The following is a 144,179-nucleotide window of genomic DNA, read 5'->3' on the forward strand; positions in this document are numbered from 1 at the left end:
TTTTTATTTTGGGTTTAATTAGGTCACGTGATATTTTTGGTCAATAATATTGCATACAAATTAAAAAAAAAAATAATCCTAAATTGAAAAATAATTGTTGTGTTAAAACTGCACAGGCCCAATTACCGTGTTTTGAAAATATTGTTCAAAAATATTGATATTTATAAAAGTTATGAAACTTTTATTAAAAATTTATGAAATCTCAAAACCTAAAATTTTGTATTTTATTAGACGCACATTGGCCTAACTAACATTCAAGATAAAACATTTCGCGAAAATTTTTAGTAAAACAAAAGTTTGAGATAATTTTTATTTTGGATTTAATTAGGTCACGTGATATTTTTGGCCAATGATATTGCATACAAATTTTTTGAAAAAAAATAAAAAATTTTATATCGAAAAATAATTGTTGTGTTAGAACCGCACAGGTTTAATTACCGTGTTTACAAAATATTTTTCGAAAATATTAATATTCATAAAAGTTATGACACTTTTATTAAAAATTTATGAAATCTTAAAACCTAAAATTTTGTATTTTATTAGACGCGCATTGGCATATTTAACATTCAAGATAAAACATTTCGCGAAAATTTTCAGTAAAACAAAAGTTTGAGATAATTTTTATTTTGGGTTTAATTAGGTCACGTGATATTTTTGGCCAATGATATTGCATACGAATTTTTTGAAAAAAAAATAAAAAATTTTAAATCGAAAAATAATTGTTGTGTTAGAATCGCACAGGTCCAATTACCGTTTTTACAAAATATTTTTCGAAAATATTAATATTCATAAAAGTTATGACACTTTTATTAAAAATTTATGAAATCTCAAAACCTAAAATTTTGTATTTTATTAGACGCGCGTTGGCCTAACTAACATTCAAGATAAAACATTTTGCAAAAATTTTCAATAAAACAAAAGTTTGAGGTAATTTTTATTTTGGGTTTAATTAGGTCACGTGATATTTTTGGTCAATAATATTGCATACAAATTAAAAAAAAAAATAATCCTAAATCGAAAAATAATTGTTGTGTTAAAACTGCACAGGTCCAATTACCGTGTTTTGAAAAAATTTTTCAAAAATATTGATATTTATAAAAGTTATGAAACTTTTATTAAAAATTTATGAAATCTCAAAACCAAAAATTTTGTATTTTCTTAGACGCGCATTGGCATAATTAACATTCAAGATAAAACATTTCGCGAAAATTTTCAGTAAAACAAAAGTTTGAGATAATTTTTATTTTGGGTTTAATTAGGTCACGTGATATTTTTGGCCAATGATATTGCATACGAATTTTTTGAAAAAAAAATAAAAAATTTTAAATCGAAAAATAATTGTTGTGTTAGAATCGCACAGGTCCAATTACCGTTTTTACAAAATATTTTTCGAAAATATTAATATTCATAAAAGTTATGAAACTTTTATTAAAAATTTATGAAATCTCAAAACCTAAAATTTTGTATTTTATTAGACGCGCATTGGCATAATTAACATTCAAGAGAAAACATTTCGCGAAAATTTTCAGTAAAACAAAAGTTTGAGATAATTTTTATTTTGGGTTTAATTAGGTCACGTGATATTTTTGGCCAATGATATTGCATACGAATTTTTTGAAAAAAAAATAAAAAATTTTAAATCGAAAAATAATTGTTGTGTTAGAATCGCACAGGTCCAATTACCGTTTTTACAAAATATTTTTCGAAAATATTAATATTCATAAAAGTTATGACACTTTTATTAAAAATTTATGAAATCTCAAAACCTAAAATTTTGTATTTTATTAGACGAGCATTGACCTAACTAACATTCAAGATAAAACATTTCGCGAAAATTTTCAGTAAAACAAAAGTTTGAGATAATTTTTATTTTGGGTTTAATTAGGTCACGTGATATTTTTGGCCAATGATATTGCATACAAATTTTTTAAAAAAATAAAAAAATTTATATCAAAAAATAATTGTTGTGTTAGAACCGCACAGGTCTAATTACCGTGTTTACAAAATATTTTTCGAAAATATTAATATTCATAAAAGTTATGACACTTTTATTAAAAATTTATGAAATCTCAAAACCTAAAATTTTGTATTTTATTAGACGCGCATTGGCCTAACTAACATTCAAGATAAAACAATTTGCGAAAATTTTCAGTAAAACTAAAGTTTGAGATAATTTTTATTTTGGGTTTAATTAGGTCACGTGATATTTTTGGCCAATGAATACAAATTTTTTGAAAAAAATTAAAAATTTTAAATCGAAAAATAATTGTTGTGTTAGAACCGCACAGGTCCAATTACCGTGTTTACAAAATATGTTTCGAAAATATTAATATTCATAAAAGTTATGACACTTTTATTAAAAATTTATGAAATCTCAAAACCTAAAATTTTGTATTTTATTAGACGAGCATTGACCTAACTAACATTCAAGATAAAACATTTTGCGAAAATTTTTAGTAAAACAAAAGTTTGAGGTAATTTTTATTTTAGTTTTCATTAGGTCACGTGATATTTTTGGCCAATAATATTGCATACAAATTTTTTGAAAAAAAATAAAAAATTTTAAATCGAAAAATAATTGTTGTGTTAGAACCGCACAGGTCCAATTACCGTGTTTAAATAATATTTTTCGAAAATATTAATATTCATAAAAGTTATGAAACTTTTATTAAAAATTTATGAAATCTCAAAACCTAAAATTTTGTATTTTATTAGACGCGCGTTGGCCTAACTAACATTCAAGATAAAACATTTTGCGAAAATTTTCAATAAAAAAAAGTTTGAGGTAATTTTTATTTTGGGTTTAATTAGGTCACGTGATATTTTTGGTCAATAATATTGCATACAAATTAAAAAAAAAAATAATCCTAAATTGAAAAATAATTGTTGTGTTAAAACTGCACAGGTCCAATTACCGTGTTTTGAAAATATATGTTTCAAAAATATTTATATTTATAAAAGTTATGAAACTTTTATTAAAAATTTATGAAATCTCAAAACCTAAAATTTTGTATTTTATTAGACCCACATTGGCCTAACTAACATTCAAGATAAAACATTTCGCGAAAATTTTTAGTAAAACAAAAGTTTGAGGTAATTTTTATTTTGGGTTTAATTAGGTCACGTGATATTTTTGGTCAATAATATTGCATACAAATTAAAAAAAAAAATAATCCTAAATTGAAAAATAATTGTTGTGTTAAAACTGCACAGGCCCAATTACCGTGTTTTGAAAATATTGTTCAAAAATATTGATATTTATAAAAGTTATGAAACTTTTATTAAAAATTTATGAAATCTCAAAACCTAAAATTTTGTATTTTATTAGACGCACATTGGCCTAACTAACATTCAAGATAAAACATTTCGCGAAAATTTTTAGTAAAACAAAAGTTTGAGATAATTTTTATTTTGGATTTAATTAGGTCACGTGATATTTTTGGCCAATGATATTGCATACAAATTTTTTGAAAAAAAATAAAAAATTTTATATCGAAAAATAATTGTTGTGTTAGAACCGCACAGGTTTAATTACCGTGTTTACAAAATATTTTTCGAAAATATTAATATTCATAAAAGTTATGACACTTTTATTAAAAATTTATGAAATCTTAAAACCTAAAATTTTGTATTTTATTAGACGCGCATTGGCATATTTAACATTCAAGATAAAACATTTCGCGAAAATTTTCAGTAAAACAAAAGTTTGAGATAATTTTTATTTTGGGTTTAATTAGGTCACGTGATATTTTTGGCCAATGATATTGCATACGAATTTTTTGAAAAAAAAATAAAAAATTTTAAATCGAAAAATAATTGTTGTGTTAGAATCGCACAGGTCCAATTACCGTTTTTACAAAATATTTTTCGAAAATATTAATATTCATAAAAGTTATGACACTTTTATTAAAAATTTATGAAATCTCAAAACCTAAAATTTTGTATTTTATTAGACGCGCGTTGGCCTAACTAACATTCAAGATAAAACATTTTGCGAAAATTTTCAATAAAACAAAAGTTTGAGGTAATTTTTATTTTGGGTTTAATTAGGTCACGTGATATTTTTGGTCAATAATATTGCATACAAATTAAAAAAAAAAATAATCCTAAATCGAAAAATAATTGTTGTGTTAAAACTGCACAGGTCCAATTACCGTGTTTTGAAAAAATTTTTCAAAAATATTGATATTTATAAAAGTTATGAAACTTTTATTAAAAATTTATGAAATCTCAAAACCAAAAATTTTGTATTTTATTAGACGCGCATTGGCATAATTAACATTCAAGATAAAACATTTCGCGAAAATTTTCAGTAAAACAAAAGTTTGAGATAATTTTTATTTTGGGTTTAATTAGGTCACGTGATATTTTTGGCCAATGATATTGCATACGAATTTTTTGAAAAAAAAATAAAAAATTTTAAATCGAAAAATAATTGTTGTGTTAGAATCGCACAGGTCCAATTACCGTTTTTACAAAATATTTTTCGAAAATATTAATATTCATAAAAGTTATGAAACTTTTATTAAAAATTTATGAAATCTCAAAACCTAAAATTTTGTATTTTATTAGACGCGCATTGACCTAACTAACATTCAAGATAAAACATTTCGCAAAAATTTTCAGTAAAACAAAAGTTTGAGATAATTTTTATTTTGGGTTTAATTAGGTCACGTGATATTTTTGGCCAATGATATTGCATACAAATTTTTTAAAAAAATAAAAAAATTTATATCAAAAAATAATTGTTGTGTTAGAACCGCACAGGTCTAATTACCGTGTTTACAAAATATTTTTCGAAAATATTAATATTCATAAAAGTTATGACACTTTTATTAAAAATTTATGAAATCTCAAAACCTAAAATTTTGTATTTTATTAGACGCGCATTGGCCTAACTAACATTCAAGATAAAACAATTTGCGAAAATTTTCAGTAAAACAAAAGTTTGAGATAATTTTTATTTTGGGTTTAATTAGGTCACGTGATATTTTTGGCCAATGAATACAAATTTTTTGAAAAAAATTAAAAATTTTAAATCGAAAAATAATTGTTGTGTTAGAACCGCACAGGTCCAATTACCGTGTTTACAAAATATGTTTCGAAAATATTAATATTCATAAAAGTTATGACACTTTTATTAAAAATTTATGAAATCTCAAAACCTAAAATTTTGTATTTTATTAGACGAGCATTGACCCAACTAACATTCAAGATAAAACATTTTGCGAAAATTTTTAGTAAAACAAAAGTTTGAGGTAATTTTTATTTTAGTTTTCATTAGGTCACGTGATATTTTTGGCCAATAATATTGCATACAAATTTTTTGAAAAAAAATAAAAAATTTTAAATCGAAAAATAATTGTTGTGTTAGAACCGCACAGGTCCAATTACCGTGTTTAAATAATATTTTTCGAAAATATTAATATTCATAAAAGTTATGAAACTTTTATTAAAAATTTATGAAATCTCAAAACCTAAAATTTTGTATTTTATTAGACGCGCGTTGGCCTAACTAACATTCAAGATAAAACATTTTGCGAAAATTTTCAATAAAAAAAAGTTTGAGGTAATTTTTATTTTGGGTTTAATTAGGTCACGTGATATTTTTGGTCAATAATATTGCATACAAATTAAAAAAAAAAATAATCCTAAATCGAAAAATAATTGTTGTGTTAAAACTGCACAGGTCCAATTACCGTGTTTTGAAAATATATGTTTCAAAAATATTTATATTTATAAAAGTTATGAAACTTTTATTAAAAATTTATGAAATCTCAAAACCTAAAATTTTGTATTTTATTAGACCCACATTGGCCTAACTAACATTCAAGATAAAACATTTCGCGAAAATTTTTAGTAAAACAAAAGTTTGAGGTAATTTTTATTTTGGGTTTAATTAGGTCACGTGATATTTTTGGTCAATAATATTGCATACAAATTAAAAAAAAAAATAATCCTAAATTGAAAAATAATTGTTGTGTTAAAACTGCACAGGCCCAATTACCGTGTTTTGAAAATATTGTTCAAAAATATTGATATTTATAAAAGTTATGAAACTTTTATTAAAAATTTATGAAATCTCAAAACCTAAAATTTTGTATTTTATTAGACGCACATTGGCCTAACTAACATTCAAGATAAAACATTTCGCGAAAATTTTTAGTAAAACAAAAGTTTGAGATAATTTTTATTTTGGATTTAATTAGGTCACGTGATATTTTTGGCCAATGATATTGCATACAAATTTTTTGAAAAAAAATAAAAAATTTTATATCGAAAAATAATTGTTGTGTTAGAACCGCACAGGTTTAATTACCGTGTTTACAAAATATTTTTCGAAAATATTAATATTCATAAAAGTTATGACACTTTTATTAAAAATTTATGAAATCTTAAAACCTAAAATTTTGTATTTTATTAGACGCGCATTGGCATATTTAACATTCAAGATAAAACATTTCGCGAAAATTTTCAGTAAAACAAAAGTTTGAGATAATTTTTATTTTGGGTTTAATTAGGTCACGTGATATTTTTGGCCAATGATATTGCATACGAATTTTTTGAAAAAAAAATAAAAAATTTTAAATCGAAAAATAATTGTTGTGTTAGAATCGCACAGGTCCAATTACCGTTTTTACAAAATATTTTTCGAAAATATTAATATTCATAAAAGTTATGAAACTTTTATTAAAAATTTATGAAATCTCAAAACCTAAAATTTTGTATTTTATTAGACGCGCATTGGCATAATTAACATTCAAGAGAAAACATTTCGCGAAAATTTTCAGTAAAACAAAAGTTTGAGATAATTTTTATTTTGGGTTTAATTAGGTCACGTGATATTTTTGGCCAATGATATTGCATACGAATTTTTTGAAAAAAAAATAAAAAATTTTAAATCGAAAAATAATTGTTGTGTTAGAATCGCACAGGTCCAATTACCGTTTTTACAAAATATTTTTCGAAAATATTAATATTCATAAAAGTTATGACACTTTTATTAAAAATTTATGAAATCTCAAAACCTAAAATTTTGTATTTTATTAGACGAGCATTGACCTAACTAACATTCAAGATAAAACATTTCGCGAAAATTTTCAGTAAAACAAAAGTTTGAGATAATTTTTATTTTGGGTTTAATTAGGTCACGTGATATTTTTGGCCAATGATATTGCATACAAATTTTTTAAAAAAATAAAAAAATTTATATCAAAAAATAATTGTTGTGTTAGAACCGCACAGGTCTAATTACCGTGTTTACAAAATATTTTTCGAAAATATTAATATTCATAAAAGTTATGACACTTTTATTAAAAATTTATGAAATCTCAAAACCTAAAATTTTGTATTTTATTAGACGCGCATTGGCCTAACTAACATTCAAGATAAAACAATTTGCGAAAATTTTCAGTAAAACAAAAGTTTGAGATAATTTTTATTTTGGGTTTAATTAGGTCACGTGATATTTTTGGCCAATGAATACAAATTTTTTGAAAAAAATTAAAAATTTTAAATCGAAAAATAATTGTTGTGTTAGAACCGCACAGGTCCAATTACCGTGTTTACAAAATATGTTTCGAAAATATTAATATTCATAAAAGTTATGACACTTTTATTAAAAATTTATGAAATCTCAAAACCTAAAATTTTGTATTTTATTAGACGAGCATTGACCTAACTAACATTCAAGATAAAACATTTTGCGAAAATTTTTAGTAAAACAAAAGTTTGAGGTAATTTTTATTTTAGTTTTCATTAGGTCACGTGATATTTTTGGCCAATAATATTGCATACAAATTTTTTGAAAAAAAATAAAAAATTTTAAATCGAAAAATAATTGTTGTGTTAGAACCGCACAGGTCCAATTACCGTGTTTAAATAATATTTTTCGAAAATATTAATATTCATAAAAGTTATGAAACTTTTATTAAAAATTTATGAAATCTCAAAACCTAAAATTTTGTATTTTATTAGACGCGCGTTGGCCTAACTAACATTCAAGATAAAACATTTTGCGAAAATTTTCAATAAAAAAAAGTTTGAGGTAATTTTTATTTTGGGTTTAATTAGGTCACGTGATATTTTTGGTCAATAATATTGCATACAAATTAAAAAAAAAAATAATCCTAAATCGAAAAATAATTGTTGTGTTAAAACTGCACAGGTCCAATTACCGTGTTTTGAAAATATATGTTTCAAAAATATTTATATTTATAAAAGTTATGAAACTTTTATTAAAAATTTATGAAATCTCAAAACCTAAAATTTTGTATTTTATTAGACCCACATTGGCCTAACTAACATTCAAGATAAAACATTTCGCGAAAATTTTTAGTAAAACAAAAGTTTGAGGTAATTTTTATTTTGGGTTTAATTAGGTCACGTGATATTTTTGGTCAATAATATTGCATACAAATTAAAAAAAAAAATAATCCTAAATTGAAAAATAATTGTTGTGTTAAAACTGCACAGGCCCAATTACCGTGTTTTGAAAATATTGTTCAAAAATATTGATATTTATAAAAGTTATGAAACTTTTATTAAAAATTTATGAAATCTCAAAACCTAAAATTTTGTATTTTATTAGACGCACATTGGCCTAACTAACATTCAAGATAAAACATTTCGCGAAAATTTTTAGTAAAACAAAAGTTTGAGATAATTTTTATTTTGGATTTAATTAGGTCACGTGATATTTTTGGCCAATGATATTGCATACAAATTTTTTGAAAAAAAATAAAAAATTTTATATCGAAAAATAATTGTTGTGTTAGAACCGCACAGGTTTAATTACCGTGTTTACAAAATATTTTTCGAAAATATTAATATTCATAAAAGTTATGACACTTTTATTAAAAATTTATGAAATCTTAAAACCTAAAATTTTGTATTTTATTAGACGCGCATTGGCATATTTAACATTCAAGATAAAACATTTCGCGAAAATTTTCAGTAAAACAAAAGTTTGAGATAATTTTTATTTTGGGTTTAATTAGGTCACGTGATATTTTTGGCCAATGATATTGCATACGAATTTTTTGAAAAAAAAATAAAAAATTTTAAATCGAAAAATAATTGTTGTGTTAGAATCGCACAGGTCCAATTACCGTTTTTACAAAATATTTTTCGAAAATATTAATATTCATAAAAGTTATGACACTTTTATTAAAAATTTATGAAATCTCAAAACCTAAAATTTTGTATTTTATTAGACGCGCGTTGGCCTAACTAACATTCAAGATAAAACATTTTGCAAAAATTTTCAATAAAACAAAAGTTTGAGGTAATTTTTATTTTGGGTTTAATTAGGTCACGTGATATTTTTGGTCAATAATATTGCATACAAATTAAAAAAAAAAATAATCCTAAATCGAAAAATAATTGTTGTGTTAAAACTGCACAGGTCCAATTACCGTGTTTTGAAAATATTTTTCAAAAATATTGATATTTATAAAAGTTATGAAACTTTTATTAAAAATTTATGAAATCTCAAAACCTAAAATTTTGTATTTTATTAGACGCACATTGGGGCCTAACTAACATTCAAGATAAAACATTTCGCGAAAATTTTTAGTAAAACAAAAGTTTGAGGTAATTGTTATTTTGGGTTTAATTAGGTCACGTGATGTTTTTGGCCAATGATATTGCATACAAATTAAAAAAAAAAAAAAAAAAATTTAAATCGAAAAATAATTGTTGTGTTAGAACCGCACAGGTTCAATTACTGTGTTTACAAAATATTTTTCGAAAATATTAATATTCATAAAAGTTATGACACTTTTATTAAAAATTTATGAAATCTTAAAACCTAAAATTTTGTATTTTATTAGACGCGCATTGGCATAATTAACATTCAAGATAAAACATTTCGCGAAAATTTTCAGTAAAACAAAAGTTTGAGATAATTTTTATTTTGGGTTTAATTAGGTCACGTGATATTTTTGGCCAATGATATTGCATACGAATTTTTTGAAAAAAAAATAAAAAATTTTAAATCGAAAAATAATTGTTGTGTTAGAATCGCACAGGTCCAATTACCGTTTTTACAAAATATTTTTCGAAAATATTAATATTCATAAAAGTTATGAAACTTTTATTAAAAATTTATGAAATCTCAAAATCTGAAATTTTATATTTAATTAGGCGCGCATTGGCCTAACTAACATTCAAGATAAAACATTTTGCAAAAATTTTGAGTAGAACAAAAGTTTGAGATAATTTTTATTTTGGGTTTAATTAGGTCACGTGATATTTTTGGCCAATGATATTGCATACAAATTTTTTAAAAAAAAAGTAAAAAATTTTAAATCGAAAAATAATTGTTGTGTTAGAACCGCACAGGTCCGATTACCGTGTTTACAAAATATTTTTCAAAAATATTAATATTCCTAAAAGTTATGAAACTTTTATGAATAAATCTTAAAACCTAAAATTTCTTAAAACCTAAAATTTTAAAGAAATCTTAAAACCTAAAATTTTGTATTTTATTATTCGAACTTTAATTTTTAATGAACAAACCAGCATTTAAATATAAAAAACAAACAAGGATTATTTTGTAATTTATTTTCGAATTATAAATATTTTAAGATAAAACCGACCAAAATTTAAAAACCTAATAACAATCTTTAAATTTTAATAAACAAACACCTATTAATTAGTAATTAGTGACAAAAATTAAATTCGTTTTTTAGCTACTAATATCGTGATATACAATTGACAAAAAAAAAAAAAAAAAAAATTAATAACAACCTTGAATTTTAATAAACAAACACCTATTATTAAGTAATTAGTGATAAAAATTAAAATTTTAATTTATTTTTGAGTTAGTAATATCATAATATACAATTGACCAAGATTTAAAAAATTAATAACAACCTTTAAATTTTAATAAACAAACACCTATTAATTAGTAATTAGTGATAATTAAATGTCGTAAATAGGAGATTTGCGATTCGTTTAGATAATAACAAACATACTAAAAATTTAGAATTTTTAGTTTTAAAGAACAAAAGTGATCGTCTTTCAAAATTCTGACTAGAAAGAATAAAAACAACTAGATTTATTTGATAAATAAAATATGGTTCGAAATCATTAGATCATTTTTAAAATTAATCTCTATTAATAAATAAAGTTATGCATAAACATTACATAATTATAAAATTTAACTGAATTAATAAATTAAATATTACGTATTCAAATTTTAGACTAAACATGTATTAAATTATTTTAGAACAACAATATTTGAAATGTTTTAAAATATTAATCTTTAATTTTTTAATTAATTAACAAGAAATTAAATATACTTAACAAACAAAAACTAATTCTTTAACCAAGTTTTAATGTGTTGATATCACAATATACATTAGACAAAGTTTTAAATCCCTAAAATTGATTTTTGATATTTAATAAATAAACAAGCATTTAGATATAATAAACAAGCAAAATTTGTATTTTAATTACTAATATTATGAAATACATTATATTAAAATTTAAATGCCTAATATCAAATTTTAATTTTTAATAAACAAACAAGAATTTAAATATAATAAACAAACAAAAATTAAATTTTTAATCCATTTTCGAGTTATTAATATTATGATATATAACTGACCAAAATTAGAAAACCTAATAACGATCTCTAAATTCTAATAAACAAACACCTATTAATTACTAATTAATAATATTTAAATTATCAAAATAGGAGGATTGAAACACAATATGATAATAAACAACATACTAAAATTTTAAAAATTTATGTACACAAAATCAAAAGTTATTCGATTTCAAAATTCGGATTAGTAAGAATAAAAATAAATATACGGGCAATAACAATATGTTTCGAAATCTAAGATTTCGAACCATATTAATAATAACTAGATTTATTTGATAAATAAAATATGGTTCGAAATCATTTGATTATTTTTAAAATTAATCTCTATTAGTAAATAAAGTTATGCATAAACATTACTATATTAAGATTATTAACTAAATAAATAAATCAAATAATACGTATTTAATTGTTGTTAGACTAAAAACGTATTAAATTATTAAACTAAGAAAATTTTAGAACAAAATTATTTTAAAAGTTTTAAAATATCAATCTTTAACTTTTCAATCAACAAACAAGTAATTAAATATACTTAACAAACAAAAATTAATTTTTTTTACCCAGTTTTAAGTTGTTGATATCTAAATATACATTAGACCAAGTTTTAAATGCCTAGAATTGATTTTTGATTTTTAATAAATAAACAAGCATTTAAATAAAATAAACAACCAAAAATTATTTTTTAAATAAGTATTTTATTACAAATATTATAAAATACATTATATTAAATTTTAAATACCTAATATTAAACTTTTATTTTTAATAAACAAACAAGAATTTAAATATAATAAACAAACAAAAAATAAATTTTTAATCCATTTTCGAGTTATTAATATTATGATATATAACTGACCAAAATTTGAAAACTTAATAACGATCTCTAAATTTTAATAAACAAACACCTATTAATTACTAATTAATAGTATTTAATTTATCAAATTAGGAGGATTGAAACACGATATGATAATAAACAACATACTAAAATTTTATAAATTTATATACACAAAAACAAAAGTTATTCGATTTCAAAATTCGGATTAGTAAGAATAAAAATAAAAACTAGATTTATTTGATAAATAAAATATGGTTCGAAATTATTTGATTATGTTTAGCATAAATTTTTATAAATAAAAAAAATATGCATACACCTTAACTAAGAATATTACATATCTTTGATTTTTAATAAACAAACAAGCATTTAAATATATTATACAAATAAAATTTATTTTTCAACCCAGTTTTATGTTGTTAATATCAGGATATACATTATACTAAATTTTAAATTCCAAAAATTAATTTTTGATTTTTAATAAATAAACAAGCATTTAAATAAAATAAACAACCAAAAATTATTTTTTAAACATGTATTTTAATTACAAATATTATAAAATACATTATATTAAATTTTAAATGCCTAATATCAAACTTTTATTTTTAATAAACAAACAAGAATTTAAATATAATAAACAAACAAAAATTAAATTTTTAATCCATTTTCGAGTAATTAATATTATGATATATAACTGACCAAAATTTGAAAACTTAATAACGATCTCTAAATTTTAATAAATAAACACCTATTATTTACTAATTAATAATACTTAAATTATCAAAATAAGAGGATTGAAACACAATATGATAATAAACAACATACTAAAATTTTAAAAATTTATATACACAAAATCAAAAGTTATTCGATTTCAAAATTCGGATTAGTAAGAATAAAAATAATAATAAATATACGGACAATAACAATATGTTTCGAAATCTAAGATTTCGAACCATAATAAATACACTGACAATAACAATATGTTTCGAAATCTAAGATTTCGAACCATAATTATGCCCAAATACCTTACTAAATTTAACCAATAAAGTAACATTATGTCAAAATAGAAATATTAAATTGATTTTAATACTGGTACCAAGATTATTTATTACTTTGGTAATTGACAAAATAGAAACCAGTTTAAAAGCTGATACTACTATACAAGTACATGTAATAATAAGCACAAAAAGTGTTTTTTTCCAGTGGAAAATAATTAGGTAAAAATATATTGAGAAAAATTAATGGACCCAGGTTTGACAATTAATATAAAAGGAGTTATCTGTGTAAAAGAGGACCACTTCCACATGAGGATTAAGATGGTAATTTTAACTATTTGGAATTTATTAAGGACAATAAATCAATTAAAGGATTTAAATTTTGTTTATTTTTATTAAATACATTTAAAATTTTTTGAATGGAAGCTAAAGTCACTGAGTCGTACACGCTCTATATTTTTTCGGTTATCCTCGATATTCCATATTTATGACCTTCTGCAATAAAAACATAAACTTTGAAGTTAATTTAGTAAAAAAGTTTATTATTATTATATATTGAATAAGTAAATACTTTTAAATTTCTGTATGAATGATTTTAAAACATTCTAAAGTTTTTGCGATATTTGGTGACGTCACAAATGTAGCGATTCGCTCTCAAAAACCCATGAGCTAGGGCTTAAGCTCGATTAGGGTTAGAACAACCAAGGTTAGCGATTCCAACAAAATTTTCCAACAAAAAAATCAAATACACAAAAAAATAAAAATGTTCTATCTTGAATGTGAGTTAGGCCAATGCGCGTCTAATAAAATATAAAATTTTAGGTTGTTGGACTAGTGCAGTTCTAACAAAACAATTATTTTTCGATTTAAAATTTTTTATTTTTCAAAAAAATTTCTACGCAATATCATTGGCCAAAAATATCACGTGACCTAATTAAACCGGAATAAAAATTTTGCTCATAATTTTGTTTTACTGAAAATTTTTGAAAAATGTTTTATGTGGTCCAGCCTTCAACTTGAATAAAAAAAGAGCAATAGGTAAATGGTTGAATCTAAAACTAATTATTATTTATTTTATAAAAACAGAATATTTTATTAAACAATAATAACAGAATATTTTATTGTGTGAATTTTTAAAATTAACTAATAATAAAATTTATTAAATAATTTTAAAAATAATGTTTATTTTTTAATATATGTACATACCATGTTTCATTTACTAAAAAAAACATAACTATGTCACTACACAAGTGAATTAAATTAATTACATAATAGTAAAAAATAGAAAATGCTCTATTTAATGTTCATAATTGTTTATTTTATTAAACTTAGTCAAACATAAACTAATTTGTAAAAAAAGGATTTTTTTTTGATATTTTACACTTTGTTAGATAAATTTTCTTTTTCCAAATCTACTTCGATTCTTCTGTGTTATTATCTCGTTTTAAGCTAAAACAAAAATATTTTTCTTAATAAAGTAAAATTTTAAAATATGTTAAAATGCGTTAAAAAATAAACTGTTGTAGTGCATTCGTCAAAAATAATTCACAAAACTGCTATTGCATAAAATAAACCTGCATAAACATTTAAACCAATAGCCTAGATATAAACTTATAAAAAAATTAAAACCCAAGTTTAATTATTTAATACTTACAAGATTACTTTAAAATTAAAAAGGGAATTTTAGGTACACACTTATAAAAAGAAACAAGTTTTTGGTTTTTCATTTTTTATTGGATTGGTGGTACCAAAAATGGATTTTTTGTTGAGAATTAACTAAATCTAAAATTAAATAATCACCAATCTTTTAAATATAAATAATTCATTTATTCTGTGAATAAAATAATAATCAAAAAATATCCACTAATCATAAATTATTAAAACTTCATAGATTTCAAATTACGTAATAAATTTGTAAACACATTTTAATATTAAAATTTAAATAACCAAACACTAGATATATCAAACAAGCAAAAAATATATCAATATTACTAACTAAGACAATCAAAAATTCACAATCATAAAAATATGACTTAACTATAGAACTGCAATACAGACAGTCAATAAACACAACTTAAGTATAGCAAGATAACATATTTTTATGTACTTATAAAACATGTTTGAAATTTAAACACATGTTTAAAAGTTATGTGAAATTTTCCAACGCTAAATAATATTTTTAAAACAACATCATATTTAATAAAACATATTTAAACTTATTCCCCAGATCACAAAATAGACAAAGTTTATTATTTTTTTAAATATTTTTAATATTACACAACAAAACAGTGGTTTTAATTTTTATTTAAACAGAAATTTAAAAAAAAAAAAAATAATTAATGATTAACAAAATACAAACCAAACTATCTCGTATTTCTTAGGTTTGTATAAAAACCAAATGATAATAGAGTACCAAAATTCGTATTCACATAAAATAATGCATTTTTTTACTATATTATATCACAAAATATTTTTCCATTTATTTTATTTATTTAATCAAATCTTTCCTAAGTCTTCACAGAACATAAAGCACTATTTAAAAAAGAAAAAATTAATATTTCAATAGTTATGCTAAACAAATACATAATAATATTAGTTACAAAGATGTAATGGTATCATTATTTGCATATTGTCTATACTTTAAATATGTATTACCAAAAAAAGAGTCATATTTAAAACCAAAAGTGAACAAAAGTGATTTTATTATATATATTTCTTAATTATTTTCAAAAATATAATCTTGTTTTTATTACGAAAAAAATAATAAGGTTTTACGTTAAGAGTTCTTTAAGTCAATTGCGCCAAAATATAATTTGGTACATTATATTTACTTAAGCAACACTCTAGAAACTGTTTAGTATTTTGGATAAAAAATTTGTAACAAATATTTATATAAAATATTTTTATCGGTACTTAAATACAAAAGCCTATTAACAAAAGAGTTGGATAACTAGAAAAAATACATGAACTACAGCACATAATAATTGTTCAAAGGAACTATAATTTGAATTTTATAAAAAAAATACATGATTGTCTTTTCCAAAAAAATAACAAGCTAGTCGGAAAATTTAAAAAGTTTTTTTTACTGTGGTATGGCATTTAATGGTGGTGCTGTCAGATTCATGGTCTTGCAAATCCATTCTGCAAACTCACTTTGTGTCATGGTAGAATTAACTATGAAAGCCAGATCCATCAGAGCATATAAATCCACTCTTTCTTTGGGGTTTTTCTGTAGGCAACTCCCAACAAAATCCACAAAATCATCAGTGAATATGCCAGCTGGCAGTTTAGGCGGAGGCTAAAATTATAAATTAATGTTTTTAACTTAAAATGACGTACTTTATTATTGTATTAAGAAGGAGTTGAATTTGCCCTTTTAAAATGGGAACCACAAATTCCAAAATTTACATCGTGTTTTATAGTGTATTATATGGTTTATTCAGGGTTTTTATAATTTATGTCACTAACTTAATTTAAAAAAACCAAGGAAAATCACCTCATTAACGATGTAATCCAAGAGTTCAAAAATAGCCATAGGTCTCGGCCCTGGGTCACTAGTACCCTTATCATCACTTCCATCTGTATTAAACAATTGAGCAACTTGTTTGGCACTTAAAGGTGGAATTGGGTAGCGTCCTATTGCCATTTCTATCAAGGACAACCCTAAAGACCAAATATCAGACAACACCGTGTATTTTGACCCTTGTAAGCGCTCGGGTGCCATATATGAACGTGTGCCCACAAAAGAATTAGCCATAGAGTCAATAAGCTGTCCACTGACACCGAAATCGCAAAGTTTGATTTCTCCGCGAGAGTTAACTAAGATGTTGGATGGCTTAACATCTCTGTGAATAATCTTATGTTTCTCTCGTAGATACTGTAAGCCAAGAATTACGGCCTTGCTAACAATTCCGAGGACATTTTCTGGTATTTTTCTGGCCTTCTTTAAAACTAAATCAAGGGACCCAGCATCCATGCTTTCCATACAAATGCTTATATCCCCGTCGTTGTAAAAAGCACCGTAAAAACCAACAATATAAGGACTGCTGCAGTCATGCAAGACTTTTAGTTCTCTCATTATTTGGTTCTGTATAGCAGGCTTAACTTCTAGGTGTATTAATTTTCTTGCCATCACAAATCCTGAAGCCTTGTGTTTTACTAAATGCACAACACCACCATTACCAGCACCAAGCTCGGCCTTTTTTGTAAAATCGACATTATGGGCGTTTTCCATCAGGCCCACTTTTTGTTTCTGCTGAATGAAGTCGTTTAATCGCTTTTTCTGAGCGGTATCGATTTCCAGATCATCCATCTTGTTGGAGAGATCTTCTGCTCCTTCAATTGGAGTTCCTAGTCCAAGATCAATGTTCAACATCTTAGGTCTGTGTTTTGGCATCTTGTTGTTTCTAATTAGAGTTCACAATTAAAAAAAATTACCAGATCTAAAAAAAAAATTAAAATAAAATTGTGGGAATGCATTTAAATGCATAGTATTTTAAAACAAATTTAGTTATAAATTATGTTATTATAGGTTTATATTATGCAATTAAAAATTTTTATTTTGAAAATTTTCCTGCTTTAACCTTATGTCATTTTTGTAACTGTTTGATGCAATTCAGCATTTAAATGTTATCCACTACAAACTGTTTTGAATTTTTACATTTTTTGGGTAAAAGTAAACAATCAACAACTGTTCGGTTATAATGTAAGTTAAACGTAAGGCAGTTATTAGTGTTATGAGTCAGTGTGGTCATTTTAAACAACATTTTTTTCATGTTTTAGTCAACATTATTACATAATATTTTTTGATTGCAATCAAAACTTTACACAAATAATTTTTTTACTTAATTAGCATAAGGGTCAGGGACTGCGAGTATAGTAAAGGGTTTTTAAATAAACTCACTTTCCCTGGCAAACCATTTCTCATAAAAAAAGCATACAACATTGAACCGTCAGCGTGGTGTAGTGGTAAGAACACTTGCTACACCACACATGAGGTCGTGGGTTTAATCCCCACTGATCTCATGCTGTAGCGCCCTTGAGTAAGGCGCTATAAATGGTAAAAACTCCTGCTGAGCCAGCACTTAATCAGCAGCATAATTACCGGGCAATTATAGTCTCTATAATATCCCAAACTGCCACAGGCAACTCGAGACTGGGTCGGAGTAACTTATGTTACTCTATGTTTAAGTCGCGCATTCGACTTTCCCACATCGAGGATAAAAATATATATACAAAAAAAAAAAAAAAAACATAAAACAAATATGGGTTGCAACTAAATAATAACAGAATTTTAAATTATCAGACAACCTAAACAAAATTTTTAACTTAATTTCTATAAGAACGGTTTGGATGAATTTTATAGTTATAAGGGTATGGTTTATAATTATCAAACTTACACTGAACCTCTCTGATTCTATACAACAGATATGTCTTAATTGTTGTAGGTCAGTAGGTAGGTTCCTCTTTAAATGCTATTTACACTATGGTTAACTTATATACAGTATAGCCTTTTTTAAAGCTTCATTTTTATTTAAAACTAAGCAAACAGTAAGCCAATTAACAGATTTATCTGTTAATTGTATGTTTTATACCAATTACATTTTGGAAATAACAACAGACAGACAGAACAGGTTTCGAAAAAAACCGAACTAAATTTTATTAGTCTTCCGGTGTATGGCAATTAATTGAAACATACTTTTATAAACCATTCTATCGTAATGCAGACTAAATTAAAATTCGCACCAACACTGTATTTCGTTTTTTTTAAACTATTTTATAAAGTTTTTTTGACAAATAGTACACGAGCAAAGATTTAACCTAATTTGGGACAAGTTAAATAAAGATTATGACAACAGTATGGTTACTTTACCACGTCTATTGTATTTTATCCTAAGAATTCCAAAATAAAAAGATAAAAGCAGAAAAAAAAAACAGTTTTCTAATTTTTAAATCAAATTAGACTTGTATTACAAATATAAATAAAAGATTAACGTAGCTTGGGTCTATAATACCTAAAACGTAATTGTGGTTCAAAACCACTTACGCAAAAAAATCCCATCGTGATTTTGCAAGCAACCTCGCTGCAAGTTTTTTTGTTACATTTTTGTGCAGAAATTTAACCTGTTTAACAGTACAGCGAAATAAAACATTAGACGCAAAAACACTTGAAATCCATTGTTAACTTTGATCAACAAAGGGCTAAATTTTTCAGGCTCGCCTATTTTTAGTAAAAAAAGAGGAAAAAAACGAATAAAGCTAAAAGGTAACTGCAGAAAATTTCATTTAGGCATGAGCAAATAATTAGGGCATAAACAAGTCAAAAACATGGCAAAACTGCTTGTTTTGTTATTTCTCGTATGTTTGATTGTTAAACAGGGGATATCAACGTCTAAAAAAGTCGAACTAAGTTGCAGCTCAGGGTTTTTTGTTACCGTTGACGGACTATTCGTATCGACAAAAGGACAGGCTGGACATTCTGGTTTTCCAGGGTTACCGGGAAGAAAAGGCGAGAAAGGAGATCCGGGAACTATCAGTTATCATAACCAAAATCTTAAAGGGGATATGGGCGATGAAGGGCGAAATGGTTTTCCTGGGTTGAACGGTGCAAAAGGCGAAAAGGGAGAACCAGTGACGGTCAATGTGCCTAATGCTGACAGTATTCAAGTTATTAAAGGCGACAAAGGTAGTAAAGGTGACCCGGGGTTGTTTGGATTGATGGGAATACCAGGTGAAAAGGGAAATATAGGATTTCCAGGGCTAAAGGGTGACACAGGAATGTCTGAAAGCGTCGCAAATAACGTACTTGCAACAAAACTCAAAACCCTTCAAAGAGAACTGCGTCGACTGAAAAATAAAGTGGAACGTCTTGAGCAACAATAAAACTGCAATCATTAAACTTTAATTATAATTAACCACAAAGTTTGTTGTGTGAAAAAATCCTCATGAATTAATAATAATAGTGTTATAATAAATATGTAGTCGTTTGTTTTAATAAAAACAATGTAAATAAGAAAATTGACTCATTCGTTAAGTTGATACTACACAAAGATTAAACCATCTTTTATTCATTTAATGTTTTAGCCGCTAAGGGTAAAACTACTTTTTTATAACAGTATAAGATAATAATTTTAACACAATACAGTTACATAATAAAGCGCTAAGATATATTGCAATTGGCAGTGATTTGGCACTAAATTTTGCTAATGTTATTAATTTATAACAAACCTTAAAAACAGATCATTTAATTTCTTTATATAAAGTGACAGTATGAGTATGTGGGTGAAATGGATATAAAAATGGTCGAACTTTAGTGTTTTCATCTATATATTGCATAAACAATGTTTTTTAAAGTATCACAGGAACGTAAATATTGGCACTTAAACGCCGTGGTAGGCACAGCGCAAGTGTAATTAGCTCCTGATTCTTGAGCGAGCAAATGAATATCCGACAATAAGGAATGGCAAAAACCTTTACCGGGCCATGATGGATGGGTAGCTGCTGAGCCGAGGTACATACCCAATTTTGAACCCACTTTTTTGTATACTTCTTGCATCATGTACTCTCTAAACGTATTTATTATTCTAACCGCCTGCTCCTGGTGTCTATCATAGGTCGGAGGACCTTGAATTTTGTAAGAAAAGGCAAAGCTTAAAAGCTTTCCATTCGACTTGTCAAAGACTCCGAGACTCGTATTTTCCTCAATGATTTTACGTTTCTGTGATAAAAACCCTCGTCGTATTGCATTACTGTTATCTTGATAATTTCCAACCGACATCAATCGTAAAATTGGCAACCCTGGAAAATAAACTAAGTCGGCCAACTTTACAATTTGACCCCAATCTTTTTCGTAAGATAGTACTCTTGTAATTAAACCCATACTTGTTGCCAAAACTTTTTTTTAATTCACCAAAGCTTCTTTGTGATATTATTTACTTACTTTAAAATAATACTTTTAATACATTACAACAAAAACCTAGACTAAAGCAACATGTTGTTTCCTATATATATCGGAAGGAAATTAGGACAAAATATCAAATGACATATTTTAAAGAAATTTTGTCTTATTTAAATACTCATCAAAAATAAACAAAAAAATGTATATAAGCCTTCACTAGTTAAAACATATACATCTTTATTTTAGAAAAAGCAAGAATATAATACAAAGAAACTGCGCTGTTGAACTGTGTTGTGGACAACACTTATGCACAGGCTATGCTTTGTACAAAGTTTTACGCAAAGTCTAAACTTAACTTTCATTTTGTCTAAGTACGCAGTTTTCAATGTACGCACCCTTATTTTCACAGCCATCTAATTTCCTTATTCTACATTAAATACAACATAAAAAACGGTTTAAACATTAACAGCTACATTGTACTAGTTAACAGTAAGATAAACAATTTAAGCGCCGTACAAGTAAAATTAAAATGCTGATTTTTGCTAGTCCGTTGAAGATCTCGTTGAAAGCAATTATAAAGCCCTTTTAAACAAACAACTGTATAGGCTATAGGTTTACAATATAAACAAATGTCACTATGTGTTATTACGCCTTTGGGTGATATTTATTTTCTTTGTCGGCTTACAATTTTTGCAAACAAAAAACAAATCCCTGATGTGGTTTCATGCATTCTTCATTTGAATTAAAACAAACACGATAGTAATCAATTGGCGTTTTTGATAAACATTCGATCAATTGTTGTTGTTGTAATTTTTTTATGATGTCTTCCATTTGTTTAAAATTAACTTCGTCTGTATTAACTCGCATCGCAATAACTAAAAAGCCTTTTGGTTTAACATATGATACAAGGTCAATTACAACATCAGGAGCTATATGTGATTTTCCGAACGCTCCAGATGCAGTGATAGCATCGTAGAAACAGGGTTTTGTATCAATTGGATCTGAACGAGTTACAATTTTGTACATTAGTTTTGAGTAGATGTTCTTTTTTTCGGCAAGGTCCAACATACTTTTGCTTCCGTCGACACCGTCGACAACCCCTTTAAAATTGGCTTTAAACAGATGTTCACCAATTAACCCTGTTCCACAACCAATGTCCAGTACCTTAAGATCACTTGTATCAGAGTTATATTTCTCCAATGAAGTTTGAACCAACATGTTGGGTGCCATATACTCAATATATTTTAGGCTTATATCGTAAGTTGCAGACAAATCATCGTATTCGGCCAAGTTTCCCTCAACGGATTTTTTGGTGTTAACCTCGAATAGCCGCTTGTTGGAAAATAAATGAGACCAAGCTTCTCTAGCAGAATTTAGCTCTTTTTTGGCATCCATTTTGTAAGATAAGTTAACTTTAATAAATTTTACAACCCTTTGGTAAATTACTATCGTTTTGTAAAAATAAACTGTTAGTTAAAATTGGGCGTGCGCTTTATTGCAATCTACTTTCTTTACCGTTTAAATAATATTTTACTGTAGTCTTGGTTAATGCTTAGCAGTCTCGGTTGCTATAAGTCGTTTTAATTTAAAAAGGGATTGCCGAATTCGTGTTAAAATAATAATTGTATGCACACACAATTTCCTGGAAATTGCAAATACATAATTATTCAGTTTCTTATTTACATTCTGTAACAAGATAACCCATAAACGTTGTTATTGAACGTAATGAGTGCTTTAACATATACAAAAAATTTTTAATAACGTTTAATTTAGTATTTCTAGACCAAAGCATTTTTCATATGTTCCAAAATTATTTTCTTTTTAAGTTTAACATAACCACATGAACTTTGATCAGAAGCTAGTTTTAAGCCTGATGTTAAAGTCTATTAAGTTGTGGTTACCTCGCTATGCATTAATAAACAACAAGATTTGCTATCATGGTAAAATTAAATTGGCGTTGTATATGTAACATTACATAAAAGTAAAGATTGGTCAAGTATGAATTATAAAAAAAAACGCAAATAAAACGATAAATACTAGCGCTACAAAATACTTCGAAGTACATAAAGAATTTACTCATATTCTGAAGTTTTGTTGGCAACTGTGTAAAATGTTTAGCCATTTTTACAAAAAAAATTTTACGTGGGTTGTTACTACACTACTTTTTACTTGTGTTTGTGTAGCCTAAACGTATGATCGTTATTAGTTGTTGTATATTGTGTGGGTTAATCAATAACATTCTTTGCGGTTGTAAATTTTGTTTTTGTTTTATTGTTTAAAAAAATCAGTTCGGTAAAAAAAATATTTTTTAAATATAAAAAGCAAATATAAAAGATTGTGTTGTGATTAGGAAGAATGTGTAGGACTTAATTTCATTTTGGTTTTGATTTAAATGAAGACATAGTAAGGTATTTGCCATATTGTTATTACTCTTAAGTCTTATCTATTGAGTCCCACTTCATCAACTTTATGAGAATATCGTACGTGATTGGCTGTCGTAACACAAAAAAAACAATATATGCTTTTACGTAACAATGGCGATTTTTATCGCATAAATCCAACAATATGTTCAGGTATTTTTTCCCCTTTTTATACACGGCAACAGGGGGAATGCAGGAGCATTTCAAAGATTTTGCAAATCTCCCTGTTGCTCATAACCTGGCTCTCCTAGAATCTCAAAGAGAGATTAAAGATTGAGTTTTAAGAATACTAACAGCCAATCACGTACGCTGTTTACACCTAGTGCCTAGTCTTTACACCTTATCATTATCACGTGACTTGTTGCTTTAACTGTTTAATTGTATTGTATTAGTGAGTAATCGTGATACAATTTGTGGACGGTTCACGTAAATCTTACGCAATAAAATACTACAAATATTAATACGGCTTTTGATACAAAAGACGATGAGGCAAAATCGTTACACTATGTAAGGGATTTGCTTTTTGCAAAATTATAAGCAAAATTAGGTGTTACAAATTTTGCTACTGGAACTAAACAAAATTTAAAAGCAAAATTTATTTGTGATAAGTAAGCTATTGCCAGGAATCACAGTTTGTTTACATGAGAATTTATAATAATATTTTTATAATTAACAAGTAAGTGATAAACTCGTTAAAATTTTGAGAACATAGGCATTCAAAACATGAGAATAATTATTAATTAATTAGTTCATTAAAAAAAAAAACAATCAGCGCTGCAATGTCGCCGCAAGAATTGCTCAAGACTGAAACGCGGGAACGTGGTTTGTGACGTCACAGGGCGCTTGTAAAGTTATTTTTTCGCTTTGCAGTCCTGCTGTGCGCACGTGTTTTGGAACCTTGTTCTTAGATGTCTCGTTTTTGGTAAGTTTGTTTTGGTTTTACTGTCTTTTCTTGATTAAAAAACAATAATATTGTTACTTATCACATGAACTGGTATATATTAAGGTTTAATTGTTTCTAATAATATATTATGACGTGAGAAGGATAAACATCTATTTCGGTGGGCGGAATAACATTTTATTCCAATTTAAGACCATTTCTGATAATTTACAACAATATCATGTCACCAATTATATTTCAAGTGTTTTAATGAGTTTTTAAGATATCTTTTTTACCATAGCGCAATGCCAACACCCCTTTTACTAGATTTTTCGACATTCCTTAACACATTTACCAATTTAAATGATTAAAATAGTAAAATATTACGCTAATACGATGATAAGTTTAAGATAGACTGTTAATTAACGCTGAGCATAGATTAATACGCTGGTTAATATTAAAATTTGCTGAAACGGATTTCTAGAATATTATAAGAATATTATAAAATGGCGCGTAAAAATGTTATCTGCGAATTTTTTGCGCGAATTTGGAAATCTTTTTATTTAAAACTTTAGTTATTAATTTACAAACCAAATAAATTAAAAAAGGACGGTTTTTAGAGCTTAATAAATTATTGTTAAATTTAATTTTGTAGTTAAATTAGGGTAATTATTGTTAAAACTTGCTAAAGTAAGAAAATAATGACGTTCTAAAAAGCGTGTAAAACTAAAGAGTTTTAAATTGTGTTGCAATTGCTGTCTGGTATTAACCCTTCTAATATTTTAATCACTTATAGTTGCCATGGTTTAAAACACGCAGATTTGTGACGTTATAGTAACTCTCTAAAAATGTTGGGGACTTTTAGTTACTAACATTGATAAATATACTTTAAAGTCTCATTTGTGGTGGTTTAATTACTTTTTTTTATATATTTATTTTTAATGTGGAAAGGTCAACTTCACGGCTTAAACATAAAGTAACAACTGTTACCCCGACCCAGTCTCGAGTTGCTTTTGACGGTTTGGGATGTTATAGATTATAATTGCCCGATAATTAAGCTGCTGATTAGGTGCTGGCTTAGCAGGAGTTCATACCGTTTCCAGCCCCTTACTTCATACGTTTAGGCTACACAAACACAAGTAAAAAGTAGTGTAGTAACAACCCACGTGAGTCAATCCCAATATGATTGTTTAAATAAAAGTTATTTGTAAGAACATAACTTAGTTGACCGTATAGGCAAACGGAGTGTATTAAAACTATATAACACGCATTGAATCTGCGTTTAGATACATTATTACTGCATTCAAATTTTCATTTAACTCAAGAACTGTGAAGTTTTGGTAATGGCTCAAAAGTCACTTTACTTTCATCAGAGTTGGGATTCGAAGTATTTGACGAAGAGGTTTCCTTTTCGTATTTAATAACCGAAGGCAAGGCTAACGAATTGCCGTTATTTTCTGCTTTGTTTTGATTCTTATTCCTTATTGCATTTAACCCAAAATATGGCTCCTGCTAAAAAGAATTTGAGAAATTGTTAACTTCATCACAAAGTGTTCCTTTAAAAAAACACTCCAGAAGTGGTTTACTTATTCTTGTTAAATATAAATATATATTTTAATACTATTTTTTATTAATATTTAGAAATTATAAATCACCAAGTCGTCTTCGTAACAGCCACCGCATAATTTAGAATTACCCAAAGCAGTGTTCAACTTGTAACAGTAACAAGCACTGGCAACAAACAATCCAAAACAAATTGCAGAAACAATTTCAAAAAGAAAGAGAGCCACTGGCCTTTGTAGTTCAATCGGCTCACCCATCTAAAGTGAATTAAGATTGCTTCGTAATTTCGAAAAAAAATAATGGGCTCGTGAAATTCTATTTTTGTATACCTCGTAATTGTCGTAGTAAAAATTAAAGTAATCAGAAACTTGTTTGATGCCAATGGTGATAACAGCAAGGCATTGCAACGATACAAGAATGCTAAATCCCATATGTGAATTTATCTGAAAAAAAATCAAAATATTAAAAAAAATTACCAATAAACTTCGTTGCAAAAAATAGAAATAGTTTCATACCAAACATGCAGTGGATATTTTGCCGCCTGCTACAATGCCCAACCCACCAGCGATAATAATCTACAGAAACACAATGTCAGATTAATGTAAATATTGATAAACTCTGTATTCAGGTGTGTAATTAATTTCAAGGATATTATAATATGACGTACTTTAAATTTTTAGGGCGAATTTGAATAAAATTAAAAATATAAAAAAAAAAAAATAAAAAAATAAAAGCTATTTTAAAATAAAAGCAATTTTGATTTCAACAAGATTTTTTAAATGTTAAATTGTTCACGAATAAACATTTATAACACCTAATCGAATTACCTATAAATACTTACTACATTTGATGTTAGAAATGCGAACAGCGAAGTATTATCTTCAAACGGAGATTTTACAATAAAAGCAAAATGAACGATAAAACAAATGGATCCGAAGCATGTTTCTGCTATCTATAAATAATTTCGTTCACAATCAAAATAACATAAAAGCATTTTGAACCAAATTTTTAAAACGATAGAAACAAAATTAGTTGCCTATTCATATTTTTAATTTATTTTATTTATAGCTGGGTTAAACACCTTAATTTTTGTCTATTTAAGTATTTAATTTTATTAATAAAACTTACAGCTATTCTTTTTATAATTCTTAACAGCCTTAATACACTTGCTGATACTGTTGCCATAGGTATTCTTTCCTAAAAATCCCAAATAATGCGTCCTTACAAGACTAGATATATAAGTTCTGTCTTAAAATGGACTACTTGTTAACACGTAACCCTATAGTCAGCCCAGTGGTCAGTCTAAAATGAAAAACAAAATTCTTTGAATATTTTGTAAACATCCCTTTTTCACAATTTTTTAGATTACATTTTAAAGAGACGCGCCCTTAGCAAACGTTTTCTTTGCCTCAATGACTTTGGGATAATCACAGAGATAACGGTAGGGGTAATCAAAAACAGTTCAGATTAGGTATGCGATTTTGTCCGACAATGTTGCCTTCGCTAAAATGTTTTCTTAGACCATGTCAATGACGTCAGAAATACGATAATTTGTTTATTTATTTTTTCGAAAGTATGAGATTTGTTCGAGATAGGGAAAATCGACTTTGAAAAAACTGTGTTTTGGTTTTATATCGCAAGCGATTATAAAATAGCTTTACTTTCGTGCCGCTGACTTAACGCGCATTTTAAATAACATAAAAATAAAGTAAAACAAACTTAAGCATTTAATTTCGTACATTTAACTAAAAATATTCCATGCAATAAATGTCACTCAATCTATTTTAAAGGACATTAGTTATTTTAACCGCTGTTGAATTAATTGTAACATAACTTTACCTTTACAGAATTATTTTTTAATTCTTATATATTTTGGTTTAAAGCAGTTAAGTTCTTTTTTAATAAATTCTAAGTTTAAAAATTGGTTTTAACGCTTCTACTCACTGCTTTACAAAGTCACGTCATAAAAAACTTTTACAAGGAATTTAATACAAAATTTGTTTTAGCACTAATATGATGTTATTGGCAAATAAGTTGGTTAAAGTACAATTATCTTGCGATATATTTTCTGGGAACGTCAGCTGAAATTTATAGCGTGTTGAAAATAATAGTAATTGCTGTGCAACCTCTAACCTAATTTGAAACCATTTTATGACTATGTACTAATAACGTAATAGTGTTATCGTCGTTATAGGTAACCCTACACACATTAATCGCACTTTAATACCAACTAAATAAGTCGAATTACTTTAATACACTGTTGAATCGTGCCAGAATTTAAACATAATTATATATGCTTAAACGTAAACATACCATAACATGCATTTGCAATACTTGCAGCCTCACCGAAAGAGTTATAAATAAATTCACTTTTTTATTACTAATCAAAACTTAATATGCACGATGTAGACTCACTCTTAACCAAAACGTTTTACATTACTTAACGTTTTACAGCGACATATAATGCTTTAGATATCAAATCGTGATTCCATATCACTTAGTTTTCTAATTTTTATATAATTCGTAATCGATTAATAAGAGTTAATTGGGTTTAGTATAGTTAACAATATTCAAGGCATACATTGTATTTAATATTTAAGTTAAAAAATAACACAAATAACTTATTTCCCAATACTAATGTAAAAAAGGGTAATACTAGCAACTAATTTAAACTTTTTATAAGTTCGTGTAAAACTTATTATTTAATTAATTTTTTAAACTTTTTATAATTTTTATTAAGATTTTTTTGTTCTTAGGCCATGTGTATTTTCAATGCTAATCAGTATTTAAATAACGTAGTATACTAACATTAGGTAGTAAAACTATTGAATTTTCCAAGAAATCGGTCGAGCGTGTTCTTTTTTAAAAAAATGACGTCACACGAATCTGTTTCGTTCGTTAAATCGAATGTCACGCGGTTTTCTCTGCCGAATAACGCAACAATAACGATATGCAGAAGAGTATACTACAGAATGCGGAAAAAATACAGAATGCGGAAAGTTCAGGGGTCGTATGTAAACGGTAACAAAATTAGCGGAATGCGAACAAGGCGGAATTTCTATACCTTGTCCTCATTATTTCTTGCGCTGTAGTCGATTCCGCATCACCCGTCGACCTTTAAAATCAACTCCGCATTGTTCATTAGCCCTTTAAGTATATACCCGCATTCATCCCGCGGTAAAGTACAAAAATGCCGACCGTCCCACAATCCAAAAATTCTTGTCCACCCTGCATCCTGTATTTTAGTATTGTCCGATTAAAATGATGTGATTATATAGCCCATATAACCCCAAAAACCAAAATTCCTTCAGTATTACGAATGCTTTTTTCGTTATTTTACGCTACTACAGCTACGAGTAGTTTGTTAAAAAAGTGAAGACATTTTACTGGCAATGCCGATAGGATTGCTTAAATTTGCAAGTTTGCTTTTCTTAGATTTGCTTGCGAAAAAACTTTCGCAATATGAACAAAAATTTACTGGACAAGTGTGTCAATCAAAATGTACTGCAATTCTTAGCAGCCCTGCAATTTTTAAGATATACTGCATTTCTTAGTAGCCCTGAAGCTACCAAACAGGTAAGGTCGACCTTTACTTTGTTTAAAATGACCAGTGTGTTGTTGTTATGGATAAATACAGCAACTGCCTATTTTCTTAAAGTTTAAATTTACTCAGTAACGTACCGTGATAGGCAACAGTTGACCATACCTGTTTTGCATTATGTCAAAACCTAAACAATAAAAATTCGAGTAGCTAAATGTTTTTACTGGTTTGCGAACTCGTTAACAATTATACTCAATGCATTTTACTGCAAACCACTGTTTTCTTCTATTATAATTTTTCTTCTATTGTCGATATTTTTTTACCCTAATTTCCTTAAATCTCGCCTTTGCTAACCCTAACTATATAAATACGTAAACCACTGTTATCTTTTATTATAATTTTTCTCCTATTTTTTTACCCTTATTTCCTTAAACCTCGCCTTTGCTAACCTTATAAATACGTAATGTATTACCCTGCTTACCTTATTTAAGGTAGGTGTAAAAAAACAAGGTGCTGTCTGATATAATTTAGAGCAGGCCTAATTAATAATAAGTAATATGATCTCGTAAATCGTTTTAGGTCCTTGTTAAGAAAGATTTCTAGTTTACAAGAAGAAACGTCAAATACAAAAAAAAATTGGAAAAAACTGACAGAATACAGTTTTTGAGTCTGTTACAATGCTATGATGAAGTAATAACTTGAAGTCAAGTTTATTGATTTAAAGAGCCAGTGTTAAGACACAGAATTCACTGAAAAAAAATTGCCTTAATTTTAAATTTTATTAATGTTTTATTACTCGCATCTGAAAATTGTATTGGGCTAAATTTAATAAAGCGATTTTTTATAATTTTTTTTTAATAAACAAAATTATGATTTTTATTTTTGGATTTGAAAATTCTGGGAAATTGTATGACTTCATACTTTTCTTCACCAGCATATGCGGTGTTTTAAGAGATAAGAAGAAAAAAATAACTAGCCTTTTTTGATCACCTTTCCTTTAAATTTCGTTCAACAAACAACACTTAACATCAATAAGTTAATATCTGGTAATGTGCATTAAAATTTGTAGCCAAATCAAGGTCGTATGTCGCATAAACTGTTAATAGTCAATGAATTTTTTGTGAACTTTACCGGCGCTAATCATGTTTACTGCAAAACACCGTCGCGTTAGGTTTTAAGAAATTAACACTGATGTTTACCATGATTTTACGATTAAGTGATAAAATTGGATGTAACGTGTCACAAGGTTTCGCAATTTTAAATAATTCTTGTTCATAGAAATTTATAAATGCATACTGTATAACTTCTAAATGTTCACATATTTCGGGTTTGTTAGATGATTTTAAATTCCTTTTTGGTTAAAAAATCACCTTTTTAATTTATTTTAATTAATGTAATGATATTTTAGTTAGATTTAAATAATAAAACAGTCTTTGAATAAAAACCAAAAAAATTTTTATTGATATTTGATCCTGAATAAATAAAAAAAACGCAGAGTGTTTTGGTACATAAAAATAAAATTTTTTTCTTAGAAATTTTAGCTATTTTTTGTTTATAGACAATACTTATAACACCTTTAATTTATTCACAATACAAGCTGAGAGATAAAGGTTACTAAGGGTTATATTTTGTTTGTGCAAAATAAATGTACACAGCAGCAAGGTTAAAGGTACAAGGTCACAAAACTCAAATATGTCATTAAATGCAAAAACGTCACTGGATAACGAGAATTCGGTTAGCGCTGCAAATATATTTGCCTTGAAAGGTTTTGGCAAACAATTTGTGATTACTTTTACGTCATACGCATATATCGTATTAAATTTACAACGGAATTTTCATGATATAAAACAGCGTATACTTAGTTGCTTGTGTTGTTTTTAAATTTTTTCAGGTATATAATTAGTAGGTGTGTTTTTATAGTATTTAAATAAATTTAATTTAAAAGTTTATAAAAGTACGATCATTTATTAAATTTAACAGATAATTTATTTGTAAGTCGCACCCTTTTTGTGCAAGTATGCAAATTTTTTGCAACAACGCAGCGATATTTTTAAACATATCCCTTACCCAAATTTTAATGCTATGCACATGGATGTTGGTACTGTATGTGTTGTACAACAACAAAAAAAGTAAATTGCCTCCCGGACCTTTCGGGATACCAATTTTCGGAAGCATGCCTTTTATGGACTTTAAAGCGGAATTAACCTTTGCGAAATGGTCGAAAATATATGGACCAATCTTCACCGTTCAAACAGGAAATGTTAGAAACGTTGTACTGAATAGCTACGAAGCTGTTGAGCAGGTAAGAGGGCCTTTTATCGTAAGTAAAAATATTAAAATTTTACATCGTGTATAGGGTATAGGTATGTTACATACTTTTTTTTACATTTTTTATAACAGGCATTCGTTAAGCAAGCGGTACAGTTTAATGCTCGACATAAGACTTATTTAACGGACTTTGCTTCAGAAGGCGGACACGGCATCTTGTTTTTAAATGAACAGAAGGGATGGGCTTCCCAGCGTAGGTTTGGACTAAAGACAATTTCGGGGTAATTATTTTTTAATTTGAAAATTTTAAATTTAACAATTCATTTAAGGCTGTAACTTTTGTAATGTATATATCAAACGTAACTATATACACACAAAGCCTATCAAAAATCACGTATTGAATTTTGAAGTTTTAAAAACAGTTAAAAATTACGTTCTTCTTATATAATATTCGGAATGCAAATAATTTGGTTGACAATTTATTAAAATTTGCTGCTTAGTGGTGGATTGCCTGGTGTAAGAATGGAGAACATATTAATAGGAGAAGCTGAAAATTTATGCAAGACCTTACGGACAAAAATGAAAAACGGCCCTTTTGTTATTGAGGTTACTTGAATAAGATATGCCGTAATTAAATACATACTATAAATAAAACTGTTTAACTATTGTTCGCTAGTGCAGTTTTGTTAACATTTTGCTATATTAGGCTTTACGTTACTTTTCGAAAATTTTTGAAATGTCATATCAGACACTTTAACATTTCGTTAACCATGCCATTTAGACTTGGCAACTTTTCCCCAACGATAAGAAAATATATAAATATTATAATAAAAGGTTATAGCAAAAACTGAACTACAGTAAACCCTATTAAGTAAATGTTTATTTATCTCATAAATACACTGCGCAGGACATTCTTATCCTGAGCACAGCAAACGTCATTAACTCGTTTACTTTCGGAATGAGAATCGAAGATAAAGGAAGCGAAAAACTGCTGGCTTTCTTAAGACACATTATTGATGGGTAAAAATCAAACCAAAAATTTTATAAAAAGTTGTATACTTTAATGTAACAATTTTTTTTCCATTTTTTTAGTTTTCGAAGTGACTGGATGATATATTCGTTATTAACTGTTTTGCCCTGGACGCGATATTTGCCTCCGATATTAAATCATTTGCCATCTATGAAAAAGGGAATAGCTGATGGAAATGGTAAACAAACTTCGTATTTTAGGTTATATTTTTATTTTATTATTTCAAACTAAAAATGTGCTTTTCAGTTTTACTAGACGAAATCATTGAGGAGCATACTTTAAGTCTTGATCCGAAATCACCGAGGGATTTTATTGATTTGTTCTTAATAGAAAACAAACGCAAAACTCCAAATTTTTCGGTAAAAGCAACTTTTATTTGGTGGAGAGTTTATAAATGTCGTTTAAATTTGGTAAAAAATACACATGTTGTGTGGTACTACTAGTTTGGTTATAGAATATTTAAAAGATGTTGTGCATGTTTACTAACAGATTAAGCAGCTGCGTTGTTTTCTGCGCGATCTTTTTGCAGCCAGTACCGAAACAACAACCAGTACGATTCGCTGGACGTTGTTAAGACTTATAAAACATCAAGATATTCAAAAGAAAATTCACGATGAAATTGACAGTGTCTTAGGTATGCAAAACCAACAACAAAATTTCAATGTTATTGAATGCAAATAAAAAATTATAAAATGTAAATAAAATCATTTTTTTCAAAGAAGCCAAAATTTATAACTTTTTAAAGGTATGGATGGCAAAGTAAGAGCTGAATCAAATCTTCCATACACCAGAGCAGTTATGCAGGAGACATATAGAATCAAACCAGTGACTCCATTGGGTGTACCAAGAAGTACAACAAATGATGTTGAACTTATGGGATACCACATTCCAAAAAACACTCAGGTAAAAATAGCTTTTTTACTTTTAATTGAATACAAATTTCCCAAATAGTTGAGTAAAGGTAAATATTTAATGTATAAAGTATATATGTATTATAAATGTTAAGGTTATACAATTACAGACATTCTGTTCATTGAAAATCTTAAAAAAACATAATATAAAATTTAATACAAAATTTTTAATTCGATTTTAATGTTACTTTTAAACAAAAGTACATTTTTCTTACCTATTTGGGTTAGGATTATTAAATGAGACCAAATGTAATTTTCTTAAACTCTATTACTATACTCAGTAAGTTTAGTAAACAACTTTATTTACATTACTATAAACACCCTGTTGTGATGATATAATAACATGCTTGCCAAACCTATTGTTATGGATTGAGTGGGTATATGCCACAGGTTAAACCATGCTTTAGTTTCGGTAACAGTGTAACAAATAAATTGACACGATTCAACCTAGGTTTTTAAAAGTTTTAAAAGCAAATACCTTGTTAGGTCGGCTGTAAATATTACATGATTCATCAAAATTCTGCTTAAAGTTGTCTTTTCTGTGGTGAACTTTTAGATACAATACAACATAATGCACACATTAATAAATGTTTTTAATAAATTTAAACAAAGTATCTTTTATAATTAAATACTTTATTATAACTCTACTTCTTCAGATTTTTTTTTAAAATATGTAAACAAACCCGCGTGTTATCACAGGGCTGCCAAAAAATTAAAAAAAAATTCTATTTCATAGGTTATAGCCAATCTATGGTGGATTCAAAATGACCCAGACCTTTGGCCAAATCCTGAAATCTTTGACCCGACTCGACATTTAGATAAAACTGGAAACTTTATTAAGTCTAAGAAAATTATTCCGTTTCAAATTGGAATGCGTAGCTGCCTTGGCGAAAATTTGGCACGAATGGAAGTGTTTGTATTCGTAGTGTCTATTCTGCAAAAATTTCAACTTTGTGCCAATCCAAAAATGCCAAATATTGCTTTAAACTGTAATCCAGGTATCGTGGCATCGCCTTTACATTATCCTTTAATTGTAAAAGAACGTTTATGCAAACTTTAACTTTTCATAGTGTAGGGGTTATTTAATTCAAACTATTGTTTATGTAGTTATTTATTGATTATTGGTTAGGTTAATTGTTTATTGTTGATTTGGGGTCACCACAGATTCTACCATAGCCTTCATTACTGAAATCCTATGATGAATCTGACTATTTGAATTTAGTTATTTAATATTTTAAGTTTGTTGGTTAAATCTGGCATTATAATAAATAGTAAACTTTTGTCTGAGTTATAAAAATATGACGTAAGTAATTTGATTGTTTCACATATTATATTTAACGTACAACGAAAGATATAACACGGGCATAACTTAATAACTACGTAAAAACTGCGTCGAAATACTAATTAATAAAACTACATTCGTGCTATAGTTACAATGTTTCAACTAACATAATAACGACAACTGTGGTTGTTTGTCTACCAAAAAGGTAGACGAACGCGTCTGACGTAAGGTCTGTTTGCAAGAGTCTTTTTTTATAACAGTAAAAACAATGGGCTTTTATACCCAAAAATAAGATAATTATGTTTACGAAGAAGGGCAATAAAATAGGTACGAGTTTATAAGTATAATCAATGTTTAGGTTTGTTCCTTTTGTTGGTCGTTGACATCGTGTTGCAGGCATCATGTAAACTGGTTAGAGGCGTTTTACTGCGGCAAATGACGACGTGGTCGTTGATTAATAAAATCGCGCAGTTTATTGTTTTGTGAGACCGTCTTTAATTGCTTTAAGGTTGCTTGACCGGTCCGAACGCATAAACCTTACATGAATAAAGCAGCTGCTGTATTGCAATGTCTTGACCTTGATAAACCCGAATAAACTCGTACCAAGGATTGATCATGAAATGATTAATCCACAATAGCTACTTGCGTAATCGACCAGTTGTATCTTTTTTAATATGCCTATCGTTAAACTTTATTAAGTCCCATTTATATTAAAGGTATTGGTCCTATAGCTAGTAAAATAATGTTGCGCGTTACAAACTGTCTAACTTGGCAAAAATGACAATTAAAATATTAAAAAGTATCATGCATTAAATGCTTTCAAAAAACACTAAACAAGGAAGATTTTGTTCGACCATAAAGGCACTGTTTTCACAATCAATTGTACAAACTGTTAATAAATAGTATAAAAAGATGGCAATAAAAATGTGGCTTGTGATAATTACTTTACTAATGTTAATAAAAAAAATTAAACAAAATATACTACAAAACATTGCATAACTTAAAAAAATATCGATGGTTTGTTAAAACAAATAACAAAAATATATTCGTTAACAAGTTTTATAACTTATTACACCCTGAAGGCAAAGTGTCGTTTAGTTTAAATGGTAACTTACTTAAATTATTATTAACTCGTAGCTGGTGGCCAACTCTCCAGTCCGCAGCATACTCTGGTGTAGTTAACCCGATAAGATGCCTTTCACCAACGCTGTACTCAGTCACAAAAAGTCCACTTTGCAAGTGTTGCAACTTATTATTTTCGTAAATAAATAGTTGGTTAATTGGACTATCTAATATTTCATTGCCTTTTGTTGGTGTTGAAGACAGGCACAGGCCTCTACCCGAACATTCTCTTAGAAAATAGTAATATCCGTTTGTTCTCGATGGTTGCGCAATCATATAAAGATGTCCTTTGCGCCAAATTGCCCAGTTTTTAATTCTACGGCCTCGTACAGCACATAATTTGCTATTTGCTCTTATAGTGCGGACAGACAGCTTAGTGTCGTATACGTTGTTTATAGTTTCTTCTTGGCAAATTAATTCTTCTACTGAATCGATTGAGGTTTGCAGTTTAAGTTTATTAAGCATGTTTGTTTGGTCTAGGCAGTCGCAGCACATTAACGCACAGGTTAATCTTTTAAGCGCGGCAAATTCGTCGTCAGAGAATAACAATTGAGGTAAATTGAAAATGTCGTTGGTGCTTAAAAAAGAAATTGAGTCTGTTTTTACTGGGACCGAAAACGAAACATTGCTTCCAAAGGTAAAACACAATATTACTCGAAGAAAAAATCTTGCATTTTTGAAGTTTGTGGGTAATAAACAAGCTGAACTTACTGTGCAACCGGTAGAAATACAATTAATAATCTGACATCGAAAAGGTAAGGCATGTTGTAATACCATTGTAGAAACTCTTAAGTTAAATTATTCTTATAAGCACTTTACAACTAAAATGCGATAGTGATATTAATTACATCGGACACCTATTTATATAAAAAAAAATTGAAAAAAATTATCAAAACAGTAGAAGAAGTGCGGTTAGTTTTTATATCACGTTTATTTAAAACATAAAGAAAGATAATCAGTAAATGGCGATATGCCGGCATATTGCGAAGCAATCCGCAAAAAAATAATAAGTAACACTGTTGGGCTTTGACGCAATAGAGTTATATTTTTAAAAACGCGACCAAAAATAAGTTTTCGTTAACTTTAAATAAAGTTTGGACCGCATTGTAGTTGTGTTAACCTGACTTTCAACCTTCGTAACTACATGTGATTAATTTGTTGTTAACCATTAGAAATACACAAACAAAAAACACATTAAATAATGAGTTGAAATTTTTATCAGGAATTAAATCGTACTGCACAACCAAAAAAAATCGTTATTTTTTAATGTTCATATCTATATTAAGAGTGTAAATAAACATACAACTTTGACAGATAAACATGCAATTATGCACAACTTTTCCATACAATAGTTTATATTGAAAACCATTTTCAAAGGAAAATCAATTTAACCAAAACTAAAAGCGCAAAATTACTAGATATAGTTCATACTGGTTTGTGTAATATATCTAAAGGTTTAACTGAAGACATGATGTAACCTAAGGCCTAAAAATGTTGCGGTTAGTGAGTGATATTGCTCGACTACGTAAATATTGGAGACATCTGCATAAATTTTGAGGAGGCGGCAAGGTAGATTAACTTGTTAACCCTAAAACTCGTAATATATTGTTAAAATATTGCATAGATAACGCTGTGATATATTTATATTTAACTCGACTTGCGTAGTCTGTTAACATTTTCTCCTATAAATTACTGTCCTTCTAGTTTAATAATCCTTTAAATATTTTGTCTAAGAACTAAATTTAGAAATTTATTTTAAAATTAGCAAAATATTTTTTGACTGTCTGGATCTCAAATTTTTTATCTTCTTGCAAAAGTGCGATCGCGCGAGTAAAACTCGAGTTAAATTGAAACAGAGAGAAGGAGAAAGCAAGTAGCAAATTGTTTATATCTTTAGGCAGTACATGATTACTAACGACAAATTACACCAACATTCAATATTCGCGTTGTACTAATCCATCGAATGCCACGTTAAATCCGATAAAGCTTTCAAAAATGCATATTATAACAACAAGAAAAGATAATTACCGCAATTTACATGTTTAGTATCTCGGTTTAATTTGTTTAAAGGCAAAAGCCACCAGTTTATGTTATATACAAAGCTACTGTATGCTTTTTTCCCTATTCTCAACATTATTTTAAAAACTGTGTTCAAAAAAATAATCTTAACTTAAATTGAAAAGGGGATAAGGTGTTTTATTTAATTTTTTTCACAACTTTAAATTTAGACAACAAATAAATAGACAACAAATAAATAGACAACAAAGATGGTTACACATTTTTTTTAAAATGTTATACAAACTTGCAAAAAAAGTTGGGTTTAACAAACATTTTTGTTTTTATTTAACAAAATCAATCTAGTTTAAAGTGGTATAAATCTTAATTTAAACAAACAAGTTAGCAAACGTGTTTGTTTATTTACATTTTACGCAAAAAATATCTAAGTATTTAGTCTGATAATCAATGTTTAGATGTTTCATGTCAACTTTTTTGTTGCTTCCAGTACAGATCTTAATTGAAATCAAACACAAAAAGCTTTGTTATCTACGAGCTGTTCCGATGTTTCTTAAAATAAGGAAAAAAATTGAGCTTCACGTTTATTCGAAAAACAGGAAACACATTCGGTAAATATAAACTTTGAAAAAAATAAATGTTCACCGCATTAAAGCGAAAATGTTCACCGCATAAAAAGTGCAAATACAGTGCTGACAAAATATTGTACGCTCGTCTTGCAAAAATGTGAAAAATGGAGAATAACGAAGCAAAATATCTTGCATGTTTGTCCGGTTATATAAACTGGAATATAAAAAAAAATTGACATTTTGCCAAAAAGACGTCATAGCTAAGGATATGTTTATTTTGTAGTAAACAAATCCAGAACGTGCATGCTCTGGGAGCTTGCATGGCCGACTGACCTTTGTAAATTACTATAAAGTTGTAAACAAAAATAAATAATAGCCAATACAGAAACAAGAAAATAACCACAAAATTCAAAAAAGATAAAGAAAAAATCTGATTTTTCTAATTTAATTATAAACATGATGACTTGTTATAATTAGGAGATGGTACGCTGCGGAACGGTAGGTTTCAGTTAGAAAGGGATATTTAAAAAATGTTCGTGTTGGTCGTTTAACAGGTAGCCGGAAGCAAATGCACTTTCCTAAAATAGATCTCCATCGTCCACCCGATTAGAATGACATTTGCTTTTGAAGCGCTTAGTTAGATCACAACTCATGCTGCGTAACATCATACGTTTACACTTCTTGAAAACATTGGCTCTTCTTCTTCTATTATAATCGAAGATGAATTTGAAGTACGCGCAGAAGAACTAGGTGTGCTCGTGCAAGTACTTAAATGTCTTTTTAGTGTGCGAATCCCGTTTTCCAGTTTATTCATATGAAGAGTGACGTCAATTCCCATCATTTTTAAATCGCTGTACATTAATTAATGATAATTAGTAAAAAAGTGCACCATATATCTTAAACAGAAACAAAATGTTGGTTATTTAAACTACTTACTTTATGGTTAACTCGGACACTTTGTCGAGACTGTCAATCCCCCGATCTCTAAACTGGTCACTGTAATTACTGAGTCTTTGAATTTGCAGCCACTGCTCGACAGTAACCACTTCACCATTGTTAATAGCTCGGCCAAGGTTGGGTGTGGCCCTGAAAAATAGTAAAAGTTATTTTTGTGGCAGATCTTTTAGATAAAAAAATCTTTAAAGGTCAAGTGCATATTACTTACATGTTTTTGGCGGCGGATGATCTTTGGGGAATAGTATCTCCTGTTGACAAATCATTTCTTAAAGGTTCGGGTTGCCGTAGAAGGGAATCGAACCTCTGAACTAGCTCTCCAAAAGTTGGTCTCATGTTCGGATCTTTTTGCCAGCAATCGAGCATAGTGGTGTGTAATATTTTCGGACAGCCCTATTTTAAAGTAAAATGTTATTTTAAATATTGTCTTACAATTTTTGTTTCTAACCTAGCGTTTACAAAACAAGTAAAAGTTTATTATTTTTTTCCCAAAATTGACACTTTATATTTCTTACCATAGGCGATGGTAGTCTCATTCCATTTTCAACATTATCCATAATCTCGAGATTACCCATGTCCCAATAAGGTTTTTCCCCGTATGACATCACCTCCCACATAACAATACCGAAGCTCCATATGTCACTCCCTGAAGTAAACTGGCGATATCGTATGCACTCGGGCGCCGTCCAGCGGATTGCGATTTTACCTCCCTATAATTCAAATTTATTTTAGGGATTTCGTTCAAAAAAATTTACATAAATTTGTAAACAGTTTTTAGAAGGTACAACAGGTAATAAAATATATGGAATTAGCCTTACCTGAGTGGTGTATATTGCCTGTGGATCATTCTCCAACGTTCTAGAAAGACCAAAGTCCGAGACCTTGCATGAGAGATCGGAGTTTACAAGAATGTTTCTGGCGGCCAAATCTCTGTGAACGTATTTCATCTGTGACAAATATCGCATCCCACTTGCAATGTCGCGTAGCATGGTTACCAGTTGTATGATGGTAAGTTGACCTTGTCGTGCCTAAAAATTACAGACAAATATCTAATTAAAATCACAAAAATGAAACTTTAATTGGTTGACGTGTTTAACCATAAGTATTTGCTTTAAGAAAATTTCTTTATTAATAAGAAGGAAAATATAGCTTACCTGAAGATAAGTGTCAAGAGAGCTGTTTTCCATGTACTCAGTCACAATCATAAAAGGTCGATCTGTAAAGGAACAAAATTAAAGATAAATAGATTGTAAATAAAACTAAAACATATTTATATAACAAAACTATTTTACAAATGTACTTACTTTTCGTGACAACTCCTTTCAGTTTAACAATGTTCGGGTCGCCGAATTGAGCAATCGTCATTGCTTCCCGCAAGAAATTAATGTGGTCACGTTCACTTGCACCTGACTTAAGTCTCTTCACCGCAACGCTGATCTGCTGTTTGCCTTCAGTTAACGTCCCGCGACATACTTCAGCAAATTCGCCTACACAAATAATATAATAGAGGTTGATATGTGCTTGGTTACATAACTGCTAAAACGATTTGTTTTGAGCAAATCTACGCTTAACTTTTAAATATCAGGCTTTCAAATTGTAAAACCAAACCAGTATTTATAATGTTATGAAAGCACTTTATTTAACAAGTGTTTACTAAAGTATTGCCTTAGAATACTACATTTAGAATTTGAATTCAACATGTACAAAAAATTTTTTTTCTTACCTTTTCCTATTACTTCTTCAACTTTGATCTTGCTGACGTCAATCTCTTGTCCGAATTTTGCGATCGCGGTCTTCGGGTCAGGGTAGTCTACGTAGATTCTCTGCCCTGGTGGGGGTAGGTCAACTGTGTAAGTATATAGACGCATTGGCCCCCAATTTTTACATGACAAAAGTGAACTACGATTTTTACCCCAAAACACCCCATTTAAAATATACTAACTAACTATGAAAGTTTCCAACATGCATTAACATAGGTGATGTTATAAATGGTTAATATTTACCTATAAGTCTTTCCTGCAAAGCATGTTCGTTGTGCGAATTTCCGTTGCTAGTTGCGGTGTTGTGTTTCTTTTGTTTCTTTGCCGTCCGCGAGGTGTTCAAGCACAATAACTTTCCGGTCTTCTGGTACCTACACACCACGACCAAGATAAACACGACCAAAACCGCGCCAGCAACGATGCCAACGATCATCATGATGTTGCTGTTGTCTTCGGTTATAGGTTCAGAATGACTCCCTTGGGCAGTCGTAAAGGTCGATGCTCTGCTGTAAGGGCCATAACCTGCCGATGTTTTTGCCCGAATTCGAACTTGGTATTCGGTGTTAGGTTCGAGCCGGTTGAAGCTCATTTTCCTGGCGATAGTCTGTAATAAGGCGTTTCATGTTCAAAAAAGGTATGAATTGAAGACAAAAAGTATAGATAGCGCATTTATTTTCTTAGCTATCAATTGTTTTAATAAATTACCTCTTTAGCTATTGGTGCAATATTCAACGGTTGTGCTCTTCCTGGAGAAACTGAATTCCGTTTTTGTAATTCCACTTCGTAACCGGTTGTTAACCCGTTTTGATTGGTTGGTAACTGCCACGCAATCGTGACGTCACTGGAAGATCGCTCTGTGACGCGAACGCTAGTTGGCACTGACGGAGCTAAAAATGAAAAACTTTTAATTAATTTTTGCATAAACATACCCATAGGCGTTTTAATAACGTAATTATACAATCTTTGTTTAAATTTTAATAAAACAATTCTTTGTTTTTAAGAATTACAGCTTAAATTTTAAATTCCAGGGAGTTCCGAAAACAAGTTAATCTAAACTGACAGGCAAGTGTCACCCTAAATCCTAAGCCAAGTTAAGGCGGTTTAATGGCCTAATCCGATACATTTCAAAGCCTGACATTCAATGCAAAACCGCGGCGAACTTAAAATTATGTTGGAAATGTGTTCTCAGAAAAAACATACGTGTTTAAGGTTGTTATGTTAAACATACTAGGGCGTCCATCAATAAGCATACAGCGTATGCGGAAAAAAAATTTAATCTATCTTATTTAAGGTAAAAATTCCTCGCTGTTTTAATACAAAACACTTAAACGTAAACTGTGGTTATTTTTATACGACAACATCACCAGATCAGCAGATATCCATATTATAGACGCTTTAAATGCAAACCGAAGGGAGATTCTTAAAACAAGAAAAGTTCACGAAAAGTTGGTAGTATCAAAATATCCGGATTATTTTAAATCAGAAAGTAACAAAACTGTAATCCAACCGCAGTCGCACGTTTCTTATTTTTGTTGACAAATATCTGTCTAGCCGAGGACAAATGAAATTCAAATTTCAGGAAAGTGGTTTAATTAATTTTGACCCACCAATATTCCAAAATATGTGGACGTCACAACACATAGACATCATATGATATTTAATTTCCTAATTTTAAAGTTTTTATAAATTTATACCAAATAAATTTATGCCGTACCTGATTGGTTGGTTGTAATTGCGACTTCAGCCACTCCTGTTGAAGGAAATTCGTGTTGTAGGCTTGCAGAGGCACCATTATGCGAGTGCACCTTAAACTTGTACATTGTGTAAGGCTCGAGGCTTTTGACAGTTATTCTAGTTGCATAAAATTTTCCTGAAGTCAAACGTGGGAAAAACTTGATGGGCTTGGTGCAGTCTAACCATTGTGATGTAGCGCCACTAGCGACGGGTTTGTAGGAGCATGTGATACTAAAATAAATTACAGTATTTTGTTAAAGACGGCCATTTTGGTAAATATCGACTACATACAAAAATACCAATTTTTTAAGTAATTGAATAATAGGCAAAACAGATTTTTTATTTACAAAAACTATTTTAGTTGGTTAAAAAATATTTAAAATATTACAACATACTTGTAGTAAAGATCACTGCGTCCGCCATCTTGTTTTGGGGCTGACCACTGTAGTTGGGCGTATGTTGCGTTGGATTTCGTAACCTCTAGGTTTAATGGTGAACTAGGAGGTCCTGGTAAAAGTAAAAGTAAATTAAATTTAAAAAAAATAAAACATCAAAAAAATATGTATATATGCATTCATTTTATAGCTGAAAAGGTTAAAAAACTTATGACATTTATAACGGCCTATTTAACAATGGTCATATTAATACAATTTACATGAATATTAAACTTGTCTTTGAAGATACAAAACTAAATTTAAAATTTCTATGGTTTTTGTGACGCGGGTATTACCCAAAATTGATCCCTTCCGATTAGGAAAAATATTTTACCGATCTTGTCCTGTCACGCTATTTCTTTCATGAAACGATAATTTGTATTAACAATAGCCTGTGACATTTATAGACGTTACTGTACAATGACTTGTTCTGTTGGTGGCTATGATTATGGGTAACAAAACAGATATATTTAACCGAAATTAGTTAAGTTTGTGGTCCTTCAGTAATGAAAATTTGGGCCGTAAATTTTAAGTAACATCGTTTCAAGGTACGGATATATTTATAGGTTCAAATTAAGAACTATAATACCTATGCTTACGTATTAGTTTTGTCTAATAAATCATCGTGTGTTGTTGTTAAACTGTAGGCAATAAAACGATTTGCGGTGGCGCAAGCACAAACAATGACACCATCTTTATAATTATGTAGCACTTTATTGTCGAGAAGAACAATAACCTTTAATAAGGCTTATTATGTAGTTACATGTTAAAGGAATGCGCAATATTGTGTTTGTTTAGAAAACAACGTAATTTAATAAACGTAATTTCATGTGTTTGCCTTTGTTAACATATACAAGGTGTTAAACTAAAAATAAATGACAACCTTGAAAAATTTTAAACCATAAAAATAGGCGACATATTAAAAATATTTTACAAGAAAATTTATTTTCTAAAAGGCTGTACATTGTTCGTGGTTAAGCCTTAAAGGAATAGGCAAACAAGAGTCTCTTAACAATTTTATCCTCTGACAGCATGATTTTATATTGCTATTAAAACGTAATTATCTTTGTCTAGCGTTCCAATTTAAGATATGTCTCTAAATTTGTAGGGCAGACTGGGATAAGGAAATGGCCTATTTTATAAAAGCTGTTTCAACATTACTTAAGCAATTCTTAAGGAGTTAAGTGAAAATTATCAGAGGGCTGATAGTAATTGATAATTTGTTTTTTAATAAGCACTTAATGCGTTTTGTTAGATTAAAAAAACAAAAGTAAAATTTTGTTGAAGTATCTTACAGCCTTATTTTAATGCTCCTTATCTTAAGCTTAAAAGTAAAATATAAAAGTCTGTGGTAACAACCGTTTTGGGGGTCGGTAACTCGACACTTTATTCATTCGATTTCAAGGTAATGAAATTGAAGTTGTATTGCACCATGACGTAAACAGTTTGGAGACAAAACCACAGCCGAAAGTTGAACACGATTCGCTTTGGTATATGAATGCCGTAACTTAACATTGGAGGTCATGCGGTGGCATAATTGCCTGTATTTAATATAACGCCATATGTATACGACGAAAGTTATATTTTTATGTTTTACCACCTCGGGCGCACTTTAGATAAATGTCGTTTATACGAGGGTGTATCTGCATAACTTATATATTGCGTCACTGCCTTAAGGTTAAAGTGTCAAACCCATGGCGCTCGAATTCTCTTAGACGTAATCTCAATCAATAAACAAAGGCATTAAGGTAACAGTGTTTTGACGTCAGAGTTTATAGTATAACATACCACGCCAAGAGCAATGTCTAACCTTTTCCTGTTCGACAACTTTAACGTAAAGTGTAGACGCCAGTACCGTACCTTAATTTTGTATACAATCAACCCTGTGGTTAAACAATGATTTGCATTCTACAATTTATATACAATCTATCATTAAATTTTCAACTTTCTAAATCTAAATGTTAATTTTGTATTTAAAGGCGTGCTAACTTTAAACATGGGAGTAACTTTAAACATGGGAAGGACAAAATGGCGACGAATGTTTACAGGAAAGTGGTATTAGCTTTTGTTAAATATCTATCCGCTAGGTGAGCTGTGGTTCATGATTTATATCCTTATAAACACAATGGGAAATCGAATTTAATAAATATGTGTATTTATTGAAGTAATTAGGCAAAAATTATAATAATCCTATAACAAAACGTCAATTTTAAAACTTCTTTACAGTTGTGTTACGCAATAGCAAATACAATCGCGTGCATATGAGCGCCTACTCTTAAAATATTTGCCTTTCCAGTAATTTACGGGATGCCCATAAAAAAATCCGAAGAACAAACTTACACGAACGAGGCATAAATTTTATTGCCTTACCGCAGCCTCGAATACACATAAAGAAAAAAGGCATTGATAGTTCCAGAATGTTAAAAATTCCAAATCAGAGTGATGAAGTACGACAGCTTTTATCAGGCTCAAATAAAGAAGACTGATGTGGTTGACTTTAATTTTGAAGTTATGGGAATATTGCGCGTGAGCCTAGGTGTTGTTGTTTTAACTTATGGCTTAATTAACACTTGCGACATGATCGTGATTAATAGTGCGGTTAATTGTAACTTGAAAACAGCGCGTGCCCGAAAAAAATTACAGATTTCAGGCTTGTTCGTGATTCACACGAAATTCAAAGTGTACCCTATAAGTCGCTATTAGAGGATAATCCAATTGAATCGCGCTAGGGATTGAACCAATCTACGTCATACATACTTTAAAGTCACGTGACTTACTTGTACACGGAACGCTGATGTCCTCGCCCGCGGCTCTTGCGTAACCTGGGTGACAGGGGCACTCGTTGTGGGGTATTGAGAGCTTTCCGATGGCGGTGGAGGGGGAGGTCGGGTTCTCCGGGATCCCGCTGTTTCCGGGACATTTCTCGCATTTTTCTTGGCCCGTGGTCGACTTGTAAGTACCAGCTGGACATTCTGTAAAAAATAATTACAAATTTATTTGGGTATTTAATCCTATTTTTACTTTACAGCAACGTTAAATAAAGGTGAGGCGATTTTAATATTTAACTGCAGTCTTGTTTGATGTTACTGATTAAGTGATTTAAACCCCTCATTCTAGAAATTCCTATCTAGATCTTAGTCGTAAACACGCACCTATGATTCATATTCAAGTCGCAACAACAGAAACAGGAACTCCAAAATGCCTGTTTAACAAGTTTTAACGTCCACAGTTACGCCTGGTTTAATATTTACGGTTTATTTGACAAAAATGTTTGTCGATTTGCAAACTACGCCTTTGGATTAGCGATTGGCACTTAGTGAAAGGTATTGCCACAATGCACACACTATTCATTGACATTTTTTAAATCGCTTTTCAACGCCCAAAAAAATCTACCCTGCGGCTTTGTCCTATGTACTCGCAGGTGCATACCGATTGATTGTATATTAATAAACAATGAAAAGCAGAGAAAAATTCAAGGTCAAACAATTAAGCCGTTTTTGAATGGAAATGATATTTAACCGCATGGCGTGCGAGTAGAAAGGATGAAATTGTTTAGGTTTAATTTTAAAACGTTAACAAAAATGTTGCTTAAAAAATGTGTGTACCTCAAACAAGAATTTTTTTTTAAAACTGATTGAGTAAGGCCACAGTTAAAATCGCTATTTCCCAAGTACCATGACGTCATTAACAGCGGGTAGCATCCATAACAATTATTTGAATAAGTGGATTTTTTCCTGTTCATAAATCATAATGACCAACCGCCAAGACTTTGAAAAAAGGGCCAATTAGGGGAAAATCATTATCACTGCAGAAGCTTATTTTCATGGCTAATTTAACGCTAAATTTAACGACTTAATGGCTGGATACGGTTTACAAGTAACTTAACATGGCAAAAATGACAAGTAAATTGAACGGAACAATCATTTGCACATCATCACTTGTAATAGTGTCAGAAAATAAATGCAACACGCTTCTAAAGGTTTAAGTAAATGGATACCAATTTGTAAGAGAGCGAAGGACAGATGTCACTACAGTGGGATTTAAATAAGACAGGGATTAAGATCGATCACTAAAAATACTTTCCTAAAAACACCATACGGAATAGTATTTCGTTTTAGCTATATATGTCTTGCTTTAAGCATATTTACAAAACTTAAAAATAGCCGATCTCTTATTTGAATTAAAATTAATCCTCAAGCTGAATATGTAACGTTAAAATATTGCCGGTTCAAGAGTTAAAACAAATATTTGGTGCTTAATCAGTAGCGCACATCTTGGCCTGTGTGCTAACAGTACCCGGTAGTTCAGTAATGATTATACAAGTGGATTTCTGTTTTTGGAATTCGCCCTCATCGCTCATGTCAATATCTCATATTCAAATAGACGACAAAAACAGCTGGCTAAAAAAATGTTATAGAACTGCACGTTTTTAAAGAGTTTGTTTGCATGTTATATTAAACCTGCTAATGTGTTTGGTAATTAGTTTTGCGCGCTTTTTGTGATATATAAAACGTGGTAAATGCCATAATGTCAAAACAGTTCAAAATAGATATATTTTCTCCCATCTATAACACGTTATCAATAAACAGATATATAGCGATAAACATCCATAGAATATGACGTCATTTAGCCCAAAATGCTGGCTAAGCGACGCGGCGCCTATTGTCGGGCACTGCTAGCACTAAGGACGTGTAAAGCCAACACGAATTCACTTTCAAAATCCTTTAAGTAAACCATGGGGTATACGGGACTCCTGTTCTATTTAGGTTTTTTAAGGCGCACAATCAACTTGTTGAAAACGACGCTGGGTTTTCCTATTCCACGTTCGCACGATAACAGCAAGGTAAGGGATTAGGAAAACTCGTGTGAAAACAAGCCGAAGTAGAAACAATAGCCCGGCATCACTGATGCTGCTAGGCACAGTCTAACAAAGGCTTTAAACGGAAGTAAAAGCTAATTCGGGTAACGCTTTCTACCTGTGATTGTCCAATGTTTTGGAAACCGTATCCCCTTTAACACAACAAAAGCGCTTTCAGTAAGTTCACGATAAACTATTTCCGATAGAAGTGACATAATCGCGATCAGAATAGTTCTGGAGCGCGTGAAATGTAACAAAAGACAAACGTGGTTGTATTCAACCGCAATGACGTCATCAGATTTTAAATCATGTTCAATACCCCGAAGCAGGAATTAAGGAAATCAAGGGATAGATCTCAACAAAATAACGTATTTTTTTTGGTATTTTTAAGCGGAAAATTAACATTGTTTTGAGGCTAAAGAAACCCTAAACCGTGAAAATTGTGCAGTTGAAACATTTGCTATATCGGCGCCACGCTCCAAATCTTGCTGCGCTAACCTTTGAACCCCCAACCTTAACGAATTTTACGGGTCGGGGCGCAACTACTTTTTAGGCCTAAGTTTCTATACAAGAGCTTTGTGGTCGCACAGGACAAAAAAGTGGAGAATAAAACTAAAAAATATGTGTTAAGGTTTTGAACAACAAAACCCATGTGTAGACAATCGACAAAAACATTTCTGCATTGTTAAGCATCCTGTATTTTTAAAGATATCATGATGTGCACTTCGCTTATCGACTGGAATAATGTAACAGGCATGCAAAGCGTCCTTAGTTAATTAGGTTAAAAAATGTCTTACCAATTGACACCTTGCGACCTCAAAACACCGGATCAGTAACACTGAAAATATAATGACCAGCGCTACTTGTAATATTTCAAACAAATGCCAGTCAAATTTCAGCCAAAGTTTTGATAAGAAAATCAAATGTTATGGAAATGTAAGACCTGCTTTTAAGTATGTAAGGTGGGGTTGTTCCTTACCGTGACCAATTACAAAAAAAGAATTGATTATAAACTTGAAATTAGCTAACGACAAGGGCTTGCTTGGAGACTATGTTTAACAAAGTTTTTGATTGAAGCCGGGTGGAGCGTTAGTCAACTATTAAGAGAACAAAACAAATAATAAAAACAAACATTTCCGAATCAGAATCGGAAATTATTGGCCTATCCTCTTTTAAATCAATCGAACTACAAATAAAAAGACTAACTTTGATCAGTGAATTTGGTAAGATTATAAATAGGATTAAACAAGACTTTGATTTACACCTGGATTGCATGTTTATGGGTTACGGAAGTCGTGTAAATGTGGCTGTTGATTAGGAAATATTATTCCGCCGCAGCACCGGGCCCACACAAAACGAAACAACATATTTTAAACAAGAAAGATAACAGATAAAGCTTCTCTGCCAATGTTGGCGATTAATAGCCCAAAATAGAAAACAGATTAAAATAGATTCGTGATCATACGCATAAGCCAATTTACATTTTTTAGATTTCAATTCTAAGCCTCAGAAACCTTCAAAAAACAATGTGTTATTTCTCAAAAATGTGATTATCCGTTTAGGTATTCGAAATCCCCTTAGGAGTGCTGGAATTTTCCCAAGTATTTCCTCACCGTTGGTCATTATAGGGTTTTAAAACTTTAAATGTTAAACTCTTGCGCCATGTCATCAAAGATATCCCATCAAGTAGTCTTAGGTGGCTGAGCATGCGTAGATAAGAGGCCAGCATTGGGAAAACAAGTAACTGACAAGGCTAACATGCCAACCCGAATGGTGTAACTACCTAATTAAACAAACCTTAAAGGCACCTTGATGTCTATGACTTCCACATGCAAAAGACAAATTTGTTTGCTTTTTATATTACAGCGATTGTTATAGGTGTGGCCTTTGATTACAAACAGATAGAGTAATTTAATGTCTTTACTTTCCTATTAAAGCATTTAAGGTATTTGGTTTAGGCCAACCATGCCAATCGGGTTCTATTATTTCAAGTTACATGGACATAGAATTGCCATTATGTTGAATAAGTATAGGGTCAAATCGCGACGTGAAAATATGTATTGAAATAACAACAGGTTTTGAACGAATAAAAACACGCCAATTCAGCAGACTGAACGCCGCCAGCCCAAAACTTCTTACTATTTTCCGACTTAAACAGCAAACTTAAATCAATATCTTTATCAACAACGCTAGAAATATCTGGGAATTATTGAATTATAAGTGTTTGTTATATGTAGAAATGCCAAAAATACGTAACACGGTCCTTTCTCATAAAACGCACCGTTTTGCGTGAATAGAAAAATTTGAAATGTAGCCATGGACTTGAACGAGTTGGTATGTCACCGCAATTCAAAAGCACTCAACATATACCAATTTTATTAAAACGCTTAAATCACATTGGAATGTCTTACAAAAATAACAGTTTATTGTGTTTAATGTCAAACTTAACTGTATCCAATGGCTTTAATACACAAAGGGGATCTGAAAGTTTAATATAAATTTCAAACGCGTGTTTATAACAGGTAAGTAAGGCTTACAGATTTATATTATGTAATAAATATTCGCACAAAAACCCATAAACGGCCAGGGTAAACTTTTCTACCCCCGCATTGTCAAATTTAATGCTTTACGACCATGGCAAAGTATAGAACATAGGTAAACTGTAAACCCTAAATTTGTAGTCCCAACGTGGCTAACGGGTCGTAAAAATTCCTAACCGTAAAATAACTATAGCGACAAAACATATCATGACATTATTAAAAAAAGGGCATAAAAATGTCGAGTCAAGAAAGGTAAAAACATGACGTAATCGTTAACCAGTTATTTACCGAGTAAGACGTTAAGTACACTCTTGCATAGGGTGCTTAAATAAATCAAGCAAGACAAAGCGGAAATACAAGTGACCATTATAGGAACAAAATCCTGTCAACAAGAAAGCAAAATAGCGCTAGAACTGTACTTGATAGGCTTTGTTACCTACACATTCTGAGAAAAGGCTACATCAATAACAATGGACACTTGGACCACCACTGCTTTTAAACACAATTAAGTGATCTGCAAGGCTTTCAAAAAATCCTTTTTTTAACAATTACAAATCATGAAAAGATAAAGAGGCGCTAGCTAACAATTAAATCGAGACTAGCTTAAGCCATACGGTCTAGCTTTTTTACATCATCTCAAAACATAATTGTGGGATTGCATAAGAATTAATTATAGCCCGCGATATCATACGTGCTTAAAGCGCGAACTGTTAAACCGTATAACCCTAAATCATATTAAAAATCGATACAGGTAAGTTGTTATTATGGTTTTAAGGTAATATTGTGAAATCTTCTTACCCCTGCACTCTGTGTTGAGAAAGTTGCGCTGGTATCCTGTTTCGCATTCGCACTCTCCAGTAATTATCTGCCATTGACCGTTGCTGCTGCAGTGATATAAAGGCTCGGCGGCTGAAAAGCAAAACGGTCGATTACTAAACTAGTATTTAAATGTCGAGGCGCACATTCCGTCGCTAGGCAAGTTTATAATTATCGCAAAATTGCTAAAAGTACGTTGACGTCACTCAATTTTGAGGAATTTACAAAACTAGATTCTTATTAATAAAATAACAGCTTTATTCAATTAAAATAGTCACACTTATATTTATATAAACATCTTACATTTTGTAGTTGGGATTTTCGAATTTACAACGCATTCTCCCTTTATAGTCACTAGAGATGCCACACCATTGGCCGAAATGGTACGTGGAAAGACAGCCAAGTTCTTGACAATTTGAGGACAGTAATAATAGTAAACACGAACTGAAATCAAAGACATACAAGCCCCTTGATCTTGGACAGCTAGGTATATACCATCTCTGAAGGTAAAAAAATAGTATAGTTAATGAAGGTAAAAAAATAGTATAGTTAAAAAACCTTTTTAAAGATGGTATAAGCAGTCTTGAGATACCAAAATATTTGGAAAATGTCTATTGTTCAAATACATTATAACAAAACTTTGTATGTATAGAAAGTATACAAAGGCATGTAATATACACAACACAATATTTTATAATAATGTACTGAGTACTGGAGAGGGTAAAACTACCTTGACAATGGACCAAACTTGAATGTTTTCTTGTTAATGTCGTTGGCAGAATTAGCTGCCACAGTGTCGATTTTCATGTAAGGTTTTTCATGCCAGGGTGGGAATGTACTGGAGGCAATATTGGATGCAGCCTCGTAGTAAAAAATGTTGAAAGTCTCCTTGCATTTTGCGTTTGCATTTTCAATCGAACCGGGAGAGCATCGGGTCACCGAAAATTCGACGTCCATGTAAATCTGCTTTCCACCTCTATGTAATACAAATAACCAAATAAATAAATTACTGTTTTATTAACACACTGCAATAGCTAGACAGCAAAATATTTGTTTTAAATTCGTGGGTTTTAAATAAATCGTGGTCTACCTTGCTTCAATAAACGGAGATCTTATCCAATTATTGTTTTCCTCTTGAGTATTGATGTTACAGATTTGGTAGGACCTAACCACGCTGTCATAATTTCGGTCATAATTACTCACTTCTTCCCACTGTAATTAAGAAATAGAAAATTTTAAAAGATTTAAAAAAAATATTGTACAAAAATGAATGCTTGTTTTTAATAAGGTTATGCTCTTTTTTAGTCTCAAAGTAGAAATAGGCAAGTGGAAATTTGTTTTTAAGTTTCTAAAGGTTCGACAACACAAAAGAACGGGCGATGCCTTGGCAAATAATAAGCCATTCAAATTAGAAAGGGTGACAATGGGTTTATTAGAAGTTGGGTTAACTTTTGTTATTCGCCCGAAGACGGACCGCTACGCCTTGAATAAATATTGATAAAAAACGAAAAAGTGTTCGATTCAGGCCAACAAATACCCGTCGCCAATCATAATATTACACAAGCACGAGGGGGTTAAAGTTTAAACCCTAAAACGCTTTGTAATACCCACAATTGAGGCCATTAATCTTTCTCTTATATTCTGTAAACTCTGAATTGATATACCCTTAAGAAAACGTTACGTCATTTGAACAAACTAACTTAGGGTTCAACCGGGCCGTATTGATGTTATACAACGGCGATTAAAGCGTGCGGTTATGTCAATTCCGAGTTGGCACGATAAGACTTATGTACGACTTAACCTGGTAGGGATTTCGGTAGAACGACATGTCCTAAGCCATCTCAAGGAAATGTCATTTTGCTTTGTGGTTAAAATAAGTTAAAGTTTTCCTTGTCGAATTTTAGGTTCTCCCGAGAAACGCAAACAACACTGGTATGTGGCATTCTTGCAAACAAGAATGATCTTTAATAAAATGATCTTAAGCCCTTTACGTCACTTGTCGTAGTCGGTTATTTTTAGACGCTCGTCTTTGCCGCATTGTCGGTACGTCAACCAAAAGGAGTGGCTACATAGTTGTAAGTGTAGGTCGCGAATTTACGGAATTCAGAATTAAAAAAATGAAATAAACCCTCGAAACAACAACAGACATTTTTTATAGGGTTACGTTAGAACGGGACCTTAATACAATTACACCCCGCTGAGATATCAATAAAATTAAACCTTTTAAATTCTACTGCGTATAAAATTGTGCAAATTATACGTAGTCTTTGTGTATTACGGTGAACGCCGGCCGGAAGTGAAATTACCAGTTACGATTGAAATTGCAAAGGCGTGGCATGGGGAATTAGGGTTATTAATGGCTCAGAATCAAGCTAGTCTCTTTATTTGATGTCGTGATCGAATAAAAGACTTTCTTTATTACATTTCGACTCTGAGTGCATAGCGCAATAACGACTGTTGTAAAGAAGTTATTTTCGCGAATATACTTGTTCCTTGTATTGAGACTTTTGTCATTTCGCAATTCTCAAAAGGTAAAATATAAAAAACAGCCTTTTCAAATCACGTCCCATATAATATTCGAATGTATTGTGTGAGGCTCTTTGCAAATAGAGCAAAGGCTATAAAGGTATATTGCAACGTCAAAAGCCATTCATAAAACGGTCGTTATAAGATCGTACAAATTCCGAGCTCTTGGCTTAATGATTAACATTTAAAACACACAAAGGAACAAGAAATAATTGTGTAATTCAATAACCCTTGATATTGCAATGTAATGATAAGAACATGATATTACATTTTGTTACAGCATTCTGTCTCAGTTGCTAACCTACTTTTACCATAATTTTAGTTTTTTTAACATTTAAAAAGAAATATTTTTTTATTTGGCAACCCTGAAAATGGCGCAATATTTTTTTCAGTTCCGTCGTCTTAATTTAATATCAACGTCAAGTACATTTTTGACGAGAATTGGTTATGGTGCGCGGCCAAGCATAAACTATACACTCAGGTCTAGAAAATTCCAAAGATTGTCAACTACGTGAATATTACTTGAAATTGTGAGGCTTCAACCCACATGAAACGGCTTAAAATCGAAGTTATTTCGCTTAGAAGGCTAGAAACTTTGAAGCGACTTGGTATGTTGCCCTGTCAGGCGAGGGCATGGAGTGAACTAGATTAAGATCTACGCACGATTTTGATCATATTTTGACTGGGCACCACAATAAACTGACACAGGGTTGTGTACAGGCTTCCTGATTCACTGTAATAAAATAAACGACTAAACCGCACTTTTTTTTTCGAGCAAAAAAACAAGTCGCGTAAGGCCTTGAAAATGCAGTCGGATCACAATTTTCTTGGTTTTGCGGTTTTCTGTTATTTATCATAAACGCTCTTAAAATGTGAACGATTTTAATTAAAATTGAGTCCAAACAAATTTACACAACCCGGAATAATTTATTAAGGTGTTTAGATTATTCAATAAATCACCTAACGACAGTAATTCCTATTCACCTATTTTAGTAACGATTTAAACGAAGAACCCTTTTCTTTATTTCTTTGTTATCTTCCAATAAACATTGCGCAAGGCCGGTTAGTAAACATTACATTATTTTACCAAGTAATTAAGTCGTTAACTTACATCCGTTTGAAACAACTAGTTCATTAACCTTATGCAAATATCCTTTCGTGTTTACAAAGAACAAGTACAAACAAACGGTCTAACGATAACAAATATTAAAGGCCAATTTCGTGTAGGCGTTAAACAATAAACGTTTAAGGATTATGTTAAGTTAATTATTTGCATAAAGATATTCGATAAACTTTTCGGGGGTTTTTACAATACGGAATACCAGTTTAAATGTATTGCGAAAGAATGTGGGTTTTTTCTGAAATATCAAGTAACCAAATACGTGTTTATAGTTATAAGCGAGTCAAGCGACATTTACAAGAGGCCAAGATGTGATATAGATTGGGTTATTTTAACTTTAAACAGGAATTGAAAGGTTTGGAGAATATGCTGGGTTTAAAAAAATATACACCATTCTAGTACAAAACAAAACGTTATATATAACATATATTTAAGATTTGAATTATTAATTGTTTTTTTTTCACTTACCCCTTCTTCTCCAGAAGAATGTTTCGTCCACCCGAGGTCGCTTGTTGCAATTTTCGTGTTGTAAATTTCCACTATTAAAACACAAAAAAAAATATTAAAACAAAATAAAAACCGATTTTCTATATCGCCTTTAAAATCGTTATATAAACGATTGTTTACAAAAAAATGCCGGTGCCCAACAAAAATCGATTATCTTGGCATGAATCGCCATTGTTTATCGCTAATACGGAACAAATCAGATAAGTACGACGATAAGTGTGACGTCACAATCACTTAGTGACAAGTCACGTGACGTGAGATGCACGCCAGGTGTGTTGGGGTAATGTGATAATCGGGGGCGGGAAATGAACGCCCTTAAAACCCGATTTTTGCAAAGTTAAGTTGAATTTAGGAAACAATAATTGAAATAGAAGGGAAATTACACTTGTAGCAGAATTCGAATTTTAACCAAATAATCCTTAAAACTTTTAATTAACGTTTAGCAATATGACCTATTAGGCTTGGAAGTCAATACTGGATAATCCCATATATCTCACACAGCATCACAATGCGTTTAATTTTGTTAAATTAAAACTGAAGGAATTATTTTTTTAATAAGTCGAAATAACGGAACGATGACCCAGATTAAACATCGCACTGAACACTTGCCATTGTTACTAATTATGACGTCACGGACAAAACGCTTCCCATTTAACGCTCCATTTTTTTCGTCGGATCCGGAGTTTTACAATCGAGAAAAACACGATAAGAAAATCGTAAATTCGCGCCTCGTTCGAGAATTGACACTTTCACACGTGTGCAGTCGAGCGAGCCACAATATACAACCGCGTTGCGTAGCAACCACAGAATATCAAGTTATTACGCAATCCGTTTATGCATGGAAATTAGTAAGGGTGTTTTAAATTAAACATTTAAGTAAGACGCTGTATTTTCTCTAAGGTTTAGATAATCCAATGCACTTTGAATGGCATAACTTAATATCGCTTCGACTTTTGTGTTTTTAATTTAACAAACACCGTGAAAAAAACAAATAATGATCTTTTTTGCGAACTTTATAAGCCGCCCGGATTCACACAAATAGGTCACCACAATTTATAAACATTCACTATAATCCTATATTGACATGGCATCTTCTTTACGCTTTACGGTTAAGATGGGCCAAAAATAGTCGCAGAATCCGAAAACTTTCTGTTTTTTCAGTGTTTGAATAATAATTGATCCATCGTGTTGTGCACATATTTCGCTGTAGACTTGTTTACATTTTTTAACATTCTATATTTGATGGTAAATAAATCGAACGTTAAACATTAAGCAAGATTGGTAATTAATTAGAATATTTTTCTTGGAAATAAAACCTTATAGGCCTATACAGATAAACGGAACACGTCAGAATTAGATTTTAAAATTTTGAAAGATATTTAAAGTCGAAATGAACAAAAATTCCTTAGTTAATTTCTGTTAACCCAATTGTTTTAACTTAAAGGTTCACACGGGGTAAGGTTACGTTTGTGGTATCACGTGATCTTTTTAACACAACGACTTAGCAGATTAACGTGCCTGCTTTTTGAGATAGAAAACAATGACGTAATTTTGTTATATCCGAATTCTCGAAATCGAGATGAAGATTCGTCAACACAAAGTCAAGTTGCATCGTAAAACGATTGTTGTTTTGACATACGTCATAATATATCGTAAAACTTTAACAGCATACGCACTATTTTAGTTATGAGAAAATACGACGTGATCGATTCAACTCCTAGCTCGACTGATTTCAGGCTATTTTAACTACCTTATACTTGTGATGATATGCGATAAGCTGTTATGACGGCAAATGTACGGTTAAACTGACGCAGTTACCCGGTAATCGCTATCTAAGTTAAGGCTAGAAAAACAACAGGTAATTTTCGCTTGGTTACGGCCAAAACCTGATAATTTACTTATGTGTCATTTCGACTATGACGTCATATTGGGAGGTTACGGATATGTATCGTTAGGTTTAAGCACTGTTATTGTTAATATTGTCTGTAAGAGCCTACACAATAGAACTATCCGTTTAATATCGATTGGAATTCGGGCCAAGGTGATAAAAGAACCACGCGGCAGTAACTTCAATAAGCCAACCGATACGGGCTTATGAAAACAAGCAAAAAATATTTCATCGCTTTTAATAGGCGCTTAAGAATTTTTCGATAGCCCGGAACTGGTGAACAATAGCGCGGAATTTCGATTCGAAAAAGCCGGGGACACCTTCCCAGTTTCCCCTGGGGATCATCTTTCACTCGCTTTGTGTTATCATGAACCGTTTGTTTTTCTTTTCAGGCCCAACAAGGGAATTGAGAAGCTATTACGATTGTTTACATTTTGCTGTACCGGGTAGATGGCAAGGGGGCAAAAAAATAACCCACAAACCAAACTAAACCTGGGTTGTTATGAAACCCGATACCCATATTTTAAAACTACCTGTATTTTTTACAAAATTACTTCAAAAAAAGGAGTATTAACTTACTTATATCTCCATTGGTATATCCAACAATGCTGACCATTACAATCACTGAAGCTAAAACTTGGCTTAAACAGCCATTGAACGATGATGTCACCATCTTCAGACTTGAAAATATTCCAAACTTTTTTGACCAGTTTTGAAAAATTGTTAAATTAAAATTTGAATTGTAACTTAAAAAGATAATTAACAAAAAATCGCTTTTTAGTGCTATATTCTGCAAGATTTGGTAAATTCAAGATAGATGAGTTTACTAGCTAATATAACAATATTCTTTTTTGGGAATTTATTAAATTTTCTTAAAAAACTTCCCGACTAAATATATTTTAAAGATTATCTAAATGCAAGCTTATTAAAATTCAAATTGTTTTCATAAAATACTAGCTAAGGTTACATATGACTAATTATAAACCTGATCGTGCTTTTAATTATTAGCAAATTCTTGCATCTGTAGTATAGGCCTACGTTAAAAAAACTAGAACATGCGTACTTTTTGCAGATGCGAACAGACATGCCTAGGCACATTCCTCACGACCTAGCCGTTACGTCTCCGCACGCTGCTGATAAGCGACTGAATGCTGAAGGCTAGGACTACTCGCTACGTCGAATCTCGCTCTACGAAAAAAGATCGCGGCTTGAAAGCAAACAAAAGACGACGCTGGCGCAGAATGAAACATCCTAGATAATACTCGGAATGCTATCTCGCTCTAAGAATGGACGTTTTGGGGTAGAAATGGATTATCTATTGTTAACGCATATGACTTTCATACCCCCTAGCTTTGATATAATGCGATTTGCACAGTTCATTTAATTGCCCGAAATCCTTAATTTCCCGATTAAGAAAGTCTAAACTAAGTTCTATTTTATTAAATTAAAATTAAACGGAGATACGCGTTTAATTAAGTCATCGCTGTATATTTAAACTAAAGTTAGTTCAACCAAAAAGCAAAACGTAACTACAACCCATAAGTGTTTATTCTATAAACTTATCATCCCTAATACATAGGAAATTTCTTGTACAAACATTTTTAAAGTGTTACTAATTTGTGTACGGTATAATTATAGGTGTGCCACTACATTTAAACGAAAATTTCCAATAATTACCACCTATACGGTGTGACATTGGTAATTAAAACCATGTTTTGTAAATTGATTTTTAATTTCGTAATAGTAGTGAAAGGTTATTACTCTATTTATTATTTGTTTTAAACTAATTCAAAATGTTAACATAGTTCAGTTTATGCGGTCGGTCAAAGATATAGATGGTATTGATTTACATTAAACTTATGAATAAACTTCTTATAAAAATGCGATTACATGAAAATTAAACATCAAACTTTTCCTGATTATTTTATTACTACTATCAGTTCTTCATGATAAAATATAATGTTTGCGTGTAGCCTTTAACAGAAAGCATATCTGACCTAGCATTTAAACTTCATTTAGTAAGTGTATATCTATTTAGAATTTGCAAGACCGTTTTATTACTCTATCTCAGCAGTAAACCATTTTAATTCTAAAGTATTAAACTTATTACACCCAAACTAGTCTGATGTTCTGATCTTCAAAATGATAGCAACCGCCGTACGCTCATAATATATAAACAGCTCAATATTTACTTCTTAAACGATCAAGGGTCAAAATTGTACAGCTCTGTAACCTGGCACCGAACAGCGTACACTGAAGCTTAAAAGTGTAGGTGGCAAAACTTAAATGCCCCTTGCTTAATCCGAAGGTTTACTCACTTTTTTCTCGAGTTTTCGCACGTAGCCTTGATCTGCTGGCCACGCGCCTTCACAGACGCTAGGCTTGATACTTTGTTTTCACTGTTGAATGGACCCTTGCTTACATAATTAAATACAGCCCAGCGACCGACTGGGCCTGATGCTAGTGTCAGATAAAGTAAGTAAATAAACACGAGTGCGTGGCTCGACCTCTCCGTTATTTATTTTTGCACAAACAACAGCTTGATGTATCGCACCAGAGCACATGTCTGAAGCAAAATAAATAGTCCAGTCTTAATACTTGGCCACCGTCACAAGGTGTAAAATATATTTAGACATTGCTATGTAGCGACTAACGGTGTTCAAATTATTACTAAAATATTGACCCCTCGATGTCGTGATGAGCCATTTTTATATAAAATGTTGATTTATTCAAAAATAATTTGGAAAACGTCATAAATTCAAATACAACGGGTTTTGTTGTCTTAGAATAAAATATAACATATAATAAAACGGACATAGGCTTACCAAACAAAAAAATACATACAAACACTTTATTAGTTATCTTATTGATTGAACTATTTGTCTAAACAAAAATTGTCTTATCCCATTTTAATTATTAAAACTTTTAGTTTGTCTTATAAATTAAGTTAAAATTTACATTAATCCAATAATAATTTAATTAATTTTCTACATACTTGGTAATGGTTTCCCTACTGTATTTAATAAGTACCTTACACTTAATTAACTTAACTAAGCTCCTTCTAACCCTAAATCAGCTAACACTTATCGAATTTCACAATATTAACCACAAACAGAAAAAATTATTTTTAAAATTTTAATAGTTTTCAGAACATGGCACGAAAAGTACAAAAAATCGTTTAAGCGTAGAAAAAATGAAAATAGTTTAAACAAAAAAATACAAAAATAATAAAGCGAATAAATAACGTTAAGCAGCTGGTCACGTGACCGCGTACAGAACACGTGATAATAAATAGATAAAAAACTAAAGCTTTGTCGTTTGGCAATTGGCTACATGAGAAGAATTGTGACTATTTGAAAAAGTTAAAGCCACCGCCCGGGTGGTAGTATTATGACGTCATAATCGTGATGACGTAACGTGAATTCGGTACATGCAAATTTTCAACGAAATTCTAGTCCTTTTGTTTGAACTAATAGGTGAAACTTATAAAGTCGTTACAGCGAAAAATATAAAAACAACAAAAATAATGATGACAAGATTTGTATTGTTTAATTTAAATGTGAATCTTTTTCCTAACAATAAAATAATATTGTAACATTTTTTGTTTTTTGTTTTTCTAATTATAATAACAACATTTTCAAATACTAAATAGTTTCAATAGCGTTCTTCTCGCTTCATGACGTCACTGAAGCCATGCACCACGTGACTCGAAACACTGATTTTCGGTGTGCTCGTAATGCACACAATTCTCTTTCTATAACCTTAAAACCAATCACACCATCGCCACTTGGTGGTTGCTCTGTCGCGACACCTGCCGACGTGGATTTTGCGGAGGTAGAGTAAACGCATTAGCAGCCGACGAGGCGGGCCTACTTTCGCTCGTAGCTCGCATGGTACTGGCAAGTCCGACCACGGAACCGTTTGGTGATATTGGAGCACCGGTGGTGAGGTGATGACGTAATGTGTCGAGGCCGCTTTGAAGTCGAGTGCGGTGAGCCGGAGAAGAAATACCAAGACGCTCTAGTTCGCTATAAAAAAAATAAAAATAATTTTTAAAAGATTGAAAAATCAAAGGCATATGAGCCTTAATTCGACTATAGTAAAGTTGGAAAACGATTAATTGAGAAAAAAATCGTTCTACTATTATTATAATTAGGCTAAAACTAGATTTACAAAATTTTTGAGACTGGTTAAAAAATTAATATATTCCAATGCCTACCTTGGGTTGATGTGTGCCAAACTTTCGAGATCGTTAATTCCATGTGCATAGAAGCTTCCTCTATATCTTCCTAACTTAACCATATCGAGCCATTCATCCAATGTATTAACATCTTCGAGTGTGGTTGGGCTGTCAGGGTTAAGTAATGGTGCACTAAAATAAAAAAAAAATATTTTACTAAAATTGCAACAAGAAAATAAAACTAAGTTATTATACATTGTCATTTTAAAACTGTTGTATTTGAAAATTTATTTTTATTTACCTTGATTCGTTTAAGTTTTCTTCGTCGTTAAGTAAGCTAGGTTGTCTGATAAATTTCTCTAGTTGACTAATAACCTCATTAAAATTTGGTCGCCTTCTGGCTTCATAGCACCAGCATTGTAACATAAGGTTGTGTAAAGCAGAAGGGCAGTCCTAAAATTAAAAAAAACAAGGTTTAGGCATTGATAATACATTTTAAGCATTCTATATATCTAATATTTAGTTTTCTAAATTGCAGTTTTTATTATAAATGACATTGTGGGCAAATATTTTATCTAGCGTGTTTAGACATGCGATCTGTGTTTAATTTCTAAGGTGTATCAGTTGCTTGGTTGTGTGTCGGTTAAAGGCACGCACAAAGTACGAGAAATCAAACCCTGTACAAATATAATCACTTGTGGTCTATTTGAACGTTCCGCCATACCTATACTACTGTAACCGATTGTAATTTGTGCTTCCAAATCGCACCTATTTATGGCGCACTTCAAACCTAAGGCGCCGCCAAACGCTATGACTTAGTACAATATAACGATTGGAAAATGATCGTGTGAAACTACGTTAATTATACGCGGCCCGTGGAGTGTTCTATTAGGCTCGCCATTGAGTAGCGCATCACCGGAAAATTACATCTAAAAACTAGTTGTGGGTCTTACAACACCTGTGGCTCTCGAGTAAGATTCGGTCAAGTGCGCAAATTAAAGACCGGCATCTTATTGCGTATGGATCCTATAGAAAGTCCCCATGTTTTGTCAACATTATTTATAAGACGTTGAAGTACGTTGCGTGCGCATAGATCTAAGTGTTATCACACTCTAGCAATTGTACGATATAAAAATGACCAGTATGGCTATAATGAATAAAGGGCGTGGCTTCGTATAGTCGCACTTTTAACACTGGCCAACTTCTAATTAGTTTAAAATTGCACGCTAGAGCCTCCGCACCAAGCTACAAAGTACAGGGTCGGTGATTCGAATCCCGATAAGGGCGGTTATTATGACAAATTTTATTTCATTAATTTCTATTTGCCTACGCAATACCTCTTGACCTTATGACTTTAAATAAAGCGGTTATTAAGCAAAAATTGCTGTTTTTTTACACTTGTTGTTTTGACTTTATGAAATGACATGTTGTTAAACATATTGTATTACAAAGTGTCGTTATCGAGAACTGCGATTTAAAAAACAGAGTTTTATTAATTTATTTTAAATTAATTTTCAAAAACACGTGGTTAAACAACGCCCTGTGAACCCGATATTAATTCCGCGAAAATGAAGTCTGCGGTTGCCAATAAAATTAAAAATATGCGGAATTTGCCCTAACAGTAAATCCACGAAATTTAAAACTGCATAAATATTTTAATTTTGAGCTAATAAGTATATCCATCAATGTCGAGTTTATTGAGCACAAAGTATTAGAATATTACATACGGTTCGCAAATTCCGGTTGTTTTTATGGAGAAAAACGGGCCACACAGGTAGAAATAATATATAATTCGATCTACAATGTATCTGCTTGTTAATTTTGCCATTACCTAATCAGTTAAAGCTAAAATATTGGGTTTTAACGTTGAAAAACGATTATTGTGTACCGCATATTTTAATCAACGAAACACAGTATGTAAATTTGGGTGGTATTTTCTAAACTGTAGTCAATACTCTGTTTGTTTTAAACAGAATAATTTCTTAAAGCTAATAAATTAGGTATACATTATTAAAATGTCATGCCTAACGGAATATCACGTTTTTAAAAATGATTAAAATCGTGTCGGAAAAAGGTAAACTAAAAGTTTTGTGATAGAAAAATGTTGGTTCTATATCGTTTACTAATTATTAAGTCGTGTGGCAATGTTTATTTTCTTATCCACTTTGTTGTTTGGTTGTTTTTGTTTTTATTAAGTAATGGTGCGTTAAATCGAGAAAGTAAAAACAAACAAATTTGCCTAAAAAAATAACCATCCAAAAAGTCAATTTTTGTCTTAAAAGGTTGTGTTATTTTTTGTATATGTCCCTGAAAATTATTCTCAAAGCAAACTTTTAAAGAAAAAGTAATTTTTTAAAGTAATAGCCAGGCTTAGTTTCGCGGCTAAATAGGGTTAAACGAGTAGATAAAATCTTGTCGAAAACGCAGGAATAAAGAGGGTAGACTAAGCCCCAAAATGAAAACTAAACCCAACAAAGCTCGTATTCCTATCTGGCCAGCTTAATAGGACTTAGTGGACAGTGAGGCGCCTTGCTTTAAAAAAGAAATTTGTATTCGACGAAACAGGGCATCCCAAAATGTTTTGATTTTTTTACAACAACTAAATCCTAATCCGACACTAGGTTTAGCTTTCTGGAAATTTAAACCCGATTTTTAATTTTAAGATCTCGTTGACGCATTTATGTTTTTTACGAGTTTTCATTGCAAGAATACAAAAGCAATAACGTATAATTATAAAGTGTAATAATTTTGCGAACAATGTGAATATGAGCCTTTGTTTCAGTTCAAAGCTAATGATAGTGGTTTTGAATAAATTGATGGGAAATAAACAAACCGGTCATTATAAAATAAAAACATTTAATTTTAATTTTTTTTTTGAACTTACCGATGGTGCAGGAAGTCTGTATCCATCTTCAATCACTTCTGTGACGTCATCGTTACTCATATCCCAGTAGGGTTTTTCCCCGTACGACATTACCTCCCACATAACAATACCGAAGCTCCACACGTCACTGGCTGACGTGAATTGGCGGAAACGAATGCACTCGGGCGCCGTCCAACGGAGAGCAATTTTTCCTCCCTAAATGTACCAAAAAAATTTTTACACAAAATTCAAAAAAAAAATTGTGGAATAAGTTTTTAAACAGCTAAACCCCTACCTGAGTGGTATAAGTGGCGTGTGGGTCATTCTCTAACGTTCTGGAAAGACCAAAGTCCGAGACTTTGCATGAGAGTTCGGAGTTAACCAGAATGTTCCTGGCAGCCAAATCTCTGTGAACGTATTTCATCTGTGACAAATATCGCATCCCACTTGCAATTCCTTTCAACATTTTCAATAGTTGAAGCATAGAAAGTTCGCCCCTCTTTCTCTATAAAGCAAAAAAACAAATTATTTTTAAAACTTAAAACAAAATCAGATAGGTTAATTTAAATATAGAAGTAGTAATATTAATTATGTTTTTCTTTGTAGTATTTCAAATTTTACCTTTAAAAATTTGTCCAGTGACCCATTTTCCATAAATTCGGTTAAAATCATTGCTGGCACACCTACAAAAATAAATAACATGTTGAAAATTTTTGTTTCGAATAAATAATATAAAACAAAAAAAAAAAAAACTGTTTCTTGTTCAAACACACGAGCTATTAGTAAAACATTTTTAATTTTTAACTGCCAGACCTAAAACTGTATTACTTAACTCCCCCTACTTTAAAACTCAGACCGCTTCACAAGATATACTTTTATCGCAGCTAGTGTCATAACACAAGATTACGCCGAAAAATTTGCAAATTGGAGCCAATTTAATGTGAACCAAGCTATACAGGAGTAAGCCGGTTTCAACTTGATAAGGAGCGGGTAAAAGGTCACGACAATTATGCTAGAGTACAAGTTTACCAATTCCGCGAAAAGCATAGTATTATGTGTAGGCTAATAAGCGCCAGACCCACTTTCGAGCGCGTTTATTGCTAGCTTTGTGCCCGCAAATTCGAATTCCAAAATGCCTGCTTCCCAAAGCGATTCCGGTCTTTGCTGATTACTCGTTAAAGATTGTAATTAAATTTAAAATAGCGGAAACGGTTTTATGCGAACTCACTATTGTCTGCAATGGAATATATATAAAAATTCAAAATATTTGACATTCTAACTTCTCCTAAACAAGTCTATTCACTGACTAGACTGGGGCCCAATGCCAAATTAGAGATAACGCAATCAAATTAGCACAAAAATGATAATTTTAAACTTACTCTTTGTAACCACTCCTTTTAGTTGTACGATGTTAGGGTCGTGGAACTGAGCCATGGTGCAAGCCTCTCGCAAGAAGTTAGTTTGGTCGATTAGACTGGCTCCGTGTTTTAACCTCTTAACCGCCACTGGCACATTTTGTTTCCCGTCAGTCATTTTGCCCTTGCATACCTCGCCAAACTCGCCTGAACAAATAAAACAAGTTGAAATTTGGAAATACGAAAATTGTGATCGATTTTGTTTCAGTTGAAAAATTGCAAATATGTAAAATAACTCAATTCAAGTTGTTGGTTATAGTTCAACGAGGTTTCTACAAAATTAAAGTCACGTGACTTACCTCCACCAATCACACGTTCGATGCGAATTTTGGCCGCATCAATTTCTCGGGCGATTTCCTTTACACCCTTATGTGGGTCTCTGTAGTCGACGTATGTTTTCCTGGGGTTGTGACCGCCTAAAAAAATAAAAATAAAATTTAATAACTATTCAAAGCAAACCAACACATACACTATAGGGTGGAGTGTATATATAATTTCCACAAAAGTCTTACCAAATCCGCTCAACAATTCCGAGCTACTATCCACGACCAATTTAGATCTTGCTCTATTTTCCTCATCTTTATGTTGTTGTTCACGCTTTCGTCTCATTATTAGAATGACAACGATTATGATAAGTAAGAAAGCAACACCTCCTATTATTCCAGCAATCATACCGGTACTACCGCCTGCTTCTTGGGGAGTGGCTGTAGGAGCTATAAATATTGTATTAGTTAATAAACTATATAACTTAAATATTACCAAAATATAAAACATTTATACAAAAAACAACAACAATTTTTAAACATATACTAAATATTAAAAAATATTTTTTTATTATTGTTTAACCTACCGTTTAATGTTGAAAAGGTCTGGGGTTGACTGAATGGACCGTATCCGGCGTCCGAGCGGGCCCGAACTTTTACTTGATAGGAGGTTCCTGGGTTAAGTCCATCTAACGTCACGTTTCGAGAGTAAGCCTATGATGATAAAAACAAAAATTTATTTTAAATTTTGCAATTTTTGGATATTTTTTTTTTTTTAGATTTTTATTTTTCATACCCGAATTATTAAAGGTGTGATTGGCTTATCCGTTCTTGTTTGACCGGTATTGAGAAGTGTAGCTATGACCTCATAATCAATAACATTTCCGTTAACATCTGCATTTGGAGACCATTCCACAGTAAGGCTCCCTTCTTCTTTCAGTAACAAGCTTAATCCATTGACTACAGAGGGTACTAAAAATAATTGGTTATGTTAATTAATTGATAAAATCATTTTAAGATGTATAAAATTGGAGACTTTCAAATCTATGTTAAAACGAAATAAAAAAAAGACTTTTAGGCATACCTGCTTCGCTTGTTGAAAATTGAACTAGCTCAAATTTTTCTTGATCCTCGAATTTCGAAACCCCGTTAAGCGAAGACACCTAAAAATTAAAACAAGCGCTTATTAAATTTTGCAATCCATTTTGATAAGGAAAACACTGTCAGATTTAAGTTGTTTTTGTTGGATTATAAACTCGATTTTTTTAGATGTTTAAGTGTAAATTATATCCCAGGCTTTGCCAGTAATTGCTTGCTTTGATATAAGCTCATTGTCTTAACCGTAGCATCGCAGGCAACGCAAGCAACAATTAAAAGATTGAATATTTCATAAGTTGTGATCAAGGCCTGAGATAGAAGCATAACAAAAACAACGACCAATTTTGTTAAAGGACGGTGCCAATTATTGAAAAATCGTCCAGAAAAGGTGACATAATATCTAAAATCGTGACCAACGCTAAGCCCATATAAGTCCTTGATTGATGGATTTGTTTTAATATAAATTTTAGCCTGCCAACCAATTATTAAGGGATTTTTTTTACTGTCAACATTAGTTTTATTAAATAGTTATTTTTTGAAAAATGTTGTGGATATTTATAAAATACTTCAACGCCTTATTCAGACTAAACATTTCCGTTGTGAGTAAATGAATAGTTTAAGTTTGAGAAATTGTCGGTTACCACAAAGTTCTGACTTCAAATAAAAGTGCGCAAAATAATGGTTTTTAAAAAACGTCAAAACCTTACAAAAAACATTCGTAAATTGTTAATTTTGCAACAAAAAAGTACAAAAAAGAAAGCACTTTTTATGTCAAAATAACCCCTTGTCTAAATTTCTTAATAATTAGTTTGTAAAAGCCAGGTGCTAAGGACAAACGTAATTCCAAACATTGACTTAATTTACAACAAAAATCAATTAAAAATTTACCTTTATCCTGTAATTAGAGAACGGTTCCAGGTCAGTAATTTCCATGGACAATCCGGTCACGTGGTTAGGATTTGCTGGGCTGTAATCGGTAGTGGATGGACAAGGCAGACACTTTGTGTACTTCTTATCACATTTTTCACAATCGACACTAAAAATGTAATTTTTTATGTTTATAAGATGTTATTGCTAGCAAACGTTAGGCCCCAATGTTATAGTTACAGAAACAATTGTTTAGAACCAAATTTTTAAAGTTTTTTCCTATGTAACACTAGATTTAGATCCCTTTATAACAACATAATTCCTTTTTCTACAGATGCCTTTAACTGAAATTCGAGCCGGCGTGCCGACCGCAAAGCATATATTTGATTTGGAGCAACGGTATACGAGCAATGCGGGTCTTTAATATTTAATGGCATCTGGTCGCACGAAGTTAAACATCATTAACGCGTTATCAAGACATTCCACGAAGCTACATAGAGTTTAATTTCGGCAGTAAATAAAATTATCGCACAACAACAAAGTTCAATGCTCTGATAAACCAACGGCACTCTCTTAAAATCAAATGTAAAAATAATGTTGTTGGATTTTATAAATTATTAATTTCTTTAAAAATAGATATATGTAAAGATAAGACACCATGGTATTAATAATGCGTTAACGATGCAGTTGTGGCTTCACGGTTTTTATTTTAATAAGAAAGATGGCTATCCGAATCTAAAAATCGATTTCGAGTTTAAGTCGTGGTTTTTACCTGTAATAAACGTCGTCTCGCCCGCCATTATTAAGAGGGGTCGACCATCGAATTGAAGCTGAAAACTTATTGACTTCGTAGGCGACATTTCGAGGTGCAGATGACGTTTCTGTAAATTAAACAAAAAATAAATGTTGATTAAATTAGCTAATCTAAAGTATATATAATGAATTTAATATAGATAGGTGCAATTTTAAAACTGCTTAATGTTATGGAACACCCGTATCTTTTTAAACTATTTTGGTGTTGTAGGCAATCTTAAGATCTAACAATTAGTTTAATTGCTAATAAAAACAAATATAAACGCTATGGAATTAGCAAACTGCTTTTCCCACCAACCTATGTAACCAAATAACCCTCAGCGCGAAAATGTGAAAATCAAATTTTCTCACGACGAGTTTTGCCCTTGTCGACCTTCCTTTATTACTTTTCATAAACTCATTAACCGGTTAACGGTTCGCGGAAAGCGGAATGTTATCTAGAGCATGTATCGCTCATTTTCGTACCCGAATACGGGCGAGTCTAATTAGCCTACGCGGTCAGGCGGTCAGTGCAATTTCAACGCCACTTTGATCACTTGCTATCCTATACCCGTGGAAGGTCGTAAGCACTCGATTTAGAACCCAACAAACAGAGAGCTCATTTTTTCTGTTGTTTTCATAAGCGCGCTAAACCCACCGGTCAGCATCTAAGTCGAATTTTTGTTGTGATTATAAATTGGATAAACCTAAAACGAGCTTGTTTTTCTTAAATTATAGATAGGTTATAATTGGTAGGGGTTAAGTATAATTTGACCCTGTATAATACACTCAAAACATTGACTCTAGCTGCCAATCATACCAAAAAAAATACAGCAAATTTTTACCCAGAAAACGACCTTTTAAACGCCGATAACCATACCTAAACGTTATTGAACTAGGGCACGCGTTCACCCGCTTTATATTTGCTTGACCAGGCTTATATATAAACCTATCACAACATAAAAATCGTTTCGGAAATAACAAACGCTTGAAGGTAAGGGTGGGTTGACAGTCGAATGATACAATATGATGCCAAAATTAAAGTATCTAGTATATCCAGTATAAACATAAGGCGTTGTTTTGTTTTACCATAAACCGCTAAATGTCCATAAACCGCTAAATGTCCTTATTTCAAATTTCCTTTTCGCTTAGTTAAGCGGCCACACAATGGAAATAGATAAGTTTATTTGGACCGCACAACGATTTAATGGAGTTAGAACTAAGTGGCCTCTTAAGGTTGTTTCTATTAGACTGGAATAAGGTTATTAGATTCCCGATTAGACAAACCGCACAATAGGATTAATTGGTTTCGACCAAATAGACTGTTATAATGTTGCCAATGATTTTTTCATTTGTTATTTTACTTTGGCGTGTTTTATATTGATACAGGGGGTCTTATGCTTGTAATTGCAGCCCTGTGCAGCCTTGCAGTAACAATTAATCTTAGTGTACATGTGTCAAAATCAAGCACAACAACACGTTTGGCTAATATGGATAAATTATGGGGTCCGCAGCCGTTTTTTAGCACGATGATAATGTACGAGGCTTTAATGGGCACTAAACAGCACTTTCTTAGTACGCGACAAAGTTTGTTTTTCATAAATCACTGCTGCCTTTTTTTTAGGTGGATATGCCGTGTGAAATCAGTTGTTGTTCGAGTGACGAAGTTCTGTGACGTCAAACAAACTTCGCGATGACATTTTCTGTCAGGCTGAGCCCCAAGGCTAAGAAGAGACATCATTTCGTTTGACAACTGTTCGAATTCTTGGCAGGTAAATCGCACTGCCCGTTGACTATTATAGAACCCTTTTAAGCCTAAGTTGCTTAATTGGATACCCAAATGTACGGACAGTTCAACATGTTTTGTGTATGAGGTTGAAAATAGCATAAGAGTAACGAGCCGTAAATGCCTGCCCGCTGTTTTCGGAATGAAGCTCAATACATCTTTACATGAGGTATTTAGATTTCTATTTCGCCGTTTATACAACAAAACAGGCTTGAGGTCGCCCTAATTCCATAAAAACACAACCACAAATCACCATCAATATAGACACAAACCCCTTCAAGAACAGTGAAGTTTAATCTAATGACCAAAGCCTAAAGTTGTTTTTGGAGTTTAAAGCCCCTTGTAATTAGTAGATCTTATCCCCAAAATGTGGCCTTGCACAAAATGCAGACATGGACTTAACAGTTCATTAGGCTGGCAAGTTGAACCCGCCCGTTCACTGTCCAACGTTCAAGTGGTCAAGCTTTATAAGCCGTGAAAAGGTCAAGGGAAGCAAAGTAACCCATTTACAGGTATTTCAATACCATTGTTCCCCTTTTTTAGAAGTCCAGACGACAGGCATTTCCTATATCAATCTAAAGCGACACAACTGTAATGATTATCCGTTTGTTTCAAAATAACAACGGCCATTGTTTGAATTGTGATGAAAACAAACGCGTGCCACCACCAGTACAGGCCCACAATTATTTATCTCACATAGCGCGGTATTATCCCATATCATTACGTCATTAATACTTTATCCTCGATAAATTTAAGATTTTGAATTGAACAACATGTAATCTGAATAGATGATCGCTTGTTTAGACGACTTTAAAAAATGATAACATCGCGTTTTATATGGTGACGTCATTTGAGTTTTTATTTATTTTAAAGCGATGTTTTTATCGAACTATTAGATGTCAAATAATGGGTTTGACCTATGTAAATTATTCGTTATTCGATATTACAAAAACAGAAATCCGACCAAGTTTAGTTTCAGCCCGTTTAATATTTCTTGCTTGGTATTTCCATAAGATGACGTCATAATGTAGAAATCCTCGGGGTCTCGTGATTTGATAAATGTTTATTGCGTAAGTGAGCCATCAAGTAATATTTTAAACAATACAAACACTTTCTGTTTGCTTGGAATGCGGACAAGCTAGAACAATTAAGTAAACAGCACCTGAATCGACCTATGTTACCGCCTATAGAAACCTAAATATGTCAAACACGCCAGAAGATCGTAGAATACATTCCTTTGGGTAACTGAATAATTGTTTTTTAATCAGGTCCTGACAAATTTATACAGATGGAGTTATTTCAGAAGGCTCGCGCGTTTACAGATTTCTTGTTTCGAAATTATTTTCTTTTGAAAGGCGGGTCACGGCCTGACCAAGGTTATGTCAATCCTATTTATCATATTCGCTCCAACGAATGCAAAAAAGGGTATTGAGTTACAAACTTGGTATGTGCACAACTGGCACACTTGGCAACGGAACTGGCCTTTAAAATCTATACCCATTAAACAATAAACAATCAGTTTCTTGTAGTGCATATCTCGCTGGGAAAAACTTGAAAAATTAGCCAAATGAAAAGAATAGTTTCATGTTAGTTTTCCTTTGTGTTTGACTTCCGATTTTGAAGCTTGGTGCTCGTTCCTGGTATTGTGTTTCCAAGTGCGCTGAAAGGAGACAAGAATTTCTATACACACCCCTTCCCAGCTACCTTTATTTATTAATACCGCGCCAGACAATAACTCCATTCGGGCGAAAGATATTTTTGAAATGAAAACATTTTTGTTGTTTTGTTGTGCCCGTGTAACGGATTTAATTGGAATTTTCATAGAAAACACTTGGCTGCCCACTTTTTACAAGCTTAGCGACTGGTTTATAATATATTTAGGGTTTTTGGGATTGGGAAATTTTGCTCTGCGGGGATTTGGCTCCTGTGAGTTATGACTAAGTAAATGACACTGAAAAGTGGTGACGTGTACCACTCGACGGTACGGATTCTACTTTAAAGTCCATCTTATACACGGCTCATTAACTTCCAATAGCGCTACAGTTACGTTTCAGGTCCACAACTGACCCTAAAATTGCGGTTTCCAGTTCGAAATTGTGTTTGTTTAGGTCGACGAAGCGCCAAATGCAACCTATGAGTGGACCGAAAAAAAAACAAACTCATAGCAAAAGCACCTTGGAATTACGGCCATTAGGGCTATATTACATGTCCCCGTCGACATATTCTGCTACCTAAAAGCTGAATCAGTTGCTTAGCTATGCACAGACTGTAATTGCTCACAATGGAGAAACGTCCTTTGCGGACATTCTTACGCCGAAAGTTCGCGATCTTTAAGGAGGCAACAAAGACTTAGGTGCTAATAAAACGCGATCGAGAGTGTCACATGGTGTTAGGTGTGCACCCGGTACCAGCTGCGCATATCTAAATCCACATAATCCTTTACAATAAGTTGTATAGTGATACTTGGTGTCGGATAACAAAAGAAGAGCACGCGCGGAATTTAAAAACAATTCGCATTCAGTTACAGAACAATTTTAAACATTTAAAAATAGCAACGGTGCTAAAGTAAGAAGCACACGTGGTTGTAAAACATGGACATTTCGAACTTGACACTGATTAAAGTCAAGTGAAGGCAATACGCATGTCGACACCTGTTCTTAGCTTGTACAATGCGGAAATCTTGATAAGGTGACATCCTCAACAGCCTGGCCATCAAGTGTCGCGTGATTGGCCAGATAAGATTAGGTTTCAGATGCAAAGCCCCGTGTGACAGTCTCGTCTAAATCGCCATTTTGTTGGGACCCGAAACAAACAAATTAACTCAAACTAGTTTTGGTCAAAAACAGTCAACATCGACCGCTGACGTAGATTTTGCCGTAATAACATTTTGGAGTATGTAAAACCGACGTAACTTAGTCTAAGCCATTTTTAATGAAGCATCGGTTAAGTTATAATCCGATAACTGATATTTAAAGCCAGGCAAATTATTTCGACTCCACGCGCCATTATAAATCACGAGAATTAGTTCACTGACACTTACCATAAACAACGATCTAAATCCCATGCAGTCGGGCAAGTTGTTGCTATTTAAATGTTAGGTATTTTTAAATCATATAGCGAGCACAAAATGACGCAAGAATGCGAATATTCCAGGAAGCATGGACGACGGTTAGTCTACGTTTTACCTTTGAGGTTTAAGTTTAAGCACTATTTATGGACCCCTTGCCACGCTGGTGACCCCATAACAAATAACGTCCCTTTATCGCATACCAAATCGAATCGATTACCTTATATAAGGGTGTGAGTAAACCTTATGAATAAATGAAAAAAATCGGGTTCAATACAGGTGTGCACCGTTCATTAACCGAACAAGTGTTAACGTTAACAGGTGGTCGCGCTGATTCGATTTTCGACGAAAACGGAACAATTTTCGAGAAATCAGTCTAATTAAATTGAAACCTCAGTTAAATTACTGTCAAACTGTCACTCACGTGTGCAGGGTTGATTGATGGAGTCGCTTTCCGCTCTGTAGTATCCGTTGGCGCACATGCATTTCGCCGAGCCGACGCTCTGGGCTTGGCTGTGGTCTGGGCAAGGCGAGCAGGCATGGTTTCCAATCGCTGATTTATATTCTCCGGTCTTACAAGCTGTGTAAAGAAAAGATGCGGTTAGATTTCTGAACGGAAACGCGGTTTTTCCGATTTACGCAATCGCTTTATAATAAGCGCTAATAAATACGTGGTTAGTATTGTGTAACCCGCTAACGTGCGAGCAGTAATTTCAGTACCACATATTTCTTAAGTAAACGTCGAGCCTATATAGCGCGCCGCTATTAAATTTAAATATAAATTTTAAGGACGACAACGCCTTTGTTAAATACAGCAAAATTTAATTAATAACACCAAGACCAAAAACTAACTAATATTACTGATTTTAATAGAAATACAATACAACTTATCGTATATTAAAGATATGGATATAAACCCCACTCCCTTACTGTCAAAATAAAGATGTGATAAAGTTGTCAATTATTAGGCAAAGAACTTGACTAAATTAAGGGAGTGAATCATTAAGCTACTTTTTTAAGATGCGATAAATAGCAAAGTTATTTCTTTGAAGGTACATAAGAGCCACTTTAGGCGATATCAAGTAGAATGTGCTCCCTTATACACAAATAGCAAATACAATATAAGATTAACTTTTGTTCAAGTAGCTAAGGGAGCAAATTCTGCGGTAAAATGTCAACTTAAAGCAACGAAAAACTCGAGTAGAAATTCTTAAGTGAATTTATCCTGTTTGACAAAGAACAATACCTAATATAGAAGCTTTCTACACATTCTTAAGGGGAAGTTACAGAAGTGTTCTCTATATAGAATTGCGACATCATTCGATCTTCACACAAAAATTTACGTGTCTGCCTTATATTCAAATCATTTCATAAGGTCGTTATTATTACTTTACATATTTACCAAATAAGGTATGATAACATTGTTATACTTTACGACTTCGAAATAGATAAATACGCGTGGGCAATTGCGCTATAAAATAACCACAACAAAAATTTCGGTTAATTCTAATCACGCAACGCTAAGGTTTCTATTCGCGTAATAAGGAAACCGAGTAAGGTCGAGTGAGCGTAAAACTGTGGTCGTGTTATTAATGCATGTAACCATGTTGTGTGGTATAGGTACTGGTTTAAAGGTATATAGTTAAAACAAATTGAACCTTTAGCGTAATAAAGCATTGAAACACATATGCTATACGCTATAAAACTGCCCAACAGTGCATTTAAGTGTGTTGTTATCACTTCGTGTAGGCGTACAACGTTTAACGAAAATTCACATATTTCAGGCCTCGACCTTGGCACCGTACTTCACTCTGTTTGTTGTGATTGCCTCTAGATCAACGATTTCGTGCGCGCATAGCGGATAGAAGATTATTTTGGTATAGCGACAACGAAATTTCGAATTGACCAAGTGTAAACTACCCGTTAGTCACGTGACAACGTCGAACAAGGCGTAACCGGATGTGAATTCAAAAATCAAATAATATTTGACAGAAATTAACGACGTTACGCTTACACAGTGTTGTATGATTTCACGGTAAAATGGCGGGCGCCCTTTTTTAGCGGCGCGCCCAGTTTGGGAAAAAGCGTTGACGGACGTGAGAAATTTGTTTGTTTTGGCACGACCGCATGTCCTGAAATGAGCAGGGGAGATAGACAAATCCCCCGAATCCTTAACAAGATGAAACGAATCGATTTACACGGCAAACTACGCGTAGTAATTTCTGGCGGATATAGATATGTAAGCCATCAGGGCATAAGCGACTAAAATTGTAATTTCTTAATTTGGGCAGATATATTTTAAGACATGAAAATTTAATTAAAAAAATATTGCGTTTTGCTAGACCATTAATACCGCTTTTTACTGCCAAATTTAATATTTTTTAATGTACAAATCGTTTCTCTTTACTTTATTTAAGAATCCACAAAAATGCTTAATTGTATGCTCTACCTTAAATGTTCCGGTACATTTTCCGTATAATTAAATATGTGTTTTCACGCAAGCGGGGCACACGATAATTGAACGTCGTACGTAAGTGCTATAACAAATTCGATCCGTTTTTTCATATCTACGATCTGTAAAAGCTATTTTACGAACCAATATACAAAGAATATTAAATGGGGCTTACGTTTTATAGCGTGCAATACACGCTCGTTCGCACGTTTCATAGGTTTTATTTCGCCTTTAAGTGGTACATTAAGCCTTAAAAATAGGTTTGCGCGTCTAACAAATGATGGAAGATATTGTTAATGAACAGGGGCACCAATTATCAAACAAAGAACAGGGTAGTGTAAATAATAGGGGGGTTATATCGGCAGGGGTGGGCTATTTACGGCCTTCAAACAAGATTGATCTTTTTTTACATAGCAAAAAAAGTGTCGCAAAATTTGATGGAATTCTAGTGGTTTTGGTTTCTGAAATGTTTAATGTCGCAAAATTTAACGAGCTCGTATTGGTCGTTAATTTAGGGTGTTTTAACGCACTATATATTGCATGACAAAGTCCAATTTACATTGTTTGATCTTCGTAAACACTAAGTTTAACGAATACATAAAATCGTGTAATTCCTTAAGAACACATTGATTAAGAGGTTCTCCGTATTGAATGCATTATAAAACCGCTTTCAATTAATATTACACAATTTGCTGTTTATATAACTCAAGGACAGATGGGGTAGGATTCAAAATTGCATTAAATTAGCCTAAAATCAAAGCGGATTAACGTACTAGAAGCAATTTATTCTCGATCAAGATTTTCGATAAGGAGATTTTGAGCTCTAGATATAGATCGGCCGGATTCGTATGACAGGTTATCACGATCGCGTTTTTATTTACGAGTCTAAGTTTTAACATTACTGAAGGATGCCGTCATTCTTGAAATTCGAAATGCCCGAAGCAATATGACATACGTAAAAACCGCTGCCTATTCTATAGAGAGTATTGAATAACGTATACAGATTTACCGCATATACAATGTATGTATTGTTGGGTATTGCGAATGACGCAAAATCAAATTAAAGCGACTGTTATTGTAAGAATATATTAAATCTCCATAAAAAACCTGACGTTTTTAATTTTCACATGCCTATAAACTTGCCCAACGACATAGTTTATAAGACAGTCTAAAAACGGTGTTTATTTATAGAGAAATAGCTTTACAGCCACTGTAATGTCAATCAGAATTAATCCTAGGTTTATTAGGTGTTGTAATACATACCACCTGCACCAATCGATATACCGTGTTGATATTAATCAACGTGGGAGTCAAAAGACAAATACACCATTCAATAAACGGCGCTTTTATCTTGCGTTGTTCTCCATACGTTTTAACCACATATATATATATAACACGCAAAAATATCACAGTTGATTGTTTTAATGTTGGAAGAAATATGAGTTATCGATATATCATAGTCAAAGCTGTTGATAAGGCTCGGCGTAATTAGAAGTTTTTGAGCACGAATTCGAATCTAGTCTTCCGGTTACTAAAGCTTAAAAACGCGAACACGACTGATTTAAACGCAGGTGTCGTCAGCATGACCGAAAATAAAAACAAAAATCAGTTTTTGGAATTTAAAAAAAATTTCAAAATAATGACAAAAATCGATTTTAGTTTTTTTTTTTTTTTTTTTAAATCGCCAAACAATTTTGTTTTAATATATTTATTTATCATTGACACAAACGTGAAAGAATTTTGCAGTTAATTTTTCATGATCGACGTCCACAGATTAAGCTTAGAGTCGAACCATTCCTGCAAACAAACCATTTCCATAACAAGCGATCGGTTACTGTTACGTTATTGGTGTGTTGTCATACAAAACTAACATGAACTATGCGCGGTTGTATCTCGCATATGCACATGTCGGATTTTGGGTGAAAGTCGGCCGTGAACTTATAAGTTGATTTCGGCGGTGGCGCAAATCGGATACCCGTGAATTCGCGACACAGCGTTTTTCGCGTGACGTCATCATCGCTCTGTAGGCTTCGCTGTATACTGGTACGACGGGTTCGATTTTTTTCCGAAGTTTGCGTTTTAATTTCCGTCGAGGGAATTTCGATTTTTGTAATTTCGGAGATAATTAATTTATATCCGCGTGATAACGACTTCGCGGTCGGAATATTTTACTTCGGGTTTTTACGCTTGCGACCGCGTTGTCACGTGACATAATCGTGACGTCAGGTTTAAGCCACCCGCTTTCTCAGCCATGTCACCACAGCCAGCTGTAGACATGTTTACACTTTTATATTCTGTATATGATGGGCGTTTACACGTGATATTACACAGTTTTAATTAAACATGCCTACCTACATATTACGTCAACCAAAACATAGGCATGTGTTAACTATAAACAAAATGCTAAACCTAGTATAGACATGACAAAAAACTATGCAATTTTCGGCTTAACTGCGCCATATCAATCACTTTAATAGGTCAATTTGTTGGACAAACTACTACCATTATAGGATAGTTAAGCCATGCCGCTACACTATAAATATTTATACGGACGAAAGGAAAACATAAATGCACCTGGCACAATTAATCCAATTTACACAAAGCAATGTTGACTGTACGATAGATAACAATGTGTGCTAACATATACTACTTAGTGTGTTAATTGGTTCGAAACAGCTACAAAATCTACACTCTCTTAACAGTAATGACATCCTGGTATAGGTTAAGAAAGGCTATGTACACTCTTTTTACGTGTTAAACGGAGCGTTACTACTAATTTAGTTAAAGCAAACCGAAAGTTTAAAATTCAAAAGCAAAATTTTAAACATTGGTCCGGGTTTTAAATAAACAAATCGCCAGTATATATTTAGTTTATAAAATATTCAAAAGTTTAAGGGTCTTATTTAGGAGATTAAGCTACCTATAGGTATCAACTTACTTCTAGGCTTAGGCCCAGACATAAATGTGGCATTCGCAATTTACTAAATTGATAAAATCAACCGTTGGAATAGAATCCGTTAATCTACGTTAGATAAGCGCCTAAATATACCATAATAAATTAGAAACTTACGTTCGCAAGCGGTTCTGAGTCTATTAGGGGTATATCCAGCACGACATTCGCACATACCAGTAGGTACCTTCCAATGACCGTTGCTGTTGCATCGATATTTGGGAACTAGAAACATAAATAATACAAGTTATGACTCATTTAATTTATTGTCCTTAGCCTAACCTATAGAGTCTGATACGGATTTATACAACACTGGCTTAGGATAAGATCAAGTTTGTATTTGATATAGATTAGTATTGATCCCCAAAATGAACGCACCCAAGTTATTAATACTGTTATTATATATTTCTAGACGTTCATTCAAAAAATGTTTATGTCTAAGTTAATATATAACAATATTTACGAGTTAAAATTAATTCTATATTCTTTAGAGCGTTAAAATGTAAGCCTATAGCTTAATTTTCAAATACAAAACTGGCTTTACCTTCATTGTTGCTGTACACTGCATTTGAAACACATTTTCCTTCGACAGACACAAGAGAAGCGACTTCGCCACCAGCAACAGTTTTTGGAAAGTAAGCTAGGTTGTAAGTGGTCTCGGGACAGTAGTGGTAATACAGTTTCATGCTCATTAAGGACATGCACGCGCCTTGGTCTTGGGCAGCTATATAAAATCCACTCCTGTGAAAATGAAAGCATAAAAGTTATTTTAGTATTTACAAACTGTTTATAAAGAAAAGTGATAAACAATAATAAAGTCATGTTTAAATTAGTTTATTGACAATATATTTGATTGTATATGTAGGTGTTTTTACCTTTCTAAAGGTCCAATAACCAAAGTTTTCTTATTAATTCCATTAGGTCCAGCACTACTTGAATCAAACCGTTCCCCAGCAGCTACTGTGTCGATTTTAATGTAGGGGTTTTCCCTCCACGGTGGAAAAGTACTGGAAGCGACGTTGGACGAGGAAGCGTAATAAAACAAAGTGAAAGTCTCGCGACAATTTTCGCATTTCATGACGGAAAATTCGATATCCATATATACCCTCTTAGCAGATCTGAAATTTAAATGTAAATTTACCAATTAAAAATATAAGGATCCAAATATAAGTTCACAAAATGTCTAGTTGGCAACTCCACGTTTAAATCCATCGCTTACATTTCAAGTGAAAGGTATTTTGTCTTACTCAAGGAATGCCCGCATTAGTATACAGACAGTGTTGATACCATAACACTCTTTATCGAGCGCATCTCAATCTTGTTTAAAATGAAACAACCACTTTGTCAAGTGCCAGTCAAAATCTCAACATGCCAATTGGAACAGCGACGTATTCGATAATTCAAGTATTTTAATTAAAAGATCGCGCACACGAAGAGTTACACCATGCATAATAAACTACTATAATTATACGTTCGAATTACGCATACACACATAGCACGTGATTTTTCGAATTCCTATGTTATGAAATCATTGGGTAATTTACATTTTCAATGCTACACGAAATAGGAACAAACACTATGTATTACAACATAGACTGTTTTTAAATTGTTAAAAAATAGATTCTCAATACATTAGTGTGATTTTAAAATTTGATTTATAGGTCTTACTTGGCATTAATATATGGTGATCGAGCCCAGTTGTCCTGATTTTCATCCTCGATCTTGCAAACTTGGTATGACCTTATTGTATTTCCGTCCACGTCCAAGTTACTTAGCTCTTCCCACTAGATTAAAAAGAAAAATACATTTTAAGTCGGGCATAATACACACGTTTTTGTCGGGTATTACGAATTACGTATAACACGCAATCTATAAGCCCGTAGGTTTACCTTTACACGGCCTAATAATTCGATATTAAAATTTTATTAAGCATTAGCGCTCAGGTTTAGCGGGTATACACCGTTAATGATTAGGTGGTAAAAGACGCGATTTTCCAATGCACGGGGATCGCGTAAGGCCACCAAAATATCAAAGCCTGCGTTTCTTCTCGGGGGATTTGCGGAAATAGCGTCAGCCTCTTTACGCAACTTTAACCCCTGTACATCTTACACGCGTAAGATCTTTATGGGATCTTAATTTTGGAAATAAATGTGGCCTAATACAACACGCGTTAAGTAAATTAAAGCCCAATTAGGTTAATATTGCTTAGTCAGGTCTTTAGATAGCGAAATCTACCGTTTATTTATCAGGAAAATTAGTTTATGTACGCGCAATGCGTTTTTAACATTCCTGAGATGCTTTACGCAAATTCTAACACGCTCTAAGCCTTGTACAGGCTTAACAACTTGATACATTACACTGGTAAAAATGTTAAAGACACGATCAAGGACTTTTTGTTCGCACGAGGCTGAAAAAATTTTGCGCGAGACTAAGTTATGTAGGTGACGGATCTTGGAAGGCAGACCCTAGACAGGCTAGGCTTTAGTTAAAACATCGAATATTTCCGTTACACATGTATTTGGGTTTATATATGTCCGACTTAGAGAGGGCTTAAAATAGAACAAATCCCTTCTTAGCCAAAACAAACACACAATCCTTAAAAAATACATGATCTATGGTTAGTGAAAATCTATCAGTCGCGCCATAATTCTTAACCAATACCATATTTTGTGACATTTATTAAAACCGCCTAAAACGTTACATCTAAGATATTTATATGATTTAAAAAATGCTGTAAATTTAAATTTAGCTTTTTCGGTTCTAAATTTATCGCAAAAAATCGAAATGTTAAATCACAGTTTGGTAATTTATCTAAAGTTATATCTCAGTATAAAAATAAACCACGAAATTTAGATTGCGTGACTATGACTGGTAGTCCATCGTGTTATTATAGTTAATAACCGCGCACTACAAGCAAGTTAACTAACAAAACATGAGGTCCTTTTATTTATAATTTTGAACAAAGGATCGACCTGGCTTGATTCATTAAAAATTCCCACACAGACGTTAAAGAACTTGAGCCGAAATAAAGCTTGTTTTTCGAATATTAGAAATGATAAAAATTTAAAAACCCCACGCTTCTAGTATATATATAAAACTCGAATTGTATATAAGTCTGTATATACAAGAGATAAGTCGAGTTTACTTAAAAATATATAAGGAATATTCAGAGCAAAAGGCCACACAAGTTAGCTATATCTTCGTGACTAGATTTTACCAGAAAAAAAATGTATCTTGATTCTAACGACGCGCTCAAGCCACATTCTTACTTCTTTATGAGCAGTATTCAGCGCACAGGCATGCGAATACCTTGCGCAATATGGTAACGTAATTCAATTTTCAATACCGTAAAAATGCGCCAGTACTGGCACGAACAAGCCCCTGTGTATTATTTCTCTTAACGACCTTTATGTGAAGAATTTATGTCGCCTCGCTGCCATTAATCTCGTATTATCATAACATTAAATTATAATGCCATCAAAATGGCCGAGTATGTATATTGTAAGGCCTATGATTTTATTACGATATAAGTCAACAGCAGTGGGTGATTATGTAAATTATACCTACATAAAGTCTAATAAATTTTCGAAACGTCGACTCCCCTTAAAATGGCGCAATAAAATTTATATTTCAATATAATACCCTTTAAAGTTATCAAAGACATCAACCGCCGCTGTTTATCTAAATAGTCAACTCGTCTTTTGGGATTACAAAACAGCTTCCCCTTTCTCCCGAATTCAATTAGAAACAATTTGATCTCGCATCCAAATGGACATCATAAGGTTTTGTGTTACAAAAATAAAATCAAAGGCGAGTAATGGTAATGGTATGGCAGTAAACTCAATACGCGGTAAAGTAAATTTTAAGTTTGATACTCATAATTCCCGCGAACGTTTACGTAATTCAAACAATAAAAATAACTTTCCAAAAATAAAAGTCGACCTTTTTCAAAAGACAAAGAGATCCGTATGTAATGTTATTTGGTATAGGGACTTAAACAATGGAATCGAATACCAAAGTAGCGTTTGCGAATTGATTTATTGTTTTAGATTCCGTATTTAAGTTTAAAAGTACGTCAGATTGCACCTATACAAATACAATTTATTTCGGTTTATTTTGTGTCCTCTTTGATATCGTACTTGAATAAACGATTTGAGTAAATTATCGATGTGGCTTAAATATAAATATTGCCAATCTTCGGATATAATTGAGACGAATTGGCAAAAAACGGGTTGCGAGATTTTGTGCAAATAAATAAAAGTAATTAACATACGTTTTCGTGTTTAGTAAACGTGTGTTAAACACACATTTAATTAAATACGAATATATTCACGCAATACAGTAATGTTCATCAGGTAAAAAACCCTAAAATTTAAATTCGTTTTGTCTTTGAAGGCGGCACATTAAACTAACCAATGCGCAATTTTTGTACATTATACAAGCAGACAATTTCCGGATAGTCATTTAATAACCACGTCATAATCGAAACCTTGGCACAAGATCTGTAAGAACTTGGCCATATAAGGCGACTTTGAACTCTTAATACAAAGCTTTAGATACAGGGTTATTTAATATGATTGCCCTCGCGAAACGACTATAAAAAATGTTAAGGCAAATTTACAATAAAATGAATATTACATTTAGACGCCAATATGTCCTTAAATTGAACTTTAAAATTAATAACAAAAGTTGTAACCGCCAATAGTCCACAAAGGGCAATAAACAGTGTTTCATTACAAAACGCACAATTTTTAACATAAACAAAAATGACGTCGTTATTTTAAGACTAAGTGGGCATACTTATTACTAATGTCTAAAAAAACATTTATTTATTCTGCCACGTGATCTAGGTGCTTGTTTTTTGACATAACAACATGTTAAATGTCGATAAATCACTTACCCCGTTATATTGTGGGTGTAGAGACCAATCCATATCACTTGTAGCCATCTTTGTATTGTAAAGGACCTCTGTAATGTAAATAAAAACAATTACTTAAAAATTAAATTAAAAATAATGATTTTTGTAAATTGGTTTGTTAAATAAATACTTTTTTTAATATATAGCCTATACATAGATATTGTTCGCAAATTTGAAAATTAAGTAAAACTGGTGGACAATGCATTTTATTATTCATTTTTATTTAATTGCTGGTTAAGCAAAAATAGTTATTCCGAGTTCACTTTCTGTTTGAAAATTGCTTTGAAATTGCGAAATCGTTCAAATAATACAAACAAAAGATATTTTCCTTACAAGTCTAGCGCCCAGCTATTTCATATCGATTTATGATTCAAGGAAAGGTATTGTGTCCGGCGCATAGACGTGTTAACCTTTGCCATTTTTAAGCAATGGGTATACCGACTGCCTTTTGTGCTGGTGCTATTCATTCTTTTGTGTATGGAAAATCGCTTGGTAGCAACACACAACGAACGGTTCCATAAAAGAATATTTGGCGATACAGGCTACATATCGTTTTAATTGAACTTTTGAAATATTTTAGACAGTTTCAAAATTATGTTTTTATTTTTGCGCTTGATTAAAATACAAAAAAAAACAGACATCTGTTTTGTCTTTTTTGCTTGAAGTTTTTATGTGTTGTATTTTATGGATTTTTTTAACAAAGTCCGTATAAGCCTCGTTTAAATTCCGCTTGAACATATATTTCAAGTGGTTCTCAACGATGGCTGCTGGCACTTGATGTCATTAGGTCACACACAACGACCTTATGGCAATTCTATACATATTCGTCATACATGTAATATAACAACTCTATCACCCTTTTAATAACAACTTTCCTATTCCCAGTGCACAATATCGTTGATATCATAAAAATATAATTACCCGTACATTAATCATCACAGCCATAAGTGATTATTCATGACACATATAATTTGAACATAGGACCGTGTTAATTGAAACAGGAACGCACAGAAGTCTATATAGGCTCTGTCTGGTCGTGGGATCTTATTTCATAAACCTATTCAACCATTGTCTGTAGCTTACTTGCAGTAGGCTGGCTAGCAACGGATTAAGCATCACACCAAGTTCAAATCCTTTGTTACAATTGTCAAGTGTAACAAAGGTGGTTTTCCCATTATTCGCAAGTTACTGGTGTTATATTATGTGTCTTAACGGTTCAGTCGTTCAATAGACACTTAGCGGGAACACGTGCGAATTAACTCACAGATTAAGGGCATCTTGACAAAATCGGCGACAATTTTCGGCTCACTTTCAAAACTCGATACAAATCAAATATTTTTCCGAAAACACGGATTTTGGTTAAGTGGTAATGCATGTGCGCTTTCAGTTATGTATCATTTAAACCTTAGCATAATTTTCGTTCCAAGTAATTCAGTTACTAATTTTCGAAAATCTTACCACGGCGTTAAATTATGAGAACTCATTGGACTAGGCTGTATAGCTAAGCCGATAATGAGAGGCCTTAAACAAAGAGTGTTCAATATTATAAAAAAGTGAATTAAAATGCGAGTTCGCTATAATTTTATTTTAAATTCGATATTGTTATAGTGCTATACACTCCCGCCCTTATTCATTAACCACCGTGACTCACAATAGAATATTCGAGTGATATGTCAACGTCAATAACTGTAGACAGGAAAATTATAGCTCTAATCGTGAAAAAAATACGTATTGAATATTGCCGTACATTTTTCCCTGCGTCAAAGTTTATTTTTTGCTGTATTTCGGTGTACAATGTTATGAGAAAATAACAACGCAACGCCCCTGAGTAAAAAAACGCCAAAATTTCGTAACCATATCGCAAGAGACTTTAGGTAACTTTGCCATGACAAAGCTTTTTAAAAAACTGTAAATTTTTTTGAGAATTCAACTGCTTGAACTGTAATGCTATATAAATAAAACGATTCGTTAAGTAATAGGATTTACATGAACGTTTTCTGCTATATTTGACTCATGTTGATTTAAAGAAATGATATTTGTATCTCTAGGCGAAACGAATTGAGAAAGGAAAGATTATCTTAAAATCATACGTACGACAATTTCAAAAAAATCCTTTGACAAACCTATTTCTGATTCACAGTTAGTTTTCGAAACTGTTATCTTACAAAATTCGTCGTCAGAATTTAATATTATGTTAAGTATTTCTACGTCACTAGGGCCGGGCAAATCCATCGCGCTTGTACCAAAATCGATGTAATAACGGTCAATTAACGGCGTTTAAGTTTAGCTAAATATAAGTCTTGTGGCAAAATTTTATCACTCGCGTGAGAAAAGTGTACAAGTAGCGATTTAAAAACATTTGATTTCCACTATTTTGGCATCGTGCCAACCGCTGACAGACGACCGTTTTAAGATTTTTGGTTAAGCAAGATGGCAAAACTTTATATAGCATTTCTATGACAATTACATTCAATTATCACAAAAGGTTCTTTCTCAGTTTTTTTGGGGTCCTAGCCTTGATAAATAAATATAACATTGTCTTGTGGTTGACAGTCTATAATCGTACACGGGTTAATCTAAAATGTGAATATAGTCATCATTGTGGAGCTATGTTGTATAGACATTGGTTGAGTACATACTGAGCTTTGTCATACGGTAATTAATTACGGCAAAGTCAATACAGGTTTTGATTTTATAAACTGTGGTCAATTGCTTATCCAACAAAGGGCTTTGAATAATATTCCCTAAACAGCAAAATGCACTTAAGTATAATTTGTAATCGATCTTTGTGTAAGCCTTAAAACATTGGAGATTAAATATCGCGACAATTTATAAACTTGCTCGACAGTATAATGGCATTCTTGTCCCTAAAATACACAATTGAAAACAGATTTGCTAAGTTGATAAAATCGTAGCCGACAAAAACGTTCGATAACATTCCTCGTCGCTAGTAGCAACAGTTAATTTTAACTTAAATCCGGGCTCAGTTTTAGCCTAATCTGCATGAAGTACATTCGAGTTGATAAAAAAGTGTAAATTTCATTATTGTGCTTAGACATTGTGGCTCCAAACGTTAAAGAACCTTCGCTTGTACAGAAAGTGATTTGTTTGAGAGCTGTGAGTGTCATTAATGTATTTTAGCCTTACCGACGTTTTCATACGAGATTTTTAACCCGCCCTACACACACAAAAGCCCATAAGATCAATGCGCAGAGCCTTCAATACGTACGGTTTGTGAGGCGCTTTAACACGGGCATTTTAGGTCAAAAATAGCCAAAATCAAACGGATCTTGTCGTCAACAAACGTACTTGTTTAGTCGAATACGTCACAAAGCCTTAGCTGCGCCTGTTATTTGTGTAGTTCGCTTGGCCAACAAACGAACTATCCCTACGTTGGTTAAAACAAATACTGGAAAAAAATTCTTACGTAAGATTTTCGATAAATTTTAACGACGTTGACGAAACCAAGTTTTGTTTACGATCCAGTACATTCCTGAGATCGGTCAATATTTTAACAAGGTACAACGAATGACATAATGCTTACTAAGGAATATTAACTTACGGGTTGCCGATCGTGCATATCCTAATAAAGTTGCAAGCAAAAGAAAACATAATTCCAGTCTTCCCATTTTGGGAAACTCTTCAAGCCTTTATGTAATATCACAAAACCTTCTTAAGTATTAGTAAAAATAACTTTTTTTTCTTCAAAAGTAAAATGTAACAGGCAAATTATTAAAGTTCGGGTTTCAGTTATATACTTCTACAAAAATAATAAAACGGTTAAGAAGCTTACGTAATATAAGAAGCTTACTGCCTGTATAAATACCAGGATGCCAGACATGCATGCAATTTGTTGGGTAATCTTTCAAACAAATATTAAAATCGAATGTACCTCTACAGCTCCGTGCTAACTAGCAAAATTTTAAACTTTTTTGGAATGAACTTAATTTGAAACCGTTCTAAAACTAAAAACTTTAAAAAAAAAATCAAGTTTTCGAACCATATAAACTATACCATTAAAGATGACAAATATATTTAAAATAAAAATATAATGTGTTAAGTTCGCCTCCCTTGAAAAATACCCGCATAAAAATAAATTGACTAAATTTAAATTTTATTTATATCTGAATTAACGTCATAGGTCCTTGTTCAATCATAAATTCATGGCCACTGTGAATCACTCACTAAGCTTTAGGCACAGAGTCGTAAACTAAGTTATTTTATTTTTTTGTTAGAGCTAAACATACGAACCGAACCTAACACAATAAATAAAACTATGCTCTCTTGAGCACCTTCGTCTTACTATTTCACCATTCCGTCGCTTCGCAAATCGCGTTTTCACTTTGCCTTTTTCTTTTTTTTTCTCCCGTCGCGTTTTTCTCTTTCGACTCGAGACAAGTGACATTGCACTGTCGTCAATTCCGTGAATAAAAAAACAATAGAATCACAATAAGCGGGAATACAAAAGGGTCGTAAATATGTAGCAGTCACAAATTTAATTACGAAATTAAAGTAGACGCGTTAAAGGCTTTCTACAAACTGAAAATTAATTAATTTTTAAGTCACGTTTAAAAATAGTATTACCGAAACCCTTAGAGATTTCAATAATTTCGACATTACATCAACAATGTTCAGATCACACACTGAATGTTAACTCGTGCGTAAACAAATAGGTCGCCCATCGTTCAACATGTTTTTAAATGTTTATTTGCTCGTTATTGATACATTTTCCCATGCTAACACTCAGTCAAGGGACCCGATAAGCTCCCAAAATCGGGTTGAAACATTAACCGGTACCCTACATCGCATGATGTCGGTCTAGAAAGTATATATTTACTTAACTCATTAGAGCTAATTGAAATCGAGGCTGTAGATTAGTTAGCTGGCCAAGTTCACACTTTGGCGGCTTATTTCCGTGACAGTCTGCTTGTTTTATCTGACAGGCTACACGCGAGCAGGCAGGCAGTAGCTGAGCTAATCAAGTTTTGTTTACCCAGTTGGCGAAGCCGTTAAAGGTATAATTAACTAAACACCTTAACTGGAAAATGAAATACTTTAGCCTATGAACTTTTGAAGTCGGTTCCGTTTAATTTACAAAGCAGTAAAATATTAATCCCTTTATTACCACTGTGGCTTGGTCAAAATACGTCACAGCTAAGTTAATTCCCATGGTCATATTAAACGTAGTGTTTAAAACACCTAGAATTAAAAAGGGAATAATTATCATTAAATCCGAACTACATGTTATAGGCAGGGCTAGGTGCTTTACAGTATACAAAACCTTTGACATTTTAAACTTCTTAAACCATGTTAATTAACTCAATTAGTTATCAATTTCAAGTTATTCTTTTGATACATAAATTTTTTTCAATATAATTTTCAGTTAAGTCCTTTGTTTGTTTTTTTAGCACAAAAGGAACGATAATAAAATTAAAATTTTTATGGACACCTCCGCCACGATTTACTGGAAATATTATTTCATTAAACAACCGCCGACATTTACACAGTTTAATAAAAATTTAATAAAAGGAAAACCATTCTCTTTAACATGTCAAGGCAATAAAACGCAACGCCATTGATATTTTAAATTAAATAAAATTTTATTGGGCCAATATTTATATTGAAAATTAAAAAAACAAACTTTGCCTTTTATACCAATGCAATTACAAATTTATTTTACAAATTTGGTTTAAATATTTATAGATTAGTTTAAAGTAAATAAACGCTCGCCCATATATATTTACCTAAAAAAGATAAAATCGATTTAAAGTTATTGGCCCTAATTTTACTCTTTGCTTATTCAATATAAATCTGTTTTTAATTTTATGTAACCAATCAATATTTTAAATCTGTATTTAGCATGTGCTTGATTTTGTTTGATTTTTTTATCAATCAATCAATATATATTTATAATTAATTGATTGATCATTCAAAGACATATGTCATATAGTTAATTTTCCCATGCATTAAACTTTATTTGTTTTAACTGCATATCTAAGGTTTGGAGCAAAATGTACTTTGTTAAAAATTATTAGGTACTAATTTTAATAAAAAAAAAACTTTAAAAAATTAACAACCCCGCAGCGCCAACCAGCGTCATAAATTTAAATCTATTAATGCTTTGGCTGAGATATTTATTTTTTTAGTAAATTACTACTAAAAGAATTGTGACTATTGCATATTAACTATAACATTACTTTTTTGTCTAACGTAACTTTGGTCGCTTTATTTTTTGATTTACTCTAAAAAATAATAACTAGTTCTTGTTGCATAATTTTTTTCTATTTTCTAAGTTATTGTTTAACCTGTTATTAAGCGTGCACAAAATTGTATTGTGCTCTAAGACAAAATACCGTAACGTTTTATTTCTTAAAGGTATTTGGAATTAAATTTTACAACTTCCATTTTAATCTTGCGTGCGTGAAAAATCCGACTTTCCATTTTATACTATAAATAATTTTAATTCGGGCTTAACCATTTGAACTTTTGCCTGCAAAGCACAAAATCGTGTGGCATTAAACGTCTGTTAATCTCTCACTTAGATTAAAATGCTGTATCTAAATTCGAAAGATTAAATTATTCAGATTTTTGCTTAATAGTCGAATTTAGATTTCTAATTTTTCGAAATATTTTGATATGCAACATCATTTTAAACCTGATTTAATATGTTTAATTATATTTGAGTATAAACATATAAGACAATAAATGTTGTCAGGATTTTGACAACGCATGTAAACAGCTAAGCGTAGCATTTTGTTGACCTTATTAATGTACTTTAAAAGGTTATCAATTTTGAATTATTTAAAAACAAAATTTTTTAGCATTTTTAGTTCTATAATAAGCGCGGTTTTTCCAATTATTAATTTGCTATTATTTGTTAATTTTTATCATTTGTAGAAAATATTTTCTTAAAATAAAAATATTTTTTTCCAAAATTGTGCAAAATACAAATTTTAAGAATTCGAATTTTATTTGAACTGCGGCAAAATGCGAAACGAAAAAACAAAAAATAAAATAAATAATAAAAATAAAAAGTTTGCAATGTTTCGTGGTATGCCACATTTTGGAGCATCATTTGTGTAAATTATTTTAAATAAAAATATAACAAAATAAATAAATCTGCACAATATTTCTGGGTACAAGTGGGTTTTCAATAGTCTAAAATCCAACGATTTCTGTATTAATAAGTTCAATATGTGCTACAGAGATCCAACTAATTTTATGATTGTTAGTACGAATAAATAACTTTAAATTTGAGATGAGGTACTGATGGATTCGTGGCAGTACAGTGGCCAACTATCACGTGGCGTACCTATTCGTGCACAATTCGGTCACAACTTCTAGTGCAGTGCAAACGATTCAAAGTTGCTCCATTTAAACTCTCTGACTACAGCGAGGACAATAAATATTTAAACTCTTCTAATTGACATTGGATTCTTGTCTTTTTTAATTTTGCATAAAATAATTCAAATGGATTTTAACTCTATTCGTCAAAGTGATTCCTAAACACAAAAAATAACATATTTAAAAAATTAAAAATTAAAAAATAAAAACGAAGTGTTCATTTTAATATTGATACATTGGCAATATATAGGAGCAAATTTTAGCTATTTAAAAATGAAAAAAAATTCAATCCTTACAGTGGATTTTCGGTGATTGGTGTTGTTGGCGTAGTAGGTTCTTGCATGTTTACATCGGCTAGTTCATCAGGTTGTTGAATGAGGTTGTCCAACCTATCGCAAAGTTGGTCCATACTTGGTCGCTTGTGAGGATCTGACGACCAACATTCTACCATCAGGCGATGCAAGACTATGGGACATTCCTGTAATGAAATAGAAAGGTTTATTAAATACTCCAATAACATTTTTTTAAGTTTACATTTTTCTAAATTTTACAAAAAAATAAATTTACAAAAAAAAGATTTTAAATTTAGATTTTCTTAGCAGAAATCTGGGTATTTGAGATATGCCAAAAATATATATGGTTAAGTTAGTAATCATCACATTATTTTACATACATTTAATCTACATATCTACATATTAAAACAAATTAAATAAATCAAAATATTTAATAATAAAAAAAATTACACGGCAGAGTATATAAAGAGTAAATTTTCAAATTAATAAACTATAACGGTATATGGAAACCGTCATTTAGTCACGGATTCAGTAAACAAATTATCAATTTTACACTACATGTCAATTTCTCGGATTAAGGCAAACGAGTTTTTAAACACCATGATAAAATTTGAACTGTTATGAACTAAAAGTATTTCCTAATATCGTATTCCAAAATAAAGGATTAAACTTTTGTCCTCGTAATTCCAACAAACAAATATTATTTTGTCAGCATACAAAAGATAGAAAACAAATATTTATACAAAAGTGTTACGCAAGTCAATAACTGTTAAGCACATGGCACAATACAAAAACAAATTAATCATTTTATTATTTATTAATTCAATTTAGATCCTAACTAATGTTATTTACTATTGAAAAGTTTAACTTACATAAGGAGCTGGTAAACGATATCCTTCATCGATCGATTCCAAGACTTCTTGATTCGTCATATCCCAATAGGGTTTTTCCCCGTACGACATCACCTCCCACATGACAATACCGAAGCTCCATACGTCACTAGCTGACGTGAATTGACGGCATCGAATACACTCGGGCGCCGTCCACCGGATTGCTATTTTTCCACCCTGTAAACGGAAACCCTAGTTTAAATTCTTATTTGTCATCATAAATAAAAAAAAACGCATTTTATACAATTATATGTTATTTAAATTAGTAGCAATGCATAAGAGTGTCAAAAAATTATACCTGAGTAGTATATATAGCGTGTGGGTCATTCTCTAACGTTCTGGAAAGACCAAAGTCCGAGACTTTGCATGAGAATTCGGAGTTAACCAGAATGTTCCTAGCAGCCAAATCTCTGTGAACGTATTTCATCTGTGACAAATATCTCATTCCACTTGCAATTCCTTTTAGCATTTGAAGCAGTTGAAGCATACTAAGGCTGTTAACATTATCCTATAACAAAAAATAAAAAAGGTTAGTTTGCTAAAACCACAACAGCAATTTAGCACAAATAAGACATTTTTATTTTTTTATAAAAATTTGAATTGTTTATTTTTACCGTGAAAAATAAAATACATAACATGTTTTTTATGAATAAATTGCTTGTTTATTCCAATAAACGCTAATTGACGTCGCAAATGGAGTCAATACAATTAGTGGTTTTCAACACGCACCTGTTTTTATTTAATACGTTTAATTCGAACCGCAAGTTGAAATCATTAGACATATTTGGATAATGATTTAAAAAAAAATATTTGTTAACTTAGGTTGAAGAGAAATTATAGATTTTGCAGTAAGTAAGGCAGTAAGTAAGGCAGTAATTGTTTTTTTTCAAATTTTAGGGTTAGGGTTAGGGTTAAAAACAAAACTGGGATTAAATTTGTATACTTAATAACGAAGAAAATATATGTTTGAAAAAAAAGAACTAAAAAACTACTTATTTTGGGTAAGATATGCGCGTTGGGCATAACTGGTTATCCATATATGTCATTTTTTTATAAAAGAACTCGACCCACCTTTAGATATGAGTCCAGGGATCCATTCTCCATGTATTCTGTCACGATCATTTGCGGTCTACCTTAACATAAACAACAACAACATTAACACCACGCCGAAGAACAATCTTTCGTCACTTGTTTCTAGGAAATATTTTCAACTTTCGCTGCTCGAAATGACATATTGCTGGAACACGATTTATAAATAAATTTTCGAGTATGTCTTTTAAATTGGAATTTGTTTTGGTCGTTGTTTATTTACTGCGCCGTTGGTATAATGCGTTAATCTGAGTTTCTGATATTTTTGCACGTAGGTTAATCGAAAATACGTGATTTGAATCGCAAGTCAAAAACACAACAATTTTAAATCACATTTCGAATTAAAAAATAAATTAAGACAAAAAATTATTTTTGAAATTGACATTTAAAAATAAAAAAAAATTTTAAAAAATTTTTGTAAATTTTTCTGGTAAACGCGAACTGCTTTAACCTTATTTGATCATGCAATTTCGAGAATTTTCCTATGCCTGTTTAACCTTTTAATGAGCTATTTTCCCATAATATTTTGCCCGCTTTTTTCGACACGATTTTTCGTGGTAGTTTACAGAAGTTGAAAGCCTCAAAACCGGTAAAAAAGGACACCAGTGCAACTTAAAAATAAACATACCCAAAAACACTGATTTTAAGCAAGATAAACGCATTGCTAAACAAGTTGCCAAGAACGCCTTGGCAAATGACAGTTATTAAAAAACGTATACCTTAATCTGTATTCGATTTTAATGTCAAGATTCTTATCTGTTTAAGACCCGACTTTGTTAATTAAACAAGTTGAAATATTTCAGTTATATTTAAAGTAAGATAATATCTGTATCGCATGTGTACGTAAAGCGACCACGTATGTTTATAAGCATGACGTTAACAAATTGATGTAATTAAAAATTGGCATTCACATAGCCACATAACCTAAAAAATTTGATTTTAATTTACTTCGTTATTTAAAAAATGGTTTTCAAAAAATCAAAACGTTAGTGATTTAAAAATTGTTCATTGCTAAACTCGAAAATCTTTAAAATTTTATAACGTGCTAATAGCGCCACCGCAGGACACTAATTTCTTGAATTTTTAAAATGGCGATTTTTGGTAAAACAGCAATTATATTTTTTAAAGTTTTTTGTTGCGTTTGAGCCTAAAGATTGTAAATTTTTCGATTAACTTAAATAAACATAATTGATCCACAAATATAAGATTGTGGTTAAATGTACGACTTATCATTGCTGCAGGCCAATATCGTTGTCACTTCAAAACTTAAGCACTAAAAACTTTTATTTAAACCTAATAATATAATTTTATTTTTAAATTGGCGATTATTGTTAAAAATTCCAAAATTTCAAAAAAATCCCGTCAAATAAAGCAGTCAATTTAATTATTTTTTTTCAACTGTTTATCACTATCACTGAAACACAAAAAATTTATAGTCGAGACTTACTTTTTGTTACTACTCCTTTTAATTTGACGACATTGGGGTGGGAAAATTGTGCCATGGTTGAAGCCTCTTTAAGAAAATTAAGTTGATCTTTTGCATTAGCTCCGTGCTTTAACCTTTTAACCGCGACGAGCGACGTTTCGTTCGTGCTCTCTTCTTGGAAGTTTCCGCGACATACTTCGCCGAATTCACCTGAAAGTTAAAGGGTTATTTATGACTACACAAGAGATCCACATAACTTGTAAAAAAATAAATTAATAAAATGAAAAAAATTGTTACAATAATTTAAAGAAAAGCCAAATTTAAAAATATACTTATACGAGTAATTTATATCATTATATAATAAATGCAACTTTAAAGCAAAAGAACCCTTAAAAAATACCCTTTCAATATATTTTTTAAACATTAAAATAAAAAAAAACATCAAATTATATTTATTAATTTATTAAAAACTTGCCTTGTCCAATTGTATGCTCGACGTAAAGTAAATTAGGGTCAATCTCACAAGAAAGTTCTCTTACTGCTGCTCTAGGGTCTGGGTATTCTACATAGGTCTTTGTTGTCCCATACGATTCAGGTAAATATACTAAACATTTATATTTCATTGTTAATGTAATAAAGTTGCTATAAATTGCCAAACACTTTTCATTCAAAGAGTATTGTTAATCAAAAACGTTATTTGAATTCGAATGCCTTAAATTCGAATTTAAAAAGTAGATTAATTAAAAATATTGAAATAACAATCTTACCAATTAAGCTTTCATCCCTTGAGTGCGCCTCCAGTGGTTCTTTTTCGTCGATTGTTGATTCCTCACTTAGTTGTTCACTATCAATCTTTTTATTTCTACTAAAACAAACCCAAATTTAAAATAGCTTTTTGGCAATTAAAAATTAGAATTATCAATTTTCTACGTAAATAAGCATATTGCAGTATACTTTAATAAGTACTGTCGTTAAGCAATGTAATACACTAGCTTAATCAAAGAAATGACACCCTTTCTTGTCCAAACAAACAGCAAAATGCTGTTAAGACAAAGTTATACGATTTTTAATATAGTATTTAAATACCATTTATTTATAAGTATTTATTAATAAGAATACCTTTTGAGAAAATAAGCAACCAAACAAAGAACGGCCAACAGTAAAATAACTGCTACACCAATACCAGCTACCAAGCTTGTTGAGGTTGCTGAATCTTGTTGCTGAGCTCTTATATCTGTTAAAATAAGAATTTATTTTAAAACTTTAACAAATGTTTTTTAATTTTTATTTTAAAAATGTTACATTTATATTGTTTGGAGGCATTTTTGCTTTAAAGTTTACCTTCTGTATTAGTTCGCATGGTAACGGGATAACTGTATAGTCCATAACCAGCAGAAGTTGCAGCCCTTACCCGAACTGAATATAAATGTCCAGGATCCAAACCGCTTATTAACAGTGTTTTATTTAAAGTCTGCAAGAAAAAAAATGTATTACAAGTTTGGCTGAAAGAATAAATTTTACTAAAGTTAAAAATTAAAAAAAAAATGAATTTTGATAGTTCAGATAGCCTTATTTATTTTTAAAATAAACAACCTATTAAGATTTTATTTTTCATTGTTTTGTTATGACAAATAGTCATCAAAATTTTTTTTCCACTATTTGATCTTATATCTCTAAGGAGGAAGGCTTATATATCAAAGCGTATATTATCGTCCATAAGTGAGTTATTACTCCTATAAACACCCAGGGAAAACGCTAATGGGATAGCAAAAATCCACCAGTGCGTTTTTAATTGCGTCATTATAAAAAAATAACGTCACATTTTTTAATCTTTAAAAATGCAAACCTCAAAAGAAAATGGCGCTTTTTCGTTTTTTACTATTTCGTCGTCTAGCATTGACACCTCGGAGCAGAGAACTTGATACTTTACGATGTTTCCGTTGGAATACTGTGGCGTGGCCCATGCCACACTTAGGTTTCTCTCCCCACTCGATAGTAATTTCACTTTTTGAACTGCTGAAGGCTCTGTGAGAAAAAATAATAGATAAATAAATGTACAATTTTGTAATAAAAGAAAGTAAACATGTAATAAGTACATAGTGAACATAAAAAAGAATATTTTTCTTTTCCTAAAAAATATAAACAAATTTTACCAATAAATTGGGTTTTCTATATATGTGGTCACTCTTCATTGAAAAAAACAAAGTATTACACATTTAAATATGACGTCATCACCGGGTTTAATTTTAATAACATTTAAGCTTTCCTGCTTTTAAACTTCACTGACATGTGAGTGAACTTCGAATCGGATTATGGTAAAGGTCTCTTACGTTTTTATTAAACCGATCATGAAAACAAATCGTAAAACTTGACACAATTGAACCTCAAAAATCCTAGAAACCAAACACAATGACGAAGTTCTATTTAAAACCCTAATACAAAACTTTAAAAATGACTTAGAGAAAAAATAGATCAACAACATTCTAGAAAAATTGACCATTCTAAAAGGTTTTAATTCATTTTAAGTTTACCAATATCATGTCGCCACAAAAATTTAAACTTTGCAGAGCCAAACTTGATTGAATTAACAACGGGTAAAAAACAACCCTCAAATGACGTCATCGCTAGGTCCCATGGGCATACAAACAGGTTCGCATAATTACGTTATCTAATACCATAACCAAACTAGCATCTTAAAACAAGGAGACCTCAACCACAGAGCAAGATAATAAGTCGTGACCTATGACCTTACATATTTTAGGCACAAACTTGCTTGGAGCGTTCATAAGAAACACAATACTACAGTTAGATTGCATAAACTGCAGGGTCAAATTTTGACTAACCGAAGCTCATAATCCAATAAGCTTGAGATAACGGCAAAAATCTAAGCGAAAAATCAAGAAAACTAAAAGATAACATTGACAGTAAACCCAGGGTTGAATTTTTTTGCTTAAAAATAAAGAAAACTAATTGTTAACGCACCGTTGCTGGTATATAACTTTACCGGTGTTTCGTTTCCCAACCCACCTTATCTCAAAGCTAATCTTTTTTTGTTATACCCAAAATTTTGAGGCTAATTAGTATTGTTTTGCGGAAATATTTTGTCCCGTTTTAAATAAAACAAATAAGGAATTAAAAAGATTTCAAAATTCAAAACAGATACAACGTTAGTAAATCGTACAGTAGTATTTGTAAACAAAAAACCTTATTTTAAAAGTCGCCAACGAAAAAGTTAATGCGATTTTGTAATCTTCAAGCAACAACAATGCTTTATTTATAGTCACACATCTTAACCCAATACCAGACAAAATCACGATTCATTATATTAAATCAAATACAAAAATGGCCGTTTTGAAATGAAAGGGTCAGTGACCTTTCACGAATTTTCATAGAAATCTTGAATTAGAAATTATTTCACAAGTCACTTTTATGGCCCCTTGAATAAAATCTCAGAGTGAGTAAAATTCATGTCGCTAACAAATAGGATTAACTTGTGTTTATTTCAAAATATACTTTTCCTAGAACAAAGTCAACTTAACAAAAACTGTTTAAAGGTTGATAGGTTTATTAGATACGATCTTTTAGCTCTATATTTATTTTTTCAAGCACTTTGGGTTCATTTTTTTGTCTTGTAACAATACTTGTGATATCTTTATCGTTTTAAACCCTTGCGACCGAGTTTTTAAATAGTTAAACCGGTTAGTTCCGCCTGTCACTAAACCTTAATCCAATTTGCAAGAAACTAGCTATCTAAAATGCATCTTGCAAAAAGATCTTACTGCAATAGTCGTCCTAACATTAGGTTTTTAACATATGTATCCTCATGTCAAAAATATGTTATTTTATCATATGAGTACTACAATAAATTTATGATAAATGTAAAACAAAAAAATAGGCTTAGAAAAAAAAAAAAAACATAAAAACATTTAATTTGTTGTTACCTGCTTCGCTTGTGACAGCCACCACTAGAGCGTGCTGCGGAGCAGTTTTGCTGACAGCCGAAACGCCGTTCATAGCAGAAATCTTGAAAAAAATAAAAAGTAAAATACACAGCTCTAAAAAAAATTTGTTATTAACGTGATCTATACAGAAAACATTGCAAAACAACCTGACAAACAAGTATAACTATCTAGTTCATTATATGTTATCATTTGCTCAATTTATGCCAAATATCGCAAACATAAACATCATTATTTTTGCTACACCGTGAAATCACATAGGATACGCATTAATCACTTGAATTTGTCAAAAATAATTGGCAGAGCCTGCGATTCATTGAGAAAAAACTAACCAAAAAAGATTGGCATGTTTAAAAATCGAAGCCCGACTATAAATAAATGATTCGTTTAAAATTTGAAGATAGGAAAGCTCTCGGGTCGACCATAAATATATAAAGTTCAATAACGTGCAACCTTCGGTTTATGGGCAGTATAAGAAACTGATTGTTAATCCAGGTAAAAATTCGACAAATTTTTAAAATTTGGCGAACATTACTTAATGTTTATAGGTAAACAATTACAAAACATTACAAATTTATTAAAAATTTTAACATACGTAAAACCCTTGGCTCAAATATTTTAAAATATTAATTCAAAAACCTAACACCCTATACAAATATCCGTTGAACAATTATGATAAATGACGTCACCTACGTGATGACGTCACGATCCGTAGTCGATCATGTAAAAGTGCTACTCGATCATTGTAAGCGAAAAAAAATAAAGATTTATAAACCCTGTATAGAGCGGCATTAATAATTTACGGTAGTCGGCCATGATTAAGCTTTAATTCGCGGCGGGATGTTATGTAATTTCAATAGGTGAACATAGAGTGGATTAGGGGCGCATTCCGCCTCCTTGTAAAAGTAACTTGTACAATGTTAATATCTAGCTGACATGACCAGCAATTTGTTAGGGAAATATAGTTGTTAAATTAAACTTTTTAAATTTCCACTTTTAAGTTAGGTGATTTAAAATGCATGATATTATTTATTTTTTAATTTTAAATTTCTTTACTAATATATTATCTGCAAATATTGTTTGCTTATTTAAATAAAAAAGGGCTTGTGCTTAAATATTACTAAACCTAAAAAGATATAGTTACCCAAATTGAAATAATAAAACAGCCCAATATGACTACATAAATGCTTTAAAGTATTTTGTAATTAGTTAATTTTATTGTAAAGTGTGAGTTAAGTATTAGTTCAAGGCCAAATTAAACTAATAACCTATTAGTTCGGTAGTACGGGCTAGCTAAACGTCATTGTACAGGAAGAACTATTCATTTTCGATCCAACGCCATCACGTTGTGTAATAATTTGGCGACTACACGCCTATCTACTATATAATTATTACAAGGTTAGCTAAGGCCAAGAAATAAAGTCATTAAATTTGGATGTAACGTTACCGCGCGTATTGCTTTGAAGTTGGATCGCTTACTTGTATATGTGGTATATAGTAGACTGTAGTTTAGAAACTGTGTAAAGCTTTATTAATAGGCTTAAATCGACGCAAATTATCGCATAATAAACAAAGTGACTCGTCTTTGAAATATGCATGAGACGCCAACCATACGTCTAATTAACACTCTTTAAGACCTCCCAGATTAAAGCCGTGACGTATATAACAAAACAACGGACCGGTAATAACAAGACGGAATATTCAATAAGTTTGCATTATCGATAAGTGCTTTTAAATCCCCTTTGCGTTCGCTATTTACAATCAATAATGTAGGGCTTACGTTCGGCCTTATGCAGTGTTTACGACATATTAAAAAAAAACAAATATACTTATATATTGTTTATAGAGAGTAATGTTATTGGCAAAATCTGATACCAACATTTTACTGATTTATAAAAAATTTTTTTTTTTTGCATGAAATTCAAATTTTACCTGAAATTTGTAACTTGTAAATGGAGATAGTTGATTGACCCTTAAAGATCTTCCTTTAATTACTTGATGCCGACTTGGATGAAATACTTCGTCCCCGTTACAAGGTGTACAAGTTGATGAAGAGCATTTAGAACAAGTTACACTAAGAAAAATACAAAGTTTGGGTAGAAAAAACTCTTTTTAAATTAAAAAAAGATAAAATAGCAGTACTGCATAAAACAAGTACCTTAAACTGTTTAAAATGAATGTTAGTTAGGTTAAATACAACAGCTTAAAAATTCAATATAATAATGTACATAACCAGTTATTATATAAAAAAATACTGTGTTTTTTTCAATTTTAAAATAAATGGCTCATCGCCATAAACAAGACTTCATAAACACATATTTAAAATTTTATATAACCTAATCATAAACCTGACATAAAAAAAATTCGGCCTTACCTTGGAATTTAAGACTACACGACACATTTTTAATTGTGTAAGCAGCGGGCCATAAAATAATAGCCAATATTAGTTTGCAGAATTAAACGTTTGTCCATAGTGTTCATAAGGTAAAACAATATATTTTTTTTTTAATTTAATATTTATTTTTAATTAAGCTTACTTGTAATATAGATCGTTTCTTCTGCCAGTAATGGTAGGTGGTGACCACGTGATCATAATAGAAGTCGAATTAACTTTAAACTTGACTGAGGTGGGTTTGGTAGGAGGCCCTAAAAAGATTTTTAATTTCAAATTAAAAAAAAAGATTTTTAACCACAATGTTTGGTTTGAGTACTGTCATATTAATAAACTGTTGTTAATATAGTAATTGTATTTTAAATGTGACTGACAGCGCAAAGGGCTTGATTTAAAAATTAAAAATTAATTATTAGCTGGATCAATATTTATTTAAATCAACGGTCAGTCAATGTAAAGACATTTACTCAATATTTGTTAACGTCAAAATATTCCCAGAATCTCAGTTATTGAACTTTAATAAAAAATAACTTGAAAGCTTATTTAAAACGTCGATGCAGTTCTAAAAATGCCAAATAAAACGAATTAGATTTAGTTTAGTTTAAAACACTTCTCAGACCTGAGAAAAATTAACCCACCATTCTACACCATAATTTTCGTTTTAAAACTGCTCCAAATGTGCGAATTTCAAAATCATTTTTCTAACACGATTAGAGTTATGAAAGGTAGCAGCTATCAGGCGCCAAAAATCTACCGCCTATTTAAGTATTGGGTTCGTGTCGTTAAACCACCAAGTCCTTAATGTTTACTCACTAACAGTTTTTGTTTCGGTAAAACGCAAGTTTTTTTGTTTTTTTTATACGCTGCCGATTTCGGTTTCAAAATAATGTATTTGGTTGAAAAAGACATGCCGTAAAAAATGTAATCCAATTTGCGACATCATTTTTGGGGCTTAAGATTTTTAATTCAAAGGTGAAGTTACATAATAACTTTTATTGTATGAATGTGTCCTTTGTTTGCGTAAAACAGTATATTGTTAGTGACATTTTTTCTATTTATAATCTATTATTGAATATTGACAAAAAAATAAAAATAAAATTTTATGCCAAAATTTAAAAAGTTTTTTTACTTGAGCAGGGCGAGTGGACGTCTTCATTTTTTGCCCTGTAATATCCTGATACGCATGCGCAGTAGCTTGAAGACTTGTCATCGTCCGTTACCTTGGCAACGCTCGAACTGAATGCAGGGCATCTTGCGCATGCGCCGTTGCCAGGCGAGTTCTTGTATTTTCCTTGTTCGCAAACTGTAATAAAAAAAATATTTAAAAACAATTTTTACTAATTTAAAAAAAAAATTACAATATTAATATATTATATGATACGAGAAAAGTAGTTGAACTTTATACATAAAAAAATATTTCGATAAATTTTCTATAAAAAATTTTCAATGAAATTGTATTAACATTTAAGCACGTTCTTCGAAAAAATGACTGAAATTCCCTTTAACCAAGATTCGGATTATTCATAACTTTACATCACCTCGTAATCCCAGAAGAAAAAGTTCTCGTGTGAAAAAAAGAATCAACTTTCTACACACCGCAAATAAATGTCAAAAAAATTTAAAACGCATCGCCAAAAAAATTATGCAAAATTCTTTGAAAATTTTTTAGTTTATTTTTCTACTGCATAAACTAAGCTTGTTTGTATTAGAAGATTTATATCACCTTGTCTAATGGTTTGGAAATGCGCGTAAACAACAGCAATTGATATTTATGAATGAGATATTAAACAGAAAGCTAAATATGGTTATGGTTCTGCTTCAAAAAAACGCGATAATTGCGAAGGTACTTATGCTGTCAAACTTACATCTTAATTAATGTGGTTTACTAAAAAAATATAGCATACAGTTAATTAAAAAAGTATGAAAAAAATGTTCTTCGCTCTAAAAAGTATGCTTTTGTATACACTATTTAATATAATTTTCTTTAAATTAAAAAAAAATTAAATCACTAATAGAAGGTTGTGTCATTATCTTTATATTTCTTAATACATTTTTCTTGGAATAAACCAAACCAATACAAATACCTAAATACAGACATTATGTCACACATGGCCTTTGGAAATTTGCCTCGGTATACCGCTATAACCAACAAAGATACCGTCGTGATAAAACGCATTTACTAATAGCGTATTCATAAGCGGTCCGTTTCAAGATTTGATTAAATCATTTCGCTAAGTGATAAGCCGCGATAAATGGGGGCCAAACAATGCGACTGCTTATGAAATTCATGCGCTCCAATGGACATTTTATTTGAAAAGTTAATCTTTTAAAATATGAACGACCCTAAAAGAATTAAAAAAACGGGAACTTTAATTCGTGTAGGCCATTTTGTAAAATTGTAAGATTAAAATCAAAATACATCAAGATAGAAAATTTTTTTTTTGAAAATTTCTCAAAAATCTCTTTTGTAATAAAGCGATCGTCGGATACGAAGAATTGCTGTTTATTTGGTATGTCCGGAATTCACTCGATCCCTCTTAAGAGCCCTTTTCGCGTTCTCCGCTAAAACCACACTCAAATTCCAGACGGTAGTACAATGTTGCTAAAAATACGAATCCGCGCATACAAAAAAACAAAAACCTTAGACGCCTTGTCTGACGACAAATCTCGGCAAAAATTACGTCATTAAAATTGTTATATTCAAAAGCAGTAACCAAGGCGATAACGAAAATAAATATAGCAGAAAAAGGCGCATATAAACTTGGGTTTAGTTATATAAACTTGCTACTATTTGGTGGTTATAATATGATATATATCACATAATATTGACTTAAGGTGGCCTTGAATAATATTTCAATATAAAAAAAAATTTACATGTTTTTCTATGGGCAATACCCTTTCGTAGTTTAATTTAATCGTGAATTTGCGCAGTTTTTTTTTATTAGATTTGTAGGGTAAATGTCATGCCGGATTCAAACATGAGGAAATACATGAAAGCGCGCCAACAACTCGTTTACATAAACGTCATACACTATCAAATCGACCCCTTACCTAGATAAAACATAATACAATTTTTTCGCTATTAAATTTGATCCATTGGAAAAAAAACGCGCAATTTGTATCGGATATGGCGCAATAACATCTTGTTTGCGAAGATCGCGGGATTTATTTACCCGTCTCCGCGGCGCGGTTTACACAAGGGAGGTATTTTAATCGCGTGACGTCATTAGTTTCTAGGTAAATTTTAAAAATCCTAGAAATTAAAATAAATATTAAAAAAAAATTATACTTTTTTATTGTTACACTAAAATCAATATGTTACACATTATAATGCTATAGAACACACTTTATAAAATTTGTTAACAAAAATGCCAAACAGCTAATTAAAAACGGAAACCTATTTAACACAAAGAACAAAAGATATTGTTTTAATTACGTCACAAAACTTATTGTCGCGTACGCTTCCTAACATTTAATTGTTCGCCTTCAAAATGCAATGTTTAAGAAAAAATTGTTTTTATTGTTTGAAATGTCGCCACAACCGTTTAATCATACCGCTTTACAATGCGTCTGTTATGAGATAACATATTTTGTAATTGTAGTGGATTAAAGGCAACAGGAATCTGTCATCAGATCTAATTTAAAACACATTTAAGCACAATTACCGAACGAACAATACAACTAGGCCAACGGATCTTGCGACGGACAAACATCATTATGACGTCACAGTTACATCGGAATGCGTTCTCAAGTTTTAAGGAAAGCACAATTTAATTCGATGTCGAAATACAGTTCTTAAATGTCAAGTACGTTGATAAAACGAAGATAACTTTTAAGGGTTTAGCAAACAGATTCGACGGAGTAGTCGAACGTCGCTATCAATTGTTACCTTAAATCAATACTCGACATGGCGTAATATTGTAACAATATCAACAACTAAACCTTACGAACAAACCGATGTGTACTTAAAAAGAATAGAACTACTATACAACATAATTTATAATATAAAGACACTTATTCATCCAAAGCATAGTACGGTGAAATGTAAGCACTGAATTTTAATTTGCAATATGCATTTTACCATAGTTTTGTAATTAGTATTTTAAAGTACACATGCCAAAGCATGTTATATTATGCAGGCTTGAACTATCTTATAACAACTATGAGCTAAGTGAGTGCCTTGTCAAAAACTCAAGTACAAAAAGGTTTTTCAAGCATGTGACTTCTTTTGGTAAAATGTTAAAAAACAAAAAATAAAAAAAATATTTAGTTTGCAAATTTTGTAATTCGGAAAACAAAAATTAAATATTATTTTTGTGATTGTTATTTTAATTTGAATGTTCACGTATAACCTACCATTGCTAAAGAACTTAAGATTTCGATAACGACCTTTTTTACCATACAATTACCGAAACCGCTATGTCTCAAAATTAGATTTAATTTCGGAAAGCACCGACCGGCAAAAATGTGCAAAACTTTAAATTAACTTTTCGTGTTAACAACGAACACACTTTCCGTTAAAACCAGCAATTCTATTTTCTACATAAATATGCCAAAAACACAAACATACAGGATTTACTAACAACAGTATAAGTCCACAACAGGCCTACAGAAAACCAATTGTACTCTACATATGCGATAACAGTTAAGTATTTGGGTCAAGCAGTGATTTGAGCGTTGTTACGATTAAGTAAGTGCTAATTCGACAAATTAGTGTTACGATATAGGAATTAGGATATCACGCTGCATAAATCAATTGATTTCAGCAATTTGCTGAAATACACAACTAAGACGGTTTGCAGTGCTACCCTTATATACCTAGGTACCTAGAATAAACAATCCTATAGGCGTACTTATTCTTCCATTACACGAACAATAAATTATAAATTAAGCTTACCGTTGCATGTAGTCATTTGTAGGTTGGCTTGATAACCAGGCTGGCAGTGGCAAGTTCCAGTTCTCACCTTCCATTCACCATTACTGTTACAATAATACCGAGGGGCTGAAAATATAAATTAGGCTGAAAATATAAATTTTTAATTAGTTAAAATTTAACATGAAAGTAAATTAAATGCGATAAAACTATAGTTTTGCCATCGACTTTTTATAGACACTACATGGTCTATTGTACGTTTAGCTAAAATAAATTAAATATTTAATATTTTGACCTAGATAAAACCAATGTTTAAACCTATTTTTTGCCAGATTTAAAAAAATATGCCTGGCGTAAATAATGAGGTTCTATATTTAAATTTGTTGTAAACAAACTGGGTTTAGTGTTGCAGTTTAGATCCGCTTATGCTAAACATAGTTTGGGCTTACCAATATTACATGTCGGAATATATCCCTAATACCGCAATTACATTCTTTTCTAAGCCTAGGCGTCAATCACTAGGTCCAAGTACTAGTTAAACGAGCTTTAAATTAAAACAAAATTGTTGCAAAATACTTAGTTATTCTACCGCGGATTTCAGATTTCTACAGTTAAGAAATCCTTTTTTTAATTATGACGTCATTACCTTGTGACGTAGTCGAATTTGCATTCGGCACACACTGTCCGTCCACCTTAACTAGTGACGTCACTTCTACTCCAGCAACTCTTTTAGGGAACACAGCTAAAGCGTCCACCAGTGCTGGGCAGTAGTAGTAATAGACTTTTAAACTCATAAGCGACATGCATGCTCCTTTGTCGTGTGCAGCAATATAAAATCCATTACTAAAAAAGTTGAAAGTTAGATTAGCAAACAACTTAAAAATAACAAAGAATGTGACTGGCCTAAACAAATGATGATTTTCCTTATTTTTTAAGTAAAGTTAACAAAGTTTTGTTTTAAGGCTGAATAGGTTTAAATATGGCAACAATAAGTTGATTGATATTAGCTAACCTCGTTAGTGGGCCCAGCGTCCAAGTTTTCAGGTTAACTCCACCAGCCTTATTGCTGTTCACAGCACTAAACCTTTCCCCGGCCGCAATGGTGTCGATCTTAATATAGGGGTTTTCCCTCCACGGTGGAAAAGTACTGGACGCAAGGTCTTTGTCGGCCTCGTAGTAATACAAGTTAAAAGTTTCGCGACAACTCTTTTTAAGTTCGTCGCACTTTACCATGGAGAACTCGACGTCGATGTATGCTCGCTGTGCTCCCCTGCGAATTGGTAATACAATAGAATGATGTAATTGAAAAATGAGCCTGTCAGTGTACAGGCAAGTTAGCTGTATTAGTGGTTAAACTTTTTTTAAAAACACAACTTCCCCCTCAAAAAAATACAAAAAAAACACAAGATTTTTTTATGAATCAAAATAACTGTCGTACCAACACAATTTAAGAGTCAATTCCAACGAACCGTTTAAAGCATTTTTATAACCCCTAAGCTCAAAACAAGATTTCAAATATGGCATTCAGTCATACAATAATAACACTAAGAGTCCCAAACCCCAATTTTAAAGCAAATAAACACTTCGCTAAGCCATAATAACCTGTATTTCACACTCCATTGCCAAACCAAACACGATAGCTGGCGCGCGTATTTTATTGCACCCAAAAATCGAGGGGGTTAGGATATTAACTACGACTCACAAACAGCCCCAGTTTATCATACCACGTCACCCATATCCTAGCTTTGAAATCAAATCCACAAAAACCGCATTTTTTCAACTCTGGTTTAAAGTAGCCCAAACATGTTTTCTAGTTGTTTTTTTGGTAAGCGCGGAAAAGGAACAATTGTTGATTTTAAAGATGATATATGCCACGGTCTAGCCGCAATATTTGGGCAAAATATTAGACTTCAAACCAAGAATACATATAAAAAATTAAGTTAAGTATAAAATATCTAACCAGAGACTATTGGGGTAAACTATTTTGACATAATATTCATACATTAAATTTTCGTACACAATAAATTAGAAATATACATTATATAACAATATACCAACATTTAGTTTTTAAAATTTAACTGTTAAAATGTTTATACAAAAATAAATATAAACAATTTTTTTTTACCTGGATTCAATATATGGCGTTCTCACCCAGTTGCTTGTGTTCGGGTCATCATGTTTACAAACCTGATAAGATCGAATTATTTTTCCGTTCAAGTCCAATCCACTGACTTCCTCCCACTTTATATAACATACAAAGTAAATTATTTGTATTTAAATTATGTGGGTTAATAGACCCAAGTCTAAATTGGTACTTGAATTCACACATCTTACTTTAAGATTGATGTAGAAAAGAATTTAGTATTATTAGTATTTTGAAGTTGGTATTTTTAAGACACAAACAAATTTAAAATGTTACGTTAGACAATTGTCGTGATATAAAATAAAAATTTAACAAAAAAAAACAAATATTTTGCTACACAATAGCTTGGTTGTTGTTTGGCGTTATTAAGATGATGAAAAAATAAAATATATTTTTCGGATATTTTTTTACTTGATCACTTAAAAAAAATTTTGGCGGTTTGAATAGCATTAGACCATATCCTAAAACCTTAATAAACGACGACAGGCCTTAAGATTATAAAAACTTGGCTGTACACGCTAGGGTGGCGAAGAATGAAAATTCCTTTATTAAACGATCAATAAAACACAGCTAATAATGGTATTCCATAAATGCCCTGGCGTAACAAAACTGTAGCAACTGATTTTTCCCTTGGGATAATATGGGATTCACAACAACAGTTTAAGATATTATGACTGGTTACAATGGCTTGGTGAAATAAAAAAACAATCGACCTAATTGTTCACTTAATTCGTTATTGTTGTCTAGGCGTTGTTTTATAAAGAGAAATGTTACTAATTGTGGCAACTACACATATAATATATTCAATTCTCAATACAGCGTTTAAAAGTCTTTGTAATATATTTAAATTAATTCGTTATGGTTAATGGCCACATCCAATAACAATATCGAGTAGAAATTGCAAAATTTTAACAAATAAAATTAAGATTTTATTAAAAAAAACAAAAATTATTATTAGTAAAACTAACCCCGTTTGTAGCTGGATAGGCAGTCCAAAGTAAATCACTAGTAGCCGATTTAGTGTCGTACAGGCTTTCTGTAATTACACAAAATTGGTTAAAATTGAAACGAACACAGTAATCATGTTTTAAATTGGCACGGACCATACTTAATTTATTCAAATATATCCGTTGTAAATAAGGGATTATACTGCAAATGAATAGCACTGGCAAATTGCAAAGCGCTATTGGTGGTATTTACAGTACTATCAAAAATCTTTGTACAACGTTGTTTACCTTATAAGTAATGGTTACCATAACATTGTTAACTTGAAGTGGGGATTAGGTAATGCGAAACTAATGCCTAATTTGCCGGAACAAATAATGCCCTATAAACGGTTTAGCTTGACCATGACCCGAATTATACCGAAAAGCAGTTTCCGATTTTACGGTATCAACAGATCATCGAGATAAACAGGCCATTGATATGCGTGACGTCATTATCAAAACTTACGGCAAATGAGGTTGAGATTTGAATTATGAATAAATGCAAAACCTCGGCTCCGCCCGCGGGCGTTTATACCCGAGATAAAACACTACATCCCGTATGCTAGATTGCGATCAATCGGTTCATACAACGGATAGACGGATTAAAAATTACTGGGCGATCTGTAGCCTACAAAAAGCCTTAAGCCCTGCGTATGACAATATTCAAAAGAATGCAAGCAATGCTGTGAAATCTTTAATTAAGATTTCCGCTGTTGATAATACGCGGTACCACCCAACAATGCAACGCTAACGATATTGTGTTTGCTGACTGCAGGCTTAGGACAATGTCCTTACGTCGAAACTGATTTTATTTTTTTACTTTAAAATATATCCAATTTGCTGCATACGATTTTGCAGTTATTCCTTTCCAAAATCATATTTTGCCAATATGCCAATGTATAAGTAAATTTTTAAAATTCAATAAATACCTTTTTCTGATTTAGCTTGGTGTGTACAGAACACGATTAAACCAAATATCACAATATATCCAAACTCCATTGTAAATTGTATAAAGTAGAAGTAACAAATTCTCGGTCGATTAAAAATTCATTGAACAAAATAAATTAGATTTTAAAATCAAAAACCAGAAAATCTCAAAAAGTAAACTGAAACAATTTTAAAGAGTGGGTTAATCAATGTCAGTAAACATTTTAGTTGAACGTTAACAAGTAACTCGCTGGTATTTACATTAGATTTATTCAGTTTATTGCCTTCCGGAGTTAAATATTTAGCAGCAACTAGTGATTTAATCATAGTTTCGAGGCCTTTTATACAAAATTTAAACAATCAATTTATATTTAGTTAAAAATTAAGGCATTTTCATAATGGCCTAAAATACATCGGTAAACCCGAAAAAAAGTAAAAAAGCTAATTAGGGTAATTCGACTGCTTGTTGATTTTAGTAAATAATAAATATACACTACCTATTTTAATGCTGTATAAATAACTAATAAACTTACTATGCTAAACTGTTCATATACTACAACATACAAATTACGCTGGTTTACTAAAGCCCAACTATAGCTTGCTTGTTAATTACGAACGCGTGCCGCTTTTAGCAAAGCATCGCAGCTAATGAACTCGTTTTGCGTTGGAGCGAAATGTGCCGAAGCGTATTAAACAGAAGGCGAGCGACATTTTTTTTACGTCTGACTTGCTAGCTCCCACTAACGATGGCTTTCATTTAAAAATATTCCACACCCTTTAAAAAAACGAATTCCATTACTTGCTGTACACAGAAAACGCAATACAGTCAAAAACTATTCAATGCACAACATTTTAAGTGAAACAATTTTGACAAAAATTCAAAAAAGAAATATAGAAGTGTTTTAGGCAAAAATGACGAAATTAACTATGATCATAAAAATTCCATTACAAATAAATTTTAATAAAAAATATTAATAAAAAAGTTCCTTATATAGACATCAAACTATATTTTTATAAGAATGGTTTTAATCTAAGTAAACCAAATAAATAAAAAAAATTATTCTTAGCATTTAATTTCATTTAAAACAAGGACAAAAAACGATGTGATTTTTAAACTTATCAAAAAAAAAAAAAAAAACGATGTAATTTTCCGCATTTTTAAAAAAAGTAAGACAAACAGTAAAATTATATACAAAAAAATTGCCTTATATTTTATTTAAAAAAATTAAAATATGTTAAACAAGTTTTTTTAAATATATTTTTCAAGAACGGCAAAATAAAATATTAAAAACAAGGATACAAAATTCCATTCATTCCTTTTTAGGTACTAAAAGTATATGCACTTTTATAGAAATAAGAAACAGTATGTATACTTAATTCAGTTTATTTACAGCAGATTGTTTTATGTTTACTACTAAGTTTGCTTGGTCGCAAAATAGTTTTATGATTGACTTTAGTTTGTTTTGGCAACACACAGAATAATATTTCGCAATAAATTTTAAACAAAAACAACTACAAAGAATAGAAAGGTTGGCTTTCAAATGGACCATTTTTAACACAGATATAGTTTACTTTATTTTTGTTTAATTTAAAAATAATTTGTTTAATAAAAACTAAATGTGAAAAACCTTCTAGTATTTAAAGGTTTTAAAATATTTCGTTATTTTTATTATTTATAATAAGTATACTAGTATTTGTTCCGGTTATTGTTTTTTTTTTTACTAAACAAAATTTATTAATTGATTTTTTTTCTTATTGTGATAATACTTTTTTTTTCTTAAGTTACGAAACAAAATTTTTCTTAAATTTAAAAAAAAAAATTTTTACAAAATTTTGCTTTTAAAATAAACTATGTTAATAATTTTTTTTTTATAAATAGCATTTTTTTTAAATTTTATTTGTATATATCTTTATCCTCAATGTGGAAAAGTTGAATGCGCTCCCAATCTCGAGTTGCCTGTGGCAGTTTGGAATCATATAGATTATAATTGCCCGATAATAATGCTGCTGGCTAAGCAGAAGTTCATACCGTTTACTCAAGGACCCTACAGCATTAGAGCAGTGGGGATTGAACTAACGACCTCATGTTTGGTGTAGCAAGTGTTCTTACCACTACATCACGCTGCCGGTAATAACCTAATAATTAGTTTATTGGTGTTTACCTTTGCATTTCCTGTCTCCTCTGTTAGGTCTATAACCTAGTTGACAATCACAATATCTTCTTTTTAAGAACCATATACCACGTCTGCTGCAATATGAAACCAGAGCTAAAAACAAAACAAAAGTAAAAAAAAAAACTGCGCCACTTTTTATTTTTTATTTACGTTTAACAAAAGATTTTATATATAGTTTATAAAATTACATATAGAGGATTCGGCATTGGCAACACATCTTCCTTGAACTTTTGTCAACTCCCCAGCAGTGGTTATTTTATTAAAAACAGCAAGAGAAAAGACCAATGCTGGACAATAGTAATGATACACCTTTAAACTCCTAAGACTCATGCAGGCTCCCATGTCTTTAACAGCTATGTAAAATCCACGTCTAAAAAGCAATTATTAAAGGTTGCTTTAAAAACTGCATTGCCTCATTATTTAATTAACAAGTTTTTTAGTTTTACAAAGGAGTTAGTGTTCAAAGTAGGCATACCAAAACAGACTTTATCAAATTATAGATTAACCAGGAAAGTTTTACTTTAAACTACTAAATCTTACTTACTTGGTTAATGTACCAAATGACAATATTGCTGAATTAGCAGGGTTGGTAATATTTATTCTGTTGTTAAACTCTATTTTAGTATAAGGATTTTCTTGCCAGGGCGGAAAGGTACTACTCATAATAATACATTTCAAATTTTTCGTGGCAGTTGCTATTTGACCCATCGCACCTTAACATTAAAAACTCAACATCGATGTAGGCTTGCTTAGCACCCCTGTTTAAACAAAAATATAAACCATATTGTCGCTGTTTAATTAACACTCAAACAAACATTAGGTTTTATGAAACTCTTCAACAGATACGATCTTTTAGTTAAAAACCTTTATTGTTCAAAAGCGCTTTCAAGAATAGTTTTTTGTTTAAACTTAACATAATGTTGTTATAACTTAACTTGTAAGCGTAACTAACCAAATGTAACGTTGGCAGTTACCACGTTTTTTAGGTATAGACAAGGGGTGCGCAGCCAGTTGGAGGTATCTGTTTGGTCCGGATAACTGCATACTTGGTACATTCGTACAACATTTCCACTTGAATCCAAACCACTTACTTCTTCCCACTGTAATTACACACACGTTATGTATTCAGAATATAAATAAAATATATTTTTTTACGGTGTTAGTACTAGAATCCCTTGGTATTTGAATGGAAGAGACAGGCAGAACGAATTAAATGCAGGACTGTGGCATTATTGCCTAATATTATATGATAACACATATTAATATATGCTTGCTTGCTGTTTTAATCAATATTTACAAAACTTACTCCGTTTGACGTTGGATGAGTTACCCACGAAAGATCACTTCTAGCTGCTTTCGTATCGTACAAAATTTCTGTAGGTCGCAACAATTTATAAATTAAATTAAGTAAAATCTAAAAAATTTGTTTTTGTCAAAAACTAAAAAGTTAAATTACCTATGTCTGACTTCGCTTTATGTAAAATTAAGGTTATTAGAATAAGAACGATAACCATTTTCTTTTGAAATCCCATTTCGAAAACCTTTAATTCTTTTAGCATATGTTAAAAAACTGTTATATCCAGAAAATCCAAACTAGTTAACTTGTTGATTATATCAGACGCGCATCGCTTTTTACCTCATAGCAACAAAAGTAGTTTTGCTTTTGAGCAAAATGTGTCGAAGCGTATCAAACGAAACCGACAACTTTTTTTAAGACAAAGTTACCAATGTCGGTTATTTAATTAAAACCTTTAAGTCCAGTTTGCTCCTTGATTCAAAATATTAAAATGCTTTTACTTAAACTAAAAACAGCAGAAAGTTTACAGAAGTATAGCATTTGTGATATATGTAACTAAACCGAATCAAGAAAAAGAATTAACCAATAAAGTCGAAGGTGAAGCAGGTAATTTTTTTTTTGTACTTAATCAGTAGTTTTTACAAATAAAATGTTTGCCACAGCAAGCGCTACAGAGTATATAAAGTCTTTAAATGTTTTACGTTTTAACGATTTGTGCCTACAATATCTTGAAAAAATTAAAACATAACATAACACATTTTTAAAGGCAAGTAATTTTTCTTTATTAATTAATAAGATTAATTTTACTAAATTATATATCATATTCATGAACTGTTTTTTTAAGCTTTTTTCTTAATCTGGTTAAGTGTTTACATAAAAGTTTTCAAATACACAAAGCGACCACATGCGATGTTTCGGCTATTAAAACATTGTTACTATTGTGTATTTGCCCAAAATTTGCCACAATTTCCAAAGCTTATTATATTTATATAAACCATATTTGACACTTATCCACAAATATCATTTTATTAAAGTTTGACTAACAATAACTTGCTATTATATTTCCGGTCTTGCTCAAGATTTAGTTTAAGTCTTGGATTTCAAACGAGAGTTTTGATTATATATTCTGTTTTAATCATATTATTTACAGGTGTTTTAGGAAAGCGTCGCTTGGTTAAAACGCTTGGTTTTGAGCAAAAAGTCTCGCAACGCATTAAAATCAAAGACGACTGAATTTATTTGTACCTAAAAGCTTTCTGAGTAATGTTTTAGGTCAGATTTTTTCCAAAACTCTAATAAAGTAATAGATGTATCACAGCCAAATAAGCTTTAAATGTTTATACAAAGCAAATGAAGGTGGGTTAGGTTTATATTCTACAAATCTCAGAAAAAAAGTAATTTCAATTTTGGTGTAAGATTTTAAACTACTTTTAAAAATTGATGAATTATATTTATTAAAGGTGAATTAGGGTTGACTTGGTTACATACAAACCCATGAGTTCAGTTTTGCAGTACGCAAAAACATTCCTAAAAATTTCAATTACTACAGAGTCTATAGACGTTTAAAAAACCAAACTTAAAGCCCAATAAATCAAAGACAACTGGATTTAAATTTTCGTTTGTAATTAAAAGCTAGAGTAAAGTTTAGAAGTTAGATTTTTTATGCAATAATACTTATAATGTAATGACTTTATATAATTTGCAACTGCATACATATAAAGTGGATATAAAAATAAAGTTTAAATATTATTCTATATTGTAACGATTCCACCATATCGTTGTTTATCATTAGTCTTATCTATTCTATGTCACGTGTTTACACCTAGAGTCTCGTCTTTACACTTTGTCATTTTCACGTGTTCTGTATCACGTGACTTGTTGCTTTAACTGTTTAATTGTACTGTATTAGGTTAATATTTGTGATGCAAGCTATAGGCCTAGTGGACGGTTGCACGTAACCTTTTGCAATATTAAACTATAAAATATACGAGGGCTTAATATATAAAATATATCAGGCAATTTACAAGAAAAACAACCGAAGAATTAAGTTAACTACCTTGAACTGTATGGTAGGTAAGTATTTCTAATTATTTTTAAGATATCATACTTAATGCCTCGTTACGTTAAACGCTGACAAGAGAAGGCTTGCACACATAAAGAATTTTCGCTATCACGTTAACGTGGTGGTTACGTAAGCATAATTATTTTATCAAAAAAAAACGCTACTTATATTCGTTTTAAACTTTTTGTTTTGGAAACAAGTGTTAATACAAAAATTGATTGATGCAAATCTTTTATTAAAACTGCAATATTTACAAGTTTATGTTTTGTTAAATTTCAAAGGTTTTTATAAAATTTAAACAACAGGCTAAATATTTACCATCCTTAATAAAATTTGCAAGTTACAAACATTAATAACGTTATACTTTAAATTTAGGTTTTTTGGTTACTTATTAAAAAATAACCAATAAGCAATCCCAACCACAAAGCACTATTTACAAACAAAACTGCAATATGTAATTTTAGGCAAATGCAAATTAAACAAAATACTTCACTTTTTTAGTTTCTAAACCTCTAAAATGTTTTTATTCTTTTTACCAAGTGTTTTATGTACAAAAACAGTTAAGAGCTCTGTTTAAGGGGAAGTATTTTTCACATTCTTTCCTCTACTTCTACGAAACTTCATTACGATATAGATCGCAAGAAGAACGACAATGAGTCCTCCAATGACCCCTCCAGCAATCAGGATCTTTGAAAAGAGATCAGAATTCTCATCCTGTTTGACCTCCGGACCTTCCTCTTCATCATCTAAAAATTTGAAGGGTGAGTTTTGTTATTTTTTGAGATTAAATAATTATTTTTGTATTTTGTTTTTATGTTTAATAATACTTTTTCTTGTTTAAGGAAACTACCTTATTTTAGATATAAAGCATGCTTTGTCTTTTTAAAAATAATTTAAAATTAAAAAAAAAATTCGCTACCATCGTTAGGAGGAAAGAGAATGATGATTGGCCCAACTCCGGTAATTTCATGATTTGGAGATTCCTGAACAGTCGGAACAAAAGTTTCTCGTTCTTCTTCTTCTTCGGCGTCAATGCTAAAAATTAACAACAAACGGTTGTACTTGCAATTTTAAATCTTTTCTTTGATAACAGTTAAAATTGTATATGTAAAAGTAAATTAAAGTTTGAAAGATACTTGTTTTGGAAAATTGTCGGGTCTGATGAGGCCTGGCGACGTTTTCTGGCAGCAGCCGGTATACAACCTTGTGCACATCTTGTTCCATTTACTCCAACGCATATTTGTACAGTGCACTAAATTTCAAGAAAAAGGTAAGTTATTTAAGTCTAAGTTTTGCCAACACAGATTGTTTGGTATTAGTCTTTAACAAGAAATACCATTTTAAGAATTCGTTGTTTACTATTTACTGAACTTAAAATCAACATTTACTTGTAATGCGATCTGGGTATTTGCAGTAATGCCTGGTAAACCGAATCTGAAACGGAAAGCCTTTATGCTGAAGCGATTTTGAAGGTCGAAAGGCGAAGTGTATTGCTGAATGGTGGTATCCACTGCACATCTAAATACACAACAGGAATTTTTACATAGTAGGTGAATCACTGTTTGTACGTTCACAAGATAATCTTATGTAATAAACCTTTAATAGACTCAAGAAACAAGTAATTCTTCAACTAAGTCAAGCGAAAAAAATCTAGAAAATCTTTTGTTATGTTACAATTTTTTTTAGTTGTGCAAATTTTTTTTTTTTGTTAAATTTGACTTGTAAATTTCAATAAATTTCAATATTAGTAAATTCCAATACTAAATGATTTTTAATAGGTTTTAATAAACTTTTTTACATTTTCTATATGCTTTAGTCCAACCTTACCCTTCAACAATAAGATCATATCGGGAACTAATGTCTCCCCCAACAGGAAAAGCAAAACAATTCTTGGTGAAAAGTACAACGTTTGGAATGGTCGAGCTGGCCCGAATACCGAAAAATACATCAGAGTTCAGTTCGTAAGCTAGAGGGTAGTCGTACAAGGAACGGGCATACTAAGGTAAACAATTTAACATAATTATGTGCAACTTTTGCCATCATAAAATATCAACAATTACATTAATGTAAACATACGGTAAAGTCGTTAGCCGAAAAGTAATCAAAGTTGAACTCGAACGATCCAAGGCCTGGCACGGATAACTCATTTACAACTTGTGTTTCTGCAGCAACACTAAACTGGTTGGTGATATTTGCATATTTCGGGTAAAAGCATGATAGTTCAAGGTTGTAAAAGTTTCCTACACGCGTAATAGCTGAGTTGTCAGCTTCATTTCCAGCAAGGTAAACGTGAACGTAATTGATCAACTTAATGTTCAAGACTTCGTCCTGTTACAACAAGGAATTGTATTTAAATGAGAAAAGCAATTGTATTTAAATGAGAAAATGTCGGTAATAGTGAGCCAAATAACAATTTTAAACATTAAGTAACCTGAACAATGGTTCCACAAGTTCCTACAGGAAAAGCGGCGATAGAATTATTATTTCCATCGCTGGTAAACGCGCAACTCGAAGGTACTGGAAGCGAAGTATTGTCAGTAGAATATTGAGTCAAGCCAAACAAGACGTCAACTGCACAGGCAGGAACAGTAATGTTCATGGTGCTGCTCGGACATACTACTTCTATGTTAGCTGTGTACAAGAATAAACCATTACTATTGCTGTCAACCAATATTTCTTATTAAGCCTAAACAGTTGTTTAAGATTACTAAAGCAGTCATCAGTTGACTTACTTCACTTTTAAAGGCGTTTAACTTTTTCGGCTTTCAATTAGGATGACTTGGAACAATACCAGAATCGTTTTAACAATTTCTTTCAATATAGTAGTTGACACCAAGAAAACTTTATTATTTAAACTTACGGATGCAAGTCACTCCATCCTGTGCTAAGTTCCAGCAAGATCTGCTACATGCACATGTATGGACCATCGATGTACCTCCCCAAACACAAACATCACTACATCCTCCGTTATTTGTTTCGCATGGGTTAATTGCTGCACCCAAAATTGTAAAAAAATATTGACAAATATTTAAATTAATTTTGTTTAAATCTATCCGCCGTTACCTGTAACTGTAACAAAAATCGTCAAGCAGCGCTGGTTTGACAAAACTCTGCAAAAAGTATAAAAATGGTTATGACTTTTATTATTAAAGTAATGTTACACCATGACAATGTCGTTCTTGGAAATTAATTTTGTACATAAACAAATAACTATCTTCATAATATGGTTTAGTAAAAAAGCCTATGGATGTAGATTATGAAAGAATATATTTTTAACAGCAAAATTTTTCAGAAAATTTGAAAACACAAACCATTGCTTTGCAAAATTTAATATTTGTATTACTTATTAAGAATACATTTTTAGTTACTTAAAAATACAGTTTTTTTAATGTTAAATTTAAATATGTAAATTTACCCGTTGTCCTCGGCTGTAAAGCAAACGTAGGTTAAAAAATCTGAAGTAAATCCGACAGGTATCCAAGTCACAATAACAAAAGAGTATGTTGGTAGGCGAAATATACTGGAAACAACCGTGCCATCCGGTCCAATTACGTTGTAGCTCGTAGTGCTTAAAAAGTATTAAAAAAGCTTTTTTTAACAGACATATTTGTCTGGTTGTAAAACTCTAATATGCATGACTAAACCCCCTAACATTTTAAACGTTTACTTATTTTAAGAACCAAGTTTTATTATTTATTAAAAATTGTTTTTTTAGAAAAAAATTTTACTTTCTTGATGACTGCAAAGTGACGTTGAAAATATCATTCGAGGCTAACCCAAAAGTCTCTCCATCTTCTGGGGTGTCGCCTCCGAATTCTGGAACGGCACAAGCCGTTGTGGTTGGTATTACTTAAATACAAAAAATAAATTTTTTGAATTCAAATTCTTACGTTAAAGTGATAAAAACTAAGCGTAAAATCAGAAATTATCAAAATAATTTTTTTTACAAATTCTAAAATTTTCTCAGATTAATGACTTACCATCAACTATGACTTGGTAAGGGACATTACTCAAGGTATCGTTAGGATTCAGCGTTCTCTTTCCTACATTAATTGTAGTTCGGGGATGGTCTTCAATGATTACCCATACAGCGTATCTAAAACTTCCGCTGGGGTTACCGTTGCCGTTGTACGTCAGTTGACAGTTTTGCTATATTATTATTTAAAAAGTGAAAGTATCATGCTATTTTATATTAAACTTTCGGTCACAGAGATATATTGGATAATACTAAAATACCAAATGTGGGAAGTTGCGGGGTGCGGGAAATATCGAGGCCGTATGTAAACGTTAACAAAAAATTGATGAAAGCGGATAAGGGTGGAATTTTTATACATTTTCCTAGTCTTTCCTTGCACTTTATATTCAATTTTGCATTATTCCTTGACCTTTAAAGTCAATTCAACATCATTCCTTATCTCAAGTAAATACCCTCATTTATCCTGGATTAAAATACAAAAATGCCGTTCCGTCTCGTTATTCGCAAATTTTTGTTAACATTTTTTCTTAAGGTTCCGCACTATCCCGCATCTCGTACTTTAGTATTGCCTGAAATATTGCAGCTTAATTCGCTGTGCCTATATTTTAGGTTACTTTTTACATTTAACAATAAATTAAGCTTTAAGCATTATTTTGATAATACAAACCATCGAGAAGTAACCGTTGAGATTGCAAGAATGAAATCCACACTCGACGGTTGAAGTAGTCGCAATTCTGCACGATATTCTATCGTTATCGGAATCAATTGCTACTATAGGGATTTCTGCTGCACATCCACTATAAAACCTATTGACATGTGAAATATACTGTTACAAAATGAATCACTTTATGTCCTTATTATAAGAATAGAATGAAACGCACTATTACCCCCTTAGAAGCGGTTTATGGGGCCAGCATTTTTGGGCATTAAAGCGATTAACCGCCAGCATTAAGGTTTTGATTTTACAAAACAAGTTTTGCATATTTTATAATTAGCACCGTTGCCGATTTGTGCAAAAAGTTTAAACTATGGTAACTTACGTTCTGAAGGGTACGTAAACTGCATCGGGGGCCGTGTTGGGTCTTCCGGTGTCCGATCGAATTGAAAGATCAGCCAATGAATACAACTGCTGCCCCAAAGTCGTTCCTGAAATTCCAGCCACCCAACAACAGACAAAATTTTGTCTAAAATTTTAACTTATTTATAAGACATGTGTGTAACCTATATATAGAAATGTACAATAAAACTAGTACAAGCAACCAACCGTTGTATATCATCACAATAATGATAATAATATATCATAACTTACTGAAAATAAAACGGTCCAATGTAATCTGTAATGCTGACGTTCGTTAAAAAATAACTCTGCATAATAGACCATCTGGAAGCCGCATTTGTTTCCGATCTTTCTGTGCAAGTTTCATTAAAAATGATCGGATTGGTGTTCTGTTGGCAGCTTAACGTCGATCCGCTCGTTCCGTTGAAAGTTTGAACGATTTCGCATAAACCGACAGTGTTTGGGTTGTTGTATCGACAAATATCTCGCCATGTGTGCCGTACCAAAATTTCAATCTAAAAAAAATTTGTCAGGCTCAACATGTATTTATATTTTTTTATAATTACTGTTTTATTGCTAACATAACATATTTTATTTTAAGAACAAGTTTTTACCTCCACAAGATCATTTACAATCAAGCCTGTCGGTTTCCATGTAAAGAATCCGCCATATCTATGCGAACCCAGACAACAATAAGGAAGAAGTGTTACCAGCAGTAACGCGGGAATAAAACTCTGCATCGTTGCTGAACGTTAGCAATTGAATAAAAACTAGAAATGCTTCTGTAAAGATTGTTTAAATTAACTGTTAGTAAAATTTCAAATACGAATGTAGTCTAAAAGTAGCCCCAGATAAAATTTAAAATAATTCTATATTTCAAAAAAAAAATGACTTAGCTAAAAATTTTAAGTAAAAGTGTTAATTTTTCTAAGCCCAAAAAATTACTGTAACTGTAGTTTCAGCATCTGCATAACTTTCGAATGCAGCGCCTTTTCACTAAAGCACGAATATTAAAACACATTTCTTTTTTTCTTTGTTGCAAAATGTTAAATTTACATACAGTTGCAAAAAAGTATTAACATCAGGAAAAGATTTTTAATGCACTATCTTTTCTTCTTTATTATTATTTATCGTCAAACGCATTGCCAAATGCTTTTGTTAAATGGCCATTGAATGGTAAAGCTTATCAAAACTTTTTGATAATTAAGTTAATGGTAAACTAAATATTATTGCAAGAAAGTGTCACAATAAACCCATGCTTGATTTAATTTAATTAGTTTTGGCAGAAGAAAGTGTTTTCTTATATGAGGAATTTGTTTGGTAAGGTTTTTTTAGGCATGACTTAACAATTTTAATAGAAAAAATACAGAAATTGGTCGAAGATCAAAGATTTAAATCTAAATTTATTAACCTAATTTAAATACAAGAATTTGCAAGATAATAGTTTCTTTAACTTGACCAAAAATAATTAAAAAATATTATTTTTAGTTATATTTTTGTGTTTCACGTTATTTTTAACGTAGAATCTTAAAATTAAAATTTATTTACAAACCGCAACTTTTATAGTAAAATATTTATAGACTATAATTTTTTCACTCGATTAGTTAGCGATTAGTGGCTTCAAGACAAAAATAAAATGAAGGCATTAATCGCTTCGAAGCAATTACTTTAAGTAACCCCAAATTGCATTAGTCGCTTCAGGTCTTTTAAGTTATGTTTAAGCGGTTAATATAATAAATACTATATATACCCTTTTATAAATAGTTCGGTTTCTTAAAAAAAGATATTATTACTTAAATGAGTCAACGTTTGGGTTTAAAGTAGTATATTTCATAAACTAAAATTTAAACATTTTTATTTTTTATATCGCTTAGGCGTTAACAAAAATAACTCAGCAGACGTAGCGCATTTTCTAACCTGCTTCGAAGCGATTAATTGCTAACTGATGGCCAAAATGTTTAAAAATATATAAAATTACTTCAATTGGTTTAACTGTCTAAGTTAAACGAAGATTTACCTCTATGCAAGTTTACAAGGGCAATATTAAATTTTTTTGTAACATTTAGATTTATTTTTATAAAAATGTTCTAAACATCTTTGCAATCTCCACAAATCCGATTTAAAAATAAAAAAACAAACGCATTTTAAATTTTCAAGTTAAAAAATATTTAATAAAACTTTGCTTTAGAAAACGACATTAAAACCTAAAGTAACTTACATAGGTCATCTAAATGAGTGAAAATAACGTTTTGTAACGTCCTGCTGCGGGTTGCCTGACGCAACATTTGTGGTGCAGACCTTAACTAAATGCTTCTTTACTTGATTAAATGCTTTGGTTCTAGACTAAAATGATTACTAAATAGCATATCTTTTGGTAATACAAGCAAAGGCGTTGTTTTAGCAAATCTTTAAGATATTAACCTGGGTTTGTAGTTTTATTTCAAAGAACTTAAAATTTTGAACAAAATGAGTTTGTTTTCTAGTAGCTGTTAAGATAGCGATAAAGTTTCAATAACTGCAGAGTCTAGACGTTTAAAAAACTAAACTTAAATCACGATAAATCGAAGACGACTAGATTTAAATATTCATTGGTAGTTGAAAGCTAGATTAAGGTTTAATATATTTTTTATTCATTAAAATTTATAATATAATGACTTTAAATAATTTGCAACTGCATACATATAAAGTGGATATAAAAATAAAGTTGAAATATTGTTCTATATTATAACGAATCCACCATATTGTTGTTTATCCTAAATATTATCTATTCCTTGTCACGTGTTTACACCTAGAGTGTCGTCTTTACATCTTATCATTATCACGTGTTCTGTATCACGTGACTTGTTGCTTTAACTGTTTAATTGTACTGTATTAGGTTAATATTTGTGATGCAAGCTATAGGCCTAGTGGACGGTTGCACGTAACCTTTCGCAATATTAAACTATAAAATATACGAGGGCTTAATATAGAAAATATATCAGGCAATTTACAAGAAAAACAACCGAAGAATTAAGTTAACTACCTTGAACTGTATGGTAGGTAAGCATTTCTAATTATTTTAAAGATATTATACTTAATGCCTCGTTACGTTAAACGCTGATAAGAGATGGCTTGCACACATAAAAAAACTGTTTGCTATCAGGTTAACGTGGTGGTTACGTAAGCATAATTATTTTATCAAAAAAAAAAAACGCTACTTACATTAGTTTTAAACTTTTTGTTTTGGAAACAAGTGTAAACAGAAAAATTGATTGATGCAAATCTTTTATTAAAACTGCAATATTTACAAGTTTATGTTTTGTTAAATTTTAAAGGTTTTTATAAAATTTAAACAACAGGCTAAATATTTACCATTCTTAATAAAATTTGTGAGTTACAAACATTAATAACGTTATACTTTAAATTTAAGTTTTTTGGTTACTTATTAAAAAATAACCAATAAGCAATCCCAACCACAAAGCACTTTTTACAAACAAAACTGCAATATGTAATTTTAGGCAAATGCAAATTAAAACAAAATACTTCACTTTTTTAGTTTCTAAACCTCTAAAATGTTTTTATTCTTTTTACCGAGTGTTTTATGTACAAAAACAGTTAGAAGCTCTGTTTAAGGGGAAGTATTTTTCACATTCTTTCCTCTACTTCTACAAAACTTCATTACGATATAGATCGCAAGAAGAACGACAATGAGTCCTCCAATGACCCCTCCAGCAATCAGGATCTTTGAAAGGAGATCAGAATTCTCCTCCTGTTTGACCTCCGGACTTTCCTCTTCATCATCTAAAAATTTGAAGGGTGAGTTCTGTTATTTTTTGAGATTAAATAATTATTTTTGTATTTTGTTTTTATGTTTAATAATACTTTTTCTTGTTTAAGGATACTACCTTATTTTAGGTATACAGCATGCTTTGTCTTTTTAAAAATAATTTAAAATTAAAAACAAAATTCGCTACCATCGTTAGGAGGAAAGAGAATGATGATTGGCCCAACTCCGGTAATTTCATGATTTGGAGATTCCTGAACAGTCGGAACAAAAGTTTCTCGTTCTTCTTCTTCTTCGGCGTCAATGCTAAAAATTAACAACAAACGGTCGTACTTGCAATTTTAAATCTTTTCTTTGATAACAGTTATAATTGTATATGTAAATTAAAGTTTAAAAGGTACTTGTTTTGGACAACTGTCGGGTCTGATGAGGCCTGGCGACGTTTTCTGGCAGCAGCCGGTATACAACCTTGTGCACATCTTGTTCCATTTACTCCAACGCATATTTGTACAGTGCACTAAATTTCAAGAAAAAGGTAAGTTATTTAAGTCTAAGTTTTGCCAACACAAATTGTTTTGGTATTAGTCCTTAACAAGAAATACCATTTTAAGAATTCGTTGTTTACTATTTACTGAACTTAAAATCAACATTTACTTGTAATGCGATCTGGGTATTTGCAGTAATGCCTGGTAAACCGAATCTGAAACGGAAAGCCTTAATGCTGAAGCGATTTTGAAGGTCGAAAGGCGAAGTGTATTGCTGAATGGTGGTATCCACTGCACATCTAAATACACAACAGGAATTTTTACATAGTAGGTGAATCACTGTTCACAAGATAATCTTATGTAATAAACCTTTAATAGACTCAAGAAACAAGTAATTCTTCAACTAAGTCAAGCGAAAAAAATCTAAAAAATCTTTTGTTATGTTACAATTTTTTTTAGTTGTGTAAATTTTTTTTTTGGTTAAATTTGACTTGTAAATTCCAATAAATTTCAATATTAGTAAATTCCAATACTAAATGATTTTTAATAGGTTTTAATGAACCTTTTTACATTTTCTATAAGCTTTAGTCCAACCTTACCCTTCAACAATAAGATCATATCGGGAACTAATGTCTCCCCCAACAGGAAAAGCAAAACAATTCTTGGTGAAAAGTACAACGTTTGGAATGGTCGAGCTGGCCCGAATACCGAAAAATACATCAGAGTTCAGTTCGTAAGCTAGAGGGTAGTCGTACAAGGAACGGGCATACTAAGGTAAACAATTTAACATAATTATGTGCAACTTTTGCCATCATAAAATATCAACAATTACATTAATGTAAACATACGGTAAAGTCGTTAGCCGAAAAGTAATCAAAGTTGAACTCGAACGATCCAAGGCCTGGCACGGATAACTCATTTACAACTTGTGTTTCTGCAGCAACACTAAACTGGTTGGTGATATTTGCATATTTTGGGTAAAAGCATGATAGTTCAAGGTTGTAAAAGTTTCCTACACGCGTAATAGCTGAGTTGTCAGCTTCATTTCCAGCAAGGTAAACGTGAACGTAATTGATCAACTTAATGTTCAAGACTTCGTCCTGTTACAACAAGGAATTGTATTTAAATGAGAAAAGCAATTGTATTTAAATGAGAAAATGTCGGTAATAGTGAGCCAAATAACAATTTTAAACATTAAGTAACCTGAACAATGGTTCCGCAAGTTCCTACAGGAAAAGCGGCGATAGAATTATTATTTCCATCGCTGGTAAACGCGCAACTCGAAGGCACTGGAAGCGAAGTATTGTCAGTAGAATATTGAGTCAAGCCAAACAAGACGTCAACTGCACAAGCAGGAACAGTAATGTTCATGGTGCTGCTCGGACATACTACTTCTATGTTAGCTGTGTACAAGAATAAACCATTACTATTGCTGTCAACCAATATTTCTTATTAAGCCTAAACAGTTGTTTAAGATTACTAAAGCAGTCATCAGTTGACTTACTTCACTTTTAAAGGCGTTTAACTTTTTCGGCTTTCAATTAGGATGACTTGGAACAATACCAGAATCGTTTTAACAATTTCTTTCAATATAGTAGTTGACACCAAGAAAACTTTATTATTTAAACTTACGGATGCAAGTCACTCCATCCTGTGCTAAGTTCCAGCAAGATCTGCTACATGCACATGTATGGACCATCGATGTACCTCCCCAAACACAAACATCACTACATCCTCCGTTATTTGTTTCGCATGGGTTAATTGCTGCACCCAAAATTGTAAAAAAATATTGAAAAATATTTTAATTAATTTTATTTAAGTCTATCCGCCGTTACCTGTAACTGTAACGAAAATCGTCAAGCAGCGCTGGTTTGACAAAACTCTGCAAAAAGTATAAAAATGGTTATGACTTTTATTATTAGAGTAATGTTACACCATGACAATGTCGTTCTTGGAAATTTATTTTGTACATAAACAAATAACTATCTTCATAACATTGTTTAGTAAAAAAGGCCATGGATGTAGATTATGAAAGAATATATTTTTAACAGCAAAATTTTTCAGAAAATTTGAAAACACAAACCATTGCAAAATTAAATATTTGTATTACTTTAGTAACTTAAGAATACATTTTTTTTTAAATGTTAAATTTAAGTATGTAAATTTACCCGTTGTCCTCGGCTGTGAAGCAAACGTAGGTTAAAAAATCTGAAGTAAATCCGACAGGTATCCAAGTCACAATAACATAAGAGTATGTTGGTAAACGAAATATACTGGAAACAACCGTGCCATCCGGTCCAATTACATTGTAGCTCGTAGTGCTTAAAAAGTATCAAAAAAAGGTTTTTTAACAAAAATATTTTTCTGGTTGTAAAACTTTAATATGCATGACTAAACCCCCTTTTATTTTAAACGTTTTCTTATTTTAGGAACTAAGTTTTATTATTTATAAAAAATTGTTTTTTGAGAGAAAAAATTTTACTTTCTTGATGACTGCAAAGTGACGTTGAAAATATCATTCGCGGCTAACCCAAAAGTCTTTCCGTCTTCTGGGGTGTCGCCTCCGAATTCTGGAACGGCACAAGCCGTTGTGGTTGGTATAACTTAAATACAAAAAATAAATTTTTTGAATTCAAATTCTTACGTTAAAGTGATAAAAACTAAGCGTAAAATCAGAAATTATTAAAATAATTCTTTTTACAAATTCTAAAAATTTTTTTACGATTAATGACATACCATCAACTATGACTTGGTAAGGGACATTACTCAAGGTATCGTTAGGATTCAGCGTTCTATTCCCTACACTGATTGTAGTTCGGGGATGGTCTTCAATGATTACCCATACAGCGTATCTAAAACTTCCGCTGGGGTTACCGTTGCCGTTGTACGTCAGTTGACAGTTTTGCTATATTATTATTTAAAAAGTAAAAGTATCATGCTATTTTATATTAAACTTTCGGTCACAGAGATATATTGGATAATACTAAAATACCAAATGTGGGAAGTTGCGGGGTGCGGGAAATATTGAGGCCGTATGTAAACGTTAACAAAAAATTGCTGAAAGCGGATGGGTGGAATTTTTATACATTTTCCTAGTCTTTCCTTGCACTTTATATTCAATTTTGCATTATTCCTTAACCTTTAAAATCAATTCTACATCATTCCTTATCCCAAGTAAATACCCTCGTTTACCCTGGATTAAAATACAAAAATGCCGTTCCGTCTCGTTATTCGCAAATTTTTGTTAACATTTTTTCTTAAGGTTCCGCACTATCCCGCATCTCGTACTTTAGTATTGCCTGAAATATTACGAATTAATTCGCTGTGCCTATATTTTAGGTTACTTATTTACATTTAACAATAAATTAAGCTTTGAGCATTATTTTGATAATACAAACCATCGAGAAGTAACCGTTGAGATTGCAAGAATGAAATCCACACTCGACTGTTGAAGTAGTCGCAATTCTGCACGATATTCTATCGTTATCGGAATCAATTGCTACTATAGGGATTTCTGCTGCACATCCGCTATAAAACCTATTGACATGTAAAATATACTGTTACAAAATGAATCACTTTATGTCCTAATTATAATAATAAAATGAAACGCAATATTACCCCCTTAGAAGCGGTTTATGGGGACAGCGTTTTTGGGCATTAATGCGATTAACCGCCAACATTAAGGTTTTGATTTTACAAAACAAGTTTTGCATATATATGACTAGCACCGTTGTCGATTTGTGCAAAAAGTTTAAACTACTGCAGATTATTTTTTAAGAACAACTTTATTAAATAAGTAACTTACGTTCTGAAGGGTACGTAAACTGCATCGGGGGCTGTGTTGGGTCTTCCGGTGTCCGATCGAATTGAAAGATCAGCCAATGAATACAACTGCTGCCCCAAAGTCGTCCCAGTTATTCCAGACACCCAACAACAGACAAAAACTTGTCTGAAATTTAAATTTGTTGTCACACTTATATTTGTTTGATTGAACAGTACAAGCAATAATTTAAAAATTGTTACTATAATAATAACTTAATCTTACCGAAAATAAAACGGTCCGACATAATCCGTAATACTGACGTTGGTTAAAAAGTAACTCTGCATAATAGACCATCTCGAAGTTACATTCGCTTCGGATCTTTCCGTGCAAGTTTCGTTGAAGATAACAGGAAGAGTATTTAACTGGCAGTTGGAACCGGCACTGTTGCAAAAGCCAACCGCGTTCGGGTTGTTGTTTTGACAAATTTCTCGCCATGTGTGGCGCACCAAAATTTCAATCTAACGCATCGTTTAAACATTAGTTGGCAAAACATAGGCTTAAACTTATTTTAAATAAATACATTAAAAAATGTTTTTTTTCATGAATGTACGTTTTTTACCTCCACAAGATCGTTAACTATCAAGCCTGTAGGTTTCCATGTAAAGAATCCGCCATATCTATGCGAACCCAGACAACAATAAGGAAGAAGTGTTACCAGCAGTAACGCGGGAATAAAACTCTGCATCGTAATTAAACCTTATCAATTGAATAAAAATTGCGAATACTAAAATTAATATTGTTTAAATTAACTGAATATAATAGTTTATATACGAATGTAGTCTAAAAGTATCTCCTGATAAAAATTTAAATAATTTCATTCCAAAAAAAAAAAATTTGTCGAAAATTTTAAGTAAAAGTGTTAATTTTTCTAAGCCCAAAAAATTACTGTAAAACTGTAGTTTCACCTTCTACATATCTTTCGAATGCAGCGCATATTCACTAAAGCACGAATATTAAAACACATTTCTTTTTTTCTTTGTTGCAAAAAAAAATACAGTTGCAAAAGAGTATTAACATCAGGAAAAGAATTTTAATGCACTATCTTTTCTTCTTTATTATTATTTATCGTCAAACGCATTGCCAAATGCTTTTGTTAAATGGCCATTGAATGGTAAAGCTTATCAAAACTTTTTGATAATTAAGTTAATGGTAAACTAAATATTATTGCAAGAAAGTGTCGCAATAAACCTATGTTTGATTTAATTTAATTAGTTTTGGCAGAAGAAAATGTTTTCATATATGAGGAATTTGTTTGGTAAGGTTTTTTTAAGCATGGCTTAACAATTTTAATGGAAAAAAATACAGAAATTGGTCGAAGATCAAAATTTTAAATCTAAATTTATTAATCTAATTTAAATACAAGAATTTGCAAGATAATAGTTTCTTTAACTTGACCAAAAATAATTAAAAAATATTATTTTATTTTTAGTTATATTTTTGTGTTTCACGTTATTTTTAACGTAGAATCTTGTGTTTCACGTTATTTTTAACGTATTAAAATTTATTTACAAACCGCAACTTTTATAGTAAAATATTTATAAAACTAAAATTTTTTCACTCGATTAGTTAGCGATTAGTGGCTTCAAGACAAAAATAAAATGAGGCCATTAATCGCTTTGAAGCGATTAATTTAAGTAACCCCAAATTGCATTAGTCGCTTCAGGTCTTTTAAGTTATGTTTAAGCGGTTAATATAATAAATACTATATATACCCTTTTATAAATAGTTCGGTTTCTTAAAAAAAGATATTATTACTTAAATGAGTCAACGTTTGGGTTTAAAGTAGTATATTTCATAAACTAAAATTTAAACATTTTTATTTTTTATATCGCTTAGGCGTTAACAAAAATAACTCAGCAGACGTAGCGCATTTTCTAACCTGCTTCGAAGCGATTAATTGCTAATTGATGGCCTGAATTTTTACACGTTAAAAAAATATAAAATTACTTAAATTGGTTTAGCTGTCTAAGTTAAACGGAGATTCACCTCTACGCAAGTTTACAAGCGCAATAATAATTTTTTTGTAACATTTAGAGATATTTTCATAAAAATTTTCTAAACAATTTTGGAACCCTCACAAATCCGATTTAAAAATAACAAAACAAACGCATTTTAAGTTAAAAAAAATTAATAAAACTCCTGCAGCTTTAAGGGAACGACATTAATACCTAAAGTAACTTACATTGGTCACCTAAATAAGAGAAATGTAACGTTTTGTAACGTTCTAGGGCGGGTTGCCTGACGCGACATTTGTGGTGCAGACCTTAATTAAATGTTTTATTACTTGATTAAATGCTTTGGTTCTAGACTAAAATTATTGCCAAGTAGCGTATCTCTTGTTAATAGAAGCAAGGGGTTTGTTTAAGCAGAACTTTAACATTTTAACTTGGGTTTGTAGTTTTACTGCAAAAAACTTGAGATTTTGAACAAAAGAAGTTTGTTTTCTAGTAGCAGTTAGCAATAACTTATTGTTAGTCAGATTTTGAAAAATGTTTTTATGCAGCAGCGCCTTTAGGTAAGGCGCTCTGAACGTTGCAAACTCATGTTGAGCCAACTTATTCAGCAACTTAATTATCGTGCAACTATAATCTATATTATTTTAAACTGCCAAAGTTAATTCAAAATTGAGTTGAGTAACTAATGTTACTCTATTGTTTAGCTCGTGAAGTCGCCTTCTTACATCGACAATAAATAGAAAAATGAAATTTTAAACTTTTTTGCTTTGGTCACTTTAATTAGTACAAACAATGGTTGATGCAAATATTTTATTATAACTGCTATATTTACAAGTTTCAGTTTTGAAAAAGGATCAGGTTGAATAATAGTTGCTACGAAACTATAATAAGACAAAATTGCGAAGGAAAAACAATATTAACATTGGATTTCAAATTTTATTTTTTTTGAGGCTGTTTATAGACAATACAACAGATGAAGCAACTTTAAAGACAAAGCACAAATAGCGAACAACATTTAGGCATAATGGTTTTTGACAATTACAATTTGGGACAAAATTGTTTTCTTTTTTTAAATCTAAACCTTATTTTTGCATCTTTTTATCAGGTGTTTTATGTACAAAATTTCCAGTCGTGGAGCTCGGTTTAAAGTGCAATATTTTCCACATTTTTTCCTCCGCTTCTACGGAACTTCATCATGATGTAGATTGCAAGAAGAACGACAATGAGTCCTCCAATAACTCCTCCAGCAATTAGGACCTTTGAAAGAAGATCAGAATTTTCCTTCTGCTCAACTTCAGGACCTTCTTCCCCATTGCCTAAAAATTTAAAAAGTAAGTTATTTAAGATTAATTATATTTTTGTCTATTTTATTTTTATCTATTTTATTTACATGTTAAATATTTAACTGTGAAATGTGATGTGTTTATATCACTCTGTCAACCTTTTTATAAGTTTTGGGGATTAGTTTTTTTATTACTTGTTATTTAAATTTTTTTATGACTTATTATTTAAAACTGTTTTTTGTTGACTTTAACAGAATTTTAAATTTTTATAACATGATGTTGCTTGCTTTTTTATTAACCTTCTAATAACTGCAAGCGAATAAAATGAGTAATCCACACATTTTTTGCTTTTAAAGCAATTTAAAACTTAATCTTATCCAGGTGACTAATATTTAATTTTTATACTTTCGGTTATGGTAATTGAAAGCATAAAAATTCAATAACAGTTTATTTATGCCCGAATGCCTTAGATAATTTAGCTTTCTCGGAAAAGTGCACGTCAGGTGTTTTTAGTTTATGGCATATAGTTAAATGGAATATTTTTTAGATAAAACTGTTATTTGCACGTCTAGACAGCGAAGATTACAATTCAAACAACAACAAAAATAGACAAAGATATAAAAATAGTTCTAAAAAAATGTTTTTAAATATATATGAAAAAAATTTCTTTACAAATTTATAGTTATTTAAAACTAATATATCATTTATAATTTTTATGTTTACCTATATCTGTAAAATATTTATAAATTTGTGTAATTAGACATCGCCTGATGCTTACTCAAGTATGGGATGCATAGAAAGAATTTTAAACCTAGCAATTGTTTTTATGCATGACTTACTTTAAATATATTTGGTACCACATCGAACTTTTATAAACTAAGTGAAATATGTTTTCTGGTACAAGAATTTAGGCATATAAACATCGTTATAAGCCTTTGTGTTTTTAATTTGCCAAAACCCTTTTTAATGTTTTGTTTATCATAAAGAATTAAAAAAGAATTAAATATAAATACAACTTTTTACCATCGTTAGGAATAAGGATGATAATTGGTCCAACTCCAGTAATTTCATGATTCGGGGATTCCTGAACAGTCGGAACGAAAGATTCTCTTTCTTCCTCTTCTTCAGCGTCGATGCTAAAAATAAAAAAAGGTCGTACTTGAAAATTTAAACTCTTAATATATAAAAGTTATAAACAGAAATTTTAAAGTTTAAAATACAGTTTTTAATTTTATATTAGCATGTGGAAAATAAAGCTGAAAACCTAATGTTGACTAAAACTTGGACAATTTAATTTATATTTTTGGTAAATATATATCTTTAAAGTATCCAAACAAACAAAAAACTGACTACTTGTTGTTAAAATAACACTTTTGGTATAGAATTAAAGTTAAATATTTACTTATTTTGGACAACTGTCGGGTCTGATGATGAGATCTGACGACGTCTCCTGGCAGCAGCTGGAATACAACCTTGTGCACATCTTGTGTTGTTTCCTTGTACGCAAATTTGAACTGTACACTACATTTTAAATCAAAGTAATGTTTTTACTAAAATACTATAAAAATATTTAAGAAAATAATATATTTCGCGACATTGTTAAAGTTTAGTAAGCAAAACTTGTCATTATCAGTTTTTAGAATAATAAAAAATGTTTTTTTTTGTAAAAAGTTTTTGTTTACTATTTATTTTACGTTTTAGTTATTTACATTTTTCATTAAAATGAATATTCACCTGCAATGCGATCTGGGTATTGGCAGTAATGCCCGGTAAGCCGAATCTGAAACGGAAAGCCTTTATGCTGAAGCGATTTTGAAGGTCGAAAGGCGAAGTGTATTGCTGAATGGTCGTATCCACTGCACATCTAAATACATAACAAGATGTTTTACACGGATTACAGAAGTTAATCATCCATCGTAAGTACATTTCAAAAGGTAATCGGGTGTAATAAATGTATTATAGGTTTTCCAGCAGCAGCTAATCTATAAATTAGCTAAGCTAAAGCATGATGGATATATATAACTAAGTAGCGCAAACTTATTTCTTTTGTTTAAACCCTAATTGTTTAAGGGTGACTAGTTCATAACTACAATTACTCAAAAAATTTCTCATATTTGGTTTGTCATAAAATATTTGAATTCAGCCTTACCCTTCAACAATAAGATCATATCGGGTACTGACATCTCCGCCCACAGGAAAAGCAAAACAACTCTTGGTGAAAAGTACAACGTTTTGAATGCTTGAGCTGGCCCGTATACCAAAAAATACATCGGAATTCAGTTCGTAGGAGAGAGGGTAGTCGTACAAGGAACGGGCAAACTAAAGCAAATGATTAACATAATGCTATATACTTTACAAAGTAAAGACAACAACAAACATATTCAAATACATACGGTAAAATCGATAGCCGAAAAGTAATCAAAGTTGAATTCAAAAGCTCCAAGTCCTGGCACGGATAACTCATTTACAACTTGTGTTTCTGCAGCAACACTAAACTGGTTAGTGATATTTGCATATTTCGGGTAAAAGCATGATAGTTCAAGGTTGTAAAAGTTTCCTACACGCGTAATAGCTGAGTTGTCAGCTTCATTTCCAGCAAGGTAAATGTGAACGTAATTGATCAACCTAATGTTCAATACTTCGTCCTGTTGCAACAAATACTTCGTTAGTAAAGGGCACTGCTTTTAAATGACAAAATAGGCTGTCGGTTATATAGAGCCAAAGGGCTTTAAAGTTACCTGAACAATGGTTCCACAAGTTCCTACAGGAAAAGCGGCGATAGAATTATTATTTCCATCGCTGGTAAACGCGCAACCCGAAGGTACTGGAAGCGAAGTATTGCCAATAGAATATTGAGTTAAGCCAAACAAGACGTCCACTGCACAGTCAGGAACAGTAATGTTCATGTTGCTGTTGGGACATACAACCTGTATGTTGGCTGTGCACAAAAAATAGCATTACAATTATTGTTAACCAACATTAAACTAAATTAAAGAAAGTTTGGACTAGCAGCTATTGAATAACCTTTTATCTCTTGCAAACTTTTCGATTTCGTGACTCAAGTTTACAATGTCATAGCACATTACCACAATCGCTTTACTAAGTATGTCCATAACTTAAGTTTAATAAATAAATTTTTTCTTATTTTTCAACTTACGGATACAAGTTACTCCGTCCTGTGCTACACTCCAGCAAGATCTGCTACAGGCACATGTATGAACCATCGATGTACCTCCCCAAACACAAAGATCACTGCATCCTCCATTATTTGTTTCACATGGGTTTATAGGTGCTGTACATATACAAAATTGCAAAAATTGAGCTTATTTCGCCATGCAAATGTTTATATGGTAAAACTACATTTGAATAGCAAAATAGTCTCTATTACCTGCTACTGTTACTAGAATAGTTAGGCAACGTTGATTCGACAAAACTCTGTAAAAAAATGCAGTCAGTTAAATTCTGTAATAGCTATGCTATCATTATTAGTAATATATCATGTGTTGTTAAAATTGTTGACTTAATTTGAGAAATAAATATATAAATTCAGTGTCGTTTTAGGCAAGACTGGCAAGTTTTGTTATTTGTGTATTTCTCACGTTATTAAAAAGACTTATGGCGACAATTTGGCACAAATTACTCATTACCCAGCCATTTTGTAATACGAATGTGAAATGACACACTTAAAAGGGATTAACACCAACATTACATTATATTTTCTTTTTAAATGAAACTCAAATAACATTATGTTAAGTTCCGGACCAAAAATTTCGATACTGAATTATTGTAAATACGTAAGATTGTTGAGTTAGTGAAGTAAAATGGCTGAAACAAATATTCTGTTACAAAAGAGTGTTTAAAAAGGCTTAAAATTATATTCAAAAAAATTTCAGCTGACGCGAAATGAATTTGAATTTTGTGCTTTTACTTCTTATTGGGATTTAGTGTTAAAAAATATCGTTAATATTACCCGTTGTCCTCGGCTGTAAAGCAAACGTAGGTAAGAAAATCCGAAGTAAACCCGACAGGTGTCCATGTCACAATAACATAAGAATGGGTTGGTAGACGAAATATACTGGAAACAACTGTGCCATCCGGTCCAATAACGTTAAAGCTTGAAGTGCTGTACAAGTTGTCATAAAAAATTAAATATTGGTAAAAACAACGTGCTTTAAATTGGGACTACGGAAGAATAATTACTTCTACCTAAGGCTACTAAAAAGCATGTTTAAAAAGTTTTGCCTAAATAAATAAAATTCTAAAATTTACGTCGGTGCTGACTCCAAAGTGACGTTAAAAATATCGGTAGGGGTTAAACCGAAAGTTGCTCCATCTTCTGGAGTATTGCCTCCAAACTCTGGAAGGGTGCAGGAAGTTGTACTTGGAATAACTGAATTTACAAATAAAAAAAATTTTTGAAAATAATAATTTGATGCAGACGATTAAACCAAATACACACCAAAAATTTAATAAAAGAATTCTTTCTGGGTTCAACTTTTTATGTCTGTTTATTAAATATAAAAACTTTTAAACATTTAAATTACCGTCAACAATGATTTGATATGGGACGTTGCTAAGGGTTTCGTTCGGAGTAACTACCCTATTTCCAACATTGATTGTTGTTCTTGGATGGTCCTCAATAATCACCCACACTGCGTATCTCAAATTTGAAGGACTCCCGTTTCCGTTGTATGTCAGTCTGCAGTTTTGCTGTTAAATATAAAAACCTTGTGAACATAAAGTAATAAGCCTGCAAATAACAGTTTAAAAAAAACTAGCTAAAATTGGGTTATATGAATGGTTAGTTAAGCCTACTGACCATCGAGAAGTAACCGTTAAGATTGCAAGGATGGAATCCACACTCGACTGTTGAAGCGTTTGCAATTCTGCACGATATTCTATCGTTATCGGTGTCAATTGCAACAACAGGGACTTCAGCAGCACATCCACTGTAAAACCTTAAAAAACATAAAAAATTAATTAGGTAAGGAGAGAAAATATAGATTTTCACAGAGCAGATGTCCTTAAATATTTCATTTAATTAAACTTGAAAAGGTTTTGTTTGCCTACGACCAATTTTTATCATTTTTTTTCAAGCTAGCCCTACTACAATTTAAAAAAATATAATTTTTAATTTTTTTTTTAATATTTTTTGATGTGGTAGTTTAAAGTGCGACTTACGTTCTAAAAGGCACGTAAACTGCATCGGGGGCCGTGTTAGGTCTTCCGGTATCGGATCGAATCGAAAGATCAATCAACGAATACAGTTCCTCGCCCAAGGTCGTTCCAGTTATTCCGCTCACCCAACAACAGACAAAAATTTGCCTAGAAAAAAAATACATTTTTTAATTCGCAGTAATAAATTTTTTCTAGTGTGCTGTTTTTATAGTCTTATTGGTATATTTATACAAAACAATCGTTCAAAATAAAAATAACGAAGATCTATTACTAAACAACATGGTTTGTTCAGAAATAAACACATTATGCGACAAACTTACTGCAGGTAAAATTGTCCGCTGAAATCTGTCGTACTGACGTTCGTCAAAAAATAACTCTGCATAATGGACCATGCGTTCGCCGCCGACGGGTCAGTTCTTTCCGTGCAAGTTTCGTTGAAGATAACAGGAAGAGTATTCGTCTGACAGTTATTACCCGTACTGTCGCAAAGGCCGACCGTGTTTGGGTTGTTGTAAAGGCAAATACCTCGCCATGTGTGCCGCACCAAAACTTCAATCTAAAACAAAATTTAACATTGTTTAAAAATCGCACTTTTTGCAGTTTAACTTAAGTTTTTCGTTTAACTTTAAAATTAAACAACGTGGCAATAAAAATACTTAAAAACCAATTTTTACCAGTTTAAGTCAAAAATATTGGGACTAAAGCCAATACCCATTAATTTCAGAGTAAAAGTAGGTAGTTAATATTTTAAACCTATGTACGAAACACGCTTAATTTGTTATAACTTTATTATTAAAATTTTAACACAAAACCGGACTGTTGTTTAACACTAAAAATCACCAAAAAATTATAAAAATTAAATTTAAAAAATCAATTTAGCGTTTTAGTTTTTACCTCAACAATATCGTTAACTATCACGCCTGTAGGTTTCCATGTAAAGAATCCGCCATATCTATGCGAACCCAGACAAAAAGGAAGAAGTGTTACCACGAGTAACGCGGAAATAAAACTCTGCATCGTGTCTTATATTTTGGATATTTATTAAACAACAACGCCCTACAAATATAAAATTTTTCGATTAATTTCGGTAGTGTAGTTTACTGGTTATGACAACGAACTACGAGCCGAAAGTTTTCGGGTTTAAGTTTCACCAATGCCAACGAAACTATACGAGCCGTAAGTTTTCGGGTTTGAGGCCACCTATTCGCTCCTTCAGCCTGGCGTTTACAGGTAGCTCAACCACGTGCCAACGGAACACTCTTCCCCGACGAAAATATTATAATTTTTTACCTCAAGGTAATACGCAAAAAAGATTAAAAAATAAATTTGGGGTAACTTTAGTAATTATCGTAAGATTACCAAACAGCGTTATTTAAAAACTAATTTGTATTTGCTTAAAGCCGTCAGCTCAATTCTAATAAAAAAAATTATTTTTTATAGATCGAAAATTTTTTAGACTAATTTTTTCCGCGTGATCAATTTCTTATCATATAATAAGTTTAAGTTCCAAGAACTTTTCGAATGAGTTCAGTTCAATTTTTGTGGGGTTTTATAGCTAAAACTTACGCCCACATTTTTTCGCAAAATGAAAAAAATTGCTCATAAAAATGTGTGGTTTACCCATTACGTTATTTTATTTTTAAAATACGTTGAATTTGCCCACTTATTTTTTTGCGCTATAAAAAACAAAAAGGGCTAAAAATGTCTGTTAATAAGTTCGCCATAAAAAATGTTAATAAAATTAGAGGTTTTTTTAATATGAAATCTTTTAATATTTATAGAATTTCCAAAATTTTTAAAATATAGAATATCCAAAATTTAGGTTGAAAACGCTTCCAAAGACTAACACGGTGACCGTTAACCACTTTAAAGCAATGTGGAAAATGCGCTGGGTCTACTTGGGTTTATTTATCGATTATAATATTTTTTCAAAGTTATCCATGCAAACTTATTGCAAGATATAAAAATGTACGTAAATCTTTTGCAAATTCAAAATTATAAGTTAGCTTTATTCTTTTTAACCCCCGTTTTTCAAGTTGGCTTAAAGAACAACGTCATCATCCTTTGTTTAGCATTATTTAAACATTTTATGATTGTTGTTTATAAGTTCGGATGATTTTGCAAGTTTTGTACATAACCCAAGGTTGCTTGAAGCTAAGCTAAAAAATACTAGGAAAATGCAAGTAAATCCGAAATAATGTTGTTTACAAGGCGCGTATTTACAAATCAGGTCATGTGGAAAACTGAATACTTCAACATTTTATATTTCTTTAACCTGACTGTTGTACTTGCAAAGCTGCAGTTTAAATTGAAAAATTAAGCTAATCTAACCTGCAATGTAGGTAAATCCACGTAATCCGTCTTTGATTGCTGGTGTAGTTAAACGGTGTACAGCACCGTAAAACGTAACTTTGTTATTTCCATACATTGTTTAACTGACAATGCAATATTGTGACCTGAACCAGATTTACTATGCTTATTTTAGCCTACTCTAAAACTAATAAAACCACAACAATCGGATTTACCACCCTCGCAAGGTTTTAGCTGATTATTTAGGATCAACAGATATATGTTAAGATTTAAAAAATAAACAATACAAAACAAAAAAATTAGGGTTTCTTAAAAATAAACTTGTAAGCTATGTGGTTCGTTTGAAACTTTTTGTCTTACCTAAATTACTTTAAAAACGATTAAAGGACTTATCTGTTAATTAAAAAATTCCTTGAATCATTTTGAATTTTTATTGTTTAACTTTTAAACACTTTTACTTTCAATCTTTTGCTTATGTTGTCCCATTCATTTTACGACTTGCTTTTACATCACCGTTGATATTGCATTACTTACTACTAGTATTTGTTGCGGGTTAATTTGGGGTTTTTATATTTGGAATTCTCAATGGGTATTATAAAAGAATTGAAAAATTTCCGCAAAAAAGATAACCAACAAGCGTTACACGAGAAAGTTTGTTTCACACCAAGATAACTTTGGCTTTGTGACACACTGTTAAATTGGTTGGCGTAAAACGCGGTTGCATGGAATGTAAAAATTTTACTTTTGATTTTCCTTCAGGCTGTGCTTCACAAGACACACCCATTTTGGTATTTCGAAAATGTTACGCCCTGAACCGCTTGGATTAAAATTTTTTATTCCTGCAACTATCACTTTATAAACGTGTTACCTCTCAATCAACAACAATACGGTTGTGAAAATCCCCATATTTTTACGTAAAATTGTCAATAAAAAACTAAAAATCGACTCAACTGTAAAGTCGTAATAAAATTTAAAGTTGATCATTTTTCCAATTCTTTACCTCAAGCATCATTTCGTGATGTTTTTAACATGCAAAAACAGTTTTTAACCTATGGTTACATGGCTCCAACTTCAACAAGAGGATTCGAATGGCAACTTATTTGGTATATTGTCGATGCCACCAACGAGGACAACGTAAATACATTTACTCGCTTAATATCAAATCAACCTAACCCACTAATTCGATTTGGAAAGTTTATGCTGCCATTACAACATGATCTTGGACTTAGTTTAGACAACAACAACAAAAAACGGATTAACGACATCATTTGTGCAAGAAATTTTGCAGAAGTTGGCATGCTTGTTTTCACTCGATTTTACATTAAAAAAACTGATCCATACGACCAGCAACTAAGCGACATTATTCAATATATTATTAAAGATAATCATGATCACGTGAGAGTAAGGAATGATGTCAAGGTAAGACTCTATGTTAACTGGAAGGAAAATTAACCAGTTGTTGAACCAGTTCTTTACCAAAACGTTCAGTGTGAAACTAACGTTCAAACTTCGCAAGCAGATGTGAGGGGCGACTAGTAAGTTTTGTATAGCGTACTGATACCCTCAGTGAAGCGTTAATGTGTAGTATATTGTGTTTGGATGAGTAGTTTGTTTGTATGTTTAGTATTGTACATCACAATTCAACGCCTGTTTATTCTTTTAGTTTTGTTATTAAATTTGTCGTAGTTTTAAATTCCTATATATTGAAAATAAACTTTTTAATCAAACTCTTACCTGGATCATAGTTTTTTATTCTCAAAAAGTTATCACATAGTATGAGAATATCAATTTTAACATTGATTTTGCATTATTTAAAGTTTATTATAACTAAAAGTGAATTATATTTTGCTTTATTGAAGAATGAAAAATGATATTTGGCGTAACTGGTGGGGTCCTATTGTTCTGCTTAAATGCGCAAAGTTTTTAGTGCAAACAAAGCAAGTTTAGCAGACTTTAAAATAGGTAAGCAGGTAACTTATTGTAATACTAGGACAATTAATCTTTAAACATTGTTATTAAGAATATGTAAACAAAGGTTATACAAATGTCGGGAGTTTTAAATATTAAAAAAAAATAAGAAAGAGTTTTTAAATCAATTAAAGTAACGGTTACACCTTTACATTGTACAACAAAACTTGAACTTTACTATATTTTAAACCTGTTAAATCTAAAATGTGTTTTGCATTATTTAAATTTAACCTGTACTAAAGACATATAGTTTTAAAGACTGTACTTCAATAGTTTTCATGTTTTTATTTAACAAAAAAGGATATTTTTGTATGCAATAGTGTTTTTTTTAATGTAAAAAACAATTTATATACATTTTTATCTTGTTGTTTTAAGCGCTCTGTTTAATAACAATAAGATTGTTTTGTGTTTTTATAACAAAGGTAACAAAACAAGATACAAAGTAACTTACAAGTTTTATATTTAACAGTCAAGGTCGGATGGTGAAAATTTAGGCATAAAAAATAAAAATTTTGTAGTGCGTTAATAAGAAATAGTTTTAATATATATTTTTTTTCCAACTGATTTTTGAAGAATGGATACAAACCAGTCTTTTAGATGGAATGTTGCCTTTTTGGTTATAGGATGTGTGTTTCTTTTTATTAATTTTTTCAACAATTTAAATCTTTTGAAAAACAACTTACGGTGGAATGTAGTTAAAAGTTTTTTTTACTTCCCTTCATGTTTTTTTTTTACGATTCACTGTATTGGTAATATTAATTGGAAATTTAATTTTACTAGTATTTGTGGTGGGTTATTATTTGGGTTTATGTTTTTGGAATCCTCAAATGTGTTTGCAGAAATTTTAAATACTATATGCAAAAAAAATAATCAGAAAGTGTTAGACAAAACCGATATTTCTGTTGTACAACACGATAACTTAGCTTTAGTAAATGAGATTAAAACTGAAGGTAATATATCCACTAAGCCTTATTCAGGTAAAAGTCGTCCTAATGGTTCAATTCAGCAAAGTGGAAACACCGTTAAATTGATTGGCGTAGAAGGCGGTTGCATGGAATGTGAAAATTTTACTCTTGATTTTCCTCCAGGCTGTGTTTCACAAGACACAACCATCACTCTTAGTACCATAAAAAGTGAAAACTGCACACAAGGCAACACCATCCATTTTGGTATTTCGAAAATGTTACGCTGTGAACCGTCTGGTTTGAAATTTTTGATTCCAGTAACCATCACTTTAAAAACAAGTTACTCTTCAATGGACAAAAATAAGATTGTAAAAATCCCCATATTTTCACGTGAAAATACCAATGACGAACTAAAGATCGATTCTACTGTAAACTTAGATACCAATGGTGTAATAAAATTCCAAGTTGATCATTTCTCAGATTTTTCACCGCAAGCATCATTTCGTGATGTTTCCAATATTCGAAAACAGTTTTTAACGTATGGTTACATGGCTCGGACTTCAACAAGAGGATTTGAATGGGAACTTACTTGGTATATTGCTGATGCTACCAATGAAGGTAACGTTAATATATTTAATCGCCAAATCCCAAGTCAATCTAACCCACCAATTCCACTTGAAAAGTTTATGCTGCCATTACAACATGATATTAAACTAAGATTAGGAAATAACAACCCAACAGTCGAATTTCAAGAAAATAACATCATCATTCGTGAAACAAATCTTGCAGAAGTTGACATGCTAATTCCAAAACGATTTTACATTAAAAAAATCGAACCAAGCGACCAGCAGCCCAACGACATCATTAAGTATGATGTCATAGACAACCATGATCACGTGAGA

At 31.2% G+C, this 144,179-nt stretch overlaps 10 protein-coding genes across 12 annotated transcripts; 2 read left to right on the top strand and 8 right to left on the bottom strand.

Moving 5' to 3' along the window:
* Nucleotides 1-16,108: 16,108 nt before the first annotated feature.
* On the bottom strand, nt 16,109-17,873 carry LOC145751477 (dual specificity mitogen-activated protein kinase kinase 1-like). The gene is made up of 2 exons (XM_082567640.1): nt 16,932-17,873; nt 16,109-16,733 (listed from the first exon to the last, which is right to left on the bottom strand). The coding sequence occupies exons 1-2, from the start codon at nt 17,829-17,831 to the stop codon at nt 16,518-16,520; spliced, it is 1,116 nt and encodes a 371-aa protein (XP_082423766.1). The 5' UTR covers nt 17,832-17,873; the 3' UTR covers nt 16,109-16,517.
* Nucleotides 17,874-19,738: 1,865 nt separating this feature from the next.
* LOC145751478 (uncharacterized) lies at nt 19,739-20,439 on the top strand. Its single transcript, XM_082567641.1, has one exon. The coding sequence runs from the start codon at nt 19,763-19,765 to the stop codon at nt 20,315-20,317; it is 555 nt and encodes a 184-aa protein (XP_082423767.1). The 5' UTR covers nt 19,739-19,762; the 3' UTR covers nt 20,318-20,439.
* Nucleotides 20,440-21,735: 1,296 nt separating this feature from the next.
* On the bottom strand, nt 21,736-22,727 carry LOC145749983 (methyltransferase-like protein 27). The gene is made up of 2 exons (XM_082565884.1): nt 22,179-22,727; nt 21,736-21,759 (listed from the first exon to the last, which is right to left on the bottom strand). Exons 1-2 carry the CDS (start codon nt 22,725-22,727, stop codon nt 21,736-21,738), a joined length of 573 nt encoding a protein of 190 aa, XP_082422010.1.
* Nucleotides 22,728-31,813: 9,086 nt separating this feature from the next.
* On the top strand, nt 31,814-35,005 carry LOC145749984 (cytochrome P450 2C8-like). Its single transcript, XM_082565885.1, has 9 exons — nt 31,814-32,038; nt 32,137-32,285; nt 32,505-32,610; nt 32,912-33,024; nt 33,097-33,212; nt 33,281-33,393; nt 33,524-33,668; nt 33,780-33,937; nt 34,682-35,005. Exons 1-9 carry the CDS (start codon nt 31,814-31,816, stop codon nt 35,003-35,005), a joined length of 1,449 nt encoding a protein of 482 aa, XP_082422011.1.
* A 3,667-nt stretch (nt 35,006-38,672) lies between these two features.
* Nucleotides 38,673-58,854, bottom strand: LOC145751472 (ephrin type-B receptor 3-like). Its single transcript, XM_082567634.1, has 19 exons — nt 58,648-58,854; nt 56,142-56,212; nt 53,118-53,239; nt 52,758-53,003; nt 52,331-52,527; nt 52,010-52,120; nt 46,591-46,785; nt 43,775-43,886; nt 43,360-43,610; nt 42,351-42,532; nt 41,889-42,249; nt 41,609-41,731; nt 41,190-41,372; nt 41,040-41,101; nt 40,704-40,913; nt 40,401-40,595; nt 40,097-40,278; nt 39,868-40,017; nt 38,673-39,782 (listed from the first exon to the last, which is right to left on the bottom strand). The coding sequence occupies exons 1-19, from the start codon at nt 58,739-58,741 to the stop codon at nt 39,596-39,598; spliced, it is 3,234 nt and encodes a 1,077-aa protein (XP_082423760.1). The 5' UTR covers nt 58,742-58,854; the 3' UTR covers nt 38,673-39,595.
* Nucleotides 58,855-61,195: 2,341 nt separating this feature from the next.
* Nucleotides 61,196-88,474, bottom strand: LOC145751473 (ephrin type-A receptor 4-A-like). Its single transcript, XM_082567635.1, has 21 exons — nt 88,282-88,474; nt 84,702-84,769; nt 81,470-81,585; nt 80,677-80,919; nt 80,346-80,542; nt 79,922-80,026; nt 74,824-74,979; nt 69,527-69,635; nt 68,776-68,923; nt 67,874-67,952; nt 67,586-67,761; nt 67,377-67,503; nt 67,039-67,239; nt 66,826-66,942; nt 66,491-66,673; nt 65,733-65,794; nt 65,407-65,616; nt 65,133-65,327; nt 62,550-62,701; nt 62,288-62,440; nt 61,196-62,096 (listed from the first exon to the last, which is right to left on the bottom strand). Exons 1-21 carry the CDS (start codon nt 88,346-88,348, stop codon nt 61,841-61,843), a joined length of 3,120 nt encoding a protein of 1,039 aa, XP_082423761.1. The 5' UTR covers nt 88,349-88,474; the 3' UTR covers nt 61,196-61,840.
* A 3,214-nt stretch (nt 88,475-91,688) lies between these two features.
* On the bottom strand, nt 91,689-111,215 carry LOC145751474 (ephrin type-B receptor 3-like). Of its 3 annotated transcripts, none has more exons than XM_082567637.1 (21): nt 111,044-111,215; nt 110,097-110,164; nt 109,111-109,226; nt 107,998-108,255; nt 107,632-107,828; nt 107,010-107,114; nt 103,242-103,415; nt 102,258-102,366; nt 101,653-101,794; nt 99,703-99,784; nt 97,608-97,786; nt 97,103-97,232; nt 96,881-96,995; nt 96,529-96,623; nt 96,237-96,365; nt 95,783-95,971; nt 94,318-94,379; nt 93,545-93,754; nt 93,229-93,438; nt 92,360-92,541; nt 91,689-92,221 (listed from the first exon to the last, which is right to left on the bottom strand). In XM_082567637.1, exons 1-21 carry the CDS (start codon nt 111,111-111,113, stop codon nt 92,203-92,205), a joined length of 2,841 nt encoding a protein of 946 aa, XP_082423763.1. In that variant the 5' UTR covers nt 111,114-111,215; the 3' UTR covers nt 91,689-92,202. The 3 variants fall into 3 exon arrangements, with proteins under 3 accessions (XP_082423763.1, XP_082423764.1, XP_082423762.1); XM_082567638.1 differs by having other exon boundaries at nt 93,229-93,423; nt 96,529-96,626; XM_082567636.1 differs by having other exon boundaries at nt 96,529-96,626.
* A 5,579-nt stretch (nt 111,216-116,794) lies between these two features.
* Nucleotides 116,795-122,414, bottom strand: LOC145751476 (uncharacterized). Its single transcript, XM_082567639.1, has 16 exons — nt 122,222-122,414; nt 121,860-122,122; nt 121,591-121,734; nt 121,218-121,356; nt 120,555-120,723; nt 120,303-120,423; nt 119,990-120,142; nt 119,638-119,684; nt 119,435-119,566; nt 119,006-119,205; nt 118,651-118,902; nt 118,402-118,571; nt 117,963-118,092; nt 117,711-117,826; nt 117,494-117,609; nt 116,795-117,320 (listed from the first exon to the last, which is right to left on the bottom strand). Exons 1-16 carry the CDS (start codon nt 122,345-122,347, stop codon nt 117,148-117,150), a joined length of 2,451 nt encoding a protein of 816 aa, XP_082423765.1. The 5' UTR covers nt 122,348-122,414; the 3' UTR covers nt 116,795-117,147.
* Nucleotides 122,415-124,854: 2,440 nt separating this feature from the next.
* Nucleotides 124,855-130,398, bottom strand: LOC145750341 (uncharacterized). Its single transcript, XM_082566353.1, has 16 exons — nt 130,238-130,398; nt 129,901-130,136; nt 129,661-129,804; nt 129,254-129,392; nt 128,592-128,760; nt 128,338-128,458; nt 128,024-128,176; nt 127,691-127,737; nt 127,488-127,619; nt 127,059-127,258; nt 126,704-126,955; nt 126,455-126,624; nt 126,025-126,154; nt 125,772-125,887; nt 125,561-125,676; nt 124,855-125,387 (listed from the first exon to the last, which is right to left on the bottom strand). The coding sequence occupies exons 1-16, from the start codon at nt 130,361-130,363 to the stop codon at nt 125,215-125,217; spliced, it is 2,424 nt and encodes an 807-aa protein (XP_082422479.1). The 5' UTR covers nt 130,364-130,398; the 3' UTR covers nt 124,855-125,214.
* Nucleotides 130,399-132,523: 2,125 nt separating this feature from the next.
* Nucleotides 132,524-140,522, bottom strand: LOC145749989 (uncharacterized). The gene is made up of 17 exons (XM_082565892.1): nt 140,426-140,522; nt 138,989-139,116; nt 138,415-138,650; nt 138,098-138,241; nt 137,736-137,874; nt 137,461-137,626; nt 137,186-137,306; nt 136,887-137,039; nt 136,305-136,351; nt 136,074-136,208; nt 135,655-135,854; nt 135,310-135,561; nt 135,066-135,235; nt 134,651-134,780; nt 134,319-134,437; nt 133,940-134,052; nt 132,524-132,949 (listed from the first exon to the last, which is right to left on the bottom strand). The coding sequence occupies exons 1-17, from the start codon at nt 140,520-140,522 to the stop codon at nt 132,777-132,779; spliced, it is 2,523 nt and encodes an 840-aa protein (XP_082422018.1). The 3' UTR covers nt 132,524-132,776.
* Nucleotides 140,523-144,179: the final 3,657 nt, after the last annotated feature.

This window comes from Corella eumyota, chromosome 4 (assembly GCF_963082875.1).
Source record: "Corella eumyota chromosome 4, kaCorEumy4.1, whole genome shotgun sequence".
In the NCBI taxonomy this organism is placed as follows: Eukaryota; Metazoa; Chordata; class Ascidiacea; order Phlebobranchia; family Corellidae; genus Corella; species Corella eumyota.

What these genes read in the sequence shown, in the direction of transcription:
- LOC145751477 (XM_082567640.1), bottom strand. Translation starts at nt 17,831, where the DNA reads ATGCCAAAACACAGACCTAAGATGTTGAACATTGATCTTGGACTAGGA. An exon ending in TGGATTACATCGTTAATGAG is followed by an intron (nt 16,734 to 16,931) that starts GTGATTTTCCTT and finishes TTATAATTTTAG; the next exon opens with CCTCCGCCTAAACTGCCAGC.
- LOC145751478 (XM_082567641.1), top strand. Translation starts at nt 19,763, where the DNA reads ATGGCAAAACTGCTTGTTTTGTTATTTCTCGTATGTTTGATTGTTAAA.
- LOC145749983 (XM_082565884.1), bottom strand. Translation starts at nt 22,727, where the DNA reads ATGGATGCCAAAAAAGAGCTAAATTCTGCTAGAGAAGCTTGGTCTCAT. An exon ending in TGCGAGTTAATACAGACGAA is followed by an intron (nt 21,760 to 22,178) that starts GTTAATTTTAAA and finishes TATTTAATGTAG; the next exon opens with AATAAGGAAATTAGATGGCT.
- LOC145749984 (XM_082565885.1), top strand. Translation starts at nt 31,814, where the DNA reads ATGCTATGCACATGGATGTTGGTACTGTATGTGTTGTACAACAACAAA. An exon ending in GCTACGAAGCTGTTGAGCAG is followed by an intron (nt 32,039 to 32,136) that starts GTAAGAGGGCCT and finishes TTTTTATAACAG; the next exon opens with GCATTCGTTAAGCAAGCGGT. An exon ending in ACATTCCAAAAAACACTCAG is followed by an intron (nt 33,938 to 34,681) that starts GTAAAAATAGCT and finishes TCTATTTCATAG; the next exon opens with GTTATAGCCAATCTATGGTG.
- LOC145751472 (XM_082567634.1), bottom strand. Translation starts at nt 58,741, where the DNA reads ATGGTGACATCATCGTTCAATGGCTGTTTAAGCCAAGTTTTAGCTTCA. An exon ending in ATATACCAATGGAGATATAA is followed by an intron (nt 56,213 to 58,647) that starts GTAAGTTAATAC and finishes GTGTTTTAATAG; the next exon opens with TGGAAATTTACAACACGAAA. An exon ending in TGAAGAAGTAATAGGAAAAG is followed by an intron (nt 41,373 to 41,608) that starts GTAAGAAAAAAA and finishes TTATTTGTGTAG; the next exon opens with GCGAATTTGCTGAAGTATGT.
- LOC145751473 (XM_082567635.1), bottom strand. Translation starts at nt 88,348, where the DNA reads ATGGGAAGACTGGAATTATGTTTTCTTTTGCTTGCAACTTTATTAGGA. An exon ending in TCTCTAATTACAGGATAAAG is followed by an intron (nt 67,953 to 68,775) that starts GTAAATTTTTAA and finishes TTTAATTTTTAG; the next exon opens with GTGTCTTCGCTTAACGGGGT. An exon ending in ACGCCACTTATACCACTCAG is followed by an intron (nt 65,328 to 65,406) that starts GTAGGGGTTTAG and finishes TGGTACATTTAG; the next exon opens with GGAGGAAAAATTGCTCTCCG.
- LOC145751474 (XM_082567636.1), bottom strand. Translation starts at nt 111,113, where the DNA reads ATGGAGTTTGGATATATTGTGATATTTGGTTTAATCGTGTTCTGTACA. An exon ending in ACAAATGACTACATGCAACG is followed by an intron (nt 103,416 to 107,009) that starts GTAAGCTTAATT and finishes TTTTTATTACAG; the next exon opens with TTTGCGAACAAGGAAAATAC. An exon ending in AAGGGATGAAAGCTTAATTG is followed by an intron (nt 96,366 to 96,528) that starts GTAAGATTGTTA and finishes ATAAATGTTTAG; the next exon opens with TATATTTACCTGAATCGTAT.
- LOC145751476 (XM_082567639.1), bottom strand. Translation starts at nt 122,347, where the DNA reads ATGCAGAGTTTTATTCCCGCGTTACTGCTGGTAACACTTCTTCCTTAT. An exon ending in TTTACAGCCGAGGACAACGG is followed by an intron (nt 119,685 to 119,989) that starts GTAAATTTACAT and finishes TACTTTTTGCAG; the next exon opens with AGTTTTGTCAAACCAGCGCT. An exon ending in ATACCCAGATCGCATTACAA is followed by an intron (nt 117,827 to 117,962) that starts GTAAATGTTGAT and finishes CTTGAAATTTAG; the next exon opens with TGCACTGTACAAATATGCGT.
- LOC145750341 (XM_082566353.1), bottom strand. Translation starts at nt 130,363, where the DNA reads ATGCAGAGTTTTATTCCCGCGTTACTGCTGGTAACACTTCTTCCTTAT. An exon ending in TCAACGGTTACTTCTCGATG is followed by an intron (nt 128,761 to 129,253) that starts GTTTGTATTATC and finishes ATAATAATATAG; the next exon opens with CAAAACTGTCAACTGACGTA. An exon ending in TCTCTTTCCTCCTAACGATG is followed by an intron (nt 125,388 to 125,560) that starts GTAGCGAATTTT and finishes TCAAATTTTTAG; the next exon opens with ATGATGAAGAGGAAAGTCCG.
- LOC145749989 (XM_082565892.1), bottom strand. Translation starts at nt 140,522, where the DNA reads ATGTATGGAAATAACAAAGTTACGTTTTACGGTGCTGTACACCGTTTA. An exon ending in TTTCGGCTATCGATTTTACC is followed by an intron (nt 135,236 to 135,309) that starts GTATGTATTTGA and finishes CATTTGCTTTAG; the next exon opens with TTTGCCCGTTCCTTGTACGA. An exon ending in CATCCTTATTCCTAACGATG is followed by an intron (nt 132,950 to 133,939) that starts GTAAAAAGTTGT and finishes TTAAATTTTTAG; the next exon opens with GCAATGGGGAAGAAGGTCCT.